The 144,179-nt window shown below is 40.8% G+C and overlaps 1 protein-coding gene across 1 annotated transcript; it reads right to left on the reverse strand.

Annotated features, from left to right (window-relative positions):
* Window positions 1-8,667: 8,667 nt before the first annotated feature.
* CYTH3 (cytohesin 3) lies at window positions 8,668-107,323 on the reverse strand. Its single transcript, XM_075179679.1, has 13 exons — window positions 107,171-107,323; window positions 67,849-67,931; window positions 64,599-64,663; window positions 58,659-58,725; window positions 53,303-53,421; window positions 40,446-40,526; window positions 37,965-38,077; window positions 35,602-35,750; window positions 30,193-30,304; window positions 16,638-16,714; window positions 15,172-15,243; window positions 10,137-10,291; window positions 8,668-8,750 (listed from the first exon to the last, which is right to left on the reverse strand). The coding sequence occupies exons 1-13, from the start codon at window positions 107,187-107,189 to the stop codon at window positions 8,678-8,680; spliced, it is 1,185 nt and encodes a 394-aa protein (XP_075035780.1). The 5' UTR covers window positions 107,190-107,323; the 3' UTR covers window positions 8,668-8,677.
* Window positions 107,324-144,179: the final 36,856 nt, after the last annotated feature.

Genomic DNA, 144,179 nt, shown 5'->3' on the forward strand with positions numbered 1-144,179 from the left:
CAAATTTGTAAAAGTTTTATATTTGTGTGCAGAGGATGATGTGGGAGACAGGGCACAGAGCTGATCTATAGTGCTGCCATCTCCAACTGACTGCCGTCCACATGACACCCCATTGATATCCTTATTATAATTTAGAAATAAAGTAGTTTCTTTTAAGCAATGAGGATTTTTTTGTACCATAGGTTAAAGGTGGTAATATTTCAAGACATATTTTTAATAAGTTTTATTTTATTCAAGGTCATGTGCTAAATTAAAGTACAAACAAATCTGATAAAATTAACAAAAAACTAATGATTGCAGGATAATAAGAATAGTTGTGGCATTGTTGACCAGGTTTTTTCCTTTTTATTTTAGAGAAGGAACAGAAGACGGGGGGAGGGAGAGGGAAGAAAGTCTCTAATAGATTGTCCTATAGACCAGGGGTGTCCAACCTTTTAGCTTCCCTGGGCCACATTGGAAGGCGACAAGTTGTTTTGGGCTGCACATAAAATACACTAGCACTAATGATAGCTGATCATCCAAAAAAAACATAGAAAACATTGCTAATGCTCCTTGTTGTTGCTCAGTGCTTCAATGACATGCTAATGGCTGCTGTCAAACATCAAGTGATATTGTTACAACATTTTATGAAGGGCTTCAATACAGCAGTCATTAAGACAGGAAGATAAGGTCCGTGATGCTCCAGGACCAGGTGAGTTTATGCACTAGTCAGCGTCCCTTGAAATAATAAAAAAAAAACAAAAAAAAACCCCTTAACTTACCTTTTAATCGGCTTGTTCTCTGATCCTCTTCTCTTGTTTTTTCTGTTTCACTGCTGCTGATAGTTCGCGCGGGTGACTCCTATGTGCTGTGCTCCGCAATGGATGTCGGACGTGATGACGTCACGCCCGACATTTACTGCGAGCGCCGCACGGAGGAGGAGACCAGGGAAGGACCACAAAGTAAGTATTTTCTTATCTTTTTCTTTTTTTGCAGGATTTTTTTTTTTTCATTAACAGCGCTGCCCCCTTGCCACAACCAAAACTCCTGCTGGGCCACATTTACAGGCATGCTGGGCTGCATGCGGCCCGCGGGCCGCAGGTTGGACAACCCTGCTATAGACTATGGGTCATCCCAGAGCAGAAGATGAATATTTATGTGTTTTGTGTAGTAAATAGAATACTGCTGTACAGGATATAGATTAATGAGAATCACATGTTGCTTTAGAAATTATATTATTTTTCGTTACATCTGGTATATAAGAAACGAAAATAAATTTAAAGTAAATGGTGGGATCATGTTGTATTTCCCTATGGAAATTGTTGTTATTTTGCTTTTCGTGGCTTCAGATTTATACATTAACTTGTCCCAAACAATAATTGTACCATCATTGTCTGTCCTTTTAACTAATACAATAGGATGTTTTGCAAGATCCTGCAGTGCTAGCTTATCATTTCCTTGCATATTATATATGCAAATAAATATACTAATTACATATATATATATATATATATATATTTTTTTCACAATTATCCTAATCAAGATTTTCAACTTCCACTCTTCCCGTAAAGGCCTGGATAGAAATCTAAATTTCAGTCCATTTTTATGAATATTTTTTCTAATCCATTTAGTATGTAAAACTTACGGGTTTAATAAATAAAATGTTTTAAACTAATATGGACTAATTCACTGGGATTTGTTTCATTACTTATTCTACACATATGTTCAGTATTGTAATCAATATTATACTGTTTGATTTAATTTGGTTAATTGTCATAATACGTCACTTAGTTTGTAATAGTTAGAAGTCTCTCACTTACATGTAATTGTCATCTGATGTAGGCAGGAATTTTGGGCCCTGATACAGCAACTTCATGGGGCCCCATAAAGGTGATTTGCATGTAAATTTATGACCTGGTGACAGATCCACTAGAAGGTGTCTGTGAACTACTTTTCAAACCCGCAGTCCAAATAAAAACTAGATGGGTGTGAACTCTTAATTACATTGGCTATTTTATTTTAGTGGTCTTTTACAGCATGTGTGTACCATGGGCTTTCCACAGTGTCACTTGGTCAATGTGGAGTGCAGACATGCCTTGCTTACACATAAAGGCTCTCTTTCTCTGTTTGTTTGTTAAATGGAAGCTTGTCAATGCTTCTGTCACCCAGTGCAGGTGATAAACACAGTATATTGGAGGAATGGGTCTCCTGGGCCTTCTCAAAAAAGAGGAAAGACCTCTTCACTCATTAACAACCCTATAGGACCCTTAGGAGGGAAATGGGGTCTTCAGAATACAGTTTGCTCTAGCTATGATGACCCTCCTCTCTCCCCTTATCTCTGGAGCTGCAAGGGTCTGCAAGCTCTCCTAAAATACAAACTAGAGTATTCCCCCCTTTCTCGGAGGTCGGCTGCCCTTTGTCACTGAGGTTAAGAAGCGATCTGCTTTACGGAGGTGCAAATAAGGTGGCGTGTAGTAGATATGACTTACAGCTGACATTTATCATACCTCTCCTCTTGCTGCAGTGTCTATGCATTGGGGATTCCATCATTTGGAAATGAAGAAACTGGGACACACATGATCTAAAGTTTTCTAGAAAATCTATGCCATATCTTGGGTTCCAAAAATGGTGAAACAGTAGAAAGAAAAAAAAAAAAAAAACCTATTCACAATTGTTCTTTTTACCTCACTAGCCCACTAAATTGTAATATCCAAGAGCTCCAATGCATTAGAACAGCTGCATATTATAGGTGAACTTGAAATTAAATGCATTAATATTTAAACCTTCCAAAAACTCCAAGTTTGTGGGTAGCCCGGACTGTATCCAGTGTTTATTACATATCTGAATGACAATGATGTACATGCATATGTAAGAACAACAATAATATACATGTATTTATGTCTGCACCATTGAGTCAATAAAGTTTTGTGGGGAAAAAAATAAATAAAAATCAAATGTGTTTGAACAATATACGTTTTTAATTATATTCCATGAAAGGTAACAGTATTTGCAAATATTTTTCCTGTAATAGTTTGTCTTGAGTTTATATACTCTGAAAAGATACAGAATTCTCCATGCAAAGAATTAGGTTTACATTTCTGCACATAAGCTATGTAATATACAACTGTACAATATTTACATTTTAAAATTAAATTTAACTGCTAATAGAAACATTCTGGATTTACTAAAAAATAAATAAGAGAATGATACGCACACATTTCAATGGTAATCTTGGTCTATAAATGACCGAATAGCACAATTAGAAACGTAGAAATGAATTTTACCCAGTATGCATTGCTGTACATTGAAAACATAGATTCGCTTCTGTATAATACAAATGTTGTATTGTAAAAGCACTAACTGGTTAGACTACTTAAAAAAGTTCCCAATATTTGTTTTATGAGCACAAGATTTAGGCCAGCTGAATCTTGACAATGATATTTGCTATATTTATATATTTTTGCAAGTTTAGATAGCAGTCTCCATATTCTTAAAAAGTGGAAATCTGACGAAACACAAATGCTGGTCAGTGCCCTATAAAAACCACAGAATGTCAAGAAACTGGCAACATAGGAATAAAAACGTAAGCCAAGGCCAGAAGTTTCCTTAATAGAAAGGAAATTGAACAATTTAAATTTTATACTAAAACATATGCAAATGGCACAAATCGTGCCAATGGAGATCACTCTTCCTCATAGAGACATGGCAGAAGTAATTATATTGCACCTCAAGGGCCCAATGCAAAGTAGATACCTCAGCTGAGGAGACTATACTTTAAAAGCACCTCTCTGTAAAGCTTACAAGAACAGACTACCGATACTTAAAAAGGAGGCACCAATTTTGTGGTTTAAGCCAATATTCATAAAAATGCCGCCTATTGATTCACTGGAAACTGCTGACATCATTAACACATGAGGCACCGAGAATTAATAAGATATGTTAGGTCAACAAAATGGCTACTTCCACTGTGTGCAGGCAACAGATGCACTTTAAGATGGGAGATCTTAACTGTTACGGCAAGCAAAATAGTAATTTATATAAAGGCTTCAGCCTTCAAATGCTAAAATCATTGCAGGGTTCCTATTGGAGGACCTGGAGGGCAGTGGGATGTGATCAGATGGCAGATAAAGGTTACTTTGCAATATGTGGGTTTTGCTTTCTTTTAACTCACCACTGGTAAGACAGACTGCTGAGAATGGAGTTTAAGACATTTAGGGGTATATTTATAAAACTGCGGGTTTGAAAAAGTGGAGATGTTGCCTATAGCAACCAATCAGATTCTAGCTGTTATTTTGTAGAATGTACTAAATAACAAGAATCTGATTGGTTGCTATAGGCAACATCTCCACTTTTTCAACCCCAGTTTACTAAATAGACCCTTTTAATGTCTTGTATAATATCATGTTACCAGATTCATTATGATGCCTCCTTTCTTCAGTGTATCATCTGCTGAGATGTGGTTGTCCAGGACACCAGTGTATAGGGGATGAGTTACATAATGTCTTAATAGTCACAGTGAAGCCCCCACACTGTGCACCAGCAGCTGACATGGAGGGGCTGTGGATGTGGTGCTGGGCTATGATGTCACAGCGCAGCGTCATGACCCTCCTCTTGATTGCTCCATTTCCGATCAGACAGAATATAAAATCAAGTCTACCTTTGAGCACACTCCCAATAATACAAGATGCCATACTAGGTAAGATGCTGTGGCAGTGCATAGGCAGCCCAGAACTTTGGTCCAGCTTATCATCCCAAGACATACAGATCCGCTCGTTCAGATCTAGGAGATGTTTAGAAACCCACATGCACTGATCTGGTAGTTTAAGCAACGGATAGCACAATATAGAAGGCACGTGCCACCTCCAGGTCTGCCGATGCCCTCACAGACCAATAGCGGTCAGACGATGACTTGATTTCACATTCTGAATTTGTTTTAAATGATCCATCAGGAGGAGACCCACAAAAGTTAATGTCTGGTCACTTTGGCTGACAAGATTACCATGTGTAGCAAGGTTAAGTTGATTTATAAATGGTACGATCAATAGTGAAACTTCCTCTATGTGGCATCTGCCCACATATTAATAGCATGAAGCAACACAAGAGAAAACATATCCACCTTAAAGGAGATCTATTGCTTTAATTGTTAAGAGTCATCTACTGACAGTGGAAGAAGCCATTTTATTGAGCAAAACTCAGCCTAACAATTTACTGGAAAAGGTGTCATCACCGAGACATTAGGCACAAAGAGTATCTTAATAGGTATAGGTTCAGCCCACAAAATGGCTGCCTTCAGTGTGTGTAAGCGATGGGTCCATTTTAAGGCTGTAATGATTTGGGAGCAATGCCTGCTTTCCTACCTTTACCATGCCCTGGATGTGTCTATGTAGTTGTCCCTCACCATACCACACACTGATCATGTTAGGACACTGACAGGTCCCAACATTCTTCCATACATTTCTGTACTAATGCCCATTGCCAAGTGTACGTAATACACAAACCATAGCTGAGCGACATTCCACAGGCTGTACTGGTTGTGTTTGTTGCTAACACAAGTCTACACAATCTCAGCCAACACAAGGTTCAAGAAGATATTACGCAGTAACTGCTTGCTGCTTATCCCATCTGTAACATAGGACATCACAACAGAATAAACCACTGAATAGTGAGATGGAGAAGTCGAAAATGTGTAATTAAACAGAGAGAAACAAAATGTTATCGTTTTTACATTTAAGACTAGAAGCTTAGTACATTTTTTTTTTATTCAATAAACAAGTATTTTGTACTGACTTGCATTTGTTTCTATTTGTTGATTATAAGGAGTCATGATGCCCTATTTATAGAGGGATAAATTATGTTGTGTATATATATATTTTTTTAAAAAAAGGTGAAATGTAAACAAATTAAGAAGGAACAAACATGTACTGTAACATACATTGCTGACAATAAATCAGTTTATTTATTGATCAAAGTCATTGGGTTGGGCACCTTTTAAATCATTTTCTGAGGAAAAAGAAAGGTCAGATTAGTACAAATCACCATACTGTATAACACTGTAAAACATAAAGTGGTGATGGGAGATGCCAGAGGTGAACATGGCAGAGGTAAGATAGTACCAATAGAACACATCGCACTCTCTGCAGACCAGATTTCTTGCCTGCAAACAAAACACACAGCAGGGAGTCTTCCACAGGGTAGAACTGCTTGCACTTAAACTGGTCTCACACAGAAAGATCTGGTCATTCAGCCTAATCGCCAACATCCAGACTGGTTTCCAACTTGGCCACACATTGGGTGATTAACTTGGACAGATCAGGATCCCATGGGGAGTGCAGTTTGCCGATACAGTGACAACCGTCACCAGCCAGCTGTCTTTATGGCTAGAATTGATGCAGATTCCAACTAAATTTCAATTGTCCTCTATCACTTTTGATAGTGTTCAAGACACAGTAATGTCAGGCCGAACTGGCCTAAAAGGGCTTATGACAATGCCACAGGTGCGCCAGTTGTAAAATGTACAAATCATTTGAAATGGCCAAGACATCAATCAGAACACATACATGAAGTTGTAAATATAAGTTGACTTTATAGCACCTTGTATTTTCAGCTAAGAGATTCTTTAAATGCTGCAAACCGCTTTTAGATGTAAATATCTTACAAGCACTGTTGCCAGTGAGGATATTCAACAAGCACAGTTCTCTCACTGGTCCACTATCTGCAAGGCTAATTCCACCCAAAAAAAAAAAAAGTATTATTGGGTGGAAATCAGAGAGATAAAATTTGAAATGTTAATTACCTGCATTCCATCTCTCATGCTCACAGTTACCTGCGCTCTGTCGACTAAACAGGACCGGTATATTTAATGGTTCTAAGCTCAGGCAGACCTTGTTCAGGATGGTCAAAGCCTTTCCCCTCTGATATTCTCATTCACACCAATGGGAAGTTGACAGGTGAGACGGGGAGGTGCCTAGACAAGCCATCTATTAGTGTGCACAAGGCCCGACTGAGAAGTTTAGAGGATCTCCTACTTGGGACCATGCAGTCAGGGACCTGGTGAATCAATAGATTGCAAATAACTATAAGAACATCTTTGTGTTCTAAAAGGACGCACCATGAGACCGTCTCCTCACAAAATACTTCGTTAATAAATTTCTTTTTGTTTGTTTAACATTTTTTTACATAAAGTTACACTGTTCAGTGATGCAAAAAAACAAACATCTTTTTATCAACAACATTAAAAACGTAACAATACGAGGCCTCGCAGCAAACACTGACTGTATGCAGTGTTCTTACAATGTATGGTTGTAACCAGTCGTTCATACCTGTCACACTATATAGAGGGAACACACAAGTGTATGAGATCTTTGTCTCTATACAACATTTAGCTTCTCCCTCCCCCTCCCCAGGATCCTGTCCCACCAGGGTGATGTCACACGTGAATGAATCATTCCATCTGGACCTGTCTAAGTGTGACAAGATACAGAAAGACTGACTAGATAGACAAGAGCAAAAGGCAACTACTGCCCTTAGGCACGTCATACCTAAAAGACATAAGTGATTTTGATTGTTTAAGGCAGAATTTTTAATTTTCTTGTATTAAACATCAAACCACTTGCTGCAGTGGATTAAGCACAGCAATGACAAATCATGCATGGCTGGGTGCAATCGTCCTCTTCGTTAACACCAAGGGGTATATTTACTAAACTGCGGGTTTGAAAAAGAGGAGATGATGCCTATAGCAACCAATCAGATTCTAGCTGTCATTTTGTAGAATGTACTAAATAAATGATAACTAGAATCTGATTGGTTGCTATAGGCATCATCTCCACTTTTTCAAATCCGCACTTTAGTAAATATACCCCCAAGTGCTTCTGTACAGCAATGTCATTTCTTCTCCACCAGAGTGAGCACTGAGCAGGCACAATTGTGTATCCCCCCTGCTATCAAGTATTAATGTACAGTCATTAGAAGCTGGTGCTACCTTATATTATATACATATATGGTTTTATATATCATTTTAAAAAAAATCTGTACAGAAGAAAGTTTAGCTTATAGATTGAATATTCAGTGGTTACACCAGAATTCAGAGTCTGGCTGCAACAAGTTTATCCTTTGTTTTGGAAGCAGCTAAATACAACAGAGTGTATACAGACATAAGCTGCGTACAGCAGGGTACAAACCAAGATAGCTATAGGCTAAGTGAATCAAACATGACCAACGTGCAATGCTATGCTTGCAGATACCTGGTCATTGCCTTCAGTACCATCTACATTGCTGCCATTCTAGGATACACTTTAACATGGTTAGCATGAACATGATCAAAACATTCAATCAGATGTCTCTATAATGACTATAGAGTTAGTGTTTTGGTTGCCGGGAGATATTTACATTGTGACCAAGGATAATTCTTATGAGAAGGTCAGAGGCTGTGGACTCTCCAAGTTTACAATGTCTAGACCTCAACTTAAATAAAAAAGAAACAAATAAACACAGCTCCAACACTGTAGGAGTCTACGGATAATACAAAGCTTAAATTCTGGATTGATACCAACACCACCATATGGCAGCCATCCTCACTGCAAGCAGTGTTTGTACAGGACCACTGAGGGTATTTGCAGTCCAGGTAAAGGTTGGTCCTTCCATTCGTACCATGTGTGATACTTTCAGAGACTCTTCATGAGTTGCATAATGATAACATGGGTTATTTCTTGTTAGCGATTCTCCTCTTCCTTGTTGCTAGCATATCATAGAAGGGATCTTTGCTAATGCTTGCTCTACAGGAAAACATAGAAGTATAAATTAAAAAAGAAAAAGAAAAATACAACAACACTCAAAGTGCACTCTAAAATAATGGTGCAAAAAAGGTATACATGGACATGAACTGACGCCTACAATAAGTGCAAACAAACATCAGACATTTTGCGGGCTGAGCCAATAATCACTTAGCCTATCAATTAATTTGGAATTGGTGGTATCTCTGAATCTCATCACTATTCAGCCAACAAAATGCATGTCTGCAGTATGTGTAGGTGAGAACTGCACTACTGAGATACATTTCATAAATATGTTAATTTGCCAACAGAGGGCGCTCCAGTGCAGTTTCTGAATTTTCGGCTGAAGTACATGTGAGTAATTTAGTGACTCAGTCTTGGATTGTATCATTCTTCAAATATGAGTTGGATGGAAATATTTAGAAACAAGTAAACTCGGCATCATTAAAATGGTTATCTTTATATGTGTGACTTGGGGTCAGGATAGGGGACATATAAACAATGTTAAGAAATTCCCTTTTAAATATTGACCTGTTAAGCAATGATAATCTGAGTTAGGTTTCATCTGCCTCACCATGAAAGAAAGATACGATAATCTGTACATAACCAAGCTGTTCATCTTACAGAAAGATGACTAGGTAATTTGTACATGATTAAACACATCCTCAAAATATCACCCATAGGGCAGCACGTTAAAGCATGGTTGAGACAGCAGGGGTAAGAGGTGCAATAATGGGGGGACAGGATAAAGACGTTGGGGGTTAAATTTATCATTTCTTTATTACATTCTACAAAATAACATCTAGAATCTGATTGGTTGCTATAGGCAACATCTCCACTTTTTCAAACCCGCAGCTTGATAAATTCGCCCCTGGAACTGGGATGCAGAGACATGCCAGCACACTGTGAGGGCTATGATATACAGAGTCCCACCTCTAGCACCAGAACAGGGCACCTCCTTATACAACACTACACAAGGCAAGTGATGTTAATATAGGGATGAATACCTGTAAATAATATCTGTATTAACAGTGAGCTCTGATATCAGAATATCACCAATTATAAGAGATGTCGTCACTTTAGTGTTCATTGGGAAAACTATGAGGAATAATACGCCTCTACTATAATTATGGATATTGGAAGTACCTTGGATTACTGTGACTTGTATAAAAAAAAGACATGTGCCACAGTCATGTATTTATAAGGTCAGAGCACTCCTCAATGACTTCTAATATCCATATAATGTATAGCAGAGAGGGAGTAATCCTGTATATAGTAATTTGAGGGGATTGTGACAACCTGAAACTTGGGGAGGGGGAGAGCAAGCAGCAAGAACATGAGAAAGGATAGAAGGTTTATGGTAAGGTGCCCTCTGTAGAGATCACTCACTTGATGGACTTTATCCATTCTTCTTTCTCTTCAGGGGTCGGTGCAGATATTCTGTATACAACATGGTTTCCCTCAACCACTCTCCCATCAGCCTCTGTTTTACAGGCTTTGATAACTTGTCCTTTGTGACTCGGATTAAATAGCTCAAAGCAATTCTGAGACGAAAAAAAAAAAAGCCCCATTAATAATCAGCACTAAATGGAGATCAGCCGCTAAGGGCGCCAGTGACACAAACCATATTACTGCCAGAAAATGAAAACCGTCCTCACAGAATGACCAGGCAGAACATAGAACTTCACATTCATCAACATACAGGGGTAAATGTATCAAGCGGAGAGTTTTTCGGCGAGTTTGAAAAGTGGAGATGTTGCCTATAGCAACCAATCAGATTCTAGCTATCATTTTGTAGAATGTACTAAATAAATGATAGCTAGAATCCGATTGGTTTTTCAAACCCGCCGAAAAACTCTCAGCTTGATACATTTACCTCACAGATTACTGTCCAATGTGGGGGAGAAATTCCCCACTGTGGTAACACTCAATACACCTCCAGCCTGAATAATCATTTATACATCACTGCTCACTATGGTGTACATGCCTACAGACCATGGACGCCCACAGAATGCACGCCCACAGAAACAGAAAATGTGATGGCAGAAAAGAACCTAAAGGTCCATTTTGAGTTTCTGTGGACGTGCATTTTGGGGGTAGGGGCTGTTTATTTGTATTTTATTTTTATTTTAACACCAAATGATCATTTGATTTCTTGACGACTTTCACCTGTACAAAAACAACAAAACAGCAAGTTTGATGTGGGCATTTTGTTTCATATAGAGGTGTGTTTCCTGCACTAGTTTGACAGAAGCCTGCCATTACACGTCCAGGAGTTGGCTAAACTGATATAACCTGTGCTGCTGTCTTCATTAATAAAGGGTTCACCTCTCACCTATGCGCTTGTCTAGTCTGGAAGCGTTGTATGTGCTACAAACACAGCAATCTGTCACCCAGTTACACTAGAAACAGGTTACACTTGGCTGTACCTTGCCGTGGAGCTTTGGATGGACTCTGTGGGGTATATTTACTAAACTGCGGGTTTGAAAAAGTGGAGATGTTGCCTATAGCAACCAATCACATTCTAGCTGTTATTCTGTAGAATTTACTAAATAAATTATGATTCTAGTTATCATTTATTTAGTGCATTCTACAAAATGACAGCTAGAATGTGATTGGTTGCTATAGGCAACATCTCCACTTTTTCAAACCCGCAGTTTGATAAATTTGCCCCCCTGGAGTTTTCTTTCTATTTTCACCATATGTAGCTTCTTCAGTGGGTTCTCATATTCAAAGTGGGTCTTTCTTGGATCACGCATGTATTCATAAAGTCTGGCTGTTCACGCCAATTGTTGGTCTTCCTATTATTCGCATGACATGTATGCATCATTAAATGAATCGTACCACTAATGGTACACTAGCATTGTAGTAATGTATGAATAATAACACAGTCTGACTGGTGTGTAGTAACGGGAGGCATGTGCTTTCACATTTAAACCAAGCATGTGCACTTATCTTGTACTGGCAATAAAGAAGAGATACATCTGATATAAGTAAATAAACAGCTAAATTAACAGATAAATTAATGAAAAAGTATATTAAAAATGAAAGGGAAAAAACATATAATGAATAGGGTCCTGATTCATTAAGGAACTTAAATTAAGAAGTTTCCTATTTCAGTCTCCTGGACAAAACCATGTTACAATGCAAGGGGTGAAAATGAGTTTTCTGTTTTGCACATAAGTTAAATACTGACTGTTTTTTCATGTAGCACACAAATATCAACTTTACATTTCAGTATACAAATAAGCTATCAAGTATTTGTGTGCTACATAAAAAAACAGTCAGTATTTAACTTATGTGCAAAACAGAAAACTCATTTTCACCCCTTGCATTGTAACATGGTTTTGGCCAGGAGACTGAAATAAGAAACTTCTTAATTTAAGTTCCTTAATGAATCAGGCCCTAGGTGTATATTATTATTGAAGTTAAAATAAGTAAATAGAAAGATGGTGGGTGGAAGATAATTACATATCAAACATTTGAAATAAACTATTAAAGAAGGGTAAATAGTATGTTAAAGAATAAGTGGCATGGGAATAAAAGTAAATAATGGGTGAGAAATACAATATAATTGTTAGTATGCACACATATGTGTACACATACAATATTAGAAGTAAGTGTATTTGTATTTCAGTAGAAATGCCATCTCCTGTTTGGGGTTAATGTTAGTGTTTGACGTTGTATATCCATTTGGGTAGTGGCTCCTACTGTGGGGTATGTGTGGTTTCTCTAGTATAAGGGGGTGATGAATTTGTTACTTTTCAGAATGTTCCAGTGTTTTCTGAGTTGTTTTGTAGCCGCCCTAATTACATTGTATTATGTATCTGATTGCATCTGTTTATGTTGTGTTGCGGTAGTTGGGGTTTTATGTTGATTACGGTGATAGTCTTCCGGTGTGTGCCCTCTTTAAAATCTCGTTGTCTCTTGCCAACTTTCTCTTGGGTTTCTAAAATGGTTTGGTTGAGTGTGTTTATTCTTTTAGCTATGCTGTCTACCTCGTTGTTTTTGGTTTCTGTTGATTCCTCTGTGCCAACATTTTTCTTTGTGTTGGTTAATTTAAAAAAGTCTTCTACTGTGGTTTTGTGTTATTGCACTAGTTAGTTCTTTAGGCTTTTTGAACAATTCTCTAGTTCAGTAAACTGAATTGTGGTCGCAAAGCGCTCTAGGTATAAGTTTAATTTCTATATTTGTGTTACTGTCCCATCATGTTCTTATTACATTGATTAGTTTTTCTAACTTCCTATAGGTATCTAATTAATGGTTTTGTGTGCCCCAAAACTTACATTTTATCTCAATCCAGGACATATTTACCATATAAGTATGGAAAGAAACCATAAGCCTATCTGGAAACCTGGATGAAAATGAAGTGACTGACCACTTTCCTAAAAATGTGGCATGACTTGTTACGAGTGTTTTGAGATCAATGGAGGTCACTGTAGGCTTATCCAATACATTTAACTTGCAGTTAACACACAATGGAACAAGATGCTTCTGAAAAATTGCAAATCCAACACACCGGAGCACAAGTAAAAACATAGGTGGGTATGGTTTCATTGGAAGCTATGGGTTCTATTCAGATCCGTTTTCATGCATTGTATTAGTGTTCTAATGTCATTAAAATACATGAAATTATTGTCAGTGGGTAGGAGGCCTTCAGTTTATTTAACTAAGGCCTCATTTATTTCCCTATCCCATTTAAAATGGTCTACCACCTAAAGTGAACATTTCCATTCACCACTTTGAAATGGCTGCAGAATGAGGGGGGTAAGTCGCAGGACCCCTATGACAAGCCACAATGTCCCTATTTGTAGCTTCTCATTGGTCCTCACACTCCCTCCAAAATGTCACAAAGCCCTCGTTTACAGCTGGGGCTGCCAGACTAACCGTGAACCTGGGAAAAACATCTGCACCGAGTTTTCTCTATAGGACTAATTTCTCTTAACACAATTTAAAAATAAACTTGACTTTGTTGCTCATTTCTGCTTCTCGAATACAAATATAATGAAAGGATACATATAGTTAAATGAACTATCTGCCCATTCAAAATATTCACTTGTATACCCATTTCCCCAAGTAGTAAAATGGTGAGGGTCAGACTGTCTCTGCAAAGGCTCACTTTCCAGCCACGGACAGCAGGACAATGTTACGGCGGACCTCTTGTGTTGAGATAGCGGTATCCGCTTGCTGACACCTCGTGTTGACAGCACTGAGCGGAAGCTGATACAGACAACCGGGGCAATAACACAAAGCAGGGTTATAGCATCTGCTACATAGTAGGCATAGATACTGGAACCCTGTTGATCTGGTACTTGTTGGAGGGGGAGTTTACCATTAATTCGTCAGCATGGGTGAAGATCTCCTTTAAACTAAGAACGTGTAGCTTTTTTTTTTATTTAATAAAATGGCTACTGCAACATTACACAAAGATGCCTGAAAGGCAGATCAACATAAGCCAAAAGTTACTGCATACTCTGAACTATGTATACTTCAGTTGAGCACCAGATTGGATGAGAGCAACAGGTTGTACATACATTTAAATTATAGCTTTGTCCTAGTAAAAAAAAACTTTGTCACCAAACTGCAAATAAAACACACAATAATTTAGTTTCCCTGTTTTTATTTTAGTTAACTATGTCCAAAATAGGTGAGTTTTTAAACGGTTTCATAGGGGTATATTTACTAAACTGCTGGTTTAAACAAGTGGAGATGTTGCCTATAGCAACCAATCAGATTCTAGTTAGAATTTATTTAGTACATTCTACAAAATGACAGCTAGAATCTGATTAGTTGCTATAGGCAACATCCCCACTTTTTCAAACCCGCAGTCTAGGAAATATACCCCTTAGGGTGTTTGTTGTGTTTCAAACTGTGGTCATCTATCGTTCGCTAAAATTGGAAACGGATTTGATACTTTGGTGGCCATTTAAGTAATTCAAAATGATCAAAATGATCTATATGGCCAGCATATGCCTGCTGAAAAATAGACAGACAGGGACATTAGGAATGTCAACAAAATTACCCTCTATTTCAACTTGTACCTGTGAATGTAACAAGGGCCCCCGATTGATTTAGGATCTTAACTTGAGAAACTTCTTATTTCAGTGTCCTGGACAAAACCATGTTACAATGCAATGTTTTTTCATGTAGCACACAAATACTTGATAGCTAATTTGTACACTGAAATTTAAAGTTGATATTTGTGTGCTACATGAAAACAAAAGTCAGTATTTAACTTATGTGCAAAACAGAATGCTAATTTGCACCCCTTGCATTGTAACATGGTTTTGTCCAGGAGACTGAAATAAGAAGTTTCTCAAGTTAAGATCCTTAATGAATCAGGCTTTATCCCACCAGTACCACTAACATAGTAAAAATGTGTGACCATGTGGAAACTTTAAAAACAAACAAACAGAAGACATACTGGTTTTCGAGGATCTTCAACTTCTCGGATGCTAAGATTTTCCAAAGGAATTATCCCTCTTGGCTCTTTATCCTGTCAAGTCAAACACAGGATGATTAGTCAAGAGCATCTGGATCCAGCAACTGTACAACTGCTTGTTGACCAGAAGAGCTAGAAAAAGCAATATCTACATAAAGAGATTGGAGAACATCACATATAAGACCAATCAATCAATTATAGGAAAACCAGTATAATGGGTCCTGACATGTTCTCCGATACACTGCTGCGGCAGATCTGTACCATCATAAACCAGTTTTATTGCCATGTACAAACCATAAACAGACTTTTTATGCTTTCCTCCTAGACCGTTGGGGCCAACTTGGTAGAGTCTCACTGGGTAGATAGTTATACATTATAAAAATACCCATCCCCTACTGGAATCCTGCTTTCCTCACCTATAACTGTATGCTCTCTATGTGCGGCTTATGCCCCTCCATGAGAAGGTAAAGGGAATTGTGTGAACAAGTGGAGCTCACTCTCATCAATCAAACTGTGGACACCAATGAGCCAGAGAGGACACGAGGCAAAATGTCACTAAATGTACAATGACCCTGAAGTATTAGTAGTGAATTACTAGTTTTGTAAGTAACTTTTTCCATTTAAAAACAAAACGGAAAATGGAGGTCCATGTACCTCCCTCTGACAAACACAAATTGTTACATTTATTATTATTTTTTAAAAAAGGTTCCCATCTCCATTTTAAGGAGGTGGCATTTGTTTTTAACTCATCTGCCCTGCCGGCCTTTATCTGTTAAACCTATGTTTATTTTTTTCTAACAGGGAATTTAGTCAAACTCTCCATGACAGTCATATCTGCAGCAGCCATTTTGTGGGCTGAGCCAACATCATTGAGAATGAAATCTATCACATAGTTGCCAACATTGGCAACTTGTCTCCCGGGAGGTCCGGAAGGCAGGTGGGAGTGTGGGGACGGGGCTCGAAGAATCGCGTTGTTAGCCCCGCCCCCAAAGCCGGCATCACTTTTTCCCCAATAGGGGGCGGGGCCACAATGGCATGTACACGGCACCACTAAGCGCCGCCCCCTCAGTTTAATTTGCAGAGCCATCCGGGAATCGGGAGAATTGCCTGCTCTCCTGGGAGTCCGGGAGACCGACCCGGATTTCGGGAGTCCCTCGGACATTCCTGGAGAGTTGGAAAGTATGGCCTATCATCTCACTAGGGAACAAAGACAGTGAGTAAGGCAGCTTAGATACTGCTTCTACCAGGCCCTGCCCCACAGTTCACTAGAGGAGATAATGACTCCTGAGAGCATCTTGGGGCGACGGTTTACATTGATAAAGACGGCCAGGCATACAAGATTTACAAAATGGCACTTGCTGCTTATTAAACGGGAGACATTTTTTTTTATCGTTATAGAAATGTTCATACAATATGTCAGAACCCACATGAAACTCAAAGCCACGTACCGTTGTGTATTCAAAGTAATAGAGGCAGTTATCAGTCAGGATAAACCATCTGCGTTTCCATGTCTTTACTCTTCCTCCTGAGGACACAAAGGTTCAGACTGTTAACAAACTCTCTTACACTGTAACCAGACTGTACAACCAATCAGACGCTCCCGCCCTAATCTCTTCATTTGTGGGCCATGGAATCTTTCGGTGCGCACCTTGCACATGAGCTGCAGGACACCCCTTTACTTAATTATGACTGCTGCATAAAGTTAAAATCCTATTAGGAACATATGCCTTTAATTTATCCTGGACTTATTAAATCCTAACCATTACTAAATCAAATATACTTTTTAGGTGCTAGGGGAAATTACAAGTGGCATTCCCAGGAAATATTTCTCAACCATGGAAAAAAATGCCGTTTATGAATTTCCCTATTGATTTCAAATAATTTCATATATATGTCATAAAATACTTAAACTAGCCAGTGTCCCAGAAAGCATTACTTGCAGGGCACAGCTAGACTAAAGTCTTATATTGTGCGTGACAAACACTTAAGACGAGCTCTGGAAAAAATCCAGGGGGTCTCCCAAAGGAACAAATCTGAGGCAAGTTTCTGTGCAGGAATGAAGTCATTCAGTGTCTCTATTAGCTGGGGCATACTTATTGCAGAATAAGTCTAAAACTAGCAGACAAATATAGCTTCCACCTGTTTTACATTTCATAAATTATAGACAAAAACCATTTTAACCAATCCAGCTCTCAGACATGCTGACCCTTCTTGGGAAGCACAGTTAACCTTGCAAAACACTGTTAAAATTGAAAAACATTTGAGGATTACAAAGAAAGCCGATGCAAGCCTGGAACGAACAAAGGATGTCTGGACACAACAGTGAAGATGACAGCAAATTAAGCAGCCAATGGAAACGCAGACCAGGAGTGTGACTTGTAAGCATGGGTGTTTAAAAGCTATGCAAACTCATGTTTCTTTGCCTATTGCTTGATCATGTAGGCAACATAAGGTTCTTCAGTTGTTGTAGGGAAAATTACTCATTGCTTATTAAGCAGCTGGCAATGCATGGTGGGAAATGTAGTTCTACAACACTTTGAGAGCCTCAGGTCACCTCTGATTTAGAAAGTAAAAGGACTATATATATTGTCTATGGTGAGAAGACTGCAATCCGTTTGCAGCTTTCTCTCCTTGTAGCTGACAATTCTGCGAGTTATAGTACTTATGAATCCATTATCCATGGTCTAACTTCATTATGCTATAATTTCATTACAGATCATGTTGTTAGAGGATATTCTTGGAAAAAGACAATTGCATTATACACCTATGAGTCACCATGTACAGACAGTCTGCAAGGCATCACAACTGGGTTCTTTACCTGCACTGAATAATAACTGAACCCCTCCCCACAACAAGTAGAACAGCCAGTGTCTCCTCTTGCAGAGATAATGAGCGCACCATTTGTAGTACTACTCATACTGACTGAATGTATAGTATGGTAAATGCACTGTGCTAAAGGGAAACACCCTTATTTACTAAATATTATTGCAGAGCATTAGATGCTGCCCTTGTCTTAATGTTTTCGTCAGAGGGCAGTTTCTGAAAGGCAACTCGCTGAGTTTTAGTGGCATTTCAACCACGCTCCGTGTGTCAAACGTAATATAAATGGTTATAAGGATTCTCTTAAAAGTATTCCAGTCACCTACGCACTGTGTAGGCAGCCATTTTGTGGTGTGAAATCAAAACTCCTGAGACTGAAGCCTATCTATTCACTTAGACTAGTGACATCACTGAGGCACAAAATGGCTGCCTCCAGAATGTGTAGGCAACAGGCACAAGTCGATATATTATTCAATTTTATAAAAGTACTTCTAATCCCAAATTAATAATTGTATAAAATCATTCCTGTAATAAACAAAATCATCATATGAACAGTTGCTGATTTAAACATCTCTGGGAAGCTTTACAGCAAATATGGGCAACTTCTGGAACGCTTGCCGAAAACCGAAAGGAACAGCCAATTCTCTTATTTTTTTAGGCTACCAAACTGTATATTGAATAAAATCTGTTCTTTGCACGGTACATTTTTAACCAAGTTACTGAAGATATTAACAAAACCAGCTCCAGCACACTGCAAACCAACGTGGCCTGCTGATATAACTAAATGAGTAAAACCAACGTCTTTGCTACACGAGGGGTCAGCTTCAGTTCTGCAAATCTGCGGGGAGTAGACTGTAGGGAAGCAAGGAAGCAAGACAATTGGACCGTCTCATTAAGGTCTAAACAACGGGCAGAAATTTTCTGTAAAAAACGTGTCAATTGCAAAAACTAAAAGTAGAATTTTAAATCAATTCACATTATCAACCTCAAACTGTAACATTATCATGCGAAGTCACACATTCTGAATACCTCTGGTTTCAATTCATTTTGCCAAGCTTTACGACCGTAATTTGAAAAGAATTTGCAAGACTCTGTGGATGGAAATTCAAGCATTATGCAACCATTGAGGCACAACTTACATATAACTATAACTAGTAAAAGATTTCAAGAGAAGCGACATCTTTTTAATCACAATTATTTTGTAGGCTGCCAATACTAAAATCTAGGGACAAATATTGTCCCATAAGTGCAGGTGAGGTCCTGCGTCAGGCAAGTAACCTACAGGTGACCAGCAATAGTGACAGCAAAAATGACTGCAACATAGTGTGATTTTTGTGTTTCTTTTATCAATTTGCAGGCTGGTTGTCGATGGTCTAATAATGGCAACACTACTGTATTGCAGGCAAATATATGAACACAAGACCATCTCCACAGTCGACATTTGTATATAGTTCACACAGATACTTCATGGTTTCTTCCGGATGGAGCCTATTGGGGGACCTTTGTTCTTTTTAAGGTATACAAAGGGGCTCTATCGTAAATCTCCTCTGTGTGAAACATAACAGGTCCTCTAAGCTGCAGGGACAAAATGGCTGTTTTGTTTATCAACAGGCTGCAATGATTTCCACAGTAAAACTAGAATTACTTTTTCCAATGCAGATGGCGCTAAAGTAGATAATGTGAAAAACAGGAGCCCAACCTTGTGGGCCTCTTCCCGATTTAGACATTCTTACTTTCACTCTGAAGGAAGTATTTAACCAAAAATGCTAAAACAGATGTCAAGAAAAAAAGATTTGCTCCCGAAACTACAGTACAGGGCACAGTTCTAGTCAGGAGAGACGCGTTTATCTTCCGGGTGTGTTGTCATTACAAGGGTTAATTCACACTGTGTGGTCAAGGTAACTGGATCTTTAGAAAGACCTGTAATTACATCAACAAAAGAATGAAGAAAAAAACAGCCCTCAACTATAATAACACCGATGTACACAACTAAATCCAGTGTAAACATGGGAAGTAGGGTTAGAGGCTTCAAAGAATCATAGCTCCTCATGGCACTTTGTAGGAACAGACAAAAAGCTTTTTTTTTTTTTTTTCTTCCATCACCCCTCGCCCCTGACTATACGGCCAAACAGTCTGCTTGCTGAACTGGGACAAAAAGGGATAAGAACACAACGCAGGCAGCCTTAGTTGCTTCTGTCCAATATCATATACATTAACCAGTTAAAACCAATAATATTCAATGTCAGCTTCCCATTTCCTGCGACAAAGGCTAAAACGTACAGCATGTATATGTGATAGCCTCCCCCCTTTCTAAAAACACAGAAACTAAATAAGAGCTTACGGTTTGCAGTGTATGATGCAGACTGTGCATGCATGTTGTGTTTTTTTTATTGTACCTAAATAAAAATGAAGCAAAGTAATTAAGGTATCATCAGTGAACAGCATGACACTACATCCCTAACTGCAGGACTGTCACTGGACCGCTTCCAGCCCCATGTTGCATCATAACGAGAATGAGACAAGAGGCTCCAGAAAGATGGAGTAAGTGTGAGGGATGCACCCCTCACATATGTGTTTTCTGGTTGGATGTTGCAAGGACGCCATCTCTGTTACAAATTCTCTGGAGTGAATTTTTTTTTAACCAGATTTATTTTTTTTACTATAACTGTGTAGAATCAGCCATACATTTATTGTACACCTCTGCAAAACTGTTTAACCTCGTCATGTGATGTACATCACGCTGAAAAACTACTAAAAGGAAAAATTAATTAATCTAATACATGGTTTTCTCAGCAGGCCACAGGCTATCCAAAAGGTCTCTTGTGGACCGATCCATCCTCTGGGTCCCTAATTGGCCAGCCCAACTCGGCAGCGTAATTATACAACAATCAATCACGGAGATTGTTTTAATATAATTGGGTCTTCTATAATTAAATTTAATGCAAACAAATTGCGGGCTTAAATTAATCACTGCTGTTTTAGTTTATAACTAACTGGAGATGGATGACTGACCTTCTGCAGAGGTCTACGCAATTCCATTACCATAAAAAACCATAAAAAACACTTTTCCCATCAACACAGCTAAAATTTTCTCTTTGGTCATGATATATCAGCCAATAAAACCGCAGTTTATGCAAGCACTTATTACATCATAAGCATCTACTGACTATGATACGGTCCCTTCTGAGATATGTGACCCAAAAGTGCATACGTTCATGAAGAACAAGGCTTCTATTTCACGAGCTAGACTCAGAAACAGTGTGAGAGGTTTGTACTGGAAGTCACAATGCTGTCATCTTAGCCGACAGATGTTCCATCTGTGTTTATCTGTGGATCATTTCCTCCTCTATCTGCAGACGGCAAAGCTGTCATCCATCCACAAAAAACAGCTATCTGTACAATTTGTTATAGCAAAAGGAAATACAACCATCCACACTGTCTTTCTCTACTTTACTGTGACACAGGTCCGCTCTGGAACAAATCCAGATTGTTGCCAGAGAAAAGAGATGCACAGATCCAATTTGACAAAATACACACATAGTAAATTATAAAGATTTTACAGGGTCACAAAAAAATAATAATGAGAAGCATTAAAATAAAAATTGGTGCACCAATACCGCTGCAAAAAAGGTGCTGTAACCCACAGCCACCAGATTCAAAGTACAGTTTAGAAAACGAAAGCAAACATTTGATTGGGTCCCACGGGTTACAGCACATTTTCTTCTGTGCACCAGTTTTTATTCCTCTCCAAAATTTTTAGCTCATGTGTTAAAAAATAGTATACAAGAAACTTAATTTTAGATATTGTGATGTCAAATCCTATATTGATTTTCACAAATGTTAAGTGAACCAGTGAGCTGGAAAAATATGGTGGCAGCGTTCAATGTAACTCAATCCACCAGCTACTCTGCCTGTAGAAAGCACGTCAAGCACTAAACGTCCAGTGATTTATTCATGAGCATTTGGAGGACCACTTCTATCTCCTACGGGAATTTAGTGACCAGAAGAGTACGCATGGAAAGCAGCCACTGGAAGGGAAAACACAGCTCAGTCTAATGTTGAACAGCTTGGCCTGATGCACAGCATTACACAAGAAAGATGGCAACTCCCCAGTCTTCTGCGTCTCATCACGCTAGCTCATCCGTTGCTCTCTGCCATTGCTTATATCTAGGTCACTCAAATCACCTTTCACAATGAGCAAATTCACACAATTCAATGAGAATCCATACATGGCTGGTACCTCAAAATCCACATGAAAATCACATTTAATGGCTGTGAATTATCAACAATTGGCCTTATGCACGACTAAAGGGTCAATGTATATTTTGCTTTATTTTTCCCGTCAGGGGTTATACGTATGAGAGATTTCTCTGATTGAGTTCCAAACAGAACGCAGCACGAGAAATCTAAGTAGAAAACAGCAATGAAATACATAGCACGGACGTTACAACAAGAAAACGGGTTTTATATATATATATATATATATATATATATATATATATATATATATATATATATATATATATATATATATATATTTCTCACGTTCTCCTCCATGGGGCATAGATCAGTGTTGTCTGTGTGGACAGTAAAGGCAGAACAGCACAAGAGACCAATGGATACCCATAACTCATATACATGGCCAAGATGTATAGTAAAACATACATATATATTTTATTTCACAGTAAGTGTTATGATTGGACGCTGCCATATCACTAGCTCCTCCAATAGAACATTGCTGATATAAACCAAATTGTAATCCAAAAAAGGAAGTGTAACACATCAGTTACCTAGCAACAACTATTAGCAGACTGCTAGCTTTATTCAAACCAATTAATTTTGCAGTATACCTTTAAAAGCATGCTTACATTTGTAATTCTCCCTTTCTAATGTAAATAATAACAGTCAAATATTTCTAATAATGTTCATGTTGCAGGGATTTCCTGATCTCTATAAAAGATGTCAATTGAACTTGTAGGGCCTAATTCATCAAGGCACGCAATGTAAGTGCAACACGTGTTTAGTATTAGATGCACGTATTTAGGCTCCCAAATATATCAAGGCACGGATCACAAAACAATAGTAAGACAATAAAAAAAACAGCGTATATTAAAATGGAGGCAGTAAAAAACAATATGAACTTATAGCCAGTAACTCCAATGATCTGATATGCCAAAAGGAATTGGTGGGAAAATACCAGGAAAATCTTAATAAATATTGAACTACAGTCCAGATAGAATAAATGTTCTAATGAGTTCTTGCGGCGTGAATCCAGTAATGGAACTAGTGCCTGTGAATAAATAAGTAGTCCTCACATGTTTCCTGAGATAGGCATATCGATAAAAAGTAATGAAACACTAAGAATACTTGCAGATTCCATGTGGCCGGCCGGGTACCCAGCAGTGGATAGGTGGGGAAATATATATACCCTGTTTTTTATTGTCTTACTATTAATTTTTAATTGTTTTGTATCATTTTTGCTCTATTTTCATCTCAGTTGGTTTTTGCACCTTGCATTGCAACGTTGTTTTTTAATCTTGTATTCTTTCAGTTTGTATTAGTTTTGTTCCCTGATAGGTCAAATAAATTTCTCCTTAAATCCACTGAGGCATTTAATAGGTGGACATTCCATTCTTTCCTGTATACCACGGAGTTCACTGTACTTAAATGTATACATTATTGTATACTTATACAATGAAGTTAATTAGTTTATAGACATCCGTGTATTTGCCACTCATATTCCAGTCATAGATTGTTGTATTGCCTCAGCATAGTTTATTTTAGATTGTTCATTTATTTCAAGGGGCACCTAACTAGGTCTAATCATCAGTGATAAAACAGTTAAAGAAAAAAAAAAAATGAAGTGTTTTGGTTTTTTTTTAAATTTTGTTTTCCATGAAATACACTTATTAGGATGTTGCTCGTGATTGCAGTCACATGCCATTGCAATCATACGACATGTCATCAGTACTGAGCAGGACTTAGACTAGCTGGAGCAAAAGACACGGCAGAAATAAAAGATGGCCAGAGCTGGATTCGGACATGGCTGTGTGCGCTTAAATTTGGTATGACTACAGCAAAACCCCCTTCTCCTCCCTGTTCACTCCCAGTAATTGTAGGCCGTAGTCAGTGTCCTTTGCGTTTGATGACACAGCGAATAAAGCTGCGCTCACGGACATATCTCCCGGTCCTGAACAAACGTAGAGTGATTCTGTGAATGACCCGCTCAAAATCGGCAGATACGTGCCTTGATGGATTAGGCCTGTAGGGTTTAGATTTTCTACACACATTTTTTTTTTCGGTCTTTGTCCCATGAACCCATTATTTGGTCTTTGTCCCATTATGTCACAGAACCTTCTAAATCTGGAAACCTAAAATAAAAACAGTCAGAAAACAGGCAAAGGGGAAGTCATCACAAATCTTGAAGTTGTCACAGCCTGTACAATGGGATAGTAGATCTATGTCTAGTCAACATCACTAGGGGCCTGATTCATTAAGGATCTTAACTTGAGAAACTTCTTATTTAAGTCTCCTGGACAAAACCATGTTACAATGCAAGGGGTGCACATTAGTATTCTGTTTTGCACATAAGTTAAATATTGCCTGTTTTTTCATGTAGCACACAAATACTTGATAGCTTATTTGTACACTGAAATTTAAAGTTGATATTTGTGCGCTACATGAAAAAACAGGCAATATTTAACTTATGTGCAAAACAGAAAACTAATTTGCACCCCTTGCATTGTAACATGGTTTTGTCCAGGAGACTGAAATAAGAAGTTTCTCAAGTTAAGATCCTTAATGAATCAGGCCCTAGGTCTACTTTACGCCTACCCCTGTAGTAGTAAGACTTAAGCAAAGAAAACCTGTAAGGAACATGACTAATAAAAGTTAAGCTGCTCAATTTAAATTTACATTACACCTTTTTATCATTGTGTTCTGCAGATATTCCACCATAACACCATTTACATGGCAGACAAATCTTAGTATTGTAGAGGATTATATCTGGAGACTAGGTTAAGTGATGGGGTTACGTGTTAAATCACATTGTGAAAGCGAAAGGTTAGCAGTAAGGATTTATGATGAAATGTATTTACCAGACACTTAATACACTGCAAACGGAAACACTCCCCAGCACATAGTTGTGTCTTTCCTCTCCCGGGGATCGGATTCAGTCTGTGGCACATTGGCTTCCTGAGGAATTAGCCCTAGTGCTCGAAGCACTTTACAGTTACATAGACCTGCAGGCTGGAGTCTTAGTGCCTCATAGTCCTCCACAAAGTCTGCTGATCTCAAATGAACCCTTACAAACCATCGAATGGTAAATTGCGATGCTTGTTAACCAATTGTTATTAGAGAATCGAAGCTTGGCAGAAGAATCAGGAAGATTTTTCAACCAAAAATAAAATGCAAAATGGTGATTATGTCGGAAGGAAAAAAAAAAAAAAAAAAAAAAGCACCATCCTGTGATTATTTTTTATAGTTTGCAAAATAAAAATTATAGTGGAAACAAAAATAACAAAAAAGAAAAGTGAATGAATAACTAAAAGTGTGTGGCTGGAAGCGTTTGTGTACGTACCTCCTAACGCAGAATAAGCAGAGACAGCCAGTCACAGAACAGAAAGGTGAAAGGTCATAGGCCATAAGGAAAACAAGAAGGCACATTTAAACCACTTATTAAAAATCATAGCCAAACCAAACCAATACAAACTCACAGATAATATGGAAAAATGAAAAGACACACAAAAATAATCACTGTTTGTAGATAAATGCATTCATCTTTTTTTTTTTTTTTTTTGGAAAAACAATACCCATTTGCATCAGCTGTAGCAAAACATAGTTTAAAAAGAGGGGAGCTGTTAAAACAGATGTGTATTCAGTGTGGTTGTGTGTGACAAGAGCCATACTCCACCCCACATTATGTCAGTGCACCGATCACATCAGAGGCAGCCATTTTGTAGGCAGAACCAATATACACTAGAATGGAGCCTATCCATTTGGTGAGGAACTAATGAGATCACTGAGGCCTTTTCTGCCTCATGCCTTGTTGGTATTACTAGTTCCTTGTGAATTGATAGGCTGGAGATTGGTTCAGCCCACAAAATGGCTGCCACCATAATGTAGAATACAGGTACACATTATACCACTTCTAAGATGTCTACAACGAGTACAACCTTCATGGGCCTTTCTGATACAAAGACTGGACTGGTACTGTGTTGGTATTACAGCAGGGTGTGGTGAAAATACCATGTAAAAAGGGATATTTAGCAAAGCAATATGGCCATGTTTGTCCTTAGGTGAAACGTGATGGACTGCACTGTGTTCTGGTATATACCTGAGAGTAGTGGCAGAACCTCATGTGGTGCACTGCCATGCAAGGTGTTCAGTGAGAGGTAAATGCAGGCTTAGTGGAGCTAAAAACACGGTCAGCATTCACAGTACTGACTGCAGGGAGGACCAAAGTGCATCCAGCTGTGTCTAGACTCGGCCACTCTCTGAGATCAGTGTGGTGAATACATACAGTGCAGTACTAAGAGGGACTGTTGTAGGTCCTCTAATGCTATATCACTGCCCAATAGGTATGTACCCTTCATCTGTGCAGCTGCAGTCTTTACTATGCATTGTTCAAACTCCATATTTTGTCAACAGTATAAGGCAGGCATGGCCAACCTACGGCTCTCCAGGTGTTGTGAAACTACAAATCGCAGCATGCCTTGCCACCTATCTGCTGGTTATCTACTGGCAAAGCACGCTGGAACTTGTAATTTCAATAACACCTGGAGAGCCGCAGGTTGCCCATGCCTGGTATAAGGAAACCACACGAAGGTACCCGTGGCTTTATATGACTCTGCTACTAACAACATTCACAAACATATATGTGACGTTTCAGAATGTAACTGAATTGGAAGATGTTAGAGCCATTCACTGGTCAGACAATGACCACCTAAACGGTCAGATAGACCCCAAACGTACATTCTGCCAGTCCAAATCACCAACCAGATGGTAATCTGCACTGGCAATGGTTTTGAGCCAACAGGCTAAAACATACAACATGTATGGGCACTGTGAGAGAGGCTGGCTGCAGTCTCCTTCTATGGGATTATAGACAGGAGATCTGCTCTGTATTAGAATTGTCCCTTCACCATCACTTCCATTCTGATGAGCTTCTGAAACATTTACATAAATGTGTGAATATTTAAGGCAGCTCCTTTATAGAAGTCAGCTTGTGTCTTAGGTTCAGTGGTCCTTTAAAAGTGGCCTGTTTGTAAATTCCTGCAAGGTTGTCGACTTACTGATACTGTTACCAGCAGATCACGTCAAGTCAACGAAGATATATTAGGAAATAAACATTTACCATTTATCAGAGCAGATGCAGCAAACCTAAGTACAGTATACTCCTCCTTCATACACAATGTGACTGCACTGAGGAATCTGTGTTGTACAGCTGAGTGTCACAGGAAACCTGATTGAAGGCATTGAGGCTTTGTATGACTGCCTGCAGCTTTACACAGAGATAGAGAAAGAGCAACAAAGCACTTTGGATTTAGGCTTTGGCTTCTAAGCATATTTAATTATTAAGTATCTGATATGAAGAGCTCTCCTTTGAAGATAACTTCATTATACGACTGATAAAGTCAGCATGCAAAAAATATAACTGCAGGGGATCTGTCTACTAATTATGAGAATCCCTTGCTTGAGAGCATCCACCCATGGGGTAACACACAGAATATACAGCGGTAGTCCATTCTCACATGCTTGTCCTCAACTACTGGGGAGTTGTAGAATGTATTGATATAATATCAGCGCTGAGCACTCCTCGTCACTCACGTTAATGTACTTTAAGCCACTTGGGAGCACAGTCCACCATGTAAGTGACTGTTGAATGATGAAACAATGGAAAAATGTGTTTGTCAGCTCGGATCTTCACCCCCTATGCTGCAGTAACGCTAACCTGTTCAGAGATAAACTGGGCTAATTTTGAGGCGTGGAAACCGGAGAGATCTTTGACAAATATTGGGAAAGGAAAAAACACCCACACATTCAATTTCTCTAATGCATCTAAAAATAAAACTCATATTGTTTTTTTGCTTGAGCAAGTCGTCTCTGCCCATTTAAAAAGCACCTGTCGCCTTAAGAGATAGTGGATGCGGCCGGTTTATGGGTTGAAGCAATATCCATGAGATTCCAGCCTATGAATTCACTGGAATGTGAGTGGTTTAGGTGGCAGGTGCTTTAAAGAATGATACCATGTATACAAAATACAAAGGTATGTGGATTTTATGGAATGGCTCGAGGAACAACCAAAGACATTGAAAGTCTTCTCATTTCAGTCAAAACATTTTAGAATGGCACATCTGTGTCTCCATCACTGTCCCTTTCTTTAAAGTGACAATCATTTTGTTTCTAAAAAGGACTAAAGTGAAAGAGGATCAAGGTTGATTTTGAAGCACGTCAACCCCAGTGTACAGCAGAGAGGGAAATTAGGGGAGATCAATTATGATATGACATTTTGCGTGAATAGAACCAGCTATAAGTTACGTACTATATGGCCACATTTAATTCAGGAAGCGATTTGATTTGGGCATTGACGATCCTCTGACAATGGAGACAAAACAGTGGCAAATTTCTGGACGATTTCATTTCAGAAAATAATTTGGTGTCATAGAATACAACAGAGGTATCACACTATGCAAAATGCTTTCTAAAAATAATTTCTGATTTAACCCTCAAACTTAATCCTGCCTGATTGTGGACTCCTAATCTAGTCATTATTGAACTATATTGTATTATAAACCGTTCAAATTGAAATTTAAATGGCTTATATGACAATACACGTGACGATAATATGGGGGACATGCCCACATGTGGTTCAAATGCTCTTAAATTTTATATTAATATACTGTTAATCGTCAGGAATTTAAAAAGTGTTCCTCAATACCTGTTCAAAAACAGACTAGTTATTTAGGGCTTAATTTCCCTCTATACTTATGTGTACTTATTCTGAGCTGCGGCTCCCAAAAATATCATTAGTACCCCAATTTAGAAAAATAACCCCTCTGAACATCCTCCACAACTTCTGTGTAATTGACAGCAATGTCAGAGGAATGCAAAACATAGCACTCAGGATGACAAACCATCACGGAGTGGAAAGACAGTCTGCATTCCATAACACTGACAAGCTTTAAATACTACAAAACAAACTCCCGTTCTAGCCAGTGTAACCTTTCAGGTAAAACACAAACGAAATAAAAAAATAAGTAAATGATGACAAGTATTATGCAAATAGGAGAGCTGACAGTGTTAAGGAGAGCTGACAACAGCGGGCAATACTTCAGCCTCAGACAAACTGGTCCACTCCCAATATCCCTTACATCAGTTAATTAATTCAGCCCAGGAAACTGCCAACGCAAACAAAGTGGGAAATTTAGGAGCAGAGCATTTAATTCTGGCTAGAAGGGGTCATATGTTGGTACTGTAGAGTGTGTCTGTGATATTGGACTATGCTGATGCAAATCAAATTGCTACTGTGGCTTGGAATGTAATGAGCTGAAATAATTATTGAGCAGCTTAGCAATGCATGGATCGTCTGCCTCTAAATTTGCTCCAATTAACCGACCAATCTCCAGATGGAAAAGAATCTTCTACTTGGGGAGAAAATATTTCAATTATATAGGTCAATATTTTAAATTTACATCTATTTCAAATAATAATAATAATAATAATAATAATAATAAATAATAATAATACCGTTACAAAATCAATACAATGTGAACATATTTAGCAACAAGAAAAATAAAACTGGTAATGCACAAAAAAAATGCATAAAAAAATAACGGTGCACTTCTTTGTACTAAAACCTTTTCTAGAATTTGATTAGTAATATACAATGTATTCTGGTGAGATGATGGATGGACACATGATGTTGTAAAAGGCAACAGACTTCCTCCCCAGTGTCAAACTATGTCTGAAATATAAAGACATTTACACTTGTGCTGTAAATGTCTGATATTGAATACCAAAACTGCTATTAATTGCCATGAGTTCCTTTGCATGACATTCCCTGAGGCTAAAATGAGTATGTGCAGGATAGGTAGATAAGTGCTAAGATAGATTTCAAGGAAAGATAGTCTAGGACACAACAATGGCAAAATCAATCCACACATATATTGACCTTCAACTGACCTAACTTTAAGAGCCAGCCCTCTCTGTCAGGGTTGAAAAACGTGTGTGTCAAGTCATTCCCGTCATCTTCAGGGATTTTAAAGGGCTCATTCTTAATACTCTCGTACAAGTTCTGTAAAGAGAAGAAAATATCTAGCATGACATATTACAAAAAGGAATATTTGCTTAATTTACATAATTTTTGTTGCATAACTGCAAAATAGTCTGCAATGCAATACAAACAACAGATAGAGGAGAGAGGTGGCTTTGCTAGAATGAATACATATAAACATGACATAAGAAGCACAACTCCTTATTCTCTATAGAAACCAGTCACATGTCCTTCCATAGGGATTAAGGATGTGGAGAGTGCAGCATCCATACAGCATATGATGGCCTTTTATGGTGAGCACATCACATTTTCAGCATATGAATTCATAATGAGCTGCTGAAAAATCAGATGTATAGAGACACTCATGAAAACAGATGCTATGTATGGTCATTTTTCTGGGTGGAGAAAACAAGCACATGATTAGTCAATATGGGGCATCTTCTCCCAGCACATCAATCTTCATAGAAGTCCCAATACTGTGGAAGTGCTAGAATTGTGATCGGCTTTATTGAAATATTACATGTCTATGTTTTCTGCATATTGCCCTCTCTCTATAAACAAATGCTCCAATCAAGTTACTATCATTGGCAGAGTATACACACCTCCCTGTTGTCTGACTAGCAGCTGTGGTACATGCTAACGCAGACCAGATTTGCAGGTTACAACTCAATCTTTTTATTTTTAGGATAGGGAATAAGAGGAAACCATTTCCACAGTCATACTGTGGCGCGGAAGCACCTAACACTACACAAAAAGCACATTAAAATTAAAAAGAAGCCTCTAAAAAGGTGGGTTAATAGAAATACATTCATTTTTCTTGTTTAGTACATTTTTATACAATGTAGATCATTACTACACATAACAGTAAGAAACCACTGCACTGGGATAAACACCTTTTTGAAGTCAAATGCTTTCAATAAATGAATATAAAAATGTGTCTGGAGTCCCAGTTTAGTTTCAATGTTCTATCACTCATTGCTGCTATAAGTTATATGGTCCAAGTGAAGGCTCCCCACAAACCTAAGTGGGAGGAGGACATGGGGGAGACCTAAACATGGCCAAAATGGTCCTTGTGCGTTCGTTCAAAGATAATTCTTTCACTATACAGAAGGTACCTGGTTTAGATGCGTATCCACATGTGGAGCTAATGAAAGAATCTGCGGCAGACAACCTACACTCAGCGGTCACTTTATTAGGTACACCTTTATAGTATTGGGTTGGACCCCGTTTGCCACCAGAACAGCCTGAATTCTTTGTTGCATGGATTCAATAAGGTGCTGGAAACACTCCTTAGAGGTTCTGGTTCATGGTGACATGATGGCGTCATGTAGTTGCTGCAGATTTGTCAGCTGTACATTCATGCTGCAAATCTCTGGTTCCACCACATCCTAAAGGTGCTCTGTTGGATGGAGATCTAGTGACTGGAGGCCACCGGAGTACACTGTAGTCATTGTCATGTTACTAGAGATGACGTAGGCTTTGTGACAAGGCACGTTATCCTGCTGGAAGGAGTTATTAGAGGATGTGCAAACTGTGGTCATAAAGGTAGGTTGTGGCATTTAAATAACACTTAATTGGTATTAAAGGGGCCTAATGTGTGCGAAGAAAACATACCCCACACCATTACAGCACCACCACCAGCCTGCACCGCTGTCACACCACGGGATGTATTTATGTTTTTTATGCCAAATCCTGACCCTACCATCCTGCTGTTGCAGCAGAAATTGAAATTTTAATCTTGACCGGTCCAGATTTGGTGAGCCTGTGCCCACTGTAGCCTCAGTTTGCTGGTCTTAGCCGACACAGGTGGAACCCAATGTGGTCTTCTGCTGCTGTAGCCCATCCACTTCAAGTGCTGTCCATTCAGAGATGCTCTGTATACCACTGTTGTAACACATGGTTATCAGAGTTACTGATGCTTCCTGTCAGCTTGAACCAGTCTGGACAATCTCCTCTGACCTCTCTCATTAGCAAGGTGTTCTCGCCCACAGAACTGTCGTTCACTTGATGTTTTTGTTTTGACCCCCATTCTCTGTAAATTCTAGAGACTATTCTGCATTAAAACCCCAGGAGATCTGCAGTTTCTGAGACACCCAAACCAATCCATCTGGCACCAACAATCATCGGTCACTTAGATTACATTTCTTCCCCATTCTTATGTTCGGTCTGAACTACAACTGAACCTCTTGACCATGTCTACATGTTTTTATGTATTGAGTTGCTGCCACATGATAGGCTGATTTTGCATTCACCAGCAGGTGTACCTAGTAAAGTGGCCACCGAGTGTATATACATCATTTAAGGTGCAAACACCCAGTTGAGAGGCAGATATTACAGTTTATATATGCAGGAATGTTTTACATAAAAAGCACACCAGCTGTGACTTATAAATAGAGGCACTTATACAGTGAAGGATGTATGGACTATGCAATGTATTCACATGCATCAGCTAAGACTGCAGAAACTGTCTGATCACAGGAATCTCAGACTTCTGAAACAGATTTTAAAAACCTTTACATGTCAAAATAAAAACAAGGTGGACGGGAAGTCAGCAGGACGTTAGCTGTAGCTTTGAAGTAGAACATCAACAGAATGGAACATAGTAAGTAGCTGATGATCTCCTGATGTAAATAAGGAGATGGAATGTTGCAGGAAGTAAATAATAAAATGCAGAGATACATTTATTTTCCAAACACTCTGTTCTGGCTACTGGACATAAATGTATCTCTGCATTTTAGTATTTACTTCCTGCAACATTTAATGTTTTATCCAGAACACTAGGGACTTGAGGTTTCCAGGATAAGGGATTTATTCAATAAATTGTTATAATAGACTTGTCACAATTCCATATGACGGAAGACTATTATCTACCAGACAATGCTATGTATTATTAATATTTAGATGCTTAGATTGAGGCGAGAGGCTCCACTTGCAGAGAAATTTGTTAAGCTAGAAAAAAAAAACACTTTGTCCTGCTGTGAACTTCTCTTACTCTGTCTTGGATCTGTATGTCAGTGTATAATCAGTTTTAAAAAATAAATACAATAGGTGCTATGACCCTATGGCACCCCTAAATTACCAAGTTTATCTGTTATATCCCCACCCTGCCCCATCATACATCCCCCCTATGTGTGGCACTGCTCCTCAAAGTACTAACGACCTGACCGTATCTATAACCAGCAAATATTTTTCTCCCTCTGCCTCATTTTCTGAATTCTCTGGATATTGGGGCTTCATATTAAATATCTGATGCCTGTAAGACCTCTATGTTATAGCAATGTTCTGCTGAATACACAAAACTGAATTTGCAGACAGAGAGACAGAGGCCTTGTATATTCATTAGACTAGGAATAAACAAACATCATTCATACTCAATCATTATAGGATCTTGTATCAATCAAATGGATTCCGATTATAATGTTACACCACTGTCTTTAAATGGTCTTAAGTTAACCAGAACCGCAATGTAAAATGTGGGCGGTTATTTATTTATTTATTTTAAATGCATTTTACCTTTTTGACCGGCATGAAATAACATGCAGATGTGGCTTCAGCAATGAGGAAGGGATTGCTCAAACACTTATTTTTTTTATTTTTAGGTGTTTAATATAGCGGCAATGGAAAGTCGGGGTAAGACTACACAGCGCCATTTATTCCTGCTTCATAAGTTACATTTTTGTTGTCCTTTAACAAAAGAGAAGAAACATTTCTCACTTCAGCAGACACACTGATAAATGGGCTTGTGCTCTGCCAAGAGATTACACAGACATTTATCACTGGCTCTGTACATTTACAAATGTACATTTAAATCATTGTCTATAAATCCTATAAAAAAGGGCATGAGGGTCGTTCACTTATTATGGAGCCCAGCAGAATGATTAAACTATACAATTAAACATAATAATGATAGTAATAATAAGGTAAGGAGGGGATGTGCACATGGAAGCAGGATTATTTAGTATGGGCAGCCCTAATTAATCAAATGTATGAAGTTATGTAACACTGTATAATAATTTAGGTTGTTATATAATAACGCTATTATATAACAACCTAAATACTACAAATGCAAAGCACTAGGAACATACTAAGCAATGATAACAACACATATTAAGCACAATAGGCAACATTCTCTATCTATAATATGCTTTGTAACATAGCTATGTAAGACACAATCTGAAATGACACTAAGGGCTAGATTTACTAAACTGTGGGTTGGAAAAAGTGGAGATGTTGCCTATAGCAACCAATCAGATTCTAGCTGTCATTTTGTAGAATGTGCTAAATAAATGACAGCTAGAATCTGATTGGTTGCTATAGGAAACATCTCCAAACCTGCAGTTTAGTAAATCTAGCCCTAAGCCTCTCAGTGCAGAGTTTAATCAAAGTATGCATCCTAATCTACCATGCCAAGGTGACCCTGGTCCATGTGGGTTCCTTCACCAACAGTCTATATATGTGTATCAGGTAACTTACCTCTTTCTGTGGCATTTGCTTACATATTACAAATAGTGCTGGTGGTGGGAACTGGATATATGCTGCTCAATGGCTGGGGGTCTGGGCCAAAGTCAAGGCAATACATAAAATGATGATTTGGTTGTAAACCCCCAAATTCAGGAAACATGGAAAAGGTACTATACTGCCATGACTGGTTACTTCAATTACAGAGATGCAAGAACATATTTGAAGCGCTCAGCATATACTGAGCACAATAAGATCCGTTCATCTATCAATAACTAGTGTAGCGTACACCATGGCATCTCTCCAGGTGTTCTGGTGCCTTCCGAAGTGAATTAAACATTGTTGTGTACTTGTCTACTTGCGGTAAGAGAATTAGACTGTGAGCTCCATGGCAGCAGGAGTGGATGTGTCTGAATAAAAAAATAAAAATAGTCTCCGAGTGTACTGGGCAGTGAATATTTTTGCACTATATAAATGGAGGATAATAAGTATATTAGATCCACCAGTGCCTAAAAGTCTTCTTGAGGAGACCAGCATAGGACACTGAAGGTTCCCGCTACATGGTGGTATAATGTATAATGTGTGAGGCTCCAGCTTCACACATTCCCACCCAGAAAACTAAGCGAATGGTAAGCATTAGCAGATCTAAGGATAAGAGGGAACTGCGTATATGCTATTCATTTACACACTATGCATCCTGTAAGATTCACTGTATGCTCCTTGCAATATGGTTATGTGGCTTAAACACCGAAATGAAAACAGTGCAGACTGCAGCCCATTAAACCAATGTGTTAAAATACTGTAAAAACAAATACATCAATCACGCATGCAATTACACATTAATATGTAAAATATCTTACCCTTAATAATTCCTCTGGAAGATCCCCGCCTTCATTAATGCCCCGATTCATAGATATAAACCTCTCTACCGATGGTTTATCCCTTACATTGGGGTTATGCAAGCTGGTGTTCAGCATAATGATGGCGAAGGACAGGACATAGCAGGTATCTGAAGTAATGCAACAAAACAGCATTTAATGAGTCATTCTACAGAGTCCATCTGTTCAAACAAACTAAGGATGAGTCTTCCAGCAAGAAGAAATCCCTGAGGGCAGACTGGGGATTAGTGGGGTATCCCAGCAAGGATTTCAGTATCACGAGCATTTGTGTCATATAATTCCAGAGATATCATGGAAATATCCTATTAAACCTAGCAAAGCTGAGAGACACATATAGATTGCCACAGAAACCCATGTGTGGTGGGTGGGGGGAGATAAATAAATAAAAATCAATGGATTTAATATTAAGGGCTAAAATCATCATCATCACCTCCATTTATTTATATAGCGCCACTGATTCCGCAGCGCTGTACAGAGAACTCACTCACATCAGTCCCTGCCCCATTGGAGCTTACAGTCTAAATTCCCTAACATACACAGACAGAGACAGACACACAGATTAGGGTCAATTTGATAGCAGCCAATTAACCTACCAGTATATTTTTGGAGAGTGGGAGGAAACCGGAGCACCTGGAGGAAACCCACGCAAACATGGGGAGAACATACAAACTCCACACAGATAAGGCCATGGTCGGGAATTGAACTCATGACCCCAGTGCTGTGAGGCAGAAGTGCTAACCACTTAGCCATAGTGATAAGAGTATAAAAACAGAATATGAACTTGCACACAACTGTAAAACCTTTTTTTTTTTTAAATAAAGAAATAAATAAATGCATTTATTAAATGGTATAAAAAGCCCACCATTCTAAAACAAAGCACTTGTATAAAGGTTAAAAAAAAATTAAACACTATTGGCATGAGGAGACAAATACAGTAAGACAGTTAAATGAAACCATTGCCATTCATTCTTTTAATGCAGAGACACCCAAAGAAAATAATTCCCAGTTAAAGATCTCTGGTGTTAGAAGACAGGAATCTCCTGAGAGAACATGGGAGCTATAAGTGTGTGTATACGTGGAACTGAGTGGCCATTGCATAGAAATACATGTACCAACACCGGGGGCCAAAGCAGTGCAGTGTTACCATAACAGTTGTTGACAAGGACGAACTCCCATCAAAAACTTAGAAAGCGACACAAGCTAGGTAAATAGCCAGAATACAGCAGAAACTGGTTCCACAAAAACAGGGACAAGGTCAAAGGAAGTCACCTGTGCTGAGGGGGAGTTTTTTGAGAATCAGCTGTGAGAGCTGGATGGAGTTTTAAGACCAAAAAGATATGTATAGATATTCCAGTCTAAAGTGTACTTGTTGCCTACGCACAGTGGCGGAAACCATATAGTGGGCTGAGGTAATATTTGTGAGAATGCAGTAAAGTTTCTCTTTCTCTTCGTGCGTCTAGTCCCTAGTGAGAGGATGGTAAATACTGCCTCAGATTACAAAATGGTGCACTTTATATAATATGCGTAAAAAGAGGTCTGCTACAGATCTTCCCAAATCTTACTGGTAAAAGAAAATATTTCAAATTAGTTTGTTGTGTTAAATCAGTTTCTTTTCAAGAGTACCCGTCTATATAAAGAGCAGTGAGGTGGCTCAGTGGTTAGCACTTCTGCCTCACAGCACTGGGGTCATGAGTTCAATTCCTGACCCTATCTGTGAGGAGTTTGCATGTTCTCCCCGAGTTTGTGTGGATTTCCTCCGGGTGCTCTTGTTTCCTCCCACACTCCAAAAACATACTGGTAGGTTAATTGGCGGCTTTCAAATTAACCCTAGTGTGTGTGTGTGTGTGTGTGTGTGTGTTAGGGAATTTAGACTGTAAGCCCCAATGGGGAGGGACTGATATGAGTGAGTTCTCTGTACAGTGCTGCGGAATTAGTGGCATTATATAAATAAATGGTAATAATAATAATAATAAATAATAATAATAATTAGGTCACACCACATGTTTAATAACATGCTTCAAAGACCTACATCTCCTTTATATTGTAAACTAGCGACAATGGTCCCCTCTTCTTTTATTTCATTGTATGTTCCTATGTTGTTATCAAGTGTTCAAATTATCTCCCTGAATGTGCAGCATATGTTGGTGTAATAACAACCACAACCACCACACTACACTGTAGCTCAAAACAACAAATTAAATATTAATATAAAGAGAACAGTTGACGAGAGTTCAGCTTTAACTGCGAATCCACTTTTGTGTTTTGATTATTAATGAAAACAGAATTTCAGAGAGTACAAGACACAATCGCTGGTCCCTACGAACCTGTGGACTGAAACACCCCATGGTTACACAGACAATATCGAGATGCAAACGCTTCCATCATCCTATCTATCTTCTGGGCTTCTCCGGGCAGCCTGAAACTCCACAAAAATTGCCTGCAAGGTAAAAAAAAAAATTGAAACATAAATATCTGTTTAAACTATTCACCCAACACTGGCAAGCTGCATTAACTGTTATAAATACTACAATAAGTTAATGCTATCTATAGTAAGGAGCATATTCAATTATTGGCGTTCTAGCCAAAAATCTCGCGGCGCGCACACTATTACCGTTATTACGGTAGTTTTCTCGCTGGATTTCAGCTCGCGGCTCAGGGAGCTGAGAGCTGAAATCCAGCTTACTATTACCATAATAATGGTAATAGTTTAATGCCGCAGGGAAATTAAAGAATTGAATATGCCCCTTAGTGTCATTCTGTTTTCGCATCTAAAGCTGGGTACACACTACAGGTTTTCCACCCGATTATTGTGCCAATCACACGATAAACAACTGAGGTCTGATATCTTAGTGTGTACACTTCCACTATCATGTTTTATCGTTCCAAAGCAAATCGTTTCGTTTGATTCGATTTGATTTTAAAAACCAACTAAAAATGATATGCTGATTGGGATTGTTTAAATAGTCAACGATATCGCATCGGGAGGGATTTTCTGTAGCATATACCCAGCCTAAATAGTCCTATAGTATCTTAGCAATGGGGAGTCATTTTTACTCTCACGCGGTTCAGTAGCCCAGAGAGGGTAAGAGATCAGTAACAAGACTCCATAACTTTGCTGCTGTTCTCTATAGTGCTAACTGTTCCTGAAAGTCCCACAAACCAAGCAACAATAAAAAGGTGTTACCCAAACTATCTGGTCTCAACAACTTCAACACTACAAGTAAGTAATTGTAGGCACAAATTATACAGCTATTTATGGCTGTGTGGTTTATGCAAAACTGACCAGTCAATTTAATTATAAGAGACCACAATAGCATTTCAGATAACAATATATGTAACACATTTACACTATAAATACATTAAAACATTCAAGATTAATTGGTTATAACTGTTGCTGGATATATGTGGAGAGTCTTCTTGGAATAAGAACAGTTATCCCTGGTAATGCCAAATATCCTTTTTGCCAATTTGGTTTCCAAAACCCCTGTAACACCAAGAGCCTGAATCATCTTGGACTGCAATGTGAACCAAACTTGCACGCGCGTACTCATGTACAAGTGGATCTCAAGAAACGTTTCCATTTGAATCTGGGTATAAGTCCGCTCAGACTGTATATTACTTGACATATGCAGACAGAGATCAAACTGCACATCCATATGTGCAATATCAAGTCCCATGAGAACGCATTTCTATATAAATTATAAAATTAATTTACAACTATTAATACTATAATTACTATTACAAACATATGTTAAAAAAGATACATTTATTTTTACCCCAAATCCATAAATCAGGATGTTCTTAGTGCGTATGGTACATAAAATGTATTTTTACAGTTTTTCTTACTGGCTAATGATTACAGAGCACCCTCTAATCAGAAGGAATAAAATTGAGAACTATAAAAATATATGTAATAAAAAATTATACATAAATCCAATATATGATTTAAGGACAAACCTTCCTTTATCTAGTGCGGATAAATCCAATTTCTAAAAAATCACTTGCCTAAGAGAATCCCAGCACATGAATTGGACGTGTTGGGTACGAAATAATGATATTCATTATTCCGCCAACACTTACCGCGACGTGGTGAGACCGAAGGGCTCCTTCCCTGACCAGGCTTCACGCCAACTGCTGTGTAAACTGAGTGGAAGTCATCGTGATCAGTGAAGAAGCCGCCGCTAGGTAATGCGCCCATGGACAATGTACAACAGGTTATGTAAGTATGCGGCCATGGACAATGTACAACGAGTACACTGTCCATGGGTGCATACTTACATGACCCCCTTCACAGCACCGATGACCGCATCGCGGTTATCGGTGATGTCATTACCCGGCGGCGGCTTCTTCACTGATTGCGATGACTTCCACTCGGTTTACACAGCAGTCGGCGTGGAGTCTGGTCGAAGAAGGAGCCCTTCGGTCTCACCACGTCGTGGTAAGTATTGTCGGGGTAGTCCGCATCGACATGCTCAATACCACCGAATTGGACAGATGTACGTGCACTCAGCGCCCTTACTGTACATTGGCTATGTGCATACGCCCCTTCTCTTTCCGGTTCTGCCCTTGTAAGCCGTTGGAGGCGTCATTAGCGTTTTGACATGAATGACATGTGACTTGCGTTCACTGGCGTAAAGCCCGTTTCGGAGCATGCACAGAGTAATGTCACACAATATACGGCAGGTAACGAAAATGAACCAGGCCCATCTATTCATAGGAATTGCCCCATCTACAGACATCTTGCTGTTATAGATCTATATCAAATCACCAGGAACTCTAAATTACATGCACATTGCTGTACTGACCTTAACGCCTGGACAAGATTCAAATCCGCAAACTCATGGAGTTCAACAAATGCTTGAAGAACCAGGATATTAAAATCATCCCTTTAAGAAGAGAAGGAAAACAAAATCATAACATAAATAATGTGTTGGGAATACAAATACTTTTTCTACAAGTAGCTCAAATCAATGACTGCAGTTATTAACAAATGCAAAATAAAAGAGAGAGCCCCATTTAGTTTTTCCTGTTACGCCTATTTTCCCACATTTGCAGGAACTTTGTTATTTCGTGAACAGTAGTATTAGGTTTCATAGTTCAGTGGCTTGCTGCTTAGCACAAGCTGCTCAGTCCAGTGCCAGCTTAATTGCACAGGATTGTGTACTGTATTAGTTTAAACACATGTCCACATTCCTAAACCATTGTGAGGACATAAATTAGGATTACACAACTGGGACATTCAGGGACTTGTGAGTGACAGCAGATGACTGCTGAGGCTGCCAACAGCAGTTGCTTTCTCTGGCTCTGCTACAGTGGGCACAAAGCAGCGGAGAACAGGAGGCGACTTCTCAGACTTTCCCGGGTTTAGAAAGTGTCAACATATTCTGTAACATTAGGATTAAGACTGAAAAATATACAACTTTAATGTGTAAGGGACACGTACGTAAAGAGTAAACGCAGAGAACACATCAAGCTTCAGAAACAATAAAAAAGTGGGCAACTGAAAAGTAACAGGGTTTCAACTACAGGGACTGGACATACACAAGAATATAAATGGAATGGGAGTTCTTAATACATAAATTAGTTCATAAATACAATGTCAATAGTAAAAAAAACTGCAAAAAGAAAACACAAAGTATGTAAAAAAATAAATAATGCATATGTGTGCCAGGAAATGGGTAAAAATGTGTGAAAAACAACATGCTTTATCCATGTGCTGTGCTTTCACCAATATTAAACTAGAAGCAAGAAACACGTGCTACCTTGTTATAGGTATATTAGTGCTTACTATGGTGTGCTTTTCATATCCTTAACGTAATTTAAAATGTGTAATATAAACAATTATAATAGGTAAAACAAGTAGGAAGACATCTTTAATGTATTCTGGATTCCAGATAGATACTCTGACATATGTGAAGTGGTGGACGTACTCATTGCCAGCTAAATAATTAAAAATATGTTAAGTAGCAGAGAAAATATTGTGTTACAGTTCAAAACAACTTGAGAATCTGACCTCGTTACAAGATACTCTCCCTCACACCCACTTAGATCTCCAGGACTTCTCTTGTGCTGCTCCTCACTTATGGAACTCTGTACCGTACCTGACCAGATTCTACCCTGACCTTCAATCTCTCTAGTGCTCTCTCAGAGCCCATCTCTTTAGTATAACCTATCCTACCCCTACCTGACACTATTTCCCCTGCATGTTCTACCAGTTATCGCTACATCCTCCACTTCGAGTCCCACTAGTTATCGCAGCATTTCCATCACCCTCTCTATATTGTAACAGCTCAGAAGCAGGGTACTCTCTACTCCGTCTCACAACTGAACCTTCTTTACCAACCTTGTATGTACTATCTCCGGGGCTTTGTGGTGCCTTGAACAATGATGATGAGGAGGAGGAGGAGGAGGAGGAGGAAGGCCAAAGGTCACTTGGGCCTGCACTAGGTAATGTGCAAACATTTTTCTAGATTTTGGCTTAACACTTGTGATGTCATTGTTCCCTGCATAAGAACAAGTGTGAACAGGAGCGGTCTTGGAACTGCAATAGACGCCCCATGCCCTATGAACATGGCTTGGATAATATAGTAAAGAGCCACGTTCAAAGGCGGCAGTACCTGGCCAAGTAAACACTGCAGGTTAGTGTGCTAGCTCCTGTATAACAGCCACAGTACTGTGAAAGTCACAGATGGGGTAGCGGGGTGAGTGGGTACTACTTCATTATATACCTGCCATTGTTTGCCAATCAAACCTGTTTAAACATAAAAACCAATAAAACCTAAAATAAGAGATACATTGCCTGTTCTGTAGACATAACTGTTATGCTGCATACATAAGCTGATAACAAGCACTTGCCACAAATAAGGTAATATGGTTGTACATGGATAACCGGTATCTTTGCAGGAACCTACAATTGACATGAAGGGAAATTATCTAAAAAAAAAGGACTGTAGAATGAATATAGAAAACATATAAAGCACAATTTGTTTTACGTGCTGCAGTAACCACAAACATTTATCAGAAAGTTACTATGACTGCAGACTACGAGCAGCCAGGGGGGAATATCTGGTAACGTCTGTGTGTGTGGGGGGGCAAGTCTCTTGCACATATATAATATAACATTTCTAACAGATTTCACCTTAAATCTCCCTGGAATCAAAGTCACTGCTTCCTGTCAATGCCACAAACCTCCTACTTGTTTAAATGCAAAGAAAACAGCTTCCATGGTCCTTTGCCAATGTTTCTGGGTAGTCTGAATGAAAGGAATGTCTGCTATTTAAACACAAGGGCACAAGGCTCACTCCGAAACTGTTGTTGTGCCAATCGACTGTCCCTCAACCAAGCCCATTACTACAACACTAACATTTTAATTCTGAAACAGGGCGTGATATTTACTACTCGATCAAAACAGAAAAACTATACCATGCCATTTATCCCCCCTTACCGATGCTTATCCCTTCAGTTCAACAAAGCCCACCCTGCACTAACGCTTCCAACCACAGTGATAAGGTCACAACCTTATCACTTATCAGGACAGTGATGAGGTCACAACCTTATCACTGTTGTTGGAAGCGTTAGTGCAGGGTGTAGTCTTGTGCCCTTGTGAATATGATCAATTCAAAAATGAAAATATGTGACAACACTGCATGAAACTGCACAGTGAAATATTTGTTCCGATTTTTATTAACAAAATCAAAACATGTGTAAAAGTTACATACCAGACCTGGCACAGGTTCCTGTACTTAAATTACAAAAACACCAACGTCAATACAGGGCTTGTGTGCCTGAATGTGTATGCTGGCACGTAAACACAGACCTGTTAAGGAACCCGGAGGTGGCAGATAACGCGCTGGGTGTCCTTACTTGGCTTTAACTGCACAGTTTAGTATTTCATTTTAACAGTACAGACACTATAATAAGAATCTGACTTCATTTAACTACTAAATGGCCAGTGGGTTTCATACCCTCATGACCAGACCAAATTTCTCCGTTTCCCTGGAAATCGCACACATCCATATATATATCCGCTACGTAGACTATGTTACAATGATTCCCTGGCCGACAAACCAATTGAAATGGTTCATGGGCACAGAGCTGGAATCGCTGGCTGTCAACAGAAAGGGCTGACAATGATAAACCTATTCAGATTTCCAGTGCCAGTTATGCTGTGATTATTAGAGGTTATAGAAAACCCTGATTAATATCAGTGTTCTTTTTGAGATATTAACCATTGACCATATTGAAAGACTCCTTATTTCGCTGTAAAAAACGTAGCTAATAGTGTTTTTCGGTTTCACGATAGTCGCCCTTGAGCATGAGCATTCTGAAGCCTCAATGGATATATAAAAACCCACTTTTCTGTACTTGTATAGTGAGTATGACTCGGCTGGTCTGGCATCATCGGAACCCATGTAAACCTCTGTCCTCCACAAGAGAGAAGCCAATATGCAGAAATCACCGGCACAAAAAGCACTTAAGATCCAATGGTCGGAAATCCCAGCACAGTAACTATTGAAGAGGAGACTTTCACACTTTGCTACATTTAGGGAACTATGTGATGGGATGACATTGTGGGTCAGTGGGCCAAAAGGATGTTCTGCTGCAGCTAATTCATTGGACTATCTTTGAGCAAGCCCGATTTCTACAGGGGTCCTGACAGCAAAAAGCGAGGTTATGGATCCCCACAATAATAGGTAAGAGGTGGATTATTCGTTTTTCACATTTCTGATAGCGGAAAGGTCCCTAAAAAGTAGAGATGGTCACTGACCCCCGTGTTTTGGTTTTGGATTCGGTTTTGGATCTGGATTACCGTCGTGTTTTGGTTTTGGTTTTGGTTTTGCAAAACCGCCATTGCGTGTTTTGGTTTTGGTTTTGGTTTTGTTTGGTTTTGTTTTGCTATTTTTTGGGAAAATCCATGTTTTTGGGCCTAAATTAACCCAATTTAGTGCTCCAACTGTTTTAGAGACAAGTAATCTAATTGTTGAGGTAATAAATCATCCAAAAAAACAGTTTAATTCTTCGTTGGTAGGCCTATTCTACACACAAAACAGATTGTCTTCCTCTCCATCTATGCATATTGGCAATGCAGCCATCGTCTTTGAATGTATATTACACCCTACACTTATAGTTAAATATGTAAAGAAATGGAAAAAGCCAGTTTGCTTTCTGTCTCTCAAGGCCCCCCTCCACTTGTATAAAATAGCAAAAAATTCAGCCATTATAGACTGTACAATATTAATTGACATGGAGAAAGCCAGTTTGGTTTCTGTCTCTCTAGGCCCCCCTCCACTTGTATAAAATACTAAAAAATTCAGCCATTATAGACTGTACAATATTAATTGACATGGAGAAAGACAGTTTGGGGTCACTCTGTCTCTCTAGGCCCCCCTCCACTTGTATAAAATACCAAAAAATTCAGCCATTATAGACTGTACAATATTAATTGACATGGAGAAAGCCAGTTTGGTTTCTGTCTCTCTAGCCCCCCCTCCACTTGTATAAAATACTAAAAAATTCAGCCATTATAGACTGTACAATATTAATTGACATGGAGAAAGACAGTTTGGGGTCACTCTGTCTCTCTAGGCCCCCCTCCACTTGTATAAAATACCAAAAAATTCAGCCATTATAGACTGTACAATATTAATTGACATGGAGAAAGCCAGTTTGGTTTCTGTCTCTCTAGGCCCCCCTCCACTTGTATAAAATACTAAAAAATTCAGCCATTATAGACTGTACAATATTAATTGACATGGAGAAAGACAGTTTGGGGTCACTCTGTCTCTCTAGGCCCCCCTCCACTTGTATAAAATACTAAAAAATTCAGCCATTATAGACTGTACAATATTAATTGACATGGAGAAAGACAGTTTGGGGTCACTCTGTCTCTCTAGGCCCCCCTCCACTTGTATAAAATACCAAAAAATTCAGCCATTATAGACTGTACAATATTAATTGACATGGAGAAAGCCAGTTTGGTTTCTGTCTCTCTAGGCCCCCCTCCACTTGTATAAAATACTAAAAAATTCAGCCATTATAGACTGTACAATATTAATTGACATGGAGAAAGCCAGTTTGGTTTCTGTCTCTCTAGGCCCCCCTCCACTTGTATAAAATACTAAAAAATTCAGCCATTATAGACTGTACAATATTATGAAAAATGGACAAAGCCAGTTTAGGGTCACTCTGTCTATGACACCCTACCCTTAAGGATAAATTGCCCTAACAGCAGCCTTTCAAGATGGTATGTGATATGGAAATGCCACAAGTCCCTTTCCTCTTTGGGGGTAGATTGCACCCTACACTTACATAGAAAGTTTTAAAAAGATGTTATCGGCATCATCTTCAGCTTCATCCTCACCCTCATCAGTGTGTACGTCATCATCACAGACTATCAATTCATCGCCGCTTGAATCCGCCATTAGAGAACAGTCAGTGCTTGGATGTCTTGGATGGTGAAGGCCTTCCTCGTGGAAGATGTAGTTCATTTTTATAAACATCATTTTCTCCACATTTTTGGGAAGTAACCTTCTACGGCGATCACTGACTAAGTTCCCTGCTGTGCTGAACACTCGTTCAGAGTACACACTGGAGGGTGGGCAGCTTAGGTATTGCAAAGCAAGTTTGTACATGGGTTTCCAAATGGCTTGCTTTTCTTCCCAGTAAGGAAAGGGACTGTCTGACATTTCCATATCAACTACCTCTTGAAAGTAATCCTCCACCATCCTTTGCATGTTTATACTCATATTGGATGGACTTATGGGCAAAGTGACACTTTTTTTTGAAAAATCCTTCAAACCAGCCCAGATGTTAAATTGTTCTCGTCTGCCCCCTGTGTCTTCCCTGCTTCTTTTTTGGAAATTTAATTTTTTACGAGCAACAGCTTGAGAAAGTGAAGGAGGACACGTCGTCAAGCCGAGGCCCAGTTCAGCGGCCAACTTGCTGAGCAATAGCTCCTTGCAAAAGTTCACATCTCGCTCATTTACAAGTAAAGACTCAATGTAGGTTTTAAACCTTGGATCAAGCACAGTGGCCAAAACGTACTGATCCGAGTTCAAGATCTTAATAACTCGAGGATCATTGTGAAGCGAATTAAGTACTTGATCGACAAGGCCAACATACTTTGCTGAATTGCTTGCTTTCAGCTCCTCCTTCATTTTCTCAAGCTGCTTTTCCAATAGTCTAATTAAAGGAATGACTTGGCTCAAACTAGCAGAGTCTGCACTGACCTCACATGTCACAACTTCAAATGGTTTCAGCACCTTGCACAGCACTGAAAGGATTCCCCACTGTGCAAGAGTGAAATACATCCCCCCTCCTTTCCCAATGTCATGACTTGTGCAATATGCTTGGATGGCTTTGCGCTGTTCCTCCATCCTCTGAAGCATGTACAGGGTGGAATTCCACCGAGTTACCACCTCTTGCTTAAGTTGGTGGCAGGGCAAGTTAAACTGCTCTTGGAGCTGCTGTAATCTCCTACATGCTGTGGCTGAATGCCTGAAATGGCCTGAAATTTTACGGGCCACCGAAAGCATCTCCTGCACCTCACGGTTATTTCGTAGGAAGCTCTGCACCACCAAGTTGATGGTGTGAGCAAAACAGGGAATATGTTGGAAATCACCCAGCTGTAATGCTCGCACTATATTGTTGGCGTTATCTGAAATGACATACCCTGGGGAGAGTCCGAGTGGTATAAGCCATGCATCAATCACATCTCTCAGTTTGCGTAACAAATTGTCAGCCGTATGCCTGTTAGTGAAGCCGGTGATACAAAGAGTGGCCTGCCTGTGACAAATGTTACGTAGTGGTGTACATGCTGCTGCTGTTCCTGCTGGTGAAGGTGAATGACCAACCCAGTGGGCTGTCACAGTCATATAGTCTTTGGTTTGGCCACTTCCACTTGTCCACATATCTGTGGTTAAGTGAACAGTGGGCAGAATGGCATTTTTCAGCGCAATCTCTACATTTTTACACACTTTTTGGTATAGTTGTGGAATAGCTTTACGGGAGAAATGGTGTCGCGATGGAATTCTGTAACGCGGACACAAAACCTCAATTAACTGTGAAAAACCAGCTGCGTTTATTGTGGAGATTGGACGCAGATCTAACACTAACATTGCAGCCATGGCGTCTGTGATTCGCTTGGCGACTGGGTGACTGCTGTCATATTTGCTTCCCCTCGCAAATGATTGTTTCACAGTTAATTGCTGAAATGTAGGACTGCTCATTTTATTCACCTGCCTCTGGGATGACGATTCACCCCCAGCAGCAGCAACAGCAGCAGCAGGACTAACGCTTTCTTCAGAGGAATCAATAATAGTGCCGGAGTCATCCAGCCTTAAGTGGGATGCCGGGCTAACTCCGAGCGCTACTGAGGATATTGATGAGGATGGTGTGGTGGGTGTATTTTGTAGCCGTCGGTATGTCGGTGAGCGGAGGGTCTTAGCTGATGAGGGAGTGCTTGTATTCTTTTGGGAAGAACTTTCAGCTTTTCCCAACACTTTGCCATGAACTCTCGTTAAATGGCGTAACATAGACGAGGTTCCAAGATGGTTAAGGTCCCTCCCTCGACTGACTGTGGCTTCACATACACTACAAATGGCTATACAATTGTTGTCTGGATTTGGGTAGAAATAATTCCACACATAAGAAGTGGATTTTTTTGTTTTATGCCCAGGCATGACAATGGCCTTTTTCTTGTCACGTGCCAGAACTGCTGCCACTGGTGCAGGACTTACACAAACAACCTCATCCTCATCAACATCCTCATTAGCGCCCTCGTCGCCTACACAAATCTCCCCCTCATCCTCTTCTAATTCCAAAGTGGCATCCTCAATTTGGGTATCACCGGCTACACTCGGGCTATTAAGGCACACATCAGCAGAATGCTCACGATTAGACATCCCACTGTTGGATGGACTCTCCACAGGGATTGTTGTCATTTGTGAATCAGAGCAAATATTCTCCTGTAATGCCTCACTGGTATCTTGCAGCTCAGCTTTGACGCGTAACAGTAGTTGTGCACCAATTGTAGCCTGGGTAACTTTTTGGGATCTGCCACTAATAGCCAAAGGTGAAGGCCTCATTCTCTCTTTGCCACTGCGTGTGTAGAATGGCATGCTTGCAATTTTTTTTTTATCGTCACTTAACTTTTGCTCAGTTACACTTCTTTTTCGCTTCAATACAGTAAATTTTTTTTTGGTTTTTGTTTTTTGCACTAATTTGAAAACACTCTGTTGTTTGACATCGCCTTGGCCAGATGACGTACTGGGAACACTAACATCAGGACTGGTGACAGAACCTGGTTGCTCATTTAGATCATATGTGGACTGCTTTGAATCCATTCTGAGCGCAAACCACTGAGGAGTGCTAAAAATTATTGAGTAGATACTGCTGACAGATATGACTTTTGACAGCCAGAAATATTAATGCACAATTAGGGAGGACACCCCAAAAACACTGAGGAGTGCTACAAATTATTGAGTAGATACTGCTGACAGATATGACTTTTGACAGCCAGAAATATTAATGCACAATTAGGGAGGACACCCCAAAAACACTGAGGAGTGCTAAAAATTATTGAGTAGATACTGCTGACAGATATGACTTTTGACAGCCAGAAATATTAATGCACAATTAGGGAGGACACCCCAAAAACACTGAGGAGTGCTACAAATTATTGAGTAGATACTGCTGACAGATATGACTTTTGACAGCCAGAAATATTAATGCACAATTAGGGAGGACACCCCAAAAACACTGAGGAGTGCTAAAAATTATTGAGTAGATACTGCTGACAGATATGACTTTTGACAGCCAGAAATATTAATGCACAATTAGGGAGGACACCCCAAAAACACTGAGGAGTGCTACAAATTATTGAGTAGATACTGCTGACAGATATGACTTTTGACAGCCAGAAATATTAATGCACAATTAGGGAGGACACCCCAAAAACACTGAGGAGTGCTAAAAATTATTGAGTAGATACTGCTGACAGATATGACTTTTGACAGCCAGAAATATTAATGCACAATTAGGGAGGACACCCCAAAAACACTGAGGAGTGCTAAAAATTATTGAGTAGATACTGCTGACAGATATGACTTTTGACAGCCAGAAATATTAATGCACAATTAGGGAGGACACCCCAAAAACACTGAGGAGCAGAGCCGTAACGACGGCGGTGCGGGCGGTGCGACCGCCCAGGGCGCAATGCCTAGTGGGGGCGCAACACCCGCCCTCCCTTTCCATACCATCCGTGAAAAACAATCTAATCCTGCGGTGGCACTTTGCCAATTGAAGACAGCCAGCGGAGTAGGGCGCCTGCTTCCTGCTCTTGCAGCGTCCTGGAACACAGGCAAGGAGGAGCCAGCACAGAAGGAAGATGACAAGAACAGAAGCCCAGGTAAGTAAACTAGTACGCTGTCCGAACCGGAAGTTATATGGAGTTCATTGCATTGCTGAAGTGCAGAATATACATTGGAGTATTGAAAATTTGCACTATTTTGGGTAATTGTAAAAAAATTTATTATTACTTAGGGAAATGTGTGCATGGATGCAATGTTCTAAGTTCTACAGCACAAAATCCAAATGATCCTAAACTACAATATGGTTAATTTGAAAAATAAAAATACATAACAAGAGCCACTTCAATTTTCTCTATTAACTTCCACCCTCCTATCCATCCCCTCTGCACTTCCACCCACCTCCCCTAATCCTCCTCCCCTCATCCTCCCATTATGTACCTCTCAGTCCAAACCTCTCCTATCAGTATTCTTCTCTTTCACATTATTGATATAGTTGTTCCCTATCTTTCATTAATTTACTATTCCATTACTTACTTTCCTCTTGTGTTGATCATCGCTATTTATATTAGTATTAATAATATTGTTAACATCATGCTTCGGTATCACTACCACTGGCCCTTGAAGTCTCATGTTACACCACTCCGGTCACCCAGACATAGGACGTCAAAGCCAAGCCCACTCAGTGCTCCCTGACAATGAAGAGGTGAGTATACCTTTTTTCTAGTTAAACTATGTGGAGAATACCAAGTTTGTAGTACACAATATAATTCACACAAAAAAGCAGTGGAACGCATGTGCGTTCTGGGGTAAATGCATGGTCCTCTAAGGAACCCACAAACCGCAAGTGTAAATACTAGTTAATCACTGTGTTTGACATGTGGTGCCACTGGTATTTAACCCAGTGCCATATATCTATATAGATATAAATATATATACATGCATTTGGCTTTTCATGCATTTGCAAATATGTGTAACCAAATTTTTTCAATAAAGTGCCAACCACACCCCCACATAAGTTGGCCACACCCACTCGGCAAATGTCACGCCCTCTTAGATGGGGGGCGTCGGTGCCCTGTCTCGCCCAGGGCACTAAAATGTCTAGTTACGGCACTGCTGAGGAGTGCTACAAATTATTGAGTAGATACTGCTGACAGATATGACTTTTGACAGCCAGAAATATTAATGCACAATTAGGGAGGACACCCCAAAAACACTGAGGAGTGCTAAAAATTATTGAGTAGATACTGCTGACAGATATGACTTTTGACAGCCAGAAATATTAATGCACAATTAGGGAGGACACCCCAAAAACACTGAGGAGTGCTAAAAATTATTGAGTAGATACTGCTGACAGATATGACTTTTGACAGCCAGAAATATTAATGCACAATTAGGGAGGACACCCCAAAAACACTGAGGAGTGCTAAAAATTATTGAGTAGATACTGCTGACAGATATGACTTTTGACAGCCAGAAATATTAATGCACAATTAGGGAGGACACCCCAAAAACACTGAGGAGTGCTAAAAATTATTGAGTAGATACTGCTGACAGATATGACTTTTGACAGCCAGAAATATTAATGCACAATTAGGGAGGACACCCCAAAAACACTGAGGAGTGCTAAAAATTATTGAGTAGATACTGCTGACAGATATGACTTTTGACAGCCAGAAATATTAATGCACAATTAGGGAGGACACCCCAAAAACACTGAGGAGTGCTACAAATTATTGAGTAGATACTGCTGACAGATATGACTTTTGACAGCCAGAAATATTAATGCACAATTAGGGAGGACACCCCAAAAACACTGAGGAGTGCTAAAAATTATTGAGTAGATACTGCTGACAGATATGACTTTTGACAGCCAGAAATATTAATGCACAATTAGGGAGGACACCCCAAAAACACTGAGGAGTGCTAAAAATTATTGAGTAGATACTGCTGACAGATATGACTTTTGACAGCCAGAAATATTAATGCACAATTAGGGAGGACACCCCAAAAACACTGAGGAGTGCTACAAATTATTGAGTAGATACTGCTGACAGATATGACTTTTGACAGCCAGAAATATTAATGCACAATTAGGGAGGACACCCCAAAAACACTGAGGAGTGCTAAAAATTATTGAGTAGATACTGCTGACAGATATGACTTTTGACAGCCAGAAATATTAATGCACAATTAGGGAGGACACCCCAAAAACACTGAGGAGTGCTACAAATTATTGAGTAGATACTGCTGACAGATATGACTTTTGACAGCCAGAAATATTAATGCACAATTAGGGAGGACACCCCAAAAACACTGAGGAGTGCTAAAAATTATTGAGTAGATACTGCTGACAGATATGACTTTTGACAGCCAGAAATATTAATGCACAATTAGGGAGGACACCCCAAAAACACTGAGGTGTGCTACAAATTATTTAGTAGATACTGCTGACAGATATGACTTTTGACAGCCAGAAATATTAATGCACAATTATGGGGGACACCCCAAAAGCGCTGGGGAGTGCCAAATATGAAGAAAAAATAATAAACCTCTATCCTCCTCTCTGCACTAGCGATTTTGGTTAGAGCAATTGCAAGAACAATATGGTATTCTCTGTCCCTGCTCTAATTAGCCTATGACTACACCCTGCTCTCTCCCTCTGTCAAATGGCGATGGATTGCTGTGGAGGCGTGTATTTATAAAGTTGAAGTATCGCGAGAACCGAGTCCCGAGATCCGACGACGTCACAATGACGTTCGGCCTCGATTTGGATTCGGAATGGGCGGGAGAGTACCGAGCTGCTCAGCTCGGTACTCGGATACCCAAAGTTCGGGTGGGTTCGGTTCTCGGAGAACCGGACCCGCCCATCTCTACTAAAAAGACTAAGAAATCTTCATGGACTAAGTTCTACTTTTGCATCAGGTTTGCACAAACTAAATAAGCCTAAGATAGCCAAGTAGTTAGCACTTCTGGCTTACAGCACTGGGGTCATAAGTTCGATTCCCGACCATGGCCATATCGGTGTGGAGTTTGTATGTTCGCCCCGTGTTTGCGTGGGTTTCCTCCGGGTGCTCCGGTTTCCTCCCACACTCCAAAAACATACTAGTAGGTCAATTGGCTGCTATCAAATTGACCATAATCTGTGTGTGTTAGAGAATTTAGACTGTAAGTTCCAATGGGGCAGGGACTGATGTGGGTGCATGCTCTGTACAGTGCTGCAGAATTAATGGCGCTATATAAATAAATAAACAAATGATGATTAGGATGATAAACTGAACTCCTATCATTATTTATTCATGTATAGTGCACATGTATTTTATAACTGTTTCTTAATAAACAGGTTATAAAGTTACCTTTCTCCCAGGTAATCACCAATGACCGTTTTGTTCAGACCTTCTCCTTTGTATAAGAACTGTGCTATATCCTCTGGAGTATTCTGCAGCAAGTCGTTCTCTAGGAGGAACTGGATGCCCTGTGGAAGAAAACACAGCGTGAACCCTCAGTGTTATTAGCAGTGCACCGTAGACCACCAATCACAAAGTAACACCGCACTCACGTTCAGCTTACAGGAGTGTAATGGGCACCATATGGAGCAGGGGCGAGCGATTGTACAGAAGCAATCATTTCACAGCACACTTTTACAAGGCACAATGTGTAATTCTATATACACTCATTTTCTTTATCCTATAAATGAGGACGTGTAAGCTAATATTTAATGTTCCAAAAGGATAGAAAAAAGAACATTAAAATTAGACATGTTATAACTGCATAACAAAAATCCTTATAAAAATAAGTGCAATGTTCACGTACGATTCTTTACATTTGCTACAAGCAAGATTGTCCCCAATACTGTGACAAATTCTAAAAGATAAGGGTTTTATTACAGACTTTATCCTGCAACTGGGGATTAATCTTCAAATGTACAGACAACTCCAAGCAGCTCTCTTAATACTGTCACCCATAGGTGAATACTTCAATGTAAAAGGGACACAATGCATTATGTCTGGATAAAAGCTATCGCAGAGGACATAAAATGACTGTTTCTACACAATACTGTGGCCTGACCCCCTCAATTTGCTGTCACTGTGATGAGAAAACTTGTGCAAGCTGACTGGCGGGTGCTTCGCTCCTTACTAGCTGCTGACAAACATATTTTTCTGACTCAGCAGAGTAAGTAATAGAACATCCATAACTACTGAGAGACAAATGAGAGATGAATTGCCGGACTAAAAAATAAATCACTTTCTCTTACACAGAAACATTTATCTTGATTTTTGTTTTACTAAACATTGACATCTACTTGTAAATTCTGTGTACTGTAATAGTATCCCTTCATTCAGCAATCAAAAACATAAAATGACAGACATATTTAACATGCAGATCACTCATACACAGTGGCGGCAGCCATTTTGAGGGCTGAACCAAAATTAATAAAGATTAGTTCAGCCCACAAAATGGCTACCCCCACTGTATGTAAGGGGCAGATGAACTATATTAACATATTGAAATTAGCGCAAAATCAGTACTAACCCCCAAAGCAACAAATCAAATGTTATCACTGATCACTGTAGCACAATTTAATCTGGCAAATCTCTGGCAATCCTGCCCCTCAGTGCTGTGTGACAAGATCCAACGTTCAATTTGGGTGCATGTGGTGAAATAGACCGAGCCGGGGCCTGTTGCTGCAATGGAGAAAGGATTGCGCCAGAGGTCAACAGCTGCGATCCTCAGTCATCTTGTGACCGAATTTGCCAACATGCCTGATAAGGATCCAATAGATTTACTGAAATTTCTCCCCAATACCTTTGACCAGCACACATGTGTTACAAGCATGCACTTTGCTTGTAGAAAATGTGAGATTAGGAGTACAAAAACTGAGGTAGCAGTTAAATGATGAGGGATCTCGTCAATTGTGTGTAGCACAGAAGGGGGGGGGGGGGGTTAGGGGTACAGGGGCAGCAGGGATTTGGGAGGGAGAGCAGTGCCGCTGGAAGTAGCTTGGAGCTCTGTCCTGACCCCAACTGATTAAAACTTTAAGGCAGCTTGACTCAATCTTCTAATAGTCACATTGCTGAAGATGGCTGCTAGCCGGCCGGAATGGGCCGCCCTTGGTACTCAGAGACACCGTAGCGAGAGGGAAAAAAGATGGAACAATTGATTAACAGATTACTGGAGAAAAAACGGGTCCAACTCCTCCAAAGCCAACTGGTCAGTGTCCTATCTGGCGCTGAAAACTCAAGCACACATATAATTAGAGGGATGTCCTGATCCAGTTCATCAGCTGGGATGTGCAGGTTTAATGGATTGTGGCAGAGAAACAGAAAAAGATGGAAGCCTGTATGAAGATGGCTCATTAAGCCGCTATGAGATCTGCCTGGCTCAGGGCTGCCCCCTACCTGTTGTGTTACTTGGTAAACAACAATAAAGAACAATAACACAACATAACACTGACAGCGTGAATCTCATTCTGAAAAATGTTTTTGTAGATCTTCATGCTGGTAAAACAGTTTCAGGATGTTCCTCAACTGCGCTGGGACATTTCTATCATTCAAAGTTAATTGTAGTAAATGTTCATATTTTATCATTGTGGTCTTAATCGCCCAACTCATCGGCACAAAACAGTTTTAGGCAATTCCAGCTACTCGAGACTTCATATAATATAGTATAAATGGAGATGTAATTGACAGGCGCTCCTGTGGCCTACAGCCTAGGGCCGTCAGGTGTCCTCCAGACTTCAATTATATTACATAGTGTTAAAATACATGTAGAAATAATTTTACACTATTAAAATCCATTAAGTCTCTGGGGGTCTAGGCAGCCCCCAGTCCCCTGATCATTCACTTCAAAATTCCATACCACTGGAAATGTCTAGCGCTCCAGCCCTTATATACACGAGATTGACGAAAGGATCTAATAGGGCTGGTATTACCTTTTGGTATAAACTCCTCTTCCCAACCACATCAGACTCTAAGTCCCGTTCCCAAATTCAATGGGAAACAGACCTTAACATTACGCTCTCCACAGGCCAATGGAAGAAAATATTTATTAATTCTTTTCAAATGTCCAAATGTGTAAATCATTCGGAAATGATGGTGAAGTTAATTAACAGATTATATATTACGCCGGCTCGCCTTCACAAAATGTGGCCCGCTCAAACGAAATTTTGTTGGAGACAATGTGGTTTACTAGGGGATATTATGCATATATTTTGGGGTTGCCCTCTTCTTCGCCCCTTCTGGGAGCAGGTGTTTGAGTTTGCTAATAAGATCACCTCTCAAAAAATAGATCCTACCCCGGAAGTTGCTTTATTACAGCATTTTCCACCTCAATTCCCTCTCCATGCTAGATATGTGTTTTGTCATATTCTGATAGCTGCCAGGGCAGCATTGGCTCAAAATTGGAAATCTCCCGTCCTGCCTACGTTAAGCAAAGTGATCACCAAGGTTCAGTTTAGCTTCGAGATGGAGACGTGGGGGATGCCTTACTCTTCATCCCCCTCATCACCCTTAATAAAGTGGTTTTCCTGGCATGTATACACAACTGAGGGAGAGGGAGCACCCGGTACTCGTACTGATTCATCACTTCCTCTTTCACAGTTTACCTTGAATGAATCCGGGTCTGAACTCACATAATTTCCCTTTAGGATATACCCAATAGGAGCTTACCCCCTCTGTAGTAATAGGAGCTTATGCCCTGTTTGCTGGTCTTATATTGCATTATTGTTTCAAGGACCTGTGTGTTTCCGTTATGTTAAGAATCGCTAATTATGTGGTGCTGTACCGTATATATCCCGCTATGTACCCCCTCCTCCCCCCCTCTCTCCTCTGTTCTTCCCTTCTCCCCCCCCTACTTTTTTTTTTTTTCTGTATCCCTTTTATCTGTGTGAAAAATAAAAAACTATTGAAGTTAAAAAAAATTCCATACCACCTCTTCTAAATTCCCACTTCGACCACTGCTGCAAACTGATTATCAGGTGTCAAAGTCATTTTCTGAACACAAGTACCGACAATTTGTAGCCAGCATTAGACATTCGTGTCCGAGGTTTATGGTACATTTGTGTTACATGTATATTTATATTATTTTATGTACTATTCTATGTATGATTTTTACAAGAATCATATATTTTTTTCCCCACAGAAAAACTGGTGTGTGGACATATACACAAGGGGTTTAATTTAAAGTTGAACATAAAAAGTTATGTCTGCGGATGCACAACGATGCCTCTGCACACTTACGTTTGTATTCCGAGTTACATGTATCTTAAGATAAGTGCACACTTAAATCTAGAGTATGGATGGCGCCTGGATCAAATGTGTCATCAACTCGAAAAATGCACCACACCAAGGGTAAACTGGAGGCACAGTATTTATGTTGGGTAAGGATTATATCAAAGATACATGTAAATCCAAGTAAGACATCTCAACTGCTTAATTTGTCTCTGTTCACCACTTCTTTACTGCACTTGTATGTGTGCACCTCCCCGCAAGGAGCCACAAGTGTTAGATAAGTGCAGTTCAAAATATGGTGCAAGCTGTACACATTTAGGGACCGAGTCATTAAGGAGAGCAAAAAAAAAAAAAAAGAAGTAAGTTCGCTCCTGGATAAACCATGTTACAATGCAAGGGGTGCAAATGAGTTTATTATTTTGCACATAAGTTAAATAAAAGCTTTTTCAATATTTTTTCTTATTTACAGAGTTTGTGAAAAAGTCACCAGGAGAGTAATTGTATGGACGCCTTGTTTTTTTTTACTTTTATAAAACAACCAGTTTTCCATTTTCAAGATGTATGCATGTCTTATGCTTCATGTAGTGGTGCATTTGTCACAACAGTCTTCACATACCTGTTTCACATCCCTACACTGCATTTGTATTACAGTTTAGTTGCTCGGGTTAGCTACCTGGACATTGAGGAGTTGACTGAGTTGCTGTTAACATTCTAATACCTCAATTGGCTACAGGTTGTTTTAGCCACACCCACTTAATCTGCTGCAGATCTGTATGTACCCAGGTATGAAGAATTAATACAATAGTTGACATGACCCTAGTCAAAAGGATGGGATGTTCCCTCTCATGTTGGTGGGGTGGGTGGGGTTCCACCTGTACTAAACTCACATCCATTCTCTATTGGAACCACATCATTCTCTCTACTTAACAGGGTCCCGGCTCCCACATATAGCCGGAACCTTTAAGGTTTTTAATTAGAGCCACTGGCTAGAAGCACCTAATTCTTATCATTAGGGAGGAAAGGGATTTGCAAAATGGAAAAATCCTTTTAAACTAAGGCACTGGAAACTGACTAAACCTTTCTCTCTGTTCTATTTTTATCACTCACCTAAAATTTCATAAAGAATATACAATAACTTTATACTGTGTAAATAAGCCGTTTAGTGATGTAGTATGCGTGCTTGCTTATCCACATCGCCTCAGCCGACATAATAGTCACTTGGCTCCTGAAATGATAATTACAATAGGAGCAGGACTGGACAGGCAAAATTCAGGAGCCAGACTCATCTGTCTGGTACCACAGAGCTCTGCACACGTCGCCTGCGGACAGAATAAACACGGTTTTGTCTGTTTCTGTCTGGGGACAGCAGGCTGTGATAACATATCTGTTTAACCAACTGGTGGCCAAAAGGCTCAGAACCCTTGGTAGCCTCTATACTTGGAGAAGGATTAAAACACACACATACACCAGCAATAAATATTACCTTTTTGGGATCCATGTTGAATTTTTTCCTTCCCATAGCGATCTGTTTATTCCTCTGTGTGGTTTTGCTATATAAAAAAAAAAAAAAAGGAAAGAAAAAAAGGTTTACAAAATGACAAAATCACCACAAATAAACCCATTCTAGATGGATTATTATAAATCACTACATGGTAACTGAACAAAACGAATGGTTATAAAAACTAATGAGGTTACTGAAACCAGGAAATGGATGGGCTGTCCGCTTATCAGATTATTGTGAGCTTCTCTGGAACCTTTAATGGTCTGACACTAATTGTTCTTAATCGACATAGAAGCTGCAGCAGCAACAGTGGATAAAGTCCTCTCTTCATAGTAAAAAGTGACATACAAACCATATATTCTGACAGATAGTTAAAATGCAAAAGTATATACAACATTTCTCCATTTTTTTCATTGGCGTCATTTCATTGATTAGTGTCCAGCTGGCTATTTGTTTCTATACAGGATCTTCACTGGATTGTCATGCATATCCATATACCTATATTATAGGACAAGGCAGTACCCTCCACTATTCACTTTCATTGTGCTATGTATCACCATTAGACATTTGCATTCTAGTCCATAAGCGATTCTTATATTTACTTTGGAGTAACTATTTTATATTGTGTTCAACATTATTAAATTGTGTATTCTTATTTCACTTTGATTATATGTGGTTTATGTATTTGTTGATATTATATCAATCAAGACACATTTAGGTGGAGCTCCACCCAGCGCTGTATATACTTTTGCATTTTATTTATCCTTTCGGGGCATACACCACCCTTTTTACAGCTGCGGGTGGTACCTACCTTCATGGTGTGAAGTTTATCACAGCGCCAGGTTTTTTTCTGAGATAAAGATTGTTAGCACTTTTTTTTTTTTTTAGATTTTTTCGAAAAGTCCCCACCCCCCCCAACAGCTTGTCACACCCCTCTTCTCTGACCAAAGCAGATAAATGTACAGTCACTATTTGGTCCCAGTGCCTCAACTGATGCATATATAAAAACCAGCACAATATTAGAAGGAGAACTCCAGAATAATTATCTATTTTTGCCCTCAGCCTCCTTCTCCAAACAGATAACATTTTTGGCGGTGGGGGCTCATGTCCAGTGAACGTTCACCGTTCACTAATCTACAGACTGCAGCTTCTTTCTCTAGCGGTCTGAAATTCGTGTCTCAGGAAATCGGATTGATACATGTGGTTTTGTGCTATCGGCTACCCTGACCCATAGACTGCAGACCCACCTAGAATTAAGAGTAAAAAAAAATAATTTGAAAATCTAAAATTTCACAGGGGGTAAACAGAAACACAGGGGTCCCGTGGGAATTACTTCCATTGTTTTTAACTGCTTGAGGGAGTGGGGTTTGCTTAAAAAATTAAAAATAAGTGTATATAGGGGGGGGCTACGGCTGTAATAGCCTAGGGCAGCCGAAACCCTTAATCGGGCCCTGGTTCTCCCAAAAGAGCTGTGTTACAAATACAGTTTAACATTTATGGATTTGCTATTTCAAAGAGTGTACAAGAGTTCTTCCGCCTTTAATTACGTCCCATGACTTATTTTCCAGTCAAATGTTTGGCTGAATGAGCGCTTTTATTAAATTTAAGGTACGCCAATATCATGCTCTCAGCACTTACTACCAAAATTACACACACACAATATCCTGTCCTACACTTGGCTGCTTTATGGTTGCCTGTAGGCAATCTGCATGCAGACAATCACGAGAAGCATTTAAAATAGAACATTAATTGGTTTCCTCTCTGTTCTAATCAGGACTCTTCAGAAATGTAAAATATTAATACAACACGAAATCCAATTGTTCCTCATCACATAAACTGTTACATGTATTTTAAGCTAATTACTGCTGCACATGAACCGGGAGTAAGAAATTCTAGAGCATAGATTATACTTAACATCCCTGTTACCACATAGTAATGTACATGGCCAATATAAGTACTGTAAGACATAGTGACCTAAGTAATTCTGTATAGAACACCCTCATAAATATTTAATTCTATTTATAGTTATTAACACGAGTGGGTGCGGACATGTTGCTTTCTTATTCACAATGGGAAGTTCATGGTGGAGGTGCAGAGACACTAGACTGGCTTGTTACATATAGGCCAAAAGCAATAAGAGGAGATTGGTTTACGGTATTAGACCAAAGCATAAATCAGGCCAATGAAGTTTGGAAGGTAAGTCAGTCTTCTATTTTCTCTCATCGAACCCCAACCAAAACACATACATATATATTTTAAATCTTTCAAAGTACAAATCAATATAAACAAATTTACAACACACAAGTCTGGAAGTTAAAAAAATAGTTAAAATGTAATAGCTATATAAATCCCAAACCATAATTTTAGTCCTACTAAAAATATCGTTCTGGGCGTTGGAATGCTTTAAAAAAATAGCTATTTAACTAAATGCGAAAAGTTCTACAAAACTGTTGTTTTTAAAACAAGTACTAAGACCTTTATGACAAAAAGATCACAGGAAAAGCTGCCCCCGACAAACAAGAGGTTTGGTTCATCTCTTAAGCTGCACTTTATAAACCTTAAAAGCAGAAGGGTGTTTTATTTTTAGATGGGTGAATTCATTTAACAGACTCTGAAATGCAGCTGATTTTCAGGGACTGGTAAGTAAATTAATGCATGGGTTCAGTTTCGCCCGCAATCTGCAGAATTTACACCCCCCTGGAGAACCAGGTCAGTCACAGCATATGGAAAGCAAATGTAACAATCAGCAAGCATCAAGAAAATGTCACAGGTCTATAAATGGAGCTTATAGAGTCTTTGGTCCTTATTCATCCTGGATCATTCTAAGGGAAAATGTTTCTGATTGCTACTATTTGTGATTGTGACGTGAGCTGTGTCCTCAGTGGCCCGGCTTGTTGTCAAGATTTTATTTTTATTGTCATCAGCAGCAGCTATTTATATAGTGCTACTAATTCTGCAGCGCTGTACAGAGAACTCACATCAGTCCTGCCCCATTGGGGCTTAAGGTCTCACACACACACACACACACACACACACACACACACACACACACACACACACACACACACACACACACACACACACACACACACACACACACACACACACACACACACACACACGCACGTCAATTTGTTAGCTGCCAATTAACCTACCAGTATGTTTTTGGAGTGTGGGAGGAAACCGGAGCACCCGGAAGAAACCCACGCAAACACGGGGAGAACATACAAACTCCACACACACACAAAATTACATTAGGAACCCCAAGGTAATTGTATTGACCATCAATTACTTTATAGAAAAAGACATATTGCACGAGGAAAAGTTCCCTTGAAAAAAGCGGCAGTTTGGTAGACATACATCAAACTCTTCAAGCTTCCCCTTAATCAAAGCTTTCTTTATTTAGTCACACTTTTGTGGATCTTGAGGACATTATATGTCAGTTCCAAGTAGTGGTTGAAAACAAAGAGCATCTAAAAATACTATTAAGTATCAGTGACTATTCACAGCAGTTTGTTGACAAACATGATGGGACAGTAGTACTGTGATGTTATAGTCATCCTTAGAGGGAGGATGAAGATATTATTTAGTCTTGTACCATGCTCAAAAGATGGTCAGATGAGGATGAAAATTTACCATCAAGTAATGTGCATAAATCTGGAAATGCCCAAAAAAGGGCAACTGTGCTCAGACACCTCCACATGCTACTACGTACATTTTACAAGAAAAGAAGCAATGACAGTGCTAGTGGTAATGAAGAAAACAATAAGTAAGTTGGATGAGGAAATATTAGCACTACTAGAGTAAAGCTAAATAATTGTCAGCTGTGCACTATGAAAAGCTATCCCTTTGCAGATTATGGTGAAATACCCTCACATAATGAAATAACTCTAGACAACCTATTTCAGGTATTTTATTATTGTATTTAATTTATTTTAGACTCTTTTTTTTTTCCTGCGTGTCCCTTTTCAATCGCTTGCTTAATAATAATATTATAAGCTACCTTTATTTCACTAGGAAATACAACTGAATCAAAAAGAAACATTGTCCGTATAAAAGCTTAAAAGATTGTGCAGAATGACAAATAATTTAAGATTCTATTTGTCAAATTAAAAAAATGAGCTGTCTGCACCTGATTGAATCGGTCAGCACTGCCCGATGTGAATGTTACTGGAGTAATGAATGTTGTATTATTCTTTAAAAGTGCTGGATATATATATATAAAGTCTCTCTCAGGCATGAACATGTGTCTGAGTGCGTTATGATAATTGTGTTTTTGTTGCTTGGTTTTAGTTTACTAATATTTATGACCTAATTGCCTCATTACTCTGGTGAGGCTGCTTCTCTTGAGAGCCATTACTGCTTAAAAAAATTACATATATGTATTCTTAAATTCTTCTATTCCTTAGTGTAGGAAACTTGCAGTCTTCCAAACACTGATTGCAGACATTCCTCAGATCTCAGTGGCTTGGCATGCACGAGGTTTGCAGCATCTGCCATGGATAGTTTGCAGGACAGTTTAAAAAAAGAAGCAAAGAAAGGCTATGTAATATACAGGGGTGGACAAAATAAAGCCAGTCAATTAAATCTAAAGGGTATAATTACTAAAGTGCAGGTTTGAAAAAGTGAAGATGTTGCCAATAGCAACCAATCAGATTCTAGCTGTCATTTTGAAGACTGCACTAAGTAAATGAAAGCCTGAATCTGATTGGTTGCTATGGGCAACATCTCCACTTTTTCAAACCTGCCGTTTAGTAAATATACCCCTAAGAGTCCTCAAGACCTTTTAAGAAGCTAGGGAAGATGTGCTAGACTAGAAATGACGACCACAATTAAAGTACCGCCAGCACTTGTAGGCACTTTGCCTATAACATAGCTCCTGGGATATGTCCAACTCTGGTAGTAAAGATTTCTGTTTAGTTACAGAGCTTCACCCCTTTAATATTTTCTTTATCTTATGTTTTGCAACCTTCAGGTACAGAAAATATAGATTGTCAATGAAGAGGATTACTCCGTGCCTAGACGTTCTTTTGGACAAAAAAAAAAAAAGAGACGTAAAAAAAAACAACATTTTAAAAAAAGTATATGTTCACTTATATGTATTTGTACATATTACCTATAACATACCCTGTTGATTATACAATGGCTGGACTTTCTGTTCTACAAATCCAAGACGGCCACTTGCCTATTAATCCATTTGTATGGATGCACCTGTTGTAGCAACACTTCAAACTACACCTCCTAATGACAACATTCCAGCACGGTTCACGAGTTTAATTCCCGACAATGGCCTTATCTGTGAGCAGTTTGTATGTTCTCCCCGTGTTTACGTGGGTTTCCTCCGGGTGCTCCGGTTTCCTCCCACACTCCAAAAACATACTGGCAGGTTAATTGGCTGCTAACAAATTGACCCTAATCTGTGTGTGTGTGTGTGTGTTAGGGAATTTAGACCTTAAGCCCCAATTGGGCAGGGACTGATGTGAGTGAGTTCTCTGTACAGCGCTGCGGAATTAGTGGCGCTATATAAATAAATGATGATGATGATGATGATTCCACAACCATGTGGCTGGCGGTTGTACACTACAGGCACTTAGGGATGACATGACAAACTAATCAACAGTGTATATTAAAGGTAGGGTTAATGTATTTCCTCAGTGGCCTATCGGCTGTTCCAGTGCCATAACACCACATCTGTGCCTGTATCCTGTCAAATGTATAACTAGTCTTCCAGTTTGTGTGACCTGGTCACCTATATTCACCATCTGACCCCTGTAGAATTGTCACCTACATTTACCATGACCCTGGTCCACTGGGCTAGGGCAGGTTCTTTTTGGCAACTCATCCCCAGTACAGAAAGAGATTTTCCTGTTGGCAGAGCAGTGGCACGAGGTTAGCAAAGTACTAATTAAGGAGAAAGCCTACCTTTCTTCTACAGACGTTAAATTGTCAATTTCAGTCATGACCTCTGCAATTTCGAACTTCAACCTCTGCATGCAGAAAAGAAGAAATAAGAAGGTTACATGCAATAAACTCCAAATGAAAGTGATCCCATTTACATGTGGGAGTTATTGAAGCTTCAACATTTTGACAATTATTGCACATGAGGCTTCTCAGGGGATTAGCGAGGCTTTAACATCACAGGTCAATTACACCACTTTTAAGATTCTATATAAACCATTGTTCTGAAGAATGAACATAAAACACTTCAAAAGCCAGGCCTGAAATAATCTTGTTTGTGCATAAAAATCAAATCACAAACTTAAAAACACAGAGTGTAAGATGAATGAAAGGAGCATGTGTGTGAAGACAAGAGTTAGCATTGTAATGCTGGCATCAGCGACGGCAGTAAACAGATTTCCGGTACAAAAATCACCAAAGCTGTGACCATGTTCATTTAACCCACAGCACAGATCTTTACAAGTGAGCACTAGCTCCCAGTAACTCACATGGATGATATGAGTTACTCCCCTCTCTGCCTTGCCCTACACTGGCTCCCCTTCCCTTACAGAATCCTTTTTAAACTTCTTACCCTCACATACAAGGCTCTCTCTCACTCCACTGCCCCTTACATCTCCAATCTCCTCTCCATCCACACTCCCGCCCGGCCCCTGCGTTCAGCCAATGACAGTCACCTCTCCTCCACTCTGATCACCTCATCCCACTCCAGAATTCAAGACTTCTCCCGAGCTGCCCCCCTGCACTGGAATGACCTCCCACGGTCCATCTGTTTGTCCCCTAACCTGTGCTCCTTCAAACGGGCACTCAAAACTCATCTCTTCCGCATTGCCTACCAGCCTTCCACCTAATCCTCTCTCCATGTTCACTCTCCTCACTCCACTCCTCAGTAGAGGGGAGCTTGCTCCCCTCCTCCGACATCCTCTGTGCCTGTCGTCTGTCTACCCTCCCTATAGGATGTAAGCTCGTATGAGCAGGGACCTCCTCCCTCCTGTCTCGCTACCTTCTCTTCTGCTCCAACCTCCATACACTTGCCTTGCCTGGAGCCTCTGAAGTCTTGGTACTACTCGTTTATTGTATTGTACTGTTATTCCCTGTACTGTCCATTGTTTGTATTGTGTACGGCGCTGCGGAAACCTTGTGGCGCCTTATAAATAAACGATAATAATATTAATAATAATAATAATAATAATAATAATAATAATAATAATAATAATAATATGTGGATAGAGTACACCAGTGGTTCCCAAACTATGAGCCTAGGCTCCCTGGGGTGCCTCAGCGATCTTACAGGGGTGCCTCAGCCAGGGCCAGTTGTAAGCAAGGTGGGGGACAACTTGGAAATTATTTTGGCTTAGGGGTGCCTTGAAAAAAATATGGATACCCTATGGGTGCCTTAAACTGAAAAAGTTTGGGATCCACTGGAGTACACGAATAAAACAGGATAACCTTCAGGCAATAGTGTAACAGCAGTATCTAGAGGACAATGTGACAGCAAAAAGTAGGTTTAAAAGGGGCTATTCATTTTGGCAAAAGTACATAACACCTTTGGCAAAAGTATGCAAAACACAAATAGAAAAAATGTTTAATAAGGGCAATATCTGCTACCACCTTATTAGCCTCACTTAAGCTGAATAAGGGATCAGTTTGAGAGGTTATAGAAGAGGTATAGATGAAGGCATCTCTCATTTGGCGTATAATATTAGAATATAATGAATACAGTATCTCCCAAATACCCATCGCTCTGATCCACATGCCCCTGACCTCCTTTATTTACAATGCGGTCTCTCTTATGCTGGGCACACATGCTGTGACTGCCAATCAGCACGACTGCTCTCTAATTTGCCGATACCGTGCCAGCTGCCCAATATCACCTGCAATATTGCAGCGCCTCTAGCCAATGTTCCATGTACCCTAATGGACAAACTTCAGAAGTGAATTTTTGGTCCTAAAATGGAATATATAGCATCGAACCTGTGAATTATTGTGAGCTTTTGTAAACTGTGGAGTTTGCGGCTTTACATAGCATGAACCATGTTAATTTGTTTAACACAAAAAGGCTTGTACTCCAAAGCTAAACATTAACAGAGATTGAATCCACAGTTAGATGGACAGCACGTGTCGCACATGGGCGCTTAGAAAAGTCATTGCTTTGGGATCGCTTTCCTTAGCAGGTGTATAAACTTCAAGTTACGGATGAAGCTTTCATGTTCCAGTGTACTCACCACCATCACTGCACAGCCAGGATGTAATAAAATGATGTTCCTTTACAGATTTTAAAAATACATTTTGAAAGTGTTGGGACTGTGCCAACACATGTCCATTTAACTGTATTTATGTCCCTAGAAGACAGAATACAGAACCAGATCCTATTTCACACTATGTCCCATAATTCTATAAACAATTTACATGTACTACTAGATATATCTCTTTCAACTGCAACCAGCTGTGTCCGTTCATTTAATATTGGTAAAATGCCACAGACAGGAACTTGTCTTCATATTTCAGAAGATTAATGTCCACCCAGAGGAATTGCTCAATTCTATAATTGAAAAAGCTTTCTGTTCAGAGACACCAAATATTTTGGTATCTCCCTGCCGGATACTTTCTCAGCAGACTCCACACCCACTTGTGTCATACTGATGAGCGGTCCAACCAATTCATTCACCCAGATGGATTAAAAAAAAAAAGATCCCACGCATCCTATCACAGAAACGTCCCCGCAATGTCCATGGTCTATTGCGCCATGAGAACAAAAGCGTTTATCTGAACGTGTAACCATTGTAGATAATTAAGCATCAAGTAGACCATGACGGGTCAGGGTGTGGCTTACTGTGGTGACAGATAGGCATGGGCAGAGATAGGCATGGGCAGAGATTGGCATGGGTTTGTTGATGACAGTTTGTCCACTTCCATAAGAAGCTTTGCCAACTAAGCCAGGTATTTACATGTAATTTTTTCTGGCATCAATATGATGGACAGAACTAGTCCCACTCACTGAAGCTTAGCCATAAAGCCACACAGGGAGAGGGGAGGTCATACAAAATAAGTGGCTACTGGGGCATCAAGAACTAAAACTTTAAATATGTTTTTGATTAGGAATCTAGATGACCTCTCGTTTTACAATATCAGCCAATCTACTTCCATGACTCAGGAATCCACATCCTCTGGTCACATAACAGGGGAAATCGTAGTGTACAACAACTTCCACAATTACCTCAATGTCATCTATAAGCTCTTTTTTTCTGCGTCTTATATTCAACAGTTCTTCCCTCTCCTCGGATGAAAGATCTTCTGGCACTGAAAAAAAAACCAAAAAAACAATTTTACACTACGTGCAGCACAAACAATTACACGACAAATAAAAATGACCACTTCCTTACTAGACAATACTATTAATATAAAAGTAACCAACAATTACAACCACAAGCTGCTGAGAACTACACACAGGTTGTTTACTTTCAGAATGAACCCCCCCTTTCAGCTGGTTTTAATGCCACTCTGACATGTTACATGTGCAGAGCTTCCATCCCCATGGCTACGGACTAATTCAATTTACCAGTTTCACTGCCTGGTCACAGTGACAGAAAGCAGCAGCCACAAACATAATGGTTTAGTGATCACGAAGCACAAAATGTTATTTTCCATTGTGTATCTTTCAGAATCACACACAGAGAATGAATCACCTACTGGGAAGAAGGATCGGTGCATGTGTGTCTATGCAGCAGAATGTGCCCTAGGTGTGTATTCTGCAGTGTGAAGTCTTTACCTGCAGGAGGGTAAATGATTACAGGGGCGGTGAGGACAGCGATGGCTGCTGTAGGGAACCCAGGGAAGGGCCTTTGATCTGCTGCTGGAGCCAGTAATCAGCTGATTGTCTGCACACAGGTCCACCCCATGAGGCTGCTCTAATGCAGAGCCCTCAACCAGTACAGACTAATCTCGCTTAAAGATGCAAAACAATCAGTGAGTCAGCCAAGTAGCAATGTTCTCTCCTCCACATTATTGATCTATCCGAGATGGAAAAGGTAAGACAAAAGCTCATTTCTTAATGTAATAGAATTAATGATAAAGGAAAAAATAACAACAACAAAAAAACAAGGCGCTATATGAATTTAGTGCAGCAATAAGTCGTGTGCATGTAAAGTATACAAAACGCCGACTGCCCAAAGTCTGAGCCCTTTGGTTTGATGCTGTAATCATGTTCTGTACAGAGAAATAAAACTGTTCTCAGAGATTTTAATAAGAAGATTAATCTTACATAATGGGATTCTCAAGTATTTCAATTAAAAGGGATTTGACCACTTTTGGACAACGCCTCTTTATGTCCCACCCCCCTCCATACACACCTGTTTAGGGAATAGAGGTGGGGGTCTCCTGCCATAGAACCCCTAGCATTCCCATAGCTGGACCATGATGTACATGAGTAGGTCTGGACAGATTGAGGCCTAACGAACGGCAAGCTGCACATCAAACACCCAGTCCTGCTCCCTGTGGAAGTCCACCACGGAGGTCGAAGGGAGCCCCCAAAAACGAACAACTATAAGTATATACTTATCAAATAAATCTATTTTAGGACAGTGCTTTCCTTAAAAAGAATTGTCACATTGGGCAATCTTCTTCCCACAGTGTGGGGGCCTAGTGGCTACGCCGCTGGCAATTCCTCTTTCATGTGATTCAGAAATCTATATGCACATACTCACATAGATGTAAAAATAAATGTATATACTGTATAAGTACTACAGATAATTAGGTTAATACACGCATTGTGTATATTTATAATTTCAAATCAGAAGACAGACTACAGAGCACATTGTGTAAGTCTTTGAAGAATTATTTAAAGCCGCATCCCATGTAAAAAAAAAGGTTTAGGCTATAAGAACAATGTCGGTATTGATCATTTTCCTACTATTTTTTCTCTTCAGGCTGCCATTAATAATTTAGAATTCTGGACTACCATGGCAACCACAGGCACATGATGTGGCAAGCAAAGAGGCTTTGGAACGAGTTTTGAAAAGGAGATAATGATTAGGAGGAGGATAGCCAAGATACATACTTAAAAAAGTATTTAGCACATTCTTTAAAAGAAAAATTAAATAAATAAATCTTCTATGTGGAACTGCTGCTCTAAAAGGCCATGTCTACATTTTGTAGACTTTGTGTATTTTACCCACATACATTCAAAGGGTGGAACCTACTGTCTATATGCTAAAGTGTCTGTTACATTTCTTCTCTGTTGTCATTTAAATGATGTACATGCTCCAAAAAACAGCTTGTCTGACAACATCTGCTCTAAAATCCTGAGAGCGGTTAGTTATTCAATGAAGCTAAATGGTCATCGATGTGGCTGTTCAGAATTCATGCCAACTAACCAGTTCACTATACGTGGGCAGCTTAAGCTGGTGTCAGACAAGCATCTTAGAATACAGCAGTTATCAGGCCAGACAAGGGTGGCGTTCTGCAGCTCCCATTAAAGCTGTGAAAACAGTTTCCCTGTCACATGGAAGGCGTTTCAGCTTCTGCTGCTAAAACACTTTATGCAGCTTGTCATTGCAAGAAATGAGCTTTCCCGAAACTGCTCTGTGTCATTACAGGGGCTTTGAATTTCCGTATTCTTATGACTGGAAAGTGCAGTGTTCTAAGACACTAGTCTGAGTGCTGACGTGAAATATTCAAAACATCTGCCAATAGAACACCAAATTAAAATAGTGGTATGTAGTTTAGAATGGTCCATGGCTATAGCGGACAGTAAAAAATATAAATGAGTTAACCCCTAGCCAAACTGCGCCACAAAGAAAAGCAAGGAAGAATTATTACTAAAGTGGTTAACATGGCTTTAGATCCCCGTTCATCTTCCTCTGCTATATTGTTACTACACAGCTTCTCTGAGAGAGTCAAAATGCTCTTTAGTCAGATTCTGACTAAAGAGCACTTTGAAAGGTCATACAGACAGCACTAGATCGTTCTATACCTGTAGCATCATCAGTTATTTATATAACAGAGAACTCACTCACATCAGTCCCTGCCATATTGGAGCTTACAGTCTAAATCCCCTAACATATATATATACATACACACACACACACACACACACACACACACTGTTGGATGCCTTGGAACATGAACTTAAGGACAGTGTACCCAGGACTTGCCTTTCATACCATTCGGTATTTTATGGATTATTTCCCGAGACCATTTGGGCAATTCAGGAGGCCTGGCGCCTTATGAATGGCCAGAAATCGCCTCATTCCGAAGCGGGAGAAGATGACCATCCAGGACTGTCGCAGGCTGTGGATCAGCCTGCTAAGAGACTAGAACACCCTTGACAGTCCTGAGGAAGAGGAAGATGATTGATTGTTGTCTCCCTCTTCTCCTTCCCCCTCTATGTGTGTTTTTTTTGTCATTAAACATTTGGTTTGTGCTTCCCCTCCCTTACCCATTCCAACCCATTCCCCTATCACTGTTTGAAGTGTTATTGAATGTCTTGCCTTATTTATGCACCCTTCCCATATTTGTGTCTGTCCTCAATAAAGCTTCGGGATTGTGACTCCCCCATCCAGTGGCGCACGCAGAAGGGGTTTCTTTGACATCGCCGTGGCTGCTGTATAGGACAGCGCTGCCGAAACTGAGCTGCTGCGCATGCGCCCAGCTCTCTCTAGTGTTTTTTGGGGTTTTTTTTTTTTTTTTTTTGGGGGGGGTGGGGGGGGGGGGGGGGGTAACCCTCTGACAATCCTGCGTGCGCCCCTGCCACCCTACCCCTCTCACCTACAGTTCCCGCACATCCATTGTTTTTCTGAAGTGTTATATTGTTTAAGGTTGTATGGTTAGTGCAGCACTCGATGTATAGTTAGGATGTTATAACTTGTACTAAAATGTATAAATGATTATGTTTTACAGTGTACTGCGTACTCTTGAATGCAATGTATTGTGTGTTATTTGCACCTTTATACAAATAAAGTTACTTTTTTTAATCAAAACTTGTATATACTGGTCAGATTCTGTGCAGATTACTTCTGCCATTGGTGGCAAAAGTAAACAAAAATAAACCTTTTTAGAATTATTTTGGCAATGTACCAAGTTAGCTGCAGATACAATGCAAGACGACAAAACATTTTCAGATATGAAGCATGGTGGAAAAATACTTACTTACATCTCACTCAGACTTTCATATACACCTGCACATTAAAACTATGCATGCACTGGCATCTGCAATGTGTTTTTAATGCAACTAAATGCATATTAACCACATTGCGTTTATGTATACATTTAATATGCGTTTACAAGTGTGTTCAGTCTGTGTTTTAAACATGCAACTGTGACGAATTTGTTCAACAAACACATACGGAAAAGCATAAATAAAAACTCTTCTTAACAGTATCGCATTGCGATTAGGATGTGCTCACATTGAGATGAATGCAAGTGTAACTTCGCTGGCGCACTGAAGTCGAAGGAGAAGCGCTTAAAAAAGAAAAGACTCCTTGAAGAACAACGCACTTCTGTCTCACATCGCTGGGGTCGTGAGTTCAATTCCCGACCATGGCCTTATCTGTGTGGAGTTTGTATGTTCTCCCCGTGTTTGCGTGTTTTTCCTCCGGGTGCTCCGGTTTCCTCCCACACTCCAAAAGCATACTGGCTCCTAATAAATTGACTCTAGTCTCTCTCAGTCTGTGTATGTGTGTGTTAGTGAATTTAGACTGTAAGCACAATGGGGCAGGGACTGATGTGAGTGAGTTCTCTGTACAGCGCTGCGGAATTAGTAGCGCTATATAAATAGCTGATGATGATGAGAAAGTATAATGCATGTAAAAATGGATGGGGATCAGGGTATTTCACAGTCTGCATAAGTCTTTACCGCTCTCAGACCACTGTCTGGACGGCAGAATAGTCCTGTGCAGTAATACAACATTTGACAAACAATCACAGATTGCCAAAACCAAACATTACCCATCAGCACTAATTTGCCAGTGTCTCTGCGTGATGGCATACAGCTCCATAATGGAGTATCAATTGTGGATTATGACATTTCCCCGCCGCCTAGAGTCATAATTAAAACCCAGAAACAATATAACAAATGAACTGCACTGCAACCCACTATATGAGCCTCACAAAATCACAAGATTAAATTACTGGGAACGTACAATTGCTGTTTATGTGTCTGAGTTTCCTTCCTATTACAATCCCTGCTGGAAATCCACCCACATGTGTTTTCAAAGCTGCTTCCCAGCCACAGAAATCCCTTCCTCATTTCCCACCAATGCGAGACACACACAAACGCTGTTGTGTTGGCCAGGCTTTCACAGTGTGATGTATGGGAAACAGCCCAGTGATTTAGAAAATAGACAGACCAAAGGTCTGCCACCCAAGCACTCTAATTAAAAGAGCCCTTAAAATAGAAACACAACTAAATAAAATGAACATCTATTTCAAGCTCAATAACCAGAGATAAGTTTTAAACCGCAATGCTCCCACATCAGTTTGGTAAGAGCCACACAACACCTCTGTATGCTGTTGAAGTACCCCTGCTCCTTCCATTGTCTGGTCTCTGACCTCCTTCTTGCCTCCATTCCCCTCCCAACATGACACAGACCCTGTCACATGTAGTCCTCTGCACACCAATATACTGAACATGAGTGGACAGCGTCACCTGATATACTCTATACTGCTGTGAGCTTTCTGATGATTTGATTGGCTACAGGTTGTTCTATTCCCTGCTCAATTCAAAATTGGCATGTGTAAGAAATGTAATATCCAAAAAGTGTTACAGTAAGTCCAACCCCGTGGAGACATTACTGTAAGAAATGCATGAAGGTGGCTCTCCGCTAGAAACAGCTAAACACAAGGTACACATCCGAAAACATGAACTGGGTATGGTACTACAGTAACTATATATAAAAATGTAATCACTCCCTCAACATTTTCACGCAATCAGAATGGATTATTCATAAATTCTTATCACTAACCCATATATTGTTATTATTACCGTATATTTATATAGCATCACTAAATTGATTCATTCACATGAGTCCCCGCCTAACACAACGCACGCGCACATACACACACACACACACACACACACACAAAGGTCCATTTTTTTGTCAGCAGCCAATTAAACTCCCAGTATGTTTTTGGAGTGTGGGAGGAGATCAGAGCACCTAGAGGACAAACAAGCAAACACTGGGAGGACATACAACCCAGATAAAGCCATGGTGAGAACTGAAATCATGACCTGAGCGCTTGGAGACAGCAATGCTAACCACTGTGTTACCGCGCTTCCCAAAGTCTGTAATCTTAAAAAAAAAAAGAACGTTACTGGATTACATACATTGATCACGCCACTCGTTTAAATACTTCATAGTAGCATCTATACCCACAAATACAGCAATGAGTCTCTTTGGGTAAGTCTCTGGAAGCTTTACATTATAATTCCCTTCTCTGCAATTTGCTCAAGCTCTGTCAGATAGGATGGGTATAGAAACTGGGCCACTCCAGGACATAGAGGTTTTTGTATAGAAGCCACTCCAATGTCCCTTTTGCTGTATGCTTTGGGATGGAATATAAATCTTCTCCCAAGTCCTAGTTTACTAATAGACGGTAGCAGACCTTCCTCCAAGATTTGTCCCGCCATGCTTCACTTCGCAATAGTGTTCTTTGCATTATGTAAAGTGATAGGCCTGCACCAAAGAGCTCTAAGCGTTGAGGCCAAAAAGATCCTTCCTGGCCTTATACCATAGACCAGGGTTTCCCAAACCCAGTCCTCAGGGCTCCCTAACAGTGCAGGTTTTCCATATCTCCTTGATGGAGCACAGGTGTAATCATTACTGACTGACACATTGTAACAGATCCACAGGTGGTCCTAATTATGTCACATGTGATCCGGAAAACCTGCACTGTTGGGGAGCCCTGAGGACTGGGTTAGGGAAACCCTGCCATAGACTCTTCCACGTTGTATGTGGGTCTCACATATGCTTTCCAGCACTCCTGAATCTTCATGTAAGTTTTCTTCAACAATAGTTTTCTTTCTGCCACCCTCTCAAACTAGATATGCAAATTTCCTAGGCTATTGTCCAATGAAAAGCTACTCCCATCTCTATCGGAGTTGCTATTGGCCTCCTTAATTTCCCTCTTGCACGTATACTCCGTATTGGAAGACAGTCTGTTTTAGACATATTTAAACTTATCAATACCCTCTCTATTTCTTTATGATGGACTTGGCAGTGCTCTGTAGGGATATTAAAAGTCTTTCAAAATTTCATCTATCCTTTCTCTGATTGGTGCTTTTCAATAGTCTTTTCTTGGCCAAGCTTTAAATGTTATTTAATTTTCGCGATGAAGCTTATCTGGAAATGCACTAATCAAGTAGGACCTTTTAGACAAGTGTTTTCAATTTGAAATCAGTTGAAACAGTTTAACATCACACACAGGTGGACTCCAACTAAATTATACGCTTTCTAAAGATAAATGATTGCACCAGGGTATATTTAGGGTCAGCTTAGCAAATTGGGTGAATACATAGGTCCCCAATTGTCTGTTTATGATTTATAATTAAGAAAAAAGCATCAAAGTATTTTGTATTGGTCAGTAAGAACTCTTGTATTAATGCGTTCTGATTTCACAATGTAAGAAAATAAAATGTGAAAACTGTTTATAGCCACTGATATGTAAGATGCACCATTAACCTGAGCTGTACAAGATGAGGTCATCTTATCTTTTCCAGGAAGGTATGTCATGTCCTTGAAATAGTGTCATCCCAGGTGACATAAGTACAACCACTTACAAATCGTGTCATGGGCAGGTGACATAAGAACAATTATTAAGTACTAAATCACAAATTCTACACATTCTTAAAATGTTCAGTTGGTGACAAGATGTTATTGGTGTCCCTGTAATGTAACAGCTATGTCCAGAGTATGTACGTATTATGTTAATAAAAGAAGGGAAAAGGAATGAAGATAGGTCACTGTAATATTCACATGAAAGGGAACAAATTATTGTATATTTATAACTTACAGAATAAGAAAACACACACACACACACACACATCACTTTAAAACTAAATATTAATTTCATTGCATACAAAAAAACAAAGCAAAAGCAAAAAAAAAAAAAAACACAACGTACCTGTGATGTCTGCATAGAGGTTACTGACGAGGAGAGATGTTCCTCTTTGAAAACACCACTAAGCCTAAAATGCTAGTGGCTTTATATCAAAGGGATATTCTAGTGACATACAAAATTATATACCTGTCAGAGCTACAAATGTGTGCGTTATGGTTGTGCTGTTGAGGTGAAGGTGTTTACAGATCTTATCTATAAACCTGCTGAAGAACAATACAAGGAGCCACCCAGAACATAAAATGGCTTATAACCGGAGGCAAAAAGCATGCACTTACCTAAAAAGCAAGTGCCATTAAAATTGAAATATTCAAAGGCATCCATCAACGCAGGGAAGCTGCTTATAAAGTGTATTCGAGATGGTACCTAGTCCTAACTAAACTTCATCGCATGTTCCAAACAATACCAGACAGATGCTGGTGAGGCTGTGGTGGACATGGTACTCGCTTACATATCTGGTGGGACTGTCCCAATATCCAACCATTGTGGAACACTGCAGTGACCCTTCTCCACCAACTCACAGCTGGTCATCTCCCCAAAGACCCCGCGATTTTTGTACTCAACAAAGCCGCCCCATCTATAGGCAAACCAACGGATCGTCTGACACTTCAGGTTAGTCAGACTTGTAAACTACGGATAGCCCGAACATGGAAAAAGTCACTTCCCCTTACCAAACCAGAATTAATAAATAGATTATGGCACATTTCATCGATGGGAGGGAGGGAGACCAGGGAGGGAGCCGGATCGCCAGCTAAGAGCAAGGTAAGTATTTTCTTCTTTTTTAATTTAGGGCCGGATTCATTAAGGATCTCTTCTTGAGAAACTTCTTATTTCAGTCTCCTGGACAAAACCATGTTACAATGCAAGGGGTGCAAATGAGTATTCTGTTTTGCACATAAGTTAAATACTGACTGTTTTTTCATGTATCACACAAATATCAACTTTAAATTTCAGTGTACAAATAAGCTATCTAGTATTTGGTAGGCGGCATCAGTAAAGGGGGCATAGTCACAACATGAACCAGGGGCGTGCTTAGTGCTTAGAAGTGCTAGGCTGCCCTATCCTCTCCTCTCCTCACTGCTGAGCACACAGCACCTGTTTGCCACTCAGAGCAGCAGTGAATAGACAACACTTCCCAACTTTCCCACTGAAAGGGACTGTCCCGCCTATAATCATCATCAACATTTATTAATATAGCGCCAGCAAATTCCATAGCGCTTTACAAACAGCAATAAAACAATAATGTATAATACATACAGACAGGGAAGTAAGAGGGCCCTGCTCGCAAGCTTACAATCTATGGGACAATGGGCGTTTGATACACAAGGGTAAGTGCTACATTATATTGCATATTTTTCTAGCTAGAATGCAAAGGTATTAAAGTATTGAGTGGGCTGTGTGATCAGTCACACATCAATGCAAGTCAGAGGGTTGTTGTCTTGTGTTAGCTGTGTAGAGGATGGCAATAGGGTAACCTAGGGAGATTAAGATGGTGGTTGAGGAATATCGGGATGGTTGGGAGATATGCTTTGCTCAAACATTCACAGAGCAACCAAACTAATCAGGATTCTTCCATAGGCGGACAAGATGTTTCTAAACTAGGGCTGTACAATTGGAGGCCTGTGACATAGATACAGCCCTTCGAGGATTTTTGGTGGCGCCCAACTTCTGACCATCCTCAAAAGACTATGCTCAATAATATTTTAATAGCATCTGTCCCATGAACCCATACTTAAACTATAAATGCCACCATGTTCATGTAGATAATTGGACGCCACTGTTTTTGACTAAAGCTCAGGAGATACCACGTTATATTGGTTAATTTGTATCTTCGGGCCCCATAGACTTAAAAATGCCTGTTTGAAAATAGATATGTAATTTAAACTGTATCAATTTAATTGTAAGTCACAATCCTTATAATGCCACCCTGCACTAATGCCAGTTTTGGGCTGGGGTCTAAGCTGGTGGTATGAATAGAGAGCATTGTATATTTTATTTTCACTCCTTTCAGTCACCTTATGATGTATTTTCTTCCATGTCTGGGGCCTGTCCCATGCAGATTGACAGCTGAAGCTACACAGCTTTTTTAGCACATTCCTTTCTACAAGTACTCAGTGTGTGAACATGACAGGTGACAGATGAGAACATGTTTAAATACTTCCGCTATCTGCACCAACCAGTAAAGCATGTACAACTGAAAAGTCAGTGTTAACTTAGAAGACGAGGATTCCAGACTATGTGTGGGTTAATAAGAATAATTACACCTTTCAATGACAATTAGGGTCATGGATGATGACAAAGTATAAAGCAGGGATAGACAACCAGCAGACATGAACGCTGATGTCATCTGACTGGTCATGGATAACACAAGTTATTGTTGGTCATAAAGAACAAGTGAACAGTATGGAAATGTATGGATATATTATAAAGAGGTGATAATGTTAGTCTTAGTTGAGTTCCCACACAGCAATTTTATAGTAGTAAACATTTTAGTTGAGGTGGCACTTGACAGCCGCAACTTGTACAAAGGCAGCCACAAAAACCTCAATGTGCAAATCTAAAACGTTCTCCAATTCCTGACCATCATTAACAAATACACTAATTGAGAATGCAAATTCTTCAACACTGAGGGAAGCAGGCGGATTTGGAGTCTGCAAACTTGAAAAGTACAACCCACATCATCCGTGTCTGCAATCTTATGGTCTCCTTTCACCAAGTGAAGCTCGCTCCCATCTGATAATTAACTTGACTCTCTGTACCCCCCTCATGTCACTATGGCACAATCCAGACTTCCACCAAGGCCAAAAACCCTCATGTTTTTTCATACAAAAGAGAAACATTTCCCACCTCCACTTTTCATCACTATTTAAAGTCGGGCCTCTAAACTCATTCACATATCTTTGTCCAAGTAATCCCTTATTCTGGGAGACTCATTTCATCCCTTTACCACTCTTCCCAAAAGGAATTGGGAGAAGGATCTGAGTGAGGAGCTAGATGCAGAAGATTGGTCAGATATTTGTTTGGGAGTTACCAAACCTTCTATCAATATATGTTTTAAGGAAAACAAATATAAATTGCTGTGCAAGTGGTACCTCGTCCTAACCAAATGACATAAGTTCTACCTGTTTGTTGGAGGTGCTGCTAAGAGGCTGGTTCCTTACTACACATATGGTTGACCTGCCCAGGTCCTTCAGAGATTCTGGTCAGATGTCCACTCCCTTGCAAACTCTAAGACATCTCTTTCCACCCCAAATCTTTCCTACTGCCCCTTCAACTCCGGACAGACCAAAGCATCTTAATAAATTTGTCAGACATGTTTTCAGTGCTGCTACCCGTCTCACTGCTGGATCTTGGAAGAGTCTAACCGCTCCTAACCTCTCCGCACGCCGTAAAATGATTGGGTTTATGTATGAAATGGATCTGATAACCAGTATCCTTCGGAACTCATCAGAATCATTTAATAAAACTTGAGGTCCATGAACTCAACTGAATGTTTCCTAGTCTGTGCTATGATACCTTCCAGAATCTGCATACCACCTCTGGAGTTATTGTTATTAAATCTTACCCCATTACTGCCTGCAGGAGGGTAGCAGGTTACCTTCCACTGATGCTGCTCACCATTCACAGCATGGTTAACAGAGGTCTAATGGAGTCTGTGAGAATGTAACCTCTCACATAAGGATTAATGGACCATAGTACCATACGGAAATGAAAGTAGAGTATACCACAAGATCTGCTTGTCCTTCTACAAGAAGTCAGTAGGACTGTACTTTCCATTCTGTATAAATGATAAATCGTACTATGATCCATATTACAACATTTGTGCTCCCGATGTTGTGAACACTGCAGCACAAAGGAGGAGAGTGGGTGAAAGAAAGTCCCATCCATCAACACCGACAGTCCCAGCGCAAATATCCACTGGGGTACCCCAAGCATGTGTGAGATGTTTGAGAAATCCTGACTTTATTGCGATCTTATATTCCAAAATCATGAACCAGATATGTCTAGATTGTAAATAAGTTTTGGAACAATATACATGTCCTTTTTATTTTTTGACACTTCCAACTAGAACATTTTAAAGCACACTTCTTCAGGTCCATTAATCACATTTATCAAGATAAAGACAGGATCATGGACTATAAAGCTTGGTTCTTAAATAAACCTACAACTAAAAGTAAATATTACATGTGTGTGTCTTTTTCTGGAAAAATAGGCTACATTTACCTCTAAAAGCCTGTGTCTTCAAAGAAAATCATTTGGCTCCATTTACTTTATGAATGTCACACTTGTCACTCATTATCCAATTTGTACGAGCAAACAGACTGTCTACAACACCTTCACCACATAGTATATGCTGGGGCTGCTGTATGTGGGAGGCCAAGATGTTGGGCAATCTGCCAACACTGGTCACAAGACCCCCTTTATAATGGGTGAGAAATGACTAACTGGTAACATTCAGTGTAGCGAGATATGAACACACACACACACACACACACACACTACAACACAGAGTTGTCCTTGTATGGAGAGCCCATACACGTTTTACATCTCCTGCTCTCTGGAAGTGATCCCTCACACTGCTATTCTGTTCATTCATTTGCAGTCAAAGATAATTATCACATAGAGAAGTTGTAATTACCACATTAGACTATCACAATGGTCTTGTGATCACAGATATTACAGGAATACTGAAAAGAAAAGAGGTGCAGAGTGTAAAAGAAGGTTCATATACTATGTATAAGATCATACATTAAGCGAATAAAGCACCGCATATACAAGTCCTATTATCAATCACGTGTACAGGCCCCACAGTCAAACAGTTTCTGATTACCTCTCTTGTGCCCACTAACAGCCATGTTTTCACATCTCTGGTCAAATCCTAATGGAGCAACAATACCCCAACTACATCAGACCCCCTGTCACTAGACAGCAACCCAAGATGTTAATTATAAAAGCATTTTCACTAAAACAAAAAACAACGTGACCGCATTGGGGAGATATAACTTCATGTACTTGAGGGGATTTATCTCATCCTGCAACATGAACCTTTGTATACAGTCATCTCTTCATTTTTACATTAGACAAAAACCAAACACTTTTACGTGCAAGTTTTCGGAAATCAAACATCACAAATAGGATGGTTGTAGGAGTGAGAAACTTGTACATGCCAACCAGAGGAACCACAATGCTTCAGGTTTATAAAAAGCCCTCACGGTAGCCATATGGTCTTCCCAGGCAGTACTAGTCTGTATTTAACTATAGTTTCCTTTTATTAGTGAGTTTAAACATTTATCTGCACAATATCAGGCAATGATCAGCACAACTCTGTCTACAGATAATGAGTTCTCCTCTTCTCTGTGATCCTGTTCCCTTAATAGAAGACTAAAAGCATATCCCAAAGCAACAGTGTGTGGGGAGAGAACATTAACAAATACAGTAGGGAAGTGCCTACAGTTTCCACAACATAAGATTGTCTTTTTAGTGGAGTTTACTCCTTAAACATTATAAAATATATGATTATCACTAATATACTTATTTAAGGTCTTATTGATACACCTTTAAAGGGGTTTTAATCACGATAAATTCCAGCGTTTTAAAGTAACAAGACTATTAATTACTTATTAAAGGATTGAAGCAGATATCGAACATGCAGTCCCCATAGTTGTCTATGGGGATGGTGAAAATGCACTACTTATCAGGCTCTGAAAATTCAGAACCTGACCCCGACGGCTCCATCCAATGAGCAGAGCATTGCAAAAGGCCGATCTTTGGGTCCCTCCCTGACAGGCTTCGTGCTCCTCCCCTCTTCCTATTGCAAAGTGTAAAAAGACCATAGGAACCTGTAGGTAAAATAATAGTGATTGCATACTGCTTTACTATAGACCAGCGGTTCCCAAAGTGTGCGCCGTGGCTCCCAGGGGTGCCGCGACCAGCCAGAAAAAAAAATACAAAAAAACAACTTGCTAATCCGCGTGGCGCCTGGGACCCAGCATCCTTCTCTCTCCCGCAGCACGCCCGACATTCAATGACAAGCTGTGGGGAGAGGAGGATGCTGGGTCCCGGGCGCCACGTGGATTGTTTTTTTTTTTCTGGATGGCCGCGGCAGAGGGGACAGAGTGGGAGGAGGCAGCGTGAGAGAGAGCCGAGGTGGCAGCGTGAGAGAGGACAGAAGTGGCAGTGGGAGAGGTGGCAGCGTGAGAGAGGACAGAGGTGGCAGTGGGAGAGGTGGCAGCGTGAGAGAGGACAGAGGGGGCAGTGGGAGAGGTGGCAGCGTGAGAGAGGACAGAGGGGGCAGTGGGAGAGGTGGCAGCGTGAGAGAGGACAGAGGGGGCAGCGTGAGAGGGGGCAGCGTGAGAGGGGGCAGCGTGAGAGGGGGCAGCGTGAGAGGGGGCAGCGTGAGAGGGGGCAGCGTGAGAGGGGGCAGCGTGAGAGGGGGCAGCGTGAGAGGGGGCAGCGTGAGAGGGGGCAGCGTGAGAGGGGGCAGCGTGAGAGGGGGCAGAGGGAGCAGCGTAACAGGATGCAGAGGGGGCAGCGTGAGAGAGGGCAGAGAAGGCAGTGTGAGAGGAGGCAACGTGAGAGAGGGCAGAGAGGCAGTGTGAGAGGGGACAGCGTGAGAGGGGGCAGAGGGGGCAGTGTGAGAGGGGACAGCGTGAGAGGGGGGAGAGGGGGTAGTGTGAGGGGACAGCGTGAGAGAGGGCAGAGGGGGCAGTGTGAGGGGACAGCGTGAGAGGACAGCGTGAGAGAGGGCAGAGGGGACAGCGTGAGGGGACAGCGTGAGAGAGGGCAGAGGGGACAGCGTGAGGGGACAGCGTGAGAGAGGGCAGAGGGGACAGCGTGAGGGGACAGCGTGAGAGAGGGCAGAGGGGACAGCGTGACTGGATGCAGAGGGGGCAGCATGAGAGGGCAGAGGAGGCAGTGTGAAAGGAGGCTGCATGAGAGGGGGCAGCGTGACTGGATGCAGAGGGGGCAGCATAGAGAGAGGGGACAGCGTGACTGGATGCAGAGGGGACAGCGTGAGAGAGGGCAGAGGGGACAGCGTGACTGGATGCAGAGGGGGCAGCGTGAGAGGGGGCAGCGTGAGAGGGGGCAGCGTGAGAGGGGGCAGCGTGAGAGGGGGCAGAGGGAGCAGCGTAACAGGATGCAGAGGGGGCAGCGTGAGAGAGGGCAGAGGAGGCAGTGTGAAAGGAGGCTGCATGAGAGGGGGCAGCGTGACTGGATGCAGAGAGGGCAGCATAGAGAGGGGGCGGCGTGACTGGATGCAGAGGGGGCGGCGTGACTGGATGCAGAAGGGGCGGCGTGACTGGATGCAGAGGGGGCGGCGTGACTGGATGCAGAGGGGGCGGCGTGACTGGATGCAGAGGGGGCGGCGTGACTGGATGCAGAGGGGGCGGCGTGACTGGATGCAGAGGGGGCAGAGTGTGCGGAGATGAAGGAGGTCACAGCTATAGTAAACATCCCCACTTTTTCAAACCTGCAGCTTAGTAAATCTAGCCCTAAGGGTGCTGCTAACTGCAAAAGTTTGGGAACCACTGCTATAGACTATTATGTGTGCTTGTAATGGGACAATTATTGTTGGGAAGTGCCAAGCTAAATAATCTAATTTCCAGAATGAACAAGTTGGTATATAAATATCATGTCAATTGACATTAGGTCACATCTCCATTTGAAACAGTCAACACCAATGTGATAAATCTGAAAATGCACAAAGCTTTCATCCACTTACTCAGTAGCTGCTGTCTTCCCACACAATGGTTTTGGAAAAATGTTTACCCAGAAAATGGACATCTTGTATTTGTTTAAAAGGTCATAGAATTGCAGAACATCTTAAAAAGGTTTGTCATGAGCAATTTCACTTATATGAAAAGAATGTTTTAAAAACACTGGAGGAATCCCGCAAGGATTCAGGTTGCCTAGAAAGCGTATCTTTTGCAGTTCTTAGAATCACCAACGAATGTGCCTTTCAGCTATCCAGTTTCAAGGCTTTCTGTGAATTCCAAGCATGCAATCGTGCCGCAGACTGGAGTGTACAAAGCAATCAGGACTAAGTGGTACCTTCAAGCGGCAGAATTGGATTGGATTTCCTCAAGCAGGGCCTCCACCACACCTGTGTAACATTTGTTCAATAACCGACACATGTCTTATACGGTCTTTCACATTCTTCTGGCATCAAAAACAAATAGGGAACACAATTTGCTATACACATGTGAAAAAATCAGTGTGGTGAACACTAAAACACTAGGAAGATAAATAAAAAACTCTGTTAACCTCCACCTAAATACTATGACCCTTTTTGCAGTTTTGCTATACTAATTTTCAAATGATATTGTACTGTAGTCTTCACATTAACAGGGTATCAGGGCCTTGTTCTACACGAGTGCAGCTGCTACCGTGACTAAGTCTATGAGTTTTTCTCCTATACTAAGGCCATTATGTACTGCTGCACAATACTATATCCTGCTCAGGGCCAGATTAAGGAATGGAGGCCCCTGGGCTAAGGGAGCCTCCATTCCCCTGTGAGGGCCCCCCCCCCCCCGTGAGCCGAGCCGCCCACCCCCCCCCCCCCCCCCCGTGAGCCGAGCCGCCCCCGAGGCACTTACCTCCGTCTCCTGGCATCGCAGTCCTTCCCCGGTGCTGTACGCTCTTTACCGAGGAGATCTCGTGAAAGTGAGACTCACGAGATCTCCTCAGTAAGGAGACTACAGCACGGGTGAACGTGCTCACTTTCAAGGGCCCCCTGGATGCCCGAGGCCTCTAGGGTTAATCCGGCCCTGATCCTGCTACCATGTAGTCAATTACCACTATACAAGTGTCTTCCATTATAAAAGCCGTTTGTGGTACCATAATTCCTGGGCCAATGTCATGAAACAGGGTGTTCTGGGTAATTGTCAGCTGACCAGAGAAGCCCTTCATTGCAAACTGCACTGGTTCACTTTAAGGTAATGAAGTACTTAGGTCTCACTTCTTAACAGCACTAGGATGTTTCCTACTGATCCTTGTTTAAAATGCTTAAAGCATTCCTAGATCTGATAAAAGTAAAGGCAGCAATTTTGCACACTGAACCAATTCATCAGGTCACTGGTTCCTAGTTATTGTTTTTTTATTTTAAAAAATGTATAGAAATATCTAAAAATGTAAGGCAAATATATGACTTGCATAATATGTAAATAGAAGGGACACTGTACTTAGACGGAAAGCAGAACTATTCTTTGGGTTATGAAGGTTCAGTTTCTGTGACCTGGCCAAATGGAAAAACAAAAAAAAAAAAACACTTCCCATTCCCAGAGGGCTGGTACATGGCTGGGAGAGGCATTTTGCACTCACATGCAGTAACCATACAATAAGACTATATGTTATCCTCTGCCTCTAGAAACTGACAGGCAGGCTAACTTTTCATAATGTCTGCAGGAAAGACACAATCACAAGCTGCGGGAGTACTTCCACTGCAGGTTTGTTAAAAAGCACTTGTATTTATTATAGGAACTAGAAGAGTTTTAAATGTAACTATAGGCAACCAGATCTCAAAAAATTAAATTACCAGAAGTGTCAAAATAGCAGAACAGTCAGAAAACTCACAGCAAAATAACAGGTGTAATCAGACATCTTGCTGCTATATAAAACACAAATTTGTCCTATAGTCTTGGCTACTACAGCATCAATCTCCCCAGCTTGCATGCTGACCATGATGATTCATGTCATCAAGATGTTGGCTTGGATCCACTGGTCTAATTTCAGGTTTACACTATGCACTTAGATAAAAACCAACCTAACACGCCAAGTATTGACTTTTACTCTGTGGCAAGAGTCAGCTGGTTTCTGAGATTATACATATCATATCCATATACACACCCCTCTAAGTCACTGAGCAGTATGTCCTGATACAACCACTACTTAACTCTTTCATGATCACAGTCTTTTCATACCTTGATAACTGGACTGTATGCGTGGGTACCAAATATGTGTATTTTATGAAAGTTCTGATGAAGTTATAGGTTTAGGAATAAAAGTATTTAGCTTCATTTCATTGCCTACACTGCTGGTCGTGAGTGTATTCACACTTCCATATTTGCTGACATCGCTCCATCGTTGAGCATGATTATTAGGAAGTGTAAAAAACCAAATCAAGCGATACAATGTGCTTTGGTAGGATAAAATATGATCATGGGATAGTATATACATACAATATCTGACCCAACTGTCATACTGTGTGATCGGCACAATGATTGCATTAAATTACTGTAGTGTGTACCCAGTTTAAAGGTGGACAGACAAATTGTAGGAGTTTTATGTGACTCTCATGCATTTTCTACAAGTTCATGACACACATACAAAATGCATCAGTGTTACTGACTGGGAGATAGTTTCATAAAGCTGGGGAGGGAGAAAGGTGGAGACACCGGAGGGGCAGCTGTTTCTCCAGCACTCCAGATTTTTAAGATTACTTGTGATCTTATACTAACAGGCAAGCCCACTGCCACTGGGTCCCTAGTTTACCAGTGATCTCTTAATAGGCTGCCCCTTAATGGAGGAAAGCACAAAGAATCAGATTCCATAGCAACAGAGCACTGCGTTTTACCAGTTGTGTATCAGCGGAATTAAAACCCAGACAGCCCAGTTCTAGTGTGATGGGGATAGGAAAACACCCACCCAGGTCATGAGTGTAGATATGTAGTGCTAGGGCCTGTACAATAGGATGCAGACCCATTATGGATGGTCACTAAGGAGTTAATGGCGCTAGACAAACTATATGCAGGTATAAGAGAGAGGCCTCTAGCAAACACCTAGAAAACCCATGCACCTGTCACCTGCACAGGTTAGAGGCAGTAATTCTGCATGCAGAACCAATAGTCTATCAATTTACTAAGAACTGGTATCATCCATATTGATTCCACCCACAAAAGGACGCCCCCATTCTGCCTGGACGACAAGCACTTTCTAACATCTGTACCATCTTGATCAATTAGCCAGCTATGGGCCACGTGCAGCCCTTTTTATGGAATATGCCAGTGGTTCCCAAACTGTGTGCCGTGGCACCCTGGGGTACCTCAGTGATCTCACAGGGGTGCCACGGACAGGGCTGGTGGTAAGCAATGCAGGGGACTACTTAATAATTATTTTGGCTTAGGGGTGCCTTGAAAAAAATGATGGAGACCCTAAGGGTGCCTCCAACAGAGAAAGATTGGGATCCACTGGTATAACCTATACAGTCTATATAAAATATTGACTTCTCCATTGGGTGAATCTTTTGTTTAAGAGGATGGTATATGTAGAAGATACTACACAAAAACAACTTTCAGACTTGTACCATCATCATTACTATATTTACTTTTAAAATACTTCAATCTTTAAACCAAAAATGTAATCGTTAGAATTGTACAACCTCAAAACTGGAGAGCTGCAGAAATTAACAGTGATTGAACCGCACAAAGCCGGCAAACACGTCCAGTGATAAACCATGTGACTTAGTTTAATAAACCAAAAGGCAACAGATCAGCTTCCATTAAAACAGAAAATGTTCATTCACTGGATGATTCACCCTAAATCACCAACAATCTCCCATGAATTCTCAGTCACTTATAATACACTGTACAGTTCTAAGAAGTTGTTTGGAAGGAAACTTAAAGAATATCCAACGTAGTGTAATGTATTTATTATTAGCCATTCAGTTCTATAGCAGATGTAACAGGCGTGTACCACAAGCAGCCGTTTGCATGCAGCGTTACTCTACTACAAAGTTCAGGAGATATAACTGCATCTGTGTGACTTATGCCTTCTGTCTTGGCACATGGTTCTAAATCTATTTATGGACTACATTCAGATGGGTGGATCATCTAAGCACACTAAGCTCTTCTTGCAGTTGAAAAACAGATATACCAGTCAACCAGAGACTTATTTGCCAAAGAAATACAATCCATTTATATGGTAAATACATAAAGCAGTCTCATCTATCACCATTACCCCCAGGTGTAAATCATGTACCATGTGCTGTGGTATAAAACTCTATATATCCACTGTACAGTAGCATTATGGGATGCAACTTACACACTGATTATCTCGAGAGATAAATCACCTTATCTGGGGATGGAGTTTACAGAAGGGAAATAGGCGCTATCACTTTCTCTTTGAAGTTGTGCTTTCCAGATCAGTCTGCTCAAACTACTTACCTGCAAACCACAGCTTACCTGGGGAATGCAATCAGGTCTTGTTGTGTATTTATATGACGCTATATACCCAAAATGAGATATACATTAAAGGGACACTATAGTGCAAATGACACCTACTACATGGCAGCCCACCAAATTTCTAAGTTTTGTTCTTTATTTTGCATGATCAAAAGGAAAGATACATACATTCATATGACGGAACAGAAAGTCCCATGTTTTAAAGATGTATCCCTGGAAGTCTGTGTTCATGCAAGGTAAGGCAGTGAGGTGGCTCAGTGGTCAGCATCTCTGGCTCACTGCGGTGGGGGTCATGAGTTTGATTCCCAACCAAGACCCCGGTCATGTGTGTTTTTGTGCGTTAGGGAATTTAAACTGTAAGCTCCAATGGGACAGGGACTAATGTTTAAAGCAAATATACAATGTTCAGAACTGCGCAATACGGTGGCGAATATATACAATAATAAATGTCCCTATTTTGCAATAGAGTCTCAGCGCATAGTACAATTCCCGTTTGGCATACACTTCTAGCTATTTGTATTTTTTTTTTTTTTTATTGAAGTGAATATTTAAAAGCAAAATATTTAAACTAATGTTATCTGTAGTACAAAATGGCTCCTGCTTTGTAGTATTCAGAAAAATGTTTTGTTTTTTCTTCATTAGCACTTTCTGAAAAGCCCCCAGAGCAGTAAAGTAGTAAAGTGTCAATAGTTTTGTCTTTGGGAAGACCTTACAATGACAACAATATGGAATATGTACTTAGTGATACATGTATAGTGGGAATGGACACAATCCTTCAGGAGTGCCATCCATATTTATGTAAGAAATACAAAACCCCCCCCCCCAAAAAAAAAAACAGTACTGTTAATATGAGGCAACAAGTACATTAAACACAATAATAATATACAAATGTAGTTCTTCATGAACAAGCAACTTTCTTGCAGTAAGGCAAGAGGTCAGGTATATTTTTCAGCGACTGAAACGTACCCATGGACTATTCACAGTAAAGGAAGCAATTGTGTGTGCTGAACCAATATTCAAGAGAATACTTCCTGTCTATGTACTAGTAACCAGCTGCATCACCTGGTTCTTAGTGAATTGATAGGCTGCATTCTTAGAAATATGAGGACAGCCCAGAAAGCAGCTAAGTGAATCTGTACGATAGGAATTGATCTATATACTAGTAACCACACCCACAAAACAATGTAGTCACGCCCTTTTCGGCGCCGCGGCACAAAGCTTCTTTCATGCTTGAACTGAGGTGGGCCTCTGTATTTTAAATCATACTTACCTACTTTCTGTATTCTGATTCCGGGAGATGGGCGTGACTAAAGGGCGGGAGGGGGCGGGGCAGGGCAAGACAAATTGTGTCATTTTAGCCCCGCCCCCGCTACGAAAAGGACGTTTTGTCGTGGGGGGGGGGGGCCAAAATGCTGCGATTCTGGCTGAATCGTGTCATTTAGCGGTGGATGCAGCGGGATGCGGGAGATTTGCCAGCTCTCCCGGGAGCCCGGGAGATTGACCCGAATTTCGGGAGTCTCCCGGACATTCCGGGAGAGTTGGCAAGTATGTTTTAAATGCCAGGGCTGATTTTTAGTCCCAGTCCGGCCCTGCTGGTCAGAGAGACTTAATCATCTAGCAAGTGATCCTTGGACTGACTGGATCTTATAAGAACAGGTATTCCCTCCAGCACAGCATCATTGTTCATCTAGACATAATCAGATTACATGATTCCTAGCAAGTCTCCTGTATTGTGCACTTTTATAGCAAATGTTAATCTAGGTCTCTGGGCTTCAGAAAACGCCAAGGCTAAAACAGTATGTGATTATCGAATGAATGGATCTATGCAACTTGGTCAGAGCGTCCACAGATCTGACCGAATATGGGCCCCATATCTTGCACTTTTCCCCTCTCTCAGAAGTTAGGATAATATCATTTTAAATTAAAATACAAGCAAGCAATACATATAGCAATTTCATCCTTTTTTAAGTGGCATTCGCAAAAGGACTTCACCCTGGATGTAAAATGAGCAATCGTTTCATCATGAAGGATCTTCCCGTCTACATAAATCTGAATTATAGAATACAGGCTGCTCTTTTTTGCTTCTTTTCTTCATATGAACAAATGGTGCTCACTGAAGGAATGTAACTTTCTCTGAAGAAAGGACGGGGGGAAAAAAAAACCTTTGTCAAAACAAAACCTTCAGAGGTCCTTAGTTAAAGTCTCCAAAGAGTCCCAGCATGATGTCAGAAATTATAACCAAATCCATATGGAGCACAGACTAACAAACTACGGAGAGCCATGCCAAGTTCGCCCACAGGCTTTTTAAGCACAGGCGCTGTAAGCAGTTCCATGTGACTACTTAAATTAAATAAATAAAAGTATAAGCAAGATATTACACAAGGATACACGGCAGTCCATGTATAGCTATTGAACACTGGTTTTGTAATAGAGGTTAATCAGATCTCTAGCTTTTCTGCCCGGTTTGCTCGCAGATATGCACGCTCCATGGCATTCGTTCAGCAGTAATCTGCAACAGCCAAGTCTTTCCTTCACTATCAAAACACAAACACTACCTGTTCCCCACAGCTCGAGGTGCGAGACTGTAGTGACAGCGAGACGTCCTCACACATTATAATATAGTACCAGAATGTAACTAATGTATTATACAACACATTGTACTATGTAATTAAAGAGAAGGTTTAACAGAAATACAAATAGGAAATTAAATAAAGGGTAGAGACAGCCCTGCTCATCAGTCATATCATACCACGGCAGCAAATGAGGTCTTCGAAGTTAAACCAAGTATGCACAGGTCTAAGATGCCCGGCTTTATAAGCTGTCCAGACATGTAGACATTTGGATGGACAATAATTTTAGCCTGAAATCACTCCCATGCCACTGAATAGTTGGGCCCAATATGAGCAGCAGTCCCATACAATACCAGATTGGGATTCTAGACTGGTGGAAAATCACGTTGGCCAGTGACGTGACCAGATCGGCCAGTCTATACAGTCATTAGCCAACCACACTGATAGGACCATATAGGATCTGTCAACATTTTGGCCCTGCGCCCATGACAATATGATGCAATTGAGTCATTTTGATGCACGGAGACAGGGCCTATATAACTCAAATTGTGTCATGGAGACCCCCATCCTGCATCACTAGGAAGTGGGCCTGGTGCGGGAGATCTGCCTCCTCATCTGGGAGTCTGGGAGACCTGCTGCCTGATAATGATCCGACTGGATTTCAATCATTACAAGGTGTTTGTGAAGCTGGCAAAACAAAACGGTTTTGCAGCACAGTGAGAAGTGGCAAGTTATCAAGACTGAAAACGAAATGGGGAAAAGCAAGAAAATAAAAATTAAATTTTTACCAGGTTAACATGTGCTGTAACCCATAGCAACCGTTAAAGATTACAACGCTCATTTTTCTAGTAGCATTTAAAAAGAAATAAGTCTTTTCCTAGGCAACAATTTTGATAAGGCCAATAGATTCCAAAGTAACAGTGCGTCTTGTGGGCAAATTATTAGGAGGTAGCATCCAACTGTAGCTCATCCAGCCTCTAAGCATTCTGGTAAATGTAGTTCAGCAAAATGAAGTGTGATTATTAGTACTACCTCTCATTTAAGACAGAACACACAGTGTGCTTTGATATTGCTTTTTCCATTAGAAAACAAGGCTAAAAATGGAATGTTTCCCACAAAGGAGAGCTTAGGACTTGACTGAGATTCAGTCTTGATTAGAATTCAACACAGACTATGCAGACGTTTCACGCAGCCAAGAACAGAAATCACTTCCATGTGTTGGGACTGGGGTGAGCTGCACAGTGTTCAGACTGCAGACAAATAACTAGGTAATCAGGTATGGGCACAGACTGTACGGGGAAATAACCCTCATCTTTCTATGGGCCGCCTGCTTGCACAAGCATCTGAGTAAATAAAGCAGTTATAATTACACACAGCAGATCTTCATATTTGTGCTTAACATATTCCCACATGGGGGTACTTAGTACCTTTGTCACTATAGCAATTTTCACTTGGCTGCACCAGGAATAACAATAGAAATACTACATAGTAACCATAGTAATTACTGGAAGGGGGCGTAGGGCTTGTTTCAGTAGGTTGAACAAATACCTTCATTTTATGGACAGACAGTAGGTAAAGCATACCCCCAACATTTAGACAGATATACACACATTAGCTGAAGTACCCGCCACTGCCCATGTTTAAATCTTCAAGTTATTAAGCTATCAATGAGTAGGATGTAACTGTCGACATTTTAAAAATAATTAGCAGCTCTCCAACACACCCATGAGGTGGCTGCCCAGTGTCAATTTTGTTTTTATATTAAATGTTATTCAAATCCATCCAGTGGAAGGCCCAGAACAGGCTCTCCGGTTCAAAAGTTCTGGCCAGCGTACACCAACGGGAGGTCCGAACGGGACCTCAACCCCCCCCCCAATATGTGTTCTGAGATTCAATGTAACCAGTTTGAAATTTTGGTTCAAATATATCCAGTGGAAGGGTCAGAACAGACTCCTGGGTCAAAGTTCTGCCCAGTGTACACAGACGGGAGTTCCAACTAGGAACCTAACCCCCTTAAAACCTGGCCAGGATCCCACTGGTCCACCTCACGTTGATTATATCCCCATCGGTGCAGGGGTGTCGAACACTCACCTGCAAACAAACTTCTTCATATATAGGCACACCCCAAAAACAGACCACTGTTCCCTCCGGAATTGATAAAAATGAAAGTGTTAGAAACTGAAATTACAAGCAAGAGTTCACTATGCAGAGTTATACTGAGCAGCGGTAGAGCTCTCATTAGATTCAGTGTGTAACATTTTCATTCCCAGATTACTCTCCATAGAAGGAACATTCCATAGCACAGCATTATCAAGGGTACTGGAGATGTTACTACATCAGAATGGTCTGTTAATCTTCAGCATATGTCAAAGCTGTCACATTTTATGCAAAACAGCAGTAAAAAAAAAAAATATATAGAAAGATATGAACTAACTTTACATTTCCCCACAAAACTATACCAAACCTCAAACAAATTACACATATTTGGTATTTCTGAAAACAAACAAAACCAAATCATTACCAGTAGCAGAATAAAATCAGATTTATTTCATTGTTGCATATATTGTGTAAAAGAAAATAAGGAATAAATTGCAGAAAGGTATTTTTCACTTTTTGCTAATATAAACACATTAGAAACAGATTTATCTCACTGTGCTACACATAAGGAAGCCTTATATGTCATGTAAAACTGAACAAAGGCAATGTGTTTGGACAATTAAAACAAAGCAAGCTGTTTCCAGTAACCCAGACAGCTCAAGAAAGACGATGGCCTGTTTAGGTACATATTTTTTAAAAACACTGGGGGCTAGATTTACTAAGCTGCGGGTTTGAAAAAGTGGGGATGTTGCCTATAGCAACCCATCAGATTCTAGCTTTCATTTATTTAGTACATTCTACAAAATGACAGCTAGAATCTGATTGGTTGCTATAGGCAACATCTCCACTTTTTCAAACCCGCAGCTTAGTAAATCTAGCCCTGGATGTTTTACAAAGCTCTGCAGAACATGGGTATTCTCATGCCTGGGGGATGCTGTGTTCAAATTTGTGACAAGCTAGGCAAAAATACCAGCAGGCCTGAGCAGTTGTAGAACATGAATAACCATATTTATGTGTAACTCAGCTGAGAAATAAGATATCATAACGTTCCACTTGGAATGTCAAAGACAAATATGCAGAAATAAGGTTATAGATGCAGAATGTCATATGGCAATCTGTTTAACTAAACATGTATAGAACAGCAAAATGAACATAATTCACATAGAAATAGGCAAGCTTTAAGGGACATATTATATCCTGTCAAAATAAAGTGAATACAATGGGTGAGACCATGGACCACACACAAGTAACCTAAAATACTGGACTTCAATTTTATTAATCAAGCCATTTGTATGATTTTAGGTTTTTTTATACGATTGGCCACAAATGTTACAACTTACATATTTGCTGACTGAATTCTATTAAAAGAAGAGTTACACAATAGTATAACACTTAAGGGAACAATAGTTCCCTTAAATGGAGGGATATAAGGGAACTGGGGTCCGCATAGACCCTTGTCCGGTAACATCTGGTCTGTGGGCTGTCGGTATTTTCTATATTTTTGCCTTAACCTGTGCCAGTAACTCGTCAACTAATATTACCATCAATTTCAGGAATCAATTTCTAAACTGTAGAATTCCTCTTAGTTATAGAGATGTTATATAACATGAATAAAGAAATAATGTGCAACTATTTAAAAAATTACTGAAAGCATACATTTCCATAAGTCACTGTGCAGGCTATAAGAGCAATGTTTACAATTTTGATTTTATTCCTTCAGGCTGCTATTCATGATTTATGGTTGCAGATTACAAAGTCAACCAGTGTCACATGACACATAATGTAGTGATCAGAGAGGCTTTGGAAGTCCCATTGAACTCAGTCTGCACTGTGACTTCCTTCTTCACCCTCGGCTATCACATGACATGATGAGAGCTGTGAGCCTGTGTCTGTCAGTCATTTTTGTATGCCAACCAGAGAGCTTTTGAAAAGGAGATATTTATTTGTAGGTGGATTGCCAAGATAAATGACTAGCAGAACTATGCTTAAGTAGCACTTAACTTGCTCTCTAAAGAAATGTTATAGCAGAAACAAAATCCATCTATGTAGGATTGCTGTTTTAAGAAATGCATAAAGACAAAAATATTCTAAAAGCCCCTAAAGTAGGCACGTAAATTGAGGCAAAAAAACAAGTAAACCACACAAAAAACTAGCGCCAAATTAAAATATTTTATTTCTGCAATATCAACATGAATGGCAATGATTTAACATGCGCTGTAGTCTGTGTGTGTGTGTAAATAAAATTAATAACCTTAGTTACACAGTCATGGGGGCGGGCGGGGAGCAACAAGATGTGAAGAACATGTGCAAACATTTTTTTGTAAGGGGGGGGGGGGTTGCTATTATAAAATGTTCAAAGTAAAAGATAATTGTGTGTTAAGGGAACATTAAGACTATAAACCACAGAAAACATACAACATAAAAGGCTTCATGACACATTAGTGAAGGGTGTTTATCACCATTTACAAAGAAAACAATGGAAGGTTTAATATAAAACATCAAAAACTCGATACAACGAAAGTTGTTTTTTTTTTTCAATTTCACTTCCTTCTTTAATTTAAATGATTTTTTTGGGCACATATTTTCTACGTAAGGTATTCTTCAAGCCACATTTCCTCCAACTTATAGGACTTTTGCCAAAATCAGGGAAAAGTGACTTGGGTAGAGAGACATCGAAAGACCTCTCAATACTTTTGCCAAATTCATCATCATCAGTTATTTATATAGCGCCACTATTTCCGCAGCGCTGTACAGAGAACTCATTCACATCAGTCCCTGCCCCATTGGAGCTTACAGTCTAAATTCCCTAACACACAGACAGAGAGAGACTAGGGTCAATTCGATAGCTGTCAATTAACCTACCAATATGTTTTTGGAGTGTGGGAGGAAACCAGAGCACCCGGAGGAAACCCACGCAAACACAGGGAGAACATACAAACTCCACACAGATAAGGCCATGGTTGGGAATTGAACTCATGATCCCAGTGCTGTGAGGCAGAAGTGCTAACCACTAGGCCACTGTGCTGCCCACAAATCCATCTCATTTTTTTTATATTTAGCGAACTACAAAGATGTACAGCTAAGAAGGGAGGCCTTGTAGCAGGCTCTTTGACCATCATATAGCATAATAGCAGAAAATGTAGAACCCTATGGGCTACTAGATGGACAGCTCTGCTCCAGCACAGTTTTGATTTATTTGTTCTTAAATACTGGATGTGTCTGATGCTTAAGACACCCATCTGTTCCTATATTCCTAGGACAGTCTGGTATTTTTACACTAAAAAGCTTTAAAGTGCCCTCATCACCTACACATAGTGGACATTAGGTAATACAACCAGTAAAGTGATAATTACAACCGTACAACTGCGCTAATTCCAAAAAAAACAAACTTGTCTGCCTGATAATCCTAACAATATACTTCTCCAGCCAAAAAATGTTAAATTGTAAAAGATGATTTTCCCCATCCTGGAAGTAATTTATTACAGCATACTGACATTTTCCAACACAGCCGAGATCTGTACATCATCCTCCTCCAGCAAACAAGCCTGACAAGTCTGAAAACACACAACTCCAGATAATTGTCCGGTTGCCATTAATGTCGGTGTATGTAGATCCGGGTGGCCAGACAATGTCAGCATGTCAGGTTTCACATAAGAACACCTCCGCTCTTATCACATGCACGCCATACATTGCTAGAAGTGCCGTTACTTATTCATCTAACTTCTGGTTTTCATAACTAGCCTGACACAAATGTCACAACACTGACCTGCCATGACCCCTGTTCAGTTGTCGGCCCTGGGCGAGCACCCAGAAGTCAGAGTGCACAGTGATGGCTTCTTACATTGTTAATGACTCGGAAGTCATTCTGGCTTCCACTGACCTCTGTAGCGACCTGGGGGAAAAATAGGTCAAAAGCAAGTCCACACCATTAGTCAGACTGCAGGAAGTGTTGGCCACGCTGACATATTGACAGAAAAGGGAAATCGTTGTCAGAATGGTCCTGTTTGCAAGACACATGTAGGTCTCCATATCTTTGGCCGTTTCTATAGCTAGCCAGAAATGTTGCATGAGTGGCCAAAATGGACAAGTTCCAGCCGTTCTGAGCTTGGGACAATTGCTACATCAATGCCAGTATTACTGTAGCCTGCATCTGAGGTAGTTGGAAGACTTTGATCATTATCGGGCATCACATCCATGTGGGGGCCACAAATATGGCAGTACCGGGCCAACTGCCTAATATTCCCTGCGATATGGCAATGTTTGTGGCCAGCATATGCTATTAGAGGGTGGTCCCGTATATACAGTTCAATACAAACAGCAACTAAGGAGAGATTAGCATGTCTCTACCCAGAATTCCTAGAGTGAGGATTATATAGTTAATCTCCATTTCAGTACGATAATTTTGTCTGTTTAAGTAATCATGTGCTTTCTGTTACTTTAATGTTTTAAAAAAAGAGTGTTTTCTTTATAATTATCAAATCTGAATTGTCCGATATAAATTAGAGGAGTAAATATTTGTAAAGTACGTATGCGGCTTTGTCATAATGTACAAAACATAAAAACTAAACTGCAGCTCAGTCTACAAATGGGAAAAATAAATAATATATATATATATATATATATATATATATATATATATATATATATATATATATATATATATATATATACACATACATATACACACACACACATATATATACACACACACAAGTTAACCCGTGCATGATACTCATGCATTCTAGTCAAATCAAGCTACTTAAGGTGTTAAAAAGGTTCTTGTCATGCATTTTCTGCCTAGCCCAGGCCTCCTCAGGGGGAAGAGCGTTACTTCCCGACGCAAGCGCCCTTTTTTAACGTGGTTTTGTCCACATGTCACCACCTCATCATTCTTCTCCATCACCTCATCCTTCATTTTCATCGCCACATCTATCCAGATGTCTATCCAGACACAGGGATCTCTCTCAGCGGTCCTGAGTATCACACTCCTCTCGCTCTGTCACCCCCGGCAACCACCAACCACTCCCCACTGTCACCCCCGGCAACCACCAACCACTCCCAACTGTCACTTCTCCTTCAAGAAATATATATATATTTTTTTTAAATCTTTATAAACACTTAATTAACAAATTAAATTAACAAATTAAAAACACCTTAGTATACCAAATTTCAGCCCTTTCTGAGGTTTTTTTTCCACACACACTAAGAATTTAGTAGGTCAGTGTATAACTCCGCCCAGCAGGTGGCGCTGCAGTTTGGTTTTATTTTTTCCACACACAGACAGACTAACACACGCCACTAGGCATTTATATTATATATATCTATATCTATATCTATATCTAATATATATATATATATATATATATATATATATATATATATATATATATATATATATATATATATATATATATATATATAATGTAAGCTCATTTGAGCAGGGCCCTCTTCCCTCCTGTACCCATACCTGTTCTTCTGCTCCGTACTTACTGCATTAGCCTGCCTGGAGCCTCTGAAGTTTGGTATTTATTGTTCATTGTTCAGTAATGTCTTACCCTGTATAGTCTACTGTTTGCACAGTGTATGGCGCTGCGGAACCCTTGTGGCGCCAAACAAGTAAAGGATAATTATATATATATATATATATATATATATATATATATATATATATATATATATATAGCAAGATTTAAGTTCAAGCGATTATATTATATTATATGTATTATATATACAAATATACACACACACACACACACACACACACAAATATATACACATTGCACTTTAATGGGAAAACCAGGTATGAATGGTGCACAATACCAACTAATTTGCCAATAATCATTCCAAAAAAATAAACACACATATGCAAACTGCAGTATTTAACCAATTAAAAAGAAACTTAATTGTAACTTACCATTACATTAAACATATGCAAGTTATTTTGATGTGGGTGAATATGGATACAAGTGTAAATGTGCACTATGGATTAGGTTGGTAATACATAAATAAAGATTAATAAAAATATATATCAGGTCTATCGGAGGCCTTGACGGTTCAAAACTACAATAAAGCATCACTCAGTACATTATTTACATGGACAAAAAATGTATTTTTTAAATAGGATACTCAATATGCCAATACTATTTTTATTACACAACTGCCCTCAAAAGAATATATCCATAAACTTGCCATTGGTTATGTGGAACATGAACACTTAGCACCCCCCCCCCCCCAACCCCCCCCACTAAAATCTCCGTATTCTACTTTGAACATTTCAACATGTTTTTATATATTAGAGGAAATGCTACATGGCATTATTTAATCTGTGGTGGCTGCACTAATACAAAGACAAAGCATACCTGTGCAAATGTCAATGTGACTGAATTTCTACAGCCCAGTTCTGTGATATTACATTAGTTCTACAAAAAGGAAAAAAAAAACATTTGTATTCTGTATTGAGGAACCACACTAGGACTTGTCATATTAGTAGCTCAGTGACCCGTCACAGTCAATTTATTCCAGGGTCACGCACACTATACAGGGCAGACAGCAAGGTCAATGATTCCACATAAAGAACATATCAGAGGCTGGTGAAACATGACATTTCCAATGCTTCGTGTGTGCCCTCAATTCCAAACATAAATGACTGCTGGCAAGTATAGCAGACATCACGTGACACATCGCACTTAGATGGGGTGTCCTTGTTCCATTTAGTTACATTGACAATTTCTCATATATTAAAGCCTGTGGCAAACTTGCATCCTAGCATCCCATCACTGGCTCTAAAGATAAACAGCTATGGTCTCACGCTTTCTCCATTATTAGCAGACAGGGCTGCTAAAGTTTTCTCAACAATTTCAAACCAGGGAAGTGTGCTCCTCAAGCTGCACTAAGGGCCTGCAGGCTATTACTGGCTACATAAAAATGGAGGTCAGGTCAGAAGTACACAAAACAGTGGTCAATCTGGCAACAGTTTAGAAGCTTAATTATTAGCATCACCTATTTGGCCATAAATATACCATGCAAAACCCTCTGGTTAGGGCTTCATACATACTGGTGTTGCTTTAAAGAGCTTGTGAGTTCTCAAAGCATATTAAATGCATTCTAATGCTTCTAGTCCAAAAAAAATTAAAAATAAATAAAAGTGTAAAGCAAATGGATCTGTTCCCACGTGTACTTGATTTGACATTTGCTCCAATTTCAATATTACCTGCAGTGTACAGAAGTGTTATTGCTAGATAAAAAATACAATGGAGAATGATGGGACTACTAAGTGCTGCTGGGAAATATTGAGACATGTAATGAACGCACTTCAAATGCTTGGTAAAAGGAGAGGACAAGGTTCAGCTCATACTTTTCCTTCTGAGAACAGATCGACAACGCTAGTTAGAGTACGGTACATATTATACCATTCACATTTCAGTACATTCCAACTGCTTTGGGAAAACAGTCTCTTTGTAGTGTTTCCAGAGCATCTTACCAGCAGACCAAGCAGAGACAATCCAGAAAGTTAATGTAACACATTGGTGGAATGTGAGCTCTCTGGGTTCTATAAAGGAACATACCACAGCATATATTACCACAGTGCCTTGTACAAAAAACTGGTCTGTAGAAGATGCAGTTAAGTGGTCTATGTTGCAACCTATTTTTAAAATCTGAACTTTTTTTAAACATATTTGTAAATTATATAGTGTATATTGTTTAACTTTGCTATTCAACTGAATAGTATTTAGCATAGTAGGAAACAAGCATCTAAAAGGGCCATATATGGCTTTGCAAAGGGTCATAGGCAGCCTCCAGAATATGAGTATTTTTCCCTTTTGGCCAAAGTGCATTCACGCAGTCTTTGTAGCAGGTTAGTGTGCGACTGGAGGGTGTGGTCATCTCACCAGCTTGACCATTCCGTCAGAGGTTAGCACACCTGCCTACTCTCCCGTAATGTCTGGGAAGCTCCCAAATTTCAAGGAGTCCTCCCGGACTCCCGGAAGAGTAAGCATCCTCCCGGACTGTTGTGGGGGCGGGGCTATATGCAAATTTCCCATTTCCTAGCTGGGGGTGGGGCCACAGTGATGCAATGGAATCACCAGACCCACTTATACACCTGTCACATGCAGGGCCAGATAAAGGGAATGGAGGCCCCTGGGCTAAGGGGGCCTCCATTCCCCCGTGAGGGCTCCCCCCCCGTGAGCCGAGCCGCCCCCCCCCCCTCAGTGAGCCAAGCCGCCCCCAAGGCACTTACCTCCTTCTCCTGGCATTGCAGTCCATCCCCGGCGCGCTGTACGCTCTTTACTGAGGAGATCTCGTGAGAGTGAGACTCATGAGATCTCCTCAGTAAGGAGACTACAGCGTGCCGGGGAAGGACCACAGTGAAAGTGCTCAGCAGCATTGATCGCCCAGGGGCGCCCCCGCCCCGACCGATCAATAATGCTGTTGAGCACTTTCAAGGGCCCCCTGGATGCCCGAGGCCCCTGGGCTGTAGCCCAGTTAGCCCTAGGGTTAATCCGGCCCTGGTCACATGACAAGTATGGGTTGAAAAGTATGGTGATGGCTGCAAGATATGATCTCAATCAGTGCCCGAAGACAAGCAGGGAAAAGTGTGTTTACATGTACACGTTAATTCGGACGCAGCTCAAGAAATGTCCAGGTGAAAATCACAAGAATATGACCCAGCTTTACATCTGAAGTTACATTAGCGTAAAGATATTGCTTAACAGTGTTAGTAGTACCCTATTTATACACAATATAATAATGTGATGAGGTGTCGTATACACAAGAGAGACCAGTGCCTTGCTAGTTATTTATAAATGCAAAAGTCACATTTACCGTATAAAATACAAATTAATTCTGTTTTCCACTTAAATTAAAAAAAAAAAACCAGTAGCAATCTTCATGCCTGCTGCAGGTCCAAATGGAAATCTCAATTAGGTTGTGCAAATAGATGGCCGCGACTTCATATAATACAGCAGCCAGTATGACTGAATGACGTGCTATCAGCTAAAGGGTTAATCCGCTATCAGCTTCGGCGCTAGTACCGCTCATCATCATCATCATCATCATTGTGTCTTGTTGCACCTGCTAGCGACACGCTCCCCAGACAGGTGTATGAGTCTGCCTCCAAATCAACTTCAGTGGCAATTACATGAACATGCCCTTCCTGAACTGGGCCTATATACCTTCCCTCCTCCACTCCGCCTCTCTCTTAGTGTAAGGCGTCCGTCATAAGTGAAAGCTACAACAAAATCTGCATACGGACGTTTGCGTACAGATTTTTAGTGAGAATGCGCAGTAAGGAAATGTGTATTTTAACCAAAAATCAGATCATGTATTTCTTTACCTACGAAGGGAAAGTAAAATTAACTTAAAAGGTACTGTTTCCTGGATTAAAACTAGTTAATACTAAAAGAGGCTTAAAAACACATCATCATCCTTAAACAAGGGAAAGTCATGTAAAAGTGGAACTACACCCCAAGTATCACAGATCAAAAAAAAAAAAGAAAAGTATGTGTCTGAACATGAATTATGACAATGGAAAAAAAAAAAAGGGGAAAGTTTCATAGGTTACTATATTATCAACTTGTGGCTAGAAAGAATTTGGAAAATTCAATGCAATAAATTGAACACAGATGTTCCTCAAAACACAAATAATAATGGTCTTACTTCATGGCAACCAAACAGGTCAGCCCACTTCCTTCTTAAAACAAACGCTACAGGTCCCTGGAGTTTTCCAGTTCCATTAAAATAAAACATGAGTCCCCGCAACGGGCTCCGCAGGTGGCCAAACAGGCCAGTTACTTTATTGTCTAATTTATTATTAAGATTTATAACATAAGCAAAATATATTTGAATTTATAGGGTCAAATAGTTTAAACATCCTTTTCCTCCAGACAAAGTCATCTGGGTTTTTTCAGAAAGAGTGAGTAGGAGAGCTGGAAGGACACCGTTTTCCCACAAAAGCCCCGAGGAAGAATGGCAGGGAATGTGGAAAGTGATTCAACAAAGCACATTTTTATGTACTATATTAGTTTTACATCATGTAAGAAAAAACCTTGTTTGCACATGCTAAACCTTGTCTTCTCCGATATACATGGGATGAGTAAACAAGAAGCAACGGGGAACACTCATTTAACAGAAACACCCTTACAATGCGTTAAATCCAAGTAATAGTAAACCACAGCACTCAATTATACTTTATTTTTCATTTATTCAACTTGTACTGGACTGACCAAAACTTGGCACGGATTGGCTGCTATGAGTTCCTGTACATATGGAACATTTAAGTAACTATACCCTTGATACATGAACCCAAGACAATGTGGATATACTCCATATGTAGTATAGAAAATCTTAGGAGTATAAGGATCTGGCACATTTCTATAATTCTCGAAGTTATAATGCTTTCTGGTAAAAATTTGATGACTAATGACAGGTAAGGGATTGGTGGACAGTCTTTTGACCAGCAAAGTATAACAGAGCAAATGCTTGGTTATACTGAACAGCGACCTGTAGTTTATACAACATTTATTATTTCCAACTATAAGACCCACAGGGGTATATTTACTAAACTGCGGGTTTGAAAAGGTGGAGATGTTGCCTACGGCAACCAATCAGATTCTAGTTGTCATTTTGTAGAATGTACTAAATAAATGATAACTAGAATCCGATTGGTTGCTATAGACAACATCTCCACTTTCTCAAACCCACAGTTTAGTAAATCTAGCTCACAGTGTTTTGAAGCAGTGCATCTCCGAACATCTCACCTCCAGGAAGCTCTGGCTGCAATCCGAACCAGTTGCCAAGAGGTTTGCTGCGGGTTCTGAATGACCACAAAAGATACACAATGGCAGGTCATGTAAAAGCTTACAGTACCTTTAGGTTTTCTTACAAATTCAGAGGAAGCATCTAGACCTTGGACAACTATACCCAACCTGATATTTGGTAGAATTTAGTTTGTCTGTCCCCAGTATAAGGATAGCGTCAGATAGGCGCTTGGAACGCCAGTATGCTTCCAGCTACAAAAGCACTAGCGCTCCAATCTGAAACATTGAATTGAATGGGGAACATGCACTGTTTTCTGATCAATGACACCCATGTGACACTGAAGGAATGCTCCCCATTCAATTCAACATGTCAGCATGGCATGATTTCAGTGTTAAAAACACTAGCGCAGTGGTCTTCCCAGAAAGCTTTAATAGCCAGGTGGCATTAAGAAGCAGCCGGGTGGGGGCGGTGTAATACTTTGCAATAATAATGAAAAATGTTGGAGGTTATTGCCCACACCTGCCAGGACTGGTCAGACTGGTGGTCAGTGGTCTAACACACACTGCTGGCTGTAGTGCTCACATAGTGCCTGTTATAATAGGAGAAGCAATGGTTTATTCTATTATAATAGGACTGTAGGGCTCCAAGAGCTCGGTGGTAAGTAGAACCAGCCAGGTGGAGCACCCGGGAAATAAGTGCTGGGGAGAACATTGCTAGCGCTTTACTTGCTAGAAAAGCATTAGCTTTAACAGCGCCCATTCGTCACTACCTAACTTTAAGAATTTTGATTTATAAACAATTGAAAATATGCAGGAGGACCTATTTTTCACTTTTGTAAAATGATCATGAAGGACAAAACCGATCACCAGATGGCCGTAGGAACGTGCCCCTGCAGCACAGCCCATAAATAAAGTATGATTTCTGATGACATTCTTGCAAGACTGTTACTAAAGAAATTGAAAAAAAGGATACTTAGTACTGGCATTTATACTAATTCAACAGATCTGTGTAAAATACCTAACCCTAATCAAGTTAGGGGGTCAATAAAAATAAATAAATGGGCAACAAGGTGGCTAAGTGGTTAGCACTTCTGCCTTACAGCACTGGGGTCGTGAGTTCAATTCCCAACCATGGCCTTATCTGTGTGGAGTTTGTATGTTCTCCCCGTGTTTGCGTGGGTTTCCTCCGGGTGCTCCGGTTTCCGCCAACACAAAGGGACTGATGTGAGCGAGTTCTCTATACAGCGCTGCAGAATTAGTGGTGCTATATAAATAAATGGTGATGACGATGAAATAACAAAAAATGTCAGCAATTGGCTATTTTATTATTAAATGCATATATAATAACTAATTGAGAGCTATATTCACTGAAAACAAATTATAACTGTCAATTCGGACTCTGTTTTGACAGTACTTAACACAAGGGTACAAATATTTATAAAACAGACAGTAAAAGCAACTCAGGGGTATATTTACTAAACTGCCGGTTTGAAAAGGTGGAGATGTTGCTTATGGCAACCAATCAGATTCTAGCTGTCATTTATTTCGTACACTCTACAAAATGACAGCTAGAATCTGATTGGTTGCTATTGGCAACATCTCCACTTTTTCAAACCCAGTTTAGCAATTCTACCCATTCAGTTTGATTGTATTGATTACTATGGCTCTCTTTCCTTCCAAAGATGCTGAAAACCAATATGTTCAAAATATAAAACACATGCGCTGCACGAGATTAAAGAACAGAAGGTGTGGGATTCACAAACTAAGGAGGGCAAAAAAACTACCTTAAGAGAAATGTAATCCGTTGGTGATGGATTAAGACTATAGATTAGAAGTAGTATTTACCCTGCCATCAATATACTGCCAGCATATAGTGTATGAGCAATGATAGCATCAGACGTAAAAACTGACACTGCAGCTGATTGTCCAAATACTTTTTTTTTTTTTTTTCAGACAAAAACCTCTTGTCATAGAATTGTGATGAAGCATTGTGCAATTTTCTGTAGGGTTCAATGCAAGACAAAAAGCTTGTAATGCAAGTATGTGCATATAAAATCTCTGAAAACACAATGAGCCATTCCCCTGTAAAGAAAACAACAAAATGATCCTTGTGGCCTGTAAGTCTTACTGACAGCTATGCAATAGACCTGGAACATCTATCCACAGTATACACAGGCTACTGTCCTCTACAGTACACCTCGCCCACTAACAACCTTTTGCGCAAGTAAAAATGAACTCAGGCATTCATTAAACACTGCCAAGGGTGGGGAAAAAATAACACACAGTTCTCTTGACTCTACACCAAGTTCCAGTATCCATTTCAAGAGAATATATAAATCAGTCAGAGCGCAGCCTCAGGAATAGGGAAATGAATGTTACTTTCACAGAAAGACCCAGCCAGAGATTGGGGGCTTCAGCCACCCACACAGTAGAATAACAGAACAGGATCAATGCTGGTCTAAGCTAGTCTAGTAAAACTAAGGAAAATATATCAATAAGATTTATATCACCCTATGTAGCTCTAGACTAGTAAAACTCTTGGGGCTAGATTTACTAAACTGCGGGTTTGAAAAAGTGGAGATGTTGTCTATAGCAACCAATCAGATTCTAGCTGTCATTTATTTAGTGCATTCTACAAAATGATCGCTAAAATCTGATAGGTTTCCGTAGGCAACATCTCCACTTTTCAAACCCGCAGCTTAGTAAATATACCCCTTGGTATTGTATTTATTCTTAATTCTACCACTAGGTCTGTTTTATCTGCTATAGCAGTAACCTTCAAGTTCAAATGCCACTGATAATGCCCACACCTGGGGGGCAAAATGCCACATAAACATTCGGCTAATCCTCTACAGAGCGGTGGCCTCATTATACATCACTGCTGAGCAGATCCTATGTTTGCTTCAGCTCATGCCGGCATTCATTGATAGTAAACTCCAGGGTGTGTATAAGGAGGTGGACCATTTTTTACTCTACAACCTCCCTAGTACAAGATACACAGAGCAGAACAGGGCACCAGCAAAGCACACATGCCAGTGTTTTAATATTGCATATGTTATTACACAAGCCACATCATGTGTACAACTTTATAAGGATGACAAACCAAAATAACCAGCTCATAAGAGCTGACCAGGGCAATTTTCTTAACCCCTTAGCTGCCCACAGAAACACAGCATCTATATAATGATCAGAGATGTGCACACTGTGTATTTAGTCTATTTGTCAAAGCATTCATTTCTGGAACTAGCAGTGCAGTATTTAATTGCTGAGCAATGGTTAACTGTCACATTGCTTAATCAAGCTGCAGACAGCAGCGATAAATGAACCCCATCAGCCCCAGTCAGGGATGCAATAGATGACATTTAAAGCGGCATTAACCCGTTCCCTGCAGGTGGCAAACTGGTGCCCGCTGGAGGTGACCCTATCAGGCTCTGCGGAGCATATTCATTACTGCCCATACGAGTAACATAAAGCAATGACAAATATTAACCATTTTGCTTGCTGTTATCTATTGAGAGTTAATGGGAGTCCACACTACCCGTTAGTTGGAAAAGGGAACATTAATAGGTTTTCATCGTATGGGAATTCATCCAGTGATTTGTAGTGATAACCACACACCATTGGCCAATATACACATTACATTATATCTATTATATAGAACGCATGCAATGACATTATACCCAAGAGGATACCGCTGCAGCCACAGTAACAGACCACACAGATGACACTTAACCCTTTGCCTGCCAAAGGGGCGCTGGTTGACGTCAGCAGCACATAAGACAGCAATATGTCTATTGACACGACACCAGCCGGCTGCTACTCACCGGCCCCGTCTTCCTCCATTCCCGCTAGGTCACAAGCAATATGCACGGCCAGTCAGACGACAAAAATGGAGCTTGTCACAGCCGCAGCTCCTCACTGCGCTCACACAGTCACCGATGCACTGCAACCAGCAGCTGCAGCTTCTCCCTCGCTGCGTCTCCGCCCACTGTCACGTGACGTACCACTCCACGCCCACCTCATGCCCATGGCGTCACGTGGCTTCTCGGGTATATAAGCAGAACGTGAAGCTGAACAGCTCGCCAGAAGGTTCTGTGTGTAGAATGTGGTGGCACACGGGATACATTCGTATTATATAAACAATATGATGATTATTGTCAAGGAGCTGTAGCCATTTTAATCCATTTCGTTGTCTTTAGGTTTCAAACTCCCAATTAGTTCCCAGGAAACCGTTCTCGATCTTCCATATGAAACACTTTGGTTTCACTGCTCAGAGCACATGTATTGGTAGTGCTGATTGGACAGCATGGAAATGACCAGGGGAATGCCTAGTTTCCCCTCTTTTTTTTTTTCATCGGAGATGAGGGTTTTCCCATTTATTTCAATGAGCCTATTTGTTTCAGTGGGGTGTCTAGTGTTTGTGTTACAACATCACCAGTTATTTATATAGGGCCACTAATTCTGCAGCGATGTAAAGAGAACTCCCATTGGGGCTTACAGTCTAAATTCCGTAACACACAGACTAGGGAGCCAATTACATGTAGTAATCCAATTGAAATCATTGGGCTAATTGAAATGAAAGGGAATAGCTCAGTCTATGGCATTCTCCATTATTATTCGCGAAGGCTTCAAATATCTAAAAAATAATATTTTCATCGAAGTTTAACAGTCATCCTCTTAGCTGAACCTCCTCTGCCCTACAAGCCCACTTCCCACTCAGTGTCACCCTCATTGTGTTAACCACTTTGGTCTGCCCCTCTCTTCTAAGCTCTCACCGGCAGCACCCAATTTCCTTGTGTTTTTTCTGCCTACACTGTCCTATTTTCCTCTGCACCCTTGACATATACCCTCTGCCTGATCTCTCAAGCTCAGCCCTTAATGTCTCCAGCCTTGCTTGTTGTTGCCACGCATGCTTCATGCTGGTATACTTCCAGTTTTGTCCCCATCCCTCTGCTTTATCCCCCCCCCCCTCCAACACGCACCTTTACGCTCATTGTTTAATCTGCAGTTATCCTTCCCTAAAATTTTACTTGTTGCTTTTTGTTTATTATGTAATTCTGTAGATTGCTCTTATCCATCTTACCCCTGTTGTATGTCACTGTAGACCCTTTGTGGTGCCTTATAAATAAATGATCATAATAGGCATGATAATTATTAGTCAAACATGCTATTTATAGAGTGATCAGATATTTGGACACTGTACTAATGATGTCATTGTATTACTAATGATCCTGGGTTTTTGTGTGTGCTTACATGTGACTGAAGCCCCAGCTGTGTTAATTGACTTTTTATTACATCAATAGAGATTTGGAAGTCTTTAATTGACATGGTGCCTTGTGACAGGACCTTTAAGGCACCCCCACCATCCCTACTAATACAAAGGTGTGCATGCTATCGCTCAGTGACTGAGAGCTGCATTATCATGTGGCGGTCAGATGCAGACCCACCACTTTATATTGAGTATTCAGATATTTGGACACTGTGCTGACATTGTTATTGTATTACAAATGATCCTGAGTTATATTTGCAAAAATATAATTTGCACATGAAACTCCAAAAAAAGACTCCACATAGATGGCAATTTCATCTAATATAACATTAGTATTTTGGGGTCATAGGGCCTATAGATCACTGCTTGTTTTGGTTACCAGCGCTCACTGCCACGAAACACACTTACAGGCAGGGGCTGGGGGGCCTGTCCCATAGTGGGCTACCTTGGGCTGGGTCACCTGCATTTGTTTCCCATTAAAATGTTCCTAATAGGCTGCTGAGTCAAGTCTTGGCCCCTGGGCTAAAATTTGCCAGCCCTCCCCTGTTTACAGGGCTTTTTGTTAGCAGGGTGAGAGGATTAGATGGAAAGGTTCATACTTAAGGGCCATGACACACCAGCTTTTATGGCTACATAACACCATGGTTTTGACACAATAGTATTTATGTAAAGTAAATGGATGAACTAAGTTTTATAACAGTAGAGGTGTTGACAAATGCATAATCCTCTCCAGTCCTTCTCATCAGTACTATTACTCCACGTCCAACTTGCCTACACGGTCATGCATGGGATGGCTGAGCTGAAATACTCTGAGCTGCTAACATTCTGATTTTCTGGCTACAGGTTTTCTGGCCCTGCACACTTCAAAACAGACTATGCACAAACCTATGGAAGAGGAATAATGAATACAAGGGGTGCTCTAACCAAGTTCAGAATGGTTGTACATGGGAAATCTTCTGTGGCCACCATAGACTGTAGACCCTACTCTGGCCTGCTCTCTAAGGCGCCTTTGGACCTTCCTGGTGGCCGGACATTCCCCAGTGACTAGCCACCTTGTTAAATATTCTGCTGCTATCAGCAGGGACCAGTCCTGATTGGTTCGGCTGCCTGTCGGTCAGCATAGGACAGGGTGCTTAGACTAACCAACAGTGTACACAGTCAGGGATGGAGGATATTAAGGTAATGTAGGGTGGGGATTTAAAGTAATGTAATGTGGGTATTTAAGGTTATGTAGTGGGGCTATTAATGTAACAGTAGGATAGGAAAACTGCATTTCTGGAGATAAGATCTTCCAGCTTTAATGATAGATAAATAGGTTAATGGCAAATTAAAAGTGCACTGCTCTGGGGTGGTAAATAAATATCAATTGGATATAGCACTATGGATGTACAGGTAAATTGCACTAATAGTATTTCCTTTTAATGCAATATGGGGTTTGGTGTGTACTATTAGTGTAATGTGGGGACTATATGTGCAATGTGGAGGTTATTAATGTAATGTGGTGTTGATGGGAGCTATTAATATATTGTAGATATATGTAATGTTCGTTTGTTTTGAAACGCACGTAAATTTAGGTATACATGCACCCAAATTCAACAATGAGCGTATGTGAAGATACGTGTGGTGATTAATATGGGTTTAGGTCTGCTCTACTAGACAGGACATTGCAGGATACATCCATAACATATGAATATAAACTCACAAAAAAAACGCACAACTATTCAACTAATGTCACCTGTTAATAATCTAGGCATTAATGATAAAACACTAAAAAAAATTAAAAAGTGTTTTGATTTTTGTTTTTTTTTACTGTTCCATGAAACATATTAGTATGTTATGAATGTCTGCTGTACATAAAATACATTTTTACAGTTGCTCCTTATTGCAAACACATGTAATAGCATACATACACATGTAATAGCATGCATACACAGCCGTCATCAGTAGTAATCAGCACTTAGTCTAAACCTGTAGCTGAAGCAAGAAAAACAAGTAGTTGAGAGGTGACCAGAACTTGAATCAGACGCTGCTGTGCGTGCTCGTGATTGGCATGTCCTTACTGTACATTGACTACAGGCAAACAACCCTTCCCTACCCTGTTCTCTCCCTGAAATCATAGGCTGTAGTAAGTGTCCTTTGCACTGAATGATGAATTGAGCGTGACTGTTCTGTGGCGTATGGTCCGCTTTTGGGTATGCGCAGAGCGGATTGTACGCACTAAATCGTCTATGTCCCTTAATGAATCAGGCCCAATAATAACAATATATTTAAATGAAAGCTTAAAAACAACAGCTCCTGCAAGTTGCAGTGTACAGTTAAATTGAATAATAACTTGTATTCAGTTTACTGAGATATCAACCTAAATAAATGATAATCTTCCAGTTAAGAATGTGACTGTTTAACCACATATCAAATATGGACAAGTTGATAAGATTCTGAGAAGTTGCATTATTGTCCTTAAACTGAATTGGTTATTTTAGCTACATACAGAGATGTTAAATGTTTCTTAAGTCACATGTTGTACAGTTATGGCTCACAATTTTGCCTAAGAACACAGCCATGAATAAAGAATGGTAGCAAAACATCCTCCAAGAGCATCTTCTCCCAACCATCCAAGAACAGTTTGGTGACGAACAATGCCTTTTACAGCATGATGAAGCACCTTGCCATAAGGCAAAAGTGATAATGAAGTGGCTCGGTGGTCAAAACATTGACATTTTGGGTCTATGGCCAGGAAACTCCCCAGACCTTAATCCCATTGAGAACTTGTGGTCAATCCTCAAGAGGCAGGTGGACAAATAAAAACTCACAAATTCTGACAAACTCCAAGCATTGATTAGGCAAGAATGGGCGACCATCAGTCAGTATGTGGGCCAGAAGTTGATTGACAGCATGCCAGGGCGAATTACAGAGGTCTTCAAAATGAAGGGTCAACACTGCAAATATTGACTCTTTGCATAAACTTAATGTAATTGTCAATAAAAGCCTTTGACACTTGTGAAATGCTTGTAATTTTACTTCAATATACCATAGCAACATTTGACAGAAAGGTCTAAAAACACTAAAGAGGCAAACTTTGTGAAAACCAATATTTGTGTCATTCTCAAAACTTTTGGCGATGACGGTACATGTCATTACTCACAATGCCAAGAGCTGCTATAGATCGGATTTGGAACACTGCTACAAATTGGAATCCGCCCTATGCATTAGCTGAATTAGATTAACATAATATGGACATTTGAAATTAAATACACTTATTATTATGTGATATATATATATATATATTCCATATAATCCAAAACACAGTACAACAACTTTTAATTGAAATCTTAAAATTAGAAACAGACTTGTAATCAATTTAGAAGCAAAAACTGCCCCGGGTTAAAATAGAAAAAAGTTTAAAAATGTTAAAACTAAAATAAAATGTTTAACAATTGCAAACTAAATCTGTATGAGGTAGAACTGAATCCCAAAACATAAAACATTTGAATGAAAATAAAAATTTGCATTAATAAATTCAGTTTCACATATACAATGCTATACTAAGTCACTTAAAGAGTCATCTAGTATTGGGCAGAATTTCATGTTATATGAACTGGCTGACTATCATTTTGTAGGCAATATTAGAAGCTCTGCACAGGTGTAAAACTTCTAAACTGTCTTATTCTTTTAGCAAAGGCAGCTGCTTCTCGCAGCGACAAATGGCCATATTTATGTGCCTTAGCACAAAAGGAGAATTAATAAGCATTTAAGTTCTATCAATCACTAGTAAACTACATGAATATAGAAACTGAGCCCATCTGGTGTGTGTTTGGATAAAGACTTTGGGCTAGATTTACTAAGCTGCGGGTTTGTAAAAGTGGAGATGTTGCCTATAGCAACCAATCAGATTCTAGCTTTCATTTATTTAGTACCTTCTACAAAATGACAGCTAGAATCTGATTGGTTGCCATAGGCAACATCCCCACTTTCTCAAACCCGCAGCTTAGTAAATCTAGCCCTTTGACTTTTTAGTTTAATTTGGCACATAAAACATATAAAGAATTAAGTCTTAACTATTGCAATCTCTGTTTAGTCCCATTCAAGACGGATGTCCTTCAGGAAGCAAATTGTTTACTTAGAAGCATAATATAAACCCAGGAAGAAAAATATACACTCCCTCGTTCACTAGAGAGCATCCAGTGATAAGAAAAGAAAAACTTTTTTGGAGATTAACATGTCTTTAATATTTCACACATTGATAAGATTGGTGGCTTCATGAGCTGCAGCTATATATGAATAGAATTCTCTTCGTTTTATGTGACGTGTATTCACTGATAAGGTTCAAAGGACAGGAACAAACGGGGAGCCAAAAATAAAATAGATAAATATTGTTTATAATATTGTCACTGTTATATATGTATTTGTTTTATGGCACACGTTGCACATTTATTTGGTTATTTTTTTCATTTGGTGCTGATCCCTTATTCTATTCTTAGATCCTGTTCACTGACAAGCCACCGGTTAAAATATAGGCATATGCATCACAAAGCCAATACTGGCTGTAGATTCATTACAAGTAAATTCTACACTCTGTACAGCGATTTCTGGAACTATACCAGAATTGTTTATAAATATTTTGCAATTTGTTATTTAAAAGTACTTTTAGCAAGTACAGAGCTTATTTTTCGGCAAATACAACACGAGTCTGGCTAACATACTAACATAACACACGATTGTAGTACACAGAGATTATGCTTACAGAACATAACTGGGTGCTACGATCAGATTAAGTGCACTTAGAATCCTGCAAATTGTCAAGAACAGAAATTCAGCCGTAGTAAACCAAAATGGTAATCTATCTCATTTCCTGGGGAGAACCCCCTATGTATGAGGTCCTTAATGTTAAATTTAGTCATTGTAGGTGTTCTTTATACAGGTTGTTGTTTTTTTTTGTTTTTTTTAACTCAAAATTTTATTGCATAATAAAGTATGAATGACATAAACTTAGGACAACAAGCATTTTGATTGAAATAATCACAGAGCAGAGTAGATATTCAGCAATGTCACTCACAAAACAGTAAAATGTATTGCAATATAACAAGATGGTAATGGGTACAGGGCGGGGGGGGGAAGGAAGTGGGCATTGAAGGGGGTGTAGGGTAGGTAAAGGGGGGGGGTGGCCGTCTCGTGGGGTATACTAAGAAAAGCATGTTCACCTTCAGAAGGGAGCGCTATCAGGTCTGCATGGGAGTATTTTAAAGTACTAAAGTAGTAAGGGGGTCGATGTTATCTGGAATTGTGTAGGGGGAGACTATTTGGAGGAAGAGAAAACTGCGGTGATTCTAGGCATAAAGCCAGAGGGCCCAAATTTGATGAAATTTGTATTCCTTGTCTCGCAGCAGCGACGTGATTTTTTCCATGTTGGCAATGAACCATATATATGATCTAAGAGAAGAGATGCGGGGGGGGGGGGGGGGGGCGCTTGTTTCCAAAATTTAGCAGTCAGGCATCTAGCGGCTGCCAGGGCATGCGAAGCAAGTTTTGCAGAGTGGGTGTCTGGGTCCTGTATAGGATAACAGAGTAGGAAGGACCATGGGTTCTTCCTGATAGGGCATTGGAGGAGGGAGGAAAGAAGTCTCGAAACCCTGTCCCGGAAGGAGGAAATAACAGGGCATGACCACCAAATATGCACGAAGGTGCCTCGATGTCCACAATTTCTCCAGCAGTCGGGAGAAGCTGACTGGTACATCTTAGGGAGCTTGTCAGGTGTGAGATACCACCTGTAGTAAACTTTGTATGCATTTTTCTTAATTAATGTGGAGATGGAACTAGAAGCCACATTCAGCCTGATGGTCTCCCAGCAGTCCTCCTCCGGGGGAGGGCCCAGATCCCTCTCCCACTCCCTCTCATGTGCGTTCCCGGAAGGCACCAATTTCTCCAGTAGAAGACTATACAAGGACGAGATCATACCCCTTCGCAAAGGGGAAGAAAGGCAGATAGATTCAAATTGGGAGGGGGAGTGAGGTGAATTGTCCGACAGGAGGAAGTGCCGAACCTGCAGATATTGGTAGAAAGGCGGGTGAAAGTTAGGGACTTTGGAGCAGAGGGCGTCATAGGATATCGGCCTGCCCCGCTCAAGAAGGCTTCCCGCAAATCGGAATCCCGCCCTGGTCCATAGCCGAGAGAAAGATCGGGACATTCCCGGGGGGAAGGTGGGGTTATGCCAGAGGGGTACAATGTGCAGAGGGTTAGGAAAGATAGAGAGATGGCCCTTGCAGGTCTCCCAGATCCGAGCCGCAAACTCCAGAGTTGGAAAACGTTTGGTTAGGGCCTTCCGAATATCAGAAGGGACTCCCCAGAGGCCTGACAGGCCGGGTATGGAGAGATAGGCAGCCTCCAAGTCTGCCCATGCATGAGATGCCGGAGGAGCAAATGAGGAAGCTATTGAGCTAAGCTGGGCTGCCCAGTAGTAAGCCTTGAGATCGGGGAAGCCCCTGCCTCCACAGCCCTTAGGTTTTTTGAGTAGTGCCAATCGAAGCCTGGGAGACCTGCCCTGCCAGACAAATTTAGAGAGGTGTTGCTGCATAGAATAGAGTTCAGTTAGGGGTATTCTCACAGGCAGTGTCTGGAAAAGGTAAAGAAGTTGAGGGAGAACAGTCATATTTACAGCAATGATCCTGCCCAGCCACGAAATGCTTAGGGCTCGCCAGGAGAAGATGTCTGATTTGAGTTTGTGAAAGAGGGCTGGAAAGTTCTCCTGATATAGGGATTCATATGAGGTGGTAATATATACCCTCGGGTATTTTAATTTTTTCTTCTGCCACTTAAAGTGTAAATGGGAGGTGAGATCACAGCAGTCCTGTGAGGGCACATTAACAAATAGGGCTTCGGATTTTGTTATATTGATTTCATACAGGTTGTTTTTATGTATTTTAATTGTGAAATATGCATTGCAAAACATAATATCGCAAAGGGTTTTTACCCAAAAATGTTGCTGTATGCTTTCCTTTTATTACCATTCCTGTGTGCTCCAGCTAAAGTTATGTTCATGTTACACAGGGTTTGAGCATTTACAAACAAAAATAAAAATAAATATTTTGCTTGGGAACTGAAGACATAAATATATCTGTTTATCTGGTTACACTAAATCATAACCTATATTGTAATATATAGCACAAAGCAAATGTATAAATTATATATCACAATAAACTATGCTTAAACATCTACACACCTAATATACAACAAACCATTATTTACATCAGTACTGTTCACAATTGTAATATGAATCACACATTTACATAATTGTGGTTGGATTCTACAGGTGCAGTATGGAGTTTATTGTTATACAATGATAAAGGAGGTTTTTTTGTATTGGTATTTATCACAGAGATAAAAAAAAATCACCCATCTACCAATCTAACAAGTTATTAAAAAAAATATATCACAATATCGCTAACACTGGGCAGCAGTGTTAAGAGTTGACTTACTTAGAGAGCGACAAAAACAAAAAAAGAGCCCTAGTATAACGATTACAGCACTCATTATACCCCAATTCTTATGGTAAACAACTCCTAAAGTTAATGTTCTGTATTCAAGTGTAGTTCTGTTACCATGGATCCTAATGCATTATCAGATGACAGATGAGGGTTTAACTACAACCGCGATGATTCCGTGGACTGGAAGGATTGCTGATGTACATGGAAGTGCAAGATGATGACTTAATGCATGTTTTTATGTGTGTATTTATATGGGGGTGTTGTAGTGTTGATATTAAGATGAGAGGTCAATACAATGAGATCTGTGATACCAATGTTATTGTCTTAGATAGCATTATAAGTAACTGAGACTTATACCATAGAGTAAGTACAGGATGTAACTACAGAACAAACCACAAATCGATAAATATTAGGTACAACTTTTTATTACTGGGTAGGACCTCCCTTTGCTCCCAAAACAACCTGAATTCAACATGGTGCTGGAAACACTGAACTCATAGCTATGTTCATGGAACCAGCTTGAGATAAGGTGTGCTTTGTGACATGGCATGTTATCCTCCTGGAAGTAGCCTTTAAAATATGGGTAGATTGTGGCCATAAAGGGAGGCATATGGTCAGCTACAATACTCAGGTAGGGTGTGCTATTTAAACAATTCTCAATTGGTATTAAGGGGCCTAATGTGTGCCAAGAAATCATTCCCCACACCCAGGGCCGCCATCAGAAATCATGGGGCCCAGTACAAATGACGCGGGCCGTCACGCTGACAGCCAGGCGGAAGACAGCAACAGACAGCAGCGGAGAGCAGCGCAGACCAGCGGAGAACAGAAGAGACGCAGTGGAGGCCAACGGAGACTGGAAGACAGCGGGCCCCCTGGTAAGTTTGTGTTGCGCTGCCGCCGGGCCCCCTGGTGAGCCCGGGCCCGGTACAACCGTACTCCCCGTACCCCCCTGATGGCGGCCCTGCCCACACCATTACACCACCAGCCTGCACATTTGACACTAGGCAGGAAGGATCAGTAGATTCATGTTGATTATGCCAATTTCTGACCCAACTGTTTGCATGCAGCAGCAGAAATTGAGAAAAGTCAGACCAGGCAATGTTTTTCCAATCTTCAACTGTTCAGTTTTGGTGATCCTGTGCCCACTGTAGCCTCAGTTTCCTGTTAGCTGACAGGAGTGTAACCTGGTGTGGTCTTCTGTTACTGTAGCCTATCTCTATAAAGGATCCACATGCTGTGCATTCAGAGACGCCTGTCCATACCACTATTGTGGTTTTTTGAGTTACCATCGTCTGCCAGTCAGTTTTAACCAGCTCGGCCATACTCACTCAAGGTGTTTTTGTCCACAGAACTACTGTATTCTACTACACATATACAGACACAAGTTCGCTGAACCACTTTGCTGTAGTTTATTGTTTATTCAGGATATATATATATATATATATTTGTGGCGTACAGCAGTGAAACTGATTAGTTCACATCAAGGTAACAGAAGTGAGACTTCATGTGTCAGGATAGAAAGAGGAGCCATATGCCAAATGTATATAGCTGGATTACAAATACCATGGTCATGGAAGGTAAATTTTTAATTGTAGACAATCCCCAAAAGTGTACATCCAAGCTCATTTGATTAATATGAGATATAGTAGATATAAACTGGCAAGGAAAGTATACTATCCAGTGCAGTCTTAGTGTAATATGGCTATAGCTTTGTATTTATGGTCTGTATTAAATCTTTTTTTAATAGAGCATGACCAGGGTTTCAGCAAATGCAATAAAGCTGTAATTTTGTTAGGTTGTAATTGTGTCTCTTTTGGTTGTCACCACAAAGAGTAATACTAAATGTGATGATAGATGTGGTTCCACTTGGAATGGTTTTAGTGGGGTTGGGTGGTGTAGTTCTGCACTACAACCGAAATCTCCTGCACTAGCTCTGCTGTCTTATTAGATGTTGTTGGCTTCTTCTCTTTGGAGTGTGTTGCGGTTGACCAAAATATAATAAAAAAATGTAAACATATACCAAATATATAAAAGAACAAAATAATAACATAACTACTTCCAACTTGAATTTGGCATATAAAACATATAAATAATTAAATCTCAAGTATTGTTTACGTCAAGAAGAATGTGTTTCAAGAAGCAAACTGAATTTACCAATGCTGACAAGAAGGTAAGCATGAGACTGTCTACCTGTTAAAATAAAAGAAAACCGGAAACTAAAATGATAAAGTAAAAGTAATTAAAAGAAGTCAAAAAAATAACGTAGACAATAGGAAAAGTGTAAAACATGTAAATCTTTTCCCGCTGCTAAATTTAAAGAAACCCAGGAGTATTGCTCACTGAAGGGTAGAGGTACAAAATGACTCATCTCCTCTTGTGTTCAGGCAAAACAAATCCTGATCCCCAGGAGACCTGGCATTGCCGCTTTAAATAAGGAAATCCCAATATTATGTGACGTAAATGTGAAGTGCAGGCATTTACTCTATTGGGAATTGATAGCAGGCGGGTCGCAGATCTTGTGTGTCTGCTCTATAGTAAGTCTACATTTCATTCATATCTGTCACGGGCACTAGGAGTCTTTACCCAGGGATCACCAGATGGTAGGCTTACCAGAGCAATGTAGATGGTAATAGGGTACTCTGGTAGCTGGGTGATCACGGAACATGAAATGATGGCCGATGAGATGCTCAGGAAAGTCTATGACTAGCAACACTGGTAATAATGAGGTAATAATACACAAGGAACTGTATGGACAAGGACACGTGAAGGTAGTCAGTGGTCTGCGATAGCAAGTTGTACCACTGCTATAGTGAGGAGGAATGTCCAACAGAAACAAGGAGGTGATGAGAGTCAGCGGTCTGCGGGTAGCAAGTTGTACCGCTGTCTGAGTGAAGGAATGGAATCCAAGTGGAGGTATCCAGGTAGTCAGTGGTCTGCGGTAGCAAGTTGTACCACTGCTATGTGAGAGGATGATGGAACAGGTGATACCGGAAACAGGGATCAGTGGTCTGACATCAGCAAGTTGTACCACTGAATATATATGTGAGGAGGTGCACAGGGGAGGACTGCAACACAGGATATACACAGGCACCTTATACACGATCCACAGTAATATGCACAATATAGATATATATATAGATATAAATGACTGAGCAGGTCTGCAATCTAGAAAGTCTCTTGAAGTAGTCCAGCACAATGATAACACAGTCAATGATGGCAATAGACTCAGCGGATAGCAGACTCCAGAGAGAACCAAACACAGTCCAGCAAGATATGCAATACACAGCACAGTCAATGAGAAGTATGCATACCGTGGTTCAGCAGTAGCAGTCAGATGGGATTGCAGCGGTACCTGAGCGGCTGGAGGCCGACTGGATAGGAAGTCCCTGGATAGGTGAGGCAGCGGTCTAGCAGGTGCAGCGCACAGGTGAGTAGACCAACAGGGACACGAATCCACAGGAGTCAGCAACACGTGGAACTGGACTCATAGGGGACCCAGGAGAATGGAGATGATCCAGCAGAGGGTAGTAGATGAGATACAAATCCAATGCTGACAGGAGGGTAGAGACCAGTGGAACACGTGAAGGCGTGGAGAGTGGATCAGCAGGAGATGGACGATAGCGCTGACCACAGCAGCAGGACTCAGCGGCACACGGAGGTAACCAGTAGCAACCACAGGAACCAACAGCGATGGGAAACAGGAGTGCAGCGCAGGGCAGGAGCTGTTGATCACGAAGTGTAGCAGATGGTAATGAAAGCGGCAGTCTCGAGGAAGCCACAGCAAAGATGAGATGAGACTGTAGTGCACCGAGGCAGCGGATAGTAGTCAGCTGGCAGTCACGATGATGAACACAGGCGAGTTGCCAGCAGGAGACTGTAGTGCACGGAGGCAGCGGATAGGAATCAGCAAACAGACTTGATGAGAAGCAGGTGAGTGAAGTAAAAGCTGGAGTGCACGGAGGCAGCGGATAGCAATGAGCAAACAGTCACATTGATATAAAATAACGTTGAAGTGGTTTAGAAGACTGTAGTGCACGGAGGCAGCGGATAGGAATCAGCAAACAGTCATGATGATACAATTGATGGTAGAAGTGGTATGGGAACCACAGTAGTAGAAGTGGTTTGGAAACCACAGGAATAGAAGTGGCTTGGAAACCACAGGAATCAGCAGCGCTGAATACACGAGGAATACAGGAACACCTTCAGAGACTCATAGGGAATGAGACTCCAAGATCAGGCCACGTGGTGGTGACCACAGGTGCTTAATATAGGGAGGTTGCCTGATCTGCCAATTAAGTTAAAGGGGTATACACTGAAGTATAGAAAAGGGCTGCGCATGCGCAGACCCTCAGGATGGTGGACGGCCACGGTTCCTAAATGTCCGGGAAGAGGCACTCACGGTCCGGTGAGTGACAGTACCCCCCCTTTTAAAGGTGGGCACAGAACGCCTGGAACCGGGCTTGTCCGGATTTTTGGAGTAAAACTTCTTCAAAAGGGCAGGAGCATTAAGATCTTCAGCTTTGATCCAAGAGCGCTCCTCAGGACCAAAGCCCTTCCAATGAACGAGGAAGTGGAGGACTCCTCGCGAAATTTTTGCATCTAGTACCTCGGTAATCTCAAAATCCTCCTCCTGATGGACTTGAACTGGCTGCGGAGCTGAGGGAGGAGTTGAAAAACGGTTGATAATAAGAGGTTTGAGCAAAGATACATGGAAGGCATTAGAAATCCGAAGACTCTTAGGAAGAAGGAGTTTCACACATACTGGATTGATAACTTGAATGATCCTATATGGACCAATAAAACGAGGGGCGAATTTCATGGATGGAACCTTCAAACGAATATTTTTTGTGGATAACCAGACACGATCTCCAATTTTTAGTGCTGGAATAGCCCGCCTCTTCTTATCAGCGAAAGATTTATATTTGACAGATGTCTTCTTTAAACAGGTTCTAACCTGAGACCAGATATTTTTAAAGGTCTGACAAACAGTTTCCACCGCAGGAACTTGGGTGGGCGGGAGGGCAGGAAATTCCGGAAAAGACGGATGGTGACCGTGAACCACCAGCACTTGACTTTTTGAAGATGACTCCTGAGATCCATCTTCAACGTCCGATGACGTCATGAACGCCCGATGAGGAGGAAGGCGTTCAGACTGAACTTTATCACACGGATCCGTAGATGAAGGATCTTGTGGAGGAGGACCTGGTGGAATAGACGAATGCTGTCTTTTGAATGAAACCACTTGGGAGAGACAACGATGATGACATTCAGTTCCCCAAGATGTAACTCGAGGAGTGCGCCAGTCAATCTGGGGAGAGTGACACTGAAGCCATGGAAGGCCTAAGACAATCGGACTTGTCGTAACAGGAAGGATCAAAAACGATATTTCTTCATGATGCAGGGCACCAATCTGAAGGGTTACTGGAGACGTACTCTGGGTGATGAGACCGTTGATGAGACGTGATCCATCTATAGCCGTCACAGTAATGGGTGTTTTTAAGGTAATCACTGGTAGAGACCATTGGTTTACTAATGATTTGGAAATAAAATTTCCTGCTGCTCCGGAATCAATCAATGCCTGTGACTCAAAGGTTTTGGTAGCAAAGGAAATAGTCACATCCAAAGCGCAGACTTTAGATTTCATAGACGATGGAGAGGACTGCAGGAACCCTAACCTTATCTCCCCAGTATTGGTTAGAGCCCGGCATCTCCTGGGACAAGAATTGAGCATATGCGTAGAATCGGCACAATAGATACAAAGTCTATTCTTTATTCTTCGGTCCCTCTCCTCTAAAGTTAATTTGGAGCGACCTATCTCCATGGGTATCACCGGAGATGAAGCTGGGTGAAATTGAGGATTTGAGAGAAGAGGTGTTTTAACCGAAGTTGATTTCTCAGGTTCTCTTTCACGAAACCTCAGGTCTACACGATGGCAAAGAGAGATCAAATCTTCTAAAGAGGAGGGTAGTTCTTGTGAAGTCAGTGCGTTTTTAATTTTATCGGAAAGCCCCTGCCAGAAGGCGGCAATTAATGCTTCAGTGTTCCACTGAAGTTCAGAGGCTAAGATCCTAAATTGAATGACGTACTGAGCCACAGTGCGAGATCCTTGGCGAAGACGGAGAATGCTGGATGCAGCGGAAATAACACGACCTGGTTCATCGAATACACTTCGGAACGTGGAAATAAATTCGGCACTATCCTGTAACAATGGATCGTTTCTTTCCCACAGAGGGGAAGCCCAAGCCAGGGCTTGTCCTGAAAACAATGAAATAAGATAGGCCACTCTGGAACGATGGGTAGAAAAATTTTGAGGTTGGAGCTCAAAATGAACTGAGCATTGAGTAAGAAAACCCCTACAGGTTTTGGGGTCTCCATCATCTTTGACGGAGTAGGCAGGTGAAGCGTGGAAGCTGTAGACACCTGGGATGGCAATGGGGAAACGGAGGAAAGCACAGGAGCTTCAGTAGTAGCTGTCACAGTCTGTCCAGATGTTCCTTGGGAGGTTAATGACTGATAACACTGAAGTAACAGCTGTTGGCGGGCATCCTGTTGCTCCACACGGCTAACCAGATGTTGCAGCATCTCTTTGGCGGTAGGTTCCGCATCTGGGTCTGTCATGGCCTGATCTTACTGTCACGGGCACTAGGAGTCTTTACCCAGGGATCACCAGATGGTAGGCTTACCAGAGCAATGTAGATGGTAATAGGGTACTCTGGTAGCTGGGTGATCACGGAACATGAAATGATGGCCGATGAGATGCTCAGGAAAGTCTATGACTAGCAACACTGGTAATAATGAGGTAATAATACACAAGGAACTGTATGGACAAGGACACGTGAAGGTAGTCAGTGGTCTGCGATAGCAAGTTGTACCACTGCTATAGTGAGGAGGAATGTCCAACAGAAACAAGGAGGTGATGAGAGTCAGCGGTCTGCGGGTAGCAAGTTGTACCGCTGTCTGAGTGAAGGAATGGAATCCAAGTGGAGGTATCCAGGTAGTCAGTGGTCTGCGGTAGCAAGTTGTACCACTGCTATGTGAGAGGATGATGGAACAGGTGATACCGGAAACAGGGATCAGTGGTCTGACATCAGCAAGTTGTACCACTGAATATATATGTGAGGAGGTGCACAGGGGAGGACTGCAACACAGGATATACACAGGCACCTTATACACGATCCACAGTAATATGCACAATATAGATATATATATAGATATAAATGACTGAGCAGGTCTGCAATCTAGAAAGTCTCTTGAAGTAGTCCAGCACAATGATAACACAGTCAATGATGGCAATAGACTCAGCGGATAGCAGACTCCAGAGAGAACCAAACACAGTCCAGCAAGATATGCAATACACAGCACAGTCAATGAGAAGTATGCATACCGTGGTTCAGCAGTAGCAGTCAGATGGGATTGCAGCGGTACCTGAGCGGCTGGAGGCCGACTGGATAGGAAGTCCCTGGATAGGTGAGGCAGCGGTCTAGCAGGTGCAGCGCACAGGTGAGTAGACCAACAGGGACACGAATCCACAGGAGTCAGCAACACGTGGAACTGGACTCATAGGGGACCCAGGAGAATGGAGATGATCCAGCAGAGGGTAGTAGATGAGATACAAATCCAATGCTGACAGGAGGGTAGAGACCAGTGGAACACGTGAAGGCGTGGAGAGTGGATCAGCAGGAGATGGACGATAGCGCTGACCACAGCAGCAGGACTCAGCGGCACACGGAGGTAACCAGTAGCAACCACAGGAACCAACAGCGATGGGAAACAGGAGTGCAGCGCAGGGCAGGAGCTGTTGATCACGAAGTGTAGCAGATGGTAATGAAAGCGGCAGTCTCGAGGAAGCCACAGCAAAGATGAGATGAGACTGTAGTGCACCGAGGCAGCGGATAGTAGTCAGCTGGCAGTCACGATGATGAACACAGGCGAGTTGCCAGCAGGAGACTGTAGTGCACGGAGGCAGCGGATAGGAATCAGCAAACAGACTTGATGAGAAGCAGGTGAGTGAAGTAAAAGCTGGAGTGCACGGAGGCAGCGGATAGCAATGAGCAAACAGTCACATTGATATAAAATAACGTTGAAGTGGTTTAGAAGACTGTAGTGCACGGAGGCAGCGGATAGGAATCAGCAAACAGTCATGATGATACAATTGATGGTAGAAGTGGTATGGGAACCACAGTAGTAGAAGTGGTTTGGAAACCACAGGAATAGAAGTGGCTTGGAAACCACAGGAATCAGCAGCGCTGAATACACGAGGAATACAGGAACACCTTCAGAGACTCATAGGGAATGAGACTCCAAGATCAGGCCACGTGGTGGTGACCACAGGTGCTTAATATAGGGAGGTTGCCTGATCTGCCAATTAAGTTAAAGGGGTATACACTGAAGTATAGAAAAGGGCTGCGCATGCGCAGACCCTCAGGATGGTGGACGGCCACGGTTCCTAAATGTCCGGGAAGAGGCACTCACGGTCCGGTGAGTGACAATATCGGACTCTTACTGTTCTGAATTATTTTGTCGGTATATTAGTTGTTGGACTAACGAGTACCACAGCTTTGTATATGGGTGTCCTGTTACTGTTGAGACAGACCATTAGTCACTCATCACCATACTGAGGAAGCCCCTGTAGAATGCTTCTGCCTGCATACAAAGAACGATGCTCAAGTTACAGAGATACAATATGGATATTGTATGTAAGTGTGGCAAAGAATTATTTGTGGCTGATGCCGTCTCCCGGCCTACTTGCCTCACACTGAGTGCTTACAAGTTGAGGATGACTATGACGTCATGTCTTTGCAAATGCTATCCTTCAGCCAAATGGATGAGCTACAACGAGAAACCTTGGCGGACGATCTGTTCAAATGGCCATCTCAAATCATGTTACAAGGGTGGCCCCAGTCATCTAGGGAGTTCTCACAAGATTTGCGTCCTTCTTTGCAATGAGAGTGTCACGAAAGCCAGATAATGGGAATGGTCTTGATCTCTGCTTGAGTGACAGCTACCCTGAGGTGCGGAGCCTATCGAAGGAGAGGTATTCACCAGGGATTTCCGCAAGGGAATATGGTCTTAGCTGCTCTCAACCGCAGGTCACGGTCCTCTAGCGTGCGCAGAGCAGTTAATGCAAAGAACCACAAAGTAACTGTAAGGCAGAATGGTGTATGGAATTCTAGAACAGGACAGTTGCTGTGCGATGATCAGCAGTATAGCCACGTATCTCGAAAATAGAATAGTCTGAGCAGGTAGTACAGGTCTAAACAGTGGAATAAGCTAACCAGATATAGCTGTGAAGAGTTATGAGCAATGCTGCAGCCGATGAACGAACGGCCTTACTCACGAAGATAGGAACAAAGGTAAGTATGAGCATGGACGGGAATCAGGAGATGCTTTCTATCAGGTAGGGAGACCTGATGAACTGACACCCATAGAAAGGAGTAGGACCCTTATAAAGGAAACTGGCTGGTAATCCTCCTATCACTGTGGAGCAGAGGTTTTAAAAGGTTCCCGGGATTGTGCAAGTACAGAATGCTTGGCAAGATGGCGTCCGAGGATAGAGGAATGCCAGGCTGTACAACAGATAGGAGTAACTAATGTATACAAGGCTCAGCATGGAATTAAACTGATGAAATGCATGATAGTACCCCCCCTCCCCCTTTTAAAGGTTGGCACCGAACACCTAAGGTTTAGGCTTCCTGGGATTTTTTATATGAAACCACCTTATCAGAGCGGGAGCATGAATATCAGAAGCGTCGATCCAAGAACGCTCCTCAGGTCCATATCCTTTCCAGTCTACCAAGTATTTAGTGTTTGCCTCGCAAGATCTCGGAATCCAATTTTTGAGAAATCTCGAATTTGTCTGAGTGCTGGGCAACCGGAGGAGTAGAAGCCGTAGAAATGGAGGAATACCAATTAATAATAAAAGGTTTGAGAGAGACATGGAACGTATTAGCAATCTGAAGTGAATCTGGTCATTTTAGTTTGACCGACACAGGATTGATCACTCTGAGAATTTTGTATGGCCCGACATAACGGGTGCGAATTTCATGGATGGGACTCGAAGGCAAATGTTCTTAAATGATAGCCAGACTTTGTCTACCACTTTTAGTGGAGATACTGCTCAACGTCTTCTATCTGCGAAACGTTTATATATAGTTGAGATGCTTTCCTGATACATTTGAGAGTCCGATCCCATATGGACAAGAAGTCCTGGTGGAGTTGTTGGCTGCCAGAACTTGAGTTGAGGAAATGGCCTTGAAGCTGGTTAGGTTGGGATGTAACCCATAGACAAATGAAAACAGTGTGGTTAAAGTAGGTTCATGGTAAAGATTGTTATGGGTTAACTCTGGTCCACCCAATTGTCTGGTGAAGCTGAGGAGTATAAACGAATAAAAGTCTATAATAGATCCTGATTTACCCTCTCGGTTTGTCCGTTGGACTGCGGATGATAGGATGAAAAAAAAAATTAACTGAATGTCCAAGAGATTGCACAAATATCTCCAGAAACCGGGACAGTGGTACCAGCGTAGAAGCTTTTTACGCTGATTAGAAGGTACTAAGCTTTACCTGGAGAAGGCATCGGCGGAGGAGACACTGAAGTGGCTTGCAAAAATTTTGGTTCCAGGATGAGACTGTTAAGGATATCAGACAGTTCTGGTTCCCAGGGGAATGCTCTGCATAAGGCACCTGCCTTCCTATTTTTTGATCCTGGCTTAAATGTCACATGTAAGTTAAAATGTGAAAAGAAGAGAGACCAACGAGCCTGTCTGGGATTTAGGCATTGGGTTGTCTGAAGGTAAAGTATATTTTTGTGGTCGGTGTAGACAGTAACAGGGAACAATGATCCTTCGAACAGATGCCTCCATTCAGACAAGGCTAGCTTCATCGCTAACAGCTCCTTATCCCTAATTGCATAATTCTTTTCTGCTGGCAGAAATTTACGAGAGAAGAAAGCACATGGATGGAGTTGTTTCTCTGGAGGGAATCTTTGGGATAATACTGTGCCAACCCCAACCTCCAAGGCATCCACTTCAACAAAGAATTCTAAAGTTGTGTTGGGTTATCTTAAAACTGGAGCTGTGACAAAAGCCTCCTTGAGGGAATTGAATGCAGATAATGCTGAGGTTGGCCATATCTTGGTATCTACCCCCTTCTTGGTGAGAGCAACGTTCGGTGCCACAATCGAAGAATAGTTCCGAATGCATTGCTTGTAGTAGTTGGCAAATCCCAAGAAACGTTGGATGGCTTTTAGGCCGGAGGGGATAGTCCAGTTGATAATGACTCAGACTTTTTTAGGGTCCATGTGTAATCCATGTCCCGACACAATGTAACTCAAGAAGGTAGTTTCTGGTGTTTCGAAGACACACTTCTCTAGCTTACAGACGAGCTGGTTAGCCCTGAGCCTGGACGGCAACTCCGCCACATGAGCCCGATGAGATTTTAAGTCTGGTGATAAAATCAAAATATTATCTAAATAAACAACGACAGAAGAATACAGGAGGTCTTTGAAAATTTTGTTCACAAAATTTTGGAACACTGCTAGGGCATTACTGAGGCTGAATGGCATAACCAAATTTTCATAGCGGCCATCCCTGGTATTGAATGCCGTTTTCCACTCATCCCCCTAATAAATTCTGATAAGATTATAAGCGTTCCTCAGGTCCAGCTTGTTGAAGATTTGTGCCCCTTTAATTCGGTCAAATAATTTGGTGATTAATGGAATAGGATACCAATTTTTTTTTATTTTTTTTTCAGGTGATAGTATTAAGGCCTCTGTAGTCGATACAAGGACGTAATGTCCCATCTTTTTTTTTTTTTTCACAAAAAAAAATCCTGCACCTGCTGGAGAGGAAGATGGTTGAATAAAGCCTCATGGGCAGCACGGTGGCCTAGTGGTTAGCACTTCTGCCTTACAGCACTGGGGTCATGAGTTCAATTCCTGACCATCTGTGAGGAGTTTGTCTGTTTGCGTAGGTTTCCTCCCATACTCCAAAAAAACATACTGGTAGGTTAATTGGCTTCTAACAAATTGACCCGAGTCTGTGTCTCTTTTTTCTGTCTGTCTTTGCCTGTGTGTGTTAGGGAATTTAGACTCTAAGCCCCAATGGGGCACGGACTGATGTGAGTGAGTTCTCTGTACAGCGCTGCGGAATTAGTGGCGCTATATAAATAAATGGTAATAATAATAATGAGAGGTTTTCTTTAACATAATCTGACATGGCTTGTGTTTCAGGGACAGATAGGGGAGAGACAACCACTAGGTGGTATTTTACCCGGAAGAATATCAATTGCACAGTCCCAAATGCCATGAGGAGGTAGTAATTCCGATTTTCGTTTATCAAATACGCCTGCAAATGATTGATATTGGGATGGAAGCAAGGTTTTGGCAGCCACGGAACGAAGCGTCACACTGAGTAGAGGTTTCACTTGTAGCAGGCAATTGGAATGGCAGGAAGGGCCCCAGGACAATATCTGAGAAGTCCAATCAATTTGAGGAGAATGCAAATGTAACAATAGATGACACAAAATGATGGGACTGGTGGTGTGTGCTTAAAAAGAAAATGTTCTTGAAATGTAGTGCTCCAATTTGCAGAGACAAAGATTTCGTCAAGAACAAAATTTTCCCTTTGGGGATTGGACTTCCGTCAATAGCTGTAAGGACCACAGGTGTGGCTAGTGGATAGGTAGGTAGAGATAAGGATTCTACCACTGAGGAGGAAAAAAAATTCCCAGCTGTCCCAGAATCCAGTAATGCAGATAACATTTTGGGGCCAGATGGTTCATGGAGAAAAATGGGGATGACACAAATAGAAGAAGAACTGATACTTGGAGAGGATTTAAACGTCCCTATCCTGACTCTCCGATCACAAATTAGGGTTTGGCATTTCCCTGTCGTTTGGAACAGGAAGCAAGACGATGCCCGGGTTCACCACAGTAAATACATAATTTCTTAGAGATTCTTCAGTCTCTCCTCAGGGGACAGTTTGGCTCAACCTAATTGCATCGGCTCATCAGAGGAATTTGGAGACAGAGGACGAGAAGAAGGTTTATAGACAGCCCGTCGTTGAGATTCCCTTTCAGATGTTATTTCCCGACAGTGGATATCCACCCTGTGAAATAGTGAGATAAGAGCGTCTAGTGTAGTGGGTAACTCCTGGGATGCTAATACATCTTTTAATTCGTTCTGTGAACCTTGCCAGAAGGTGGCTACTTAGGCCTCGTTGTTCCATTGTAGTTCTGAATTGGATTACATATTGTGTGAGGATTCTAGAACCCTGACCCTGGAGACTAGACGCAGCCGAAGAGACACAGCCTGGTTGATCAAAAATGTTTCTAAATGCAGATGTGAAGGAGGCAGCATCTCCCAGAAGGGAGTCATTCCTTTCCCAGAGGGGCGAAGCCCTGGCAAGAACTTGTTCTGACAAAAGGGATATCATATAGGCTACTTTAGAGCGGTCCATGGGAAAATTCTAAGGAGGTAGCTCAAATTGGATTGAGCATTGGTTCAAGTATCCTCGACAATCCCTGGGTTCACCGTGACATTTTTGGGGAGTCGGTAACCGCAGGGAAGGAGTACCGACAGAAATTGGGGTTTCAACCTTGATGGGAGTAACAGTTCGAGAAGCAGGTAATGATGACTGTAGAGAGTCCAGACGTAAAGCTAAAGCTTGAAGGCATTGGAGAGTTTGTATTTGAGTGGCGTCCTGGCATCATCAGGATCCATTCCTGTGGTCAGTTCATACTGTCAAAAAAGCCAGAGAGTTGGAATGGTCTTGATCTCTGCTTGAGTAACAGTTACCCTGAGGTGCGGAGCCTATCGGAGGAGAGGTATTCACCAGGGATTCCGCACGGGATTATGCTCTTAGCTGCTCTCAACTGCAGTTTCGCGGTCCTCTACTGGGCACAGTGCAGATAATACAGAGAACCACGAAGTAACTGTAAGGCAGAATGAAATGTAGCCTGAATTTCAGAACAGGACAGTTGCTGTGCAATGATCAGCAGTATAGCCACGAATCTCGATAATAGAATAGGCTGAGCAGGTAGTACAGTCACAAGTCTAAACAGCGGAAAAAGCTAACCAGATATAGCTGTGAAGCGATGCACTGCGTAGAGCAAAAGCACCGAGATCTACACACTTGTTATAACTCTGGAACAGGACAGATGATGAGCGATCAGGACGGCCTAACTTACAAAGAAAGGAACAAAGGTAAGTATGAGCATGGATGGGAGTCAGAGGAGATGCTTGGGAGACCTGATGAACTGACACCCATAGAAAAGAGGAGGACCTTTATAAAGGGAACTGACTGGTGATCTTCCTATCACCGTGGAGCAGAGGTTTTAGAGGTTCCCAGGGTTGAGCATGTGCAGAATGCTTGGCAAGATGGCGTTCGAGGATAGAGGAATGCCAGGCTGTACAACAGATTGGAATAACCACGGGAAACCCATGTATACAAGGCTCAAAATGGAACTAAACCTCTGTCTGATAGAGCTATCCTGAGAGGTCAGTGATTCATAATACTGTACACTTTGCAGAAGTACTATGCAAAGCAGCTCACCAGGGGCACCAGGGCCTTCAATCCACCAAGCAAAGGGTCAGTGTGTCAATTGGTCCACCATGTTCAGTGACATTAAAAGAGAAGTCTCCATATGTGACCCCTGCAACACACTCAAAGCAGATCAACCAAAGGAACCTCTGCACCTTCACAAGATTCCTCACTTGCCCTAGTCTGTTACTGCAGACGTCTTTGAATGGAGAGGAAAGGAACATCTAGTTTTGGTGGACTCTTATTCAGGTTGCTTTGAGATCGACTACCTATCCAATCTTACAAGCGCTACTGTTATTGCCAAACTCAATAGAAACTTTGCTACACATGGCATCCCACAACAACTCATCATGGACAATGACATGCAGTTTATGAGTAGAGAGTTCAAAAAGTTTGCAAATACCTGGGACTTTCAACACTCTTCAAGCAGCCCCCACTATCCTTAATCCAATGGGCTAGCGGAAATAGCTCTCCACGCAGCCAAACACCTGCTGGCCAAATGCATGTGATAACACTAACTTTGCAGCATTGCTTAACCTAAGAAATACACCATGGGATGGTTTACCATCACCTGCCTAGCGGTTATTGTTGTGCCACACCAGCAATCTCATCACTGCAAAGCAAAAATTGCAACAGCAAGTCGAAATGGTACTTACTTCAAAGCGGCTGTCCAACAAAAGAGGTTATCACAGAGCAGCACATCGTCTTCCACATGTTATTTCAAGTCAAGCTTGTGGATATGATATACCTGCCACCATCCTCCGAGAATCTGCTCGTCCCAACAGTTACTGTGAAGGGGGAGCCGCGGTGCGCGCGCGTGCATGTACATAGTACAACTGTGCATGCACAGTACCTACGGTGCACGCACCGATATCGACGCATGCGCAGTTACATAGCAGAACCCCACTCAATTCGGCACGCACACAGTGGGGAGAACCGACAGAGGTGATGACATCATCACCCCTGGACACACACAACATACACGTGTGTGTGTGTGTGGTGATTCACCACACACACATTGCTGCTGGGGAGCCTGGAGTTTCCAGGTGTGGACTATAAAAGCCAGACCCGGGACTCCCCCCCCCCCCCTCCCCCCCCCTCTCCCTCTCTCTCTGCCTGCCTGTGGACAACGAGCATGTACTACACTACACTACAGAAAATATATATACTACACTATACTACTGAAAATATATATTATATAGGGCTACACTGCACTACAGAAAATATACTATACTACAGAAAACCTACACTAAGCTAAAGGAAAGGATTCTATACTACAGGAATGTTCCCTACATTGCAGATAAAGAATTGGATCCAGGATACAAGGATTTGATAAGTATCATTGATAATATATATATATATATATATATATATCTCTATAAAGCTATATGTGTTTTTTAATGTGGATTTAACTATTTATATACATATAACTGTTTAGTTATTATCTGATATCTTTGATAGTTAAATCAATATTATAAATACTAATTCTTATTAAGGATACATATGAAAGCAAGGATAGTGTAAGGAATAAAGGTGGTGAACCTAGGGTTAATTTTATATTGATATACTATGTTATGTTGAACAACGTTATGATATATATGTGTACTGTGAATACAAGCTTTTCTGTGCTAACAGTAAAATACTTTGATTTAAATGCAAACATATGTTGTGAGTATTGGTTATTTATAACAAATATATACTGTGAAGTACTGCTGAGATACAGTGGTTATTGGATAAATAATTCTGGAAAGCTTAAGTGTTATTTAGAGTAGTCAAACGATTGAGTAAGGCAACATTGTGTAAGGAAAAGTGCATAAAAGTGAGTTTTATAACAAGTGTATCTGAGAACAGAATAAGAGGATAGCGTGCGCATGTGAGGTGCAACCACAGGTCCTTTTACATTGGTGAGCCTTGGCCCAACTGTATTAATTGTGATATTTATACTAGGATATAGTAGTGAAAATTGTTTTATTGTAAACCTAATTTAGTAGAGGGGTGGGGACAATAGCATAGGTACACAAAAGAGGTGATACTTATGTGTTTTCTAGAAAGAGGTTCGGACAAATAACATTGTTTTACTTGAGGCCTAGAAGAAATACAATTAATTACAGCGAATCTAGTTTAAAATTTAAAGTCTCTTGGATACTCGTTGTTTCTTTCTTTTAAGAAGGAACGGTTTGTCACACTGTGAGCATTTGTGAGAAAGGTGGATTCACTTTTCAAAGTTGCAACAGTCCTTTGGAAGGGTCCTGCTGAGAGGAGAAAGACGTTCCTGAGCTGAAGAGGATCTTTCTGGAAGCAGCATTTTTAAGTGTCTGAGGCTTAAGGGGACCGGTATTACTACATTGAGAAGAAACCTCACTTAGGACCACCAACACATGAAATTGGTGGAACAGTCAACATGGTTGTACACTAATGGCCAGAGGTCTCGCATAACATAGACCTTGAACCTATTGTATACAAATTCCCAGAGCTGGTGGGCTCAAGGGAAGAATGATTGTGGAAAGATGATTGATGTTCAGGTGGACATACAAGGACCAGATCCACCGACTCAATGCCAATATCGTTTACTCCTGAAGCTATGGAACCAGTGATAGAAGCTGTGACTGATTTAGAAGCAAGGGGGGTGGTCATAAAGGGAAATTCCAAATGCAATAATCCCTTATGGCTTGTCAAGAAGACAGGAGACTCACAATTGATCTCAGGGTTTTGAATAAATATACCCCAATGTCAGCACAGGTGGTAGCAGAGACACCAGACATATTGGCAAGAATAAGTGGCAAAAGTAAGGTACTCTCTACCATTGATGTAGCCAATGGTTTCTTTTCGATACCACTGACAGAAAGCTGCCGTTACAAATTTGCGTTTACCGTGTAAGATACACAATACATGTTTTGCATATTACCCCAAGGATTTCACATATTTCCATCAGGCATTAGCAGAAGTACTGAGTGTATTTTCACACCCAGAATGTCTGCTGCAAAATGTGGATGATCTACTACTCCATACAGAGACTATGGAGGAACATTTAACACTCCTACAGGAATTGTAGCTCTCCTTGTATGTGCAGAGCTTAAACTGAGTCCTCACAAAGCAAACCTAGCTAGGTCAGAGGTCATATTTCTGGGAGTCAAGATCGCTCATGGGACAAAAGGTATAATGGCCGCCCAAGTTGAGGCAATGGTGAAATTACCTAGATCAATACCCTACAAGATTTGAGACAATTCCTTGGGGTTCAGACTTCATGAGGGAGTTCATAGAGGATTTTGCTTCAAAAGCGAAACCTCTGAATGAATTGCTCAGAGGTGAGGAACCTTCAGTAAAAGGATGGGCAGAAGCACAGGAAGAGGCATTTTCTACTCTGAAAAGAGATCTCTCTTCTGCCCCAGTTTTGGCCACTCTACACCCAGAGGGTGAGCTGGCAATTCAGGCTCACACCGGCCCAGAGTCCATATCAACAGTCTTACTACAAGAAGTAGGATCTGTGACCAGACCACTAGGGTATTTCTCAAGACTTCTTTCTCCTTTGGAAAGAGGTTTTGATTAATGTACAAAACTGGCTGCAATATTAATCCTTCTACTCCGGGACATGCTGCCTGGTGTCTCTCAACAGAGGTTTGGGAGATGGATAATGGATTTGAGTGGGCGCAATCTCAAAGTAAGTCACAAGGCCAAATATGTATTGTCTCAACTGCTAAACACAGCAGGGACGGAACACAACTGTAGACAAATGCCATATGATGAAACAATGACTTTGTTTAGACAAACACATCCGGATGACAGAGTCATCTTTGTTGATGGGTCTCGGTCTCACACGGATAGGAAATATGTGACAGGTTATGCAGTCTTGGATAAGACTACAGGGCTTCAGAGTCTTGCTAAATTACTTGGTCACCTGTCGGCACAAAGGGCATAATTTGAGGCAGTAAAGGAAGCCTTACTACTCCAACATTCAGGACCACGTACTATATATAGCGACAGCTCATATGTAGTTCGGTCCCTAACATTACATTTGGATACCGGGCACAGGCATGGATTTGTGGACAGCCAGAATAAACCCCTGGCGCATGTTTCAGTGCGCCAGGTGCAATGAGATGCAACCACAGGTCCTTTTACAGTTACGTTGTACAAGCTGAGGGTGCCATCTATGAACATAACCGTCGCCATCTGCTGAATGTGCCTGAGGAAGTTCCTGCAGCAACCAATCCAAATATGGTTGACCCAGAACTCATTCACACTTCATAGGAGTCAAGATCTGATGGGCCCATGACCATATTTTCAGACTCAAGACTACCAGTTGACCTGCATGAATGCTCAGGCAGACTTCTGTGAAATCATCACCAGTGACACTTTCTATCGTTACGAGGTCTGGTCGGTTGTCCATGCCTAACCTGAAATTCCAGGACTATATATCTTAGTGGTAATTTTTCCACGGCCTTTACTCCCTTTAGCTTGCTGCCCCATCTTACTCTGACACTTTAGGTCTAACCCATCATCTGTATTTTGAAGGGAAGGATATAAATGTATGACCTGCTAGAGCCTGACTGGAAGTGAGGTTGTGGGCCAGGCATGCTGGCCAATTTTATGTTCTCTGTTGTGCATTCTAGTTATGAGTAAACACCATACTTGCCAACTTTTCCTCGTTGGCTTCAGGGAGATCCCGGGGGAGGTGGGACGTGGGGGCGGGGCTTGACAAATTGCATCATTTGGCCCCACCCCCTAAACGATTGTCACAATTTTGGTCAATTACAGCAGGGGCTAAAATGACGCGATATTTGCGTCATTAAGCCCCCCCCCTCCCCTCTTCGCCACTTATCTATTGTGGGGGCGAGACCCGGGAGGTTGCCCTGCTCTCCCGGGAGCCTGGGAGGTCTCCCAGAAATGCAGGAGTCTCCTGGACATTCTGGAAGAGTAGGCAACTATGCGTTAAATAAAAGCAGCTAATGAATCTCTAGAGACTGAAGTGTCTTACATTTCTGTCTCCATTACTAAAGTCATGTTGTCTTACCTGTCAGTCTTTGATTAAAGCTTGGTCTCCATGAAAATGGGCACCTCTAAGGCATCAATACATGGACATAGGACACAATTTCTGAACTGTGTCATCATGCCACAGATGGTGAAGCCAACCACGTCTTGTACTGGCTCAGCATCAGGAAGAATGCCAGACTCTTCAGGGAGTGAGGGAGATCTCCCCTATTTCAGGGAGTCTCCCTGACATTCAGGGAGAGTTGGCAAGTATGGTAAACACCTTATGTTTTACTCCTGAGAGTTGTCACTCCAGTCTACACCCACATCTACAATAATCTAATTTATGTTATTCAAGAAAGGTTGTTTGGCACCCATTTATTACAACATTGGTAACTGCACTACTACACCAGGTTTATCTGCACTACATGTACTGTTATTAAAGCTGCAATGCCACTGCCCCCTCAGGAGCCGAGGTGAGTGAGACTGAGCTAGAACCAAGTGGCAGACATAAAGTTACTTCAGAGGTAGGTGTAATAGGAAAATTAAGCTGCACCACCCATCAGGCAAGCAGGGCTTTACTACTGCTGGGTTTTACTGTTGCTGGGCAGTACAGGGGTGGAATGACCTGGTGTGTAGGAGCACTCGTGCATAGTGTAGTCTTGTAGCTCCACCCTATTTAATAAGGAGATTAACATCAATCCCAGGGATTGTCAATGGAAACAAGTTGTACTTTCCTTGTTCAGACAGCATTACAGAGAGCTGTGTTCCTGTTCTCATCTGCTAGATTTACATTTGCTCTGGGACAATTCTGGAACAATCATTATGAAAGCAAGTATAACATTAAAATCTGTCAAAGTAAAGACAGATGTGGTACTTAAAGTTTTATGCACCAGTCATTCGGAAGCAAACATTTGTGTTTAGTACATAGGAAATGTGGTGCGAACAGATTATTATCCTCATATGACTTAGTGAAGTTAGAGAGTTATATTTCAGATTACATTCCATTCGGTCACTAGTGACAGACCTCAAGTATCTGGATGCACCATTATAAGTGGGACCGTAAGTATGTATTCATCTTCATCTTATCCTTCTCTGATTGCTTCCTATATTATATGTTTAAAATTGAAGGTACCATTTGTTTTTATATATAAAACTATAGGCTCCCAATGTTGAAGCCGGTATGGCAGGGCCATCTCTTCCATCGGGCACGATGGGCAGGTGCCCGGTGGCCCCACAGACAAGGGGGCCCCATAGACAGAGCTCTTAGGTAAAATAAATAATCCTGCAAAAAAAACAAAACAAACCTGCAAATCTCTCTCTCTCTCTCTCTCTCTCTCTCTATCTATCTATCTATCTATATATATATTACACATATATAGAGGTAGGGGCCCCGCTGCACTGCTTTACCCGGGGGCCCATAATGTTGTTAAGGTGGCCCTGGTACCTGGCCCCCTTTAAACGTGCCTAGGTATTGCACGTGTGCTTATGGTGCTGAAGATCCTAGCTCCAGCCCTCATCATCAGTAAAAGTGAAATGGCCCTTGCCAGAGGTTATATTTATCATATGCCCATAATAGAGTTGTAATTCAAGATGCTAACCCTCACTTATAAAGCCCCCCTTTAATGCCTCCCACTCCTGCAACTCACAGTTGTCAAGAAATACTCCCCTACTCACCCACTAAGTTCTGTCAATGACCTTTTCTTATCCTCATCACCTATCACCTCCTAACGCTCCTGTCTTTAGAACTTTGCTCACAATTTTTTTTAACTCCCTGCCCCACCTAGACTTGCTCCCAACCTCAAATCTTTCAAACAATACCTCAAAACCCACTTTTTGACATGTGCTTACCCGCCTCCACTCTTAGACAATACCCTTTTCAGGCCCCACCTGCCCCTTTCACTCCACCTATATTGTCTCTGTTTACTACCCTAATCCTCTTAGGGGTATATTTATTAAACTGCAGGCTTGAAAAAGTGGAGATGTTGCCTGTAACAAGCAATCAGATTCTAGCTTTCATTTATTTAGGACATTCTGCAAAATGATAACTATAATCTAATTGTTTGCTATAGGCAACACCTTCACTTTTTCAAACCCACAGTTTAGTAAATATGCCCCTTAATGTTAACTCTCACTAGTTTGTCCCTTTCTGCCTCATCCTCTTTGTAATGTTTCCTTTGTCCTAGTTGTGTCTTTTTTATTTAGTTACTTTCTCTACAGTCTCTTTTATTGATTTTTACTCATTCTACTGCTTCTCTTGTCCTTTACTTATGTGTTTTTTTCTGTTTATTTTTTTGTTGATTGCGCGGCCCTGCAGCTTCTGTGGCTCCATATAAATAAATGAAGAGGGTGATGATGATAGAGAAACAATTATTACAGGTTGAGTTTTCAAAAACTACCACTCCAAGAGGTATATCTACTAAACTGTGGGTTTGAAAAAGTGGAGATGTTGCCTATAGCAACCAATCAGATTCTACCTATCATTTATTTAGGACATTCCTCAAAATAGACAACGCAAATCTGTTGGGTCTTAATTGACTTTAAAGATATTTACATTTATTATGCACTCAAATTCCTGTCTTGATACATTTCTGCCATATTAACATAGACAGGGCCACATGGGCCTGCATCATGGAGGGCACTCTTTAATCATCTCCCTCTCCTCTTCCCTTACATGATGCACACACCACAAACTGCTTCACACAATGTTTAAGGAAAGTGAATTATGGCAGATTCCTCCTTCACTGTTCCACATGTTCCTGGCGGAGCAGAACAATTCCTAAAAAATCGGGACTATCCTGATGGAATCAGAACAGTTGGGAGGTAAAGTTATGTTATTTTACTCGTCAAAACAGAAACTTCATATAAATGGTATCAATCCACATAAACAGAAAACTGCATATAAAAATGTTATTGCAAGTAAGGCAAAGCGGATATTATGCTTTTACGCATAATAATTTGCCCAATGCCATTCACCAATATATAATACAGAGAGCATCCTAGTGACTGATATATATTACAGAGAGCATCCTAGTGACCAATATACATATAATACAGAGAGCATCCTAGTGACTGATATATATTACAGAGAGCATCCTAGTGACCAATATACGTATAATACAGAGAACATCCTAATGACCGTTATATATTACAGAGAGTATCCTAGTAACTGATATATATTACAGAGAGCATCCTAGTGACCAATATATGTATAATACAGAGAGCATCCTAGTGACTAATATATATTACAGAGAGCATCCTAGTGACCAATATACGTATATTACAGAGAGCATCCTTGTGACCGTTTTATATTACAGAGAGCATCCTTGTGACCGTTTTATATTACAGAGAGCATCCTTGTGACAGTTTAATATTACAGAGAGCATCCTTGTGACCGTTATATATTACAGAGAGCATCCTAGTGACCAATATACATATAATACAGAGAGCATCCTAGTGACCAATACAACTCAATGTTTCATTCAACTCTGTATCTCCACCCCACACAACTAGTGTAAGCAATGCCTCATGGATCTGTCTTTAAATACATATGTTCAGTCAGTTGTCAATATACACCCCTCTTTGGCATTAATGCACCAAACCAAAGATTTCAATGAGTATAAAGGGTAATGCCCATCCATGCCACAGTTCCCTAATACCAGAATTGACAACCCACATGGTGGCCCCGTGACACACCCACTTTAGGATTTGTCATACATTCACCTAGTGAAACATGTTCATAGAATTAAAAAAAACATTATACTTGCTCAGTGCACGGGGTGCACCGGCAGAAATGGAGATCAGACAACCTGAGGTGTTAAGTAATGTAACATTTTCTATACTGAATGCCAGCTAACAGAGGTCACGTTATACTTATACTTTCAGGTATAGCACTATGATCAATGACAGAACAGGTTTCTATGACTGGACTTGGTGACTGAACTGCATCATCAGTGGGTACACGATGAGTAGTCTGACTAGCCAAGTGGCTGTATATGGTGAAAATATGTGTGGTGATCATAGACATGTATACGCCGGGCATAAGGACAAAGGTGTGTGCAACACATTTCATTAGGTGTGCACCCAAGGAAACATAGAAAGGCACACTCTGCACTGCAGCTCGCCGCCGGAGTACCTCATAGGGGGGAGGGTATCTAGAAGTGCCCCCAGATGATATTAGGCAGCATAGTAGTGCACCCAGTTCATATTATGCCACAGAAGTGTCTCATCTCTTATGTCACGCAGTAGTGCCCCCGGTTCAAATTATGCTACATATTAGTATCCCCGGTTCCCATTATGTCACGCAGTAGTATCCCCGGTTCCCATTATGTCACGCAGTAGTATCCCCGGTTCCCATTATGTCACGCAGTAGTATCCCCGGTTCCCATTATGTCACGCAGTAGTATCCCTGGTTCCCATTATGTCACACAGTAGTATCCCTGGTTCCCATTATGTCACGCAGTAGTATCCCTGGTTCCCATTATGTCACGCAGTAGTATCCCTGGTTCCCATTATGTCACGCAGTAGTATCCCTGGTTCCCATTATGTCACACAGTAGTATCCCCGGTTCCCATTATGTCACGCAGTAGTATCCCTGGTTCCCATTATGTCACACAGTAGTATCCCCGGTTCCCATTATGTCACGCAGTAGTATCCCTGGTTCCCATTATGTCACACAGTAGTATCCCTGGTTCCCATTATGTCACGCAGTAGTATCCCCGGTTCCCATAATGTCACACAGTAGTATCCCCGGTTCTCATTATGTCACACAGTAGTATCCCCGGTTCTCATTATGTCACACAGTAGTATCCCCGGTTCCCATAATGTCACACAGTAGTATCCCCGGTTCTCATTATGTCACGCAGTAGTATCTCCGGTTCCCATTATGTCACACAGTAGTACCCCCGGTTCCCATTATGTCACACAGTAGTACCCCCGGTTCCCATTATGTCACACAGTAGTACCCCCGGTTCCCATTATGTCACACAGTAGTACCCCCGGTTCCCATTATGTCACACAGTAGTACCCCCGGTTCCCATTATGTCACACAGTAGTATCCCCGGTTCTCATTATGTCACGCAGTAGTATCCCCGATTCCCATTATGTCAGGCGGTAGTATCCCCGGTTCTCATTATGTCACACGGTAGTATCCCCGGTTCTCATTATGTCACACGGTAGTATCCCCGGTTCCCATTATGTCAGGCAGTAGTATCCCCGGTTCTCATTATGTCACACAGTGGTATCCCCGGTTCCCATTATGTCACACAGTGGTATCCCCGGTTCCCATTATGTCACACAGTGGTATCCCCGGTTGTCATTATGTCACGCAGTAGTATCCCCGGTTCCCATTATGTCATGCGGTAGTATCTCCGGTTCCCATTATGTCACGCAGTAGTATCCCCGGTTCTCATTATGTCACACAGTAGTGAAGAAGAGGTGAAGAATAAACTCTTAAATATCCAGATAGAGGAGTGAAAGATGTGTCCAATGGTCCTAAAATATCTGCATGTCCAATTCCATCTAAATGTACAAAAAGAGACAGCACAAAGAGAACAAGACTCAGAAAGTTGAGAAGCTAGTTTATAGGTAAAGTCAGATGTCACACCTCACAGGATAATGAGGACATCAAAATGAAACCAGAGTAATATTAAAATTTCCATTGTTTCTGCATTTTTGTATTGTGTGATCTATAGAAACAACCTATTGTTCATTAATGGAGCATTCCACAAATTTACTAATTTGGTAAAATATCTATTATGTTATTACAAGTGCCTGTACAGTAACATTACCTGCAGCTGACGACTCTCCTCCTCCTAGAGATTGCATGCAGTCATCTACAAACACGCTAGCACATATCCCAGTGTCATCTACACCAGTTATTTCAAACAAGTTAGTATCGAGTAGATATAGGTTAGGCATTGGGTTGATTATGTGTAATTAGAAAAACAAACAAGTGCACAAAGCTAGTCTAATACTTTAAACTGGATTAAAAATATACACACAATATTATAGTCATCATAATGCAGGAGGGTGATAAATCACTTGAAAATGTTCTTAATTTTGTATTATGAGCACATCAATTCCTGCTTTACAGTTTGACCGATTTTTTTTAAAATTATTTTATGGACATTTCTTTTAACTAAGAGTTGATTGTTTTATTACAGTACTTAATACTGTTCTGTTAAGAATAGTTACATTGTGCTCCCAATTATTATGGTGTCTTTAAAAAGGGGACGAGATCACAACCAGGGAATTTTAGACCTGTAAGCCTGACATCAATAGTGGTGAAACTACTGGAAGGTATATTAAGGGCTAGTATTCAGTATTTCTGTAGGCTGGAACACATGAGAGGCAGCATGAGGTCAGTGATACAGGAACCACAGCATCTAGCTTCTGGATGCAGTGGGGGATCCAGGGGCAAGGCGATCAGGGCAATCGCCCCCCCCCCCCCTTTTGCAGCACAAACCTAACTGTAAATTGCTCCAAGATGCCGTCGATCAAAACAGGAGGGGGAGGGGTCAATCACGGGAGGGGACAGGGCCAACCAGGGCTGACCACCAAATAGAATGAACGTGGGGCATGATTATACTAAATCGCCCCCCTAAAAATAAAGACTAGGTCCGCCCCTGTCTGGATGTGCCGCCCCCAATACTTCCCCACTTCTCCCCTTCCCCTGACTTCCTTCATTGGCCGGACCAGGTAGAGGGCAATGTGAGTAGCTTCCTCATAAAAAAATCTGTGACCTGAATGGCAGCAGCCTGCACCTGCTCCAAGTGCACTCACCCACCAGCTCCATCCCTGCCCACCATCTCCAGTTTTTCCTCTCCATGTGTCCCTCTGTCCCTCCTACCTTTCGCAGAAGAAGTCTGTGATAGTCTCTCTCTTTGATTCCCAATATGTGTGATCAGGAGGGGAAGCTGTGATCCCCTGTTCTTCCGGCACACTGAAGTTCTTGTTGATTCTATAATAGATTATGGCTGATAAAAATAAAAGTCACAACCCAATTTATATGAGAACTAGGCAAAATTGAACAGATTTTATCCATCACTGAAACTGTCAAAATTGTAAAAATAACTAGCTCTACATGTAGGGAATACTTGGTTTTGGTGTGTCCTTTCTCTTGAAGGAAAGAGCAGAAGGATAGTGCTTTTTCCCCTACACCCACTATATTACAGGGCCGAATACATGATTCTATGTAATGTACACTCACTATTAATAATGCATATGGACACGTAAGCGTCAGTTCTATACATTTTGGAGACCATTCGCTATTCCATTTAGATTCATTAATCCTAAAAGCTCTTACACTTTAAAACAGACATTTGACAATTCCAGGGGGTATATTTACTAAACTGCAGGTTTGGAAAAGTGGAGATGTTGCCTATAGAAACCAATCAGATTCTAGCTGTCATTTTGTAGAATGTACTAAATAAATAACTAGGATCTGATTGGTTGCTATAGGCAACATCTCCACTTTTTCAAACCCCCAGTTTAGTAAATATATCCCCAGGTCTTGAGCATTCAAAGTGAAGACATTACACTCTAGTCCCTGGAAAGCCTATATACACAGTAACAGGCTGCACGTCTTCACTAATGTAGATTTCTGTCAGGGAAACACAAGCACCAAAAACTTCTTTCACACTACATCTTCTGTAAGTGACGCCCAGTTAGAGACGATCTATCAGTAAACAAGTAATGTCCCTTCTGCTCATATTATGGACTTGTCCACTGATACAAAAGAGTAAACCAACAATTTTTACCTATGACATAATGTTTTAAATGGTTTGTCCTACATTCCATACAATTATAGTTACTGTCTGTACGTTATTTCTTGGAAACAACACCTTGCTGATTGTTTCGAAAGAAATTATTCCAAACTAAAGACAAACGATGATAAGTTATGTGGGGCACCCATGGAGCATGATGGGTAATCTCTCAACTCCTGTGTATCCAGGGGTTAAGAACAAAGATATTTCCATTTTGTGTATTACAGGTCCACATAAAGGGGTGCAGTCGTGGGAAGTGCAAAAAAGTAACTTCAAAGTCTCGCCTACTTTCACTTCAGGACCATTCACTTAATTAATTTAAACTTATATATTTTTCACCTAAAATAATGCTCAGTCCAGCAGTGGGGGAAGAGGCACCAAAGCCACCAACCAATCAGGATGCATTTAAATAGGATTGCATGGATCTGCCCAGCTCGTCCCATCAGATGTTACAAACTTTTGGACACTCTACAGAGCCCACCATCTAGACTAGCAGATCCAGATCAATGATCTTGCTGAAAACATGGGTGCAGTAGAACAAGATATGAGTAGACATATGCACTCTTAGGGCCTGATTCAGCAAGGCATGCATACTAAACGCAATGGGCCTGATTCATTAAGGAAAGTAAGGCAAAAAAAAGTACAACTTCTGGACGAACCATGTTACAATACAAGGGGTGCAAATTAGTTTATTATTTTGCACGTAAAGAAAATATTGGCTGTTTTTTCATGTAGCGCACATACTTGATAGCTTTTTTTTTACATTGAAATTTAAAGTTGATCTACAACATGCTCTACCCCAATTATAAATCTGT

This window comes from Mixophyes fleayi, chromosome 7 (assembly GCF_038048845.1).
Source record: "Mixophyes fleayi isolate aMixFle1 chromosome 7, aMixFle1.hap1, whole genome shotgun sequence".
NCBI lineage: Eukaryota > Metazoa > Chordata > Amphibia > Anura > Limnodynastidae > Mixophyes > Mixophyes fleayi.

Coding starts and splice junctions, on each gene's coding strand:
- CYTH3 (XM_075179679.1), bottom strand. Junction 40,527..53,302: donor GGTGATTACCTGGGAGAAAG/GTAACTTTATAA, acceptor CTCTTCTTAAAG/GGATGATTTTAATATCCTGG. Junction 35,751..37,964: donor TGGGGTGTTTCAGTCCACAG/GTTCGTAGGGAC, acceptor GCATTACTTCAG/ATACCTGCTATGTCCTGTCC.